At 45.2% G+C, this 130,745-nt stretch overlaps 3 protein-coding genes across 3 annotated transcripts; all 3 read right to left on the bottom strand.

The window, feature by feature from the left end:
* Positions 1–27,395: 27,395 nt before the first annotated feature.
* LOC149443548 (uncharacterized) lies at positions 27,396–126,970 on the bottom strand. Its single transcript, XM_089655557.1, has 5 exons — positions 126,851–126,970; positions 126,637–126,734; positions 29,877–30,083; positions 29,620–29,761; positions 27,396–28,459 (listed from the first exon to the last, which is right to left on the bottom strand). The coding sequence occupies exons 1-5, from the start codon at positions 126,933–126,935 to the stop codon at positions 27,615–27,617; spliced, it is 1,377 nt and encodes a 458-aa protein (XP_089511683.1). The 5' UTR covers positions 126,936–126,970; the 3' UTR covers positions 27,396–27,614.
* LOC149443550 (uncharacterized) lies at positions 53,223–56,978 on the bottom strand. Its single transcript, XM_089655563.1, has 7 exons — positions 56,935–56,978; positions 54,922–55,339; positions 54,708–54,805; positions 54,391–54,618; positions 54,107–54,310; positions 53,790–54,017; positions 53,223–53,231 (listed from the first exon to the last, which is right to left on the bottom strand). Exons 2-7 carry the CDS (start codon positions 55,004–55,006, stop codon positions 53,223–53,225), a joined length of 852 nt encoding a protein of 283 aa, XP_089511689.1. The 5' UTR covers positions 55,007–55,339; positions 56,935–56,978.
* LOC149443549 (zinc finger protein 667-like) lies at positions 69,501–94,391 on the bottom strand. Its single transcript, XM_089655556.1, has 5 exons — positions 94,265–94,391; positions 94,055–94,178; positions 93,841–93,938; positions 88,969–89,017; positions 69,501–69,649 (listed from the first exon to the last, which is right to left on the bottom strand). The coding sequence occupies exons 1-5, from the start codon at positions 94,367–94,369 to the stop codon at positions 69,501–69,503; spliced, it is 525 nt and encodes a 174-aa protein (XP_089511682.1). The 5' UTR covers positions 94,370–94,391.
* Positions 126,971–130,745: the final 3,775 nt, after the last annotated feature.

Here is a 130,745-nt window from a genome sequence, read left to right as displayed (position 1 = left end):
TATTTTTTTAGGCCACCTTGCATTCAAACTATCTCCCCAATAAGCTGGCCAGATATGGGGTCAAACCTGTATATCAGACCTGTGATTTTGGGAGGGGGAGGGGGTTGGTGCTATCCTGGTATTTCAGGGCATCCGAAACTGTGATAGGTAGTGAGGAAGTGAAATGAAGAAGTTATTCACCTTTCAAAGTGGTCATTGGATTTCACACCCCTGTATGTAGCTAGGCTCCCAAAAATCCTCTCACACGTGGTACCCCCATACTCAGTAGAAGTAGCAGAATGTATTTGGGGTGTAATTCCACATATACCCATGGCTTGTGTGAGCAATATGTCATTTAAGTGAAAATTTTGTGTACAAAAAAAAAACGTGGCAAAAAAATAAATCTTCCATGGACTCAACATGCCTCTCAGCAGATATCTTAGGGTGTCTTCTTTCCAAAAAGGGCTCATTTGGGGGTGTTTGTACTATCCGGGTATTTTAGCACCTCAAGAAATGTGATGGGCAATCAGAAAGTAAAAGCTGTTTAAATTCCATAGTTTGTAGATGATATAACTTTCACACAAAGCAATTATAATGCAGTTATTGGGATTTTTTTTATACCAAAGACATATAGCAAAAAACATGTTGGCCTAAATTTATGACAAAATTTGAGTTTATTGGATATTTTTTATAACAGAAATGAGAAAATATTGGTTTTTTTTTCAAAAGATAGAGAATTAAAGTTCCGATTTCCAGAATCCCATCATTTGGAGTTTGGTTGTATGAGTTTGTTTTTGGAGTAGGTGGTAGAAGGTAGAGAGATGGGAGCTGGAAGGTGTAGAGCTGTTGAAGAGTGTTATGAGGCCCATGGGCTGAGTGTTCTCACACCAGTGCAGGTGAGGTAGCATATGTCTAATTCTGAGGAATTTGTAGAAGTCTTTCTGGTCCAGAAAATAAGTGAGGCTGGGATCCTGAAACGTTCTTATGTAAGTGTTGTTCAGCAGATCTTTGACAGAGTAAATGCCCTTTGTGTACAAGTTTACAGGTGGATATCTTCAGATAGGAGTTCCAAGGTGAGAAGAGAAGACATTGCAGAACTTTTTGCGGTATGTCCAAAGAGGATTACGCCAAAGAGTTCCACATTCATATGATTGGTGTTTTGGTGTCCAGGAATTCTGGTCAGTTTCTATCATTGCACCATGGAGAGTATTCTTCCCATCCACACTGCAGTGTAGTATGATGGCTGTAGGATGGAGGATAGGAAGTGTCGGTCTCGGGAGGAGAAATAAAGCTCAGCGGATCATAGGTACAGATCTATCGAATTTGGACACAGCTATGCCAGCAGACTAAAAAAGAGAGCAAATGGCAGAGTGATCCATCCCGGTTACAGTGTGTTTGTATCTATGATAAATGACAGGCTAAACCCACCTGGAGACTTTCTCCACACCTGGAGTGTGCTGAGTTCTTGGAGAACGTCTACACAGTGTTTCCAGATTGGCTTTATCACCCCAACGAGCTCGCTCCAGTTCATGGATGTCATCATTATGTTTGGAGGATCTCACCAGTCAGGAGCCTTTCCTGTCATCCTACATGTTCCCTTCTGAGGATTGTTCTATCCTTCCAAACAAATGTATGAAATCATGGATGAGTCCTCCTTCTATGTGATCTAGAAGATCTTCAATCACAATGTCTTTATGGATGAAGTGGATGGCCCAGTTTATATATTATTTATTGCTTTACAGCTTTATTCCCTCCAGGATTCATTCTTTATTTATAGAACCATTCAAGGAAGTGTTCTTACTGTGAGAGATCTCCACCACCATTCCTCTGTGACCATTACATCCTTGTCATTTATGTCTAACATCTTCATTATCAGTGGATTGATATTTATTTTTATGCATTAAAGAATATTTTTACATTTTCTTCACCAAAAAGATTTGATTTCAGAGGGAATCTGTTTTAATTTGTTTTCTATATGTAATAAAATATCTTTGTTAAAGTGTTGGTTCCATAAGAACTAGAATGATTTGTTCTTCCTTATCTTGTGTTATATATGAATTTCCCTGGTAGCCGTGTAAGGCAGATATTTTACAGGAATGATTATTCAGGCTCCATTCACACCAATGCGTTTTTTAGTGCTTTTTGTTTTCAGAAACGCACAACAGTCCGCTTAACATGGTTTCCTATGGGCCATGTTCACATCTAGGCTTTTTTGAGCTGCTGTGTTTTTGGAAAGGGTCCAGGACTTTTTTTAAAAGCAAAAATCAGCATTTTTGCTACAATAGAGTTCAATGGAGAATCTCTTGAATTGCATGGTTGTACATTTTTGCATTTTTATTCTGCCCAGCAAAAAAAAAAATTCCACTTTGAAAACTGAAAAAAACATGAAATGCGCCACAAAGGTATCACAAACATATCAAAGTGCAAGTGTACAATCCAAACACACTTGTTCCTGCATTAAAAATGGCGGTGTGTATAAGTGGGTGCTGCAGCGACCGTCGGCTGGAACTGAACAGAATCAGTGAGGGAGAATGTCACCAGCACACCGAGGATCACCAATATGGGGCCAAAATTTTTACTGAACGATCACATAGTTACAGCAAGGCAATGCTTTGGAGACTCGCATGACTCCTCTGTCACATGCCTGATGAAGGCTTCCTGCGAGACTCCGATACATTGCCTTGCAGTAACTATGTGATCGTTCATTAAAACTTTTGGCTCCATATTGGTGATCCTCGGTGTGCTGGTGACATTCTCCCTTACAAACATATCAAAAACACATAAAAAACTCAAAATGAACTGTGAAAAGCACTGCAAAAAGAACAAAAAGCAAACTACAAAGCTGTGAACAGAGCCTTACAGATGTTTCTCGGGGCTGCAGTTCCTCTGAATTCCAGAAGGTGGTGATCTCACTTCTTCCCAGACAGGACTTCTCTATGGAAGACAGACAGGAAGTGATGTCAGGCAGGAAGTTCCAGGTGGTTTTGAAGTATAAAAAAGACGTTACCAGAAGTAGCAGCAGAGGAGGTAATAAGACGTTATTTCCTATTTACACTCAGTAACCCCCCGTCATGTCCGTCCTCTTCCTCCATAGTCACGTCCATCCTCTTCCTCCATACTCACGTCCGTCCTCTTCCTCCATAGTCACGTCCGTCCTCTTCCTCCATAGTCACGTCCGTCCTCTTTCTCCAAAGTCACGTCAGTCCCCTTCCTTCATACTCACGTCCGTCCTCTTCCTCCATAGTCACGTCCGTCCTCTTCCTCCATAGTCATGTCCATCTTCTTCCTCCATACTCACGTCCGTCCTCTTCCTCCATACTCACATCCGTCCTCTTCCTCCATAGTCATGTCCGTCCTTTTCCTCCATAGTCATGTCCGTCTTCTTCCTCCATCATCATGTCCGTCCTCTTCCTCCATAGTCACGTCAGTCCTCTTCCTCTATAGTCACATCCGTCCTCTTCCTCCATAGTCAGGTCCGTCCTCTTCCTCCATAGTCAGGTCCGTCCTCTTCCTCCATAGTCACGTCCGTCCTCTTCCTCCATAGTCACGTCCGTCCTCTTCCTCCATAGTCACGTCCGTCCTCTTCCTCCATAGTCACTGTGACGTCTTTTATCTCCAGCAGATGATGATACACACATATATAGTGTGGGAACCCAGATGAACCCCTTCAGGGGCAGAACATTCCCCCACTTCTGGGGCCGGAACATTCTCCTCATTGTGGAGATAAATTCTAGTAATATGGTCCTCTAAACAAACAGCACTGACAATAAATAGACAAGACAAGGACCATCCTGACCATACATGGCCTACAAAGGGCAATGATGACACTACACAGGCAGCCAATGGGCAATCATTACACTATGCAGCCAACACAATGATGGAGTGCCGGGGTCAGGAGTATGGAGCATAGAGCCCCTTACATTGCTGCTCAGGAGGAAGGAAACATTCCCCAGCCGGCCATGAAGAATATGTTCCATCATTGGTGTCAGAGAGAGGGAAATACTGAGGGAAGTAGAGGACTGAGGGGTCTCTGAGGAAGTAGTGGGACTAAAGAACTCTGGATCCTCTGAGGGTTTCCTGCATCTGAAGGACTCTGGGACCTCTGAGGTGGAGGAGTAGCTGAAGAACTTTGGGAGCCTGTTAGGAAGTAATAGGGCTGAACAACTCTGAGAGGTTAGTGGGGCTGAAGGACTGTGGGGGCCTCTGAGGGGGTATTCAGGCTGCAAGGCTCTGAGGTAAGAGGGGGCTTTAGGGCTCATAGGAACTCTTGGTCTCTGATGGTCCTCCCACCCCTCCTTCACTTACTTTTCTGACCTCCTTAAAAATCTCCTGCCAGCACGTGTAGGGAGTCTTCACCTCTCCATCTCACTGGTCAAGACACAGAATAGAACAAAGAAGGACACTTGGTCCTTGGGGAGGTCTGTATGCATAGCATTGCTTAATGGGCGGACAGTCCAATACCTTCCCATACCAAATAATCTAGCAGTTCCCGGTGTTGGAAGTCAGAGCCAGAAAAATCCACCTCCCACTCTGTACAATGTCCTGGAAATGTCAGAATACTTGGCAACTAAGAGATCAAACCCTTCCCCCTGCTGTCCTCCTCCTACCCACACATAGAAGAGATGAAAACAGACTCCTCCCCCACAGCTCTCTACTCCACCAGCACCATCCTCCTGCTACCCAATCCAATCTCTTCTCTTACTGCAGAGAGTGACAGTGACATCACTCCTGTCAGTCAGCAGGCTGCTGGAGATTGGAGCCTTGCAGCCGGAGTTCTGCCAATTATCCTGATTATCCAGCAATTCCGGCCAGCAAGTTCCCCTTCCTGGACATCATGATGAGCCGACATTGACCTCACAGCACTGTCTCAGAGGAAACAAGTCATAGGAAGGATCAGATTTATCATTCCTTGTCTGCAGATCTAATACTCATCAAAACCAGTTCAGAGACCAAACAAACCCAACAGAGAAAAGGGGATTTCTGATGCAGCAGGTCAAGAGGGTCCCGGGACCTTGAAAATTTTGTAAACCCTAAACAGTCCAGACTGAATATCTTCCCATGGGAGCAGTAATTCTTCAATGTCCAGCAACCCTCCTATTCCCCCCTCACATCCACATCCTATTATTGTGTGACCAATACCATCCAAATCATTCTTACTTTCATTTCCCAAAGTTATCCGTCTACAAGGAGACCTGTATAGATCACATGATGGCACCAATGAGGATGGAGGAGGACCGGAGTCACATGACTGAGAAGATACTAAACCTCACCCTGGAGATCATCTACCTGCTGACTGGAGAGGTAAGGAGGATTCTGGGAAGTCACATGACATCACTCTCATCTCTATTAATAAAACACAGACCTGACCGGAGAGGTGAGGAGGATTCTGGGAGGTCACATGACATCACTCTCATCTCTATTAATAAAAAACAGACCTGACCGGAGAGGTGAGGAGGATTCTGGGAGGTCACATGAAATCACTCATCTCTGTTAATAAAACACAGACCTGACCGGAGAGGCAAGGAGGATTCTGGGAGGTCACATGACATCACTCTTATCTCTATTAATAAACACAGACCTGACCGGAGAGGTGAGGAGGATTCTGGGAGTCTAACATGATATTCCTATTGGTTCCTCAATACAGAGATTTCCTCTTCTGAAGTCAGGTGATCATATGACCATCACAGTGCCTCCATGTGACTCCCTAAACCCTGAGAGACACAACATGCAGAAGATTCTAGAAGTCACCAAGAAGATGATGGAGCTGCTGACAGGAGAGGTGAGCGGTGCCGGGAATTCTGGGACATTCTCCAGTAACAGACAAGGGATGTGTCTGGATGGTGACTGTATCATTGTGTGTGTCAGGTTCCTATAAGGTGTCAGGGTGTCACTGTCTATTTCTCCATGGAGGAGTGGGAGTATTTAGAAGGACACAAGGATCTCTACAAGGACGTCATGATGGACAATCAGCCGCCCCTCACATCACCGGGTAAGAGGAGACTTTATTGTAAAGGAGAGAGCAGTACGGAGGATCCACCTAGATCCCCCATCATCTGATAAACACATAGAAACAATGGATTCAGTCAGTGTGTGTGTTTCCTACAGATGGATCCAGTCATGGGAACCCACCAGAGAGATGTCCCCGTCCTCTGTATTCCCGGGATTCCACACAGGAAGGTCACACCATCCCTCACCATCATCAGGTAGATGATGACAATTATTGGTAGTTGTGATTTATACACAGCATGTTTGTTACAATGAATGTTTTATTATATCTTTCAGAGTGGAATCCTCGGGGATGATAATATTGATGATAAAGAAGAGTATAAAGAGGAGGATGAGGAGTATGGAGTGATGGAGGAGTTTTCAGAAGGACACAAGGATATGATGGAGCCACCTAATACCAGGAACCCCCCAGAGAGATGTCCCCGTCCTCTGTATTCCCGGGATTCCACACAGGAAGGTCACACCATCCCTCACCATTACAAGGTTGGTGGGACTGAGCATCTAGAACATGGACTTGTAGGGGGGATGTGTGAATTTTTTTATGTGATATTATCTCTCATTTCCTTGATTTAGAGTGGAGATCCAATCGATATAGAATTTGAGGTGAAAGCAGAAGAAGAAGAGGCGTATGTGAGGGATGATCAGCAGTCTATGGAGGAGGATGGAATAACGGGGACATTTATAGAGGAGGACACTCCTACAGAGATCAGCACAGGTGGGTCATGAACACTAAATCCATTCCTCCACCCATACTGCTCACTGATTGGTCCAGAGTAGGGCGGGGACTGGGTGATATCAGCCTGTAATCCCCTGGTCACTTTCCTGAGCTGTGTTCCCCGTCCTGTATTCCTGGATTTCTCTCGGATAATCTTCCTTCTCTGTGCTGCAGACACAATTTATGTATCTAGACTGGATTTATGGAGGTTCTGGGGTTCAGCTGGCAGAAAAATGTTGGTGTTCACTATAGATGTTGCTCAACTTGGCATTTGGCGTATGAGACTTGGACATTTTTCCCCATGCCCGGGTCCAGCAAGATCTCTGACAGAACATTTCTCCCAGGGTTCCTTGCTCTGTTATCTGCTGGCTGTGCCGGGTGGAGGGATATGTCTGTAGTGTCTCAGACCCAAGTCACTGAGTGCAGTCTCAGGAGATGGGAGGCAGCGGTGTGGGATCTCTGCAACTTGTCTACAGTAAATATTAAAAGCTCCACTGATTACTGAATACCAATATTATGAGTCCTGACCCTTACACTGTATAATTTATATTGTACATTACATACTCCTGACCCCTGCACTATATACTCTATGTTGTACATTACATACTCCTGACCCCTGCACTATATACTCTGTTGTAGATTACATACTCCTGACCCCTGCACTATATACTCTGTTGTACATTACATACTCCTGACCCCTGCACTATATACTCTATGTTGTACATTCCATACTCCTGACCCCTGCACTATATACTCTATGTTGTACATTCCATACTCCTGACCCCTGCACTATATACTCTATGTTGTACATTACATACTCCTGACCCCTGCACTATATACTCTATGTTGTACATTACATCCTCCTGACCCCTGCACTATATACTCTATGTTGTACATTACATACTCCTGACCCCTGCACTATATACTCTATGTTGTACATTACATACTCCTGACCCCTGCACTATATACTCTATGTTGTACATTCCATACTCCTGACCCCTGCACTATATACTCTATGTTGTACATTACATACTCCTGACCCCTGCACTATATACTCTATGTTGTACATTACATACTCCTGACCCCTGCACTATATACTCTATGTTGTACATTCCATACTCCTGACCCCTGCACTATATACTCTATGTTGTACATTCCATACTCCTGACCCCTGCACTATATACTCTATGTTGTACATTACATACTCCTGACCCCTGCACTATATACTCTATGTTGTACATTACATACTCCTGACCCCTGCACTATATACTGTATGTTGTACATTACATACTCCTGACCCCTGCACTATATACTCTATGTTGTACATTACATACTCCTGACCCCTGCACTATATACTCTGTGTTGTACATTACATACTCCTGATCCCTGCACTATATACTCTGTGTTGTACATTACATACTCCTGACCCCTGCACTATATACTCTGTGTTGTACATTACATACTCCTGACCCCTGCACTATATACTCTATGTTGTACATTCCATAGTCCTGACTTCTGCTCTCCCCCTCCCCCCCACTGCTATATATACACATAATATGGATTCTCTTTTGTTACACCCATTTCCTCCCAGCTGGACATTTTATATCGGATGATGTGATTGGAGCACAGACTTTTACATGGTGATAATAATGTGATAACATCCTCCAACTTTGGACCCTTAAACAGAAAGTGATAATGAGGGAGGAGTCAATACCCCAATGATGGTGGTCTTCAGGATCAGTCTAGTCTTCATCTTGGTTGTTCTCCCCCCATCCTCACTCTCTGACCTCTGGTGGGGCTCAGCCCCGCTGTTCTTCATGACTAAATCATGGAGTAAATAAGGAAGTGCAGTACTTCTTGTGTTGGGAAGATGGCGATGAGTGATAGAGGGGGTGGGGACCCTCGTCCTATAATCCCCTCATCACTGTCCCTCCTATAAAAGACAGTTCTGGTTGTTTCCTCACTCTCTGACTAAGGTCCATGAATAAAGAAATGACCTGGTAGGAGATCAGAGGAGCCATTTCCTAGTTCCCTTGAGGGTGGAATTGTAAGCTCCTCAGAGACCAAGCTATCAGATGTGGGTGGAGTCCTGGTTTGGGGGAACCAATCAGCTCCTGTCTAGTAATCCTCTTTGTCTTTGTATTTTAGTCCATGGCTGGGAGATGAGGAAAACCTCCGAGGATTGTCTCACTTTGTCTCCAGACTGGAAAGTAGAAGATGAGGACATCACACAGTATAGTCCAGGAGAAAACCCGGCTCCCTCCAATGTCCATCCGGCACCACCCAGTGTAGATGGACCATCAGATTCCTCGTATCCTGAGGAACCTCAGACTGTGCGGGACTGGGCTGGCCTTCCAACAGAGAAGAGCTTGTCCTGTACTGAGTGCGGGAAAGGTTTCTGTTATAAATCCAGTCTTTATGCGCATAAAAGATCTCACACAGGGGAGAAGCCGCATTCCTGTCCTGAGTGCGGGAAGGGTTTCCATACTAAATACAATCTTAATGTGCATAAAAGAACTCACACTGGTGAGAAGCCGTATTTCTGTCCTGAGTGTGGGAAATGTTTTTCAGATCATTCTGTTCTTCTCAGACATCAGAAATCTCACACGGGGGAAAAGCCGTATTCCTGTCCTGAGTGTGGAAAATGTTTTTCAGTGAAGTCCAGTCTTCACACACATCAGAGATCTCACACAGGGGAGAAGCCGTATTCTTGTCCTGAGTGCGGGAAATGGTTTCATTCTAAATTCCTTGTTAATCGTCATAAAAAGACTCACACAAGGGAGAAGCCATTTTCCTGTTCTGAGTGCGGGAAATGTTTTTCACAGAAGTCCAGTCTGCACACACATCAGAGATATCACACAGGGGAAAAGCCATATTCCTGTCCTGAGTGCGGGAGATGTTTTTCAGAGAAGTGTATTCTTTACAGGCACCAGAAATCTCACACAGGGGAGAAGCTGTATGCCTGTTCTGAGTGCGGAAAATGTTTTTCAAAAAAGTCCTATCTTCACATACATCAGAGATATCACACAGGGGAGAAGCCGTATTCCTGTCCTGAGTGTGGGAAATGTTTTTCAGAGAAGTGCGTTCTTTACAGGCATCAGAAATCTCACACGGGGAGAAGCCGTATGCCTGTTCTGAGTGCGGGAAATGTTTTTCAGTGAAGTGCAATTTTTACAACCATCAGAGATCTCACACAGGGGAGAAGCTGTATTCCTGCCCTGAGTGTGGGAAATGTTTTTCAGTGAAGTCCAGTCTATACACACATCAGAGATGTCATACGGGGGAGAAGCCATATTCCTGTCCTGAGTGCGGGAAATGTTTTTCACGAAAGTCCCATCTTTCCAAACATCAGAGATCTCACACAAGGAAGAAGTCACTTTTCTGTCCTGAGTGAGGGAAATGTTCCTCACTGAAGTCCTGTCTTCCTGTACATCAGGGGTCCCACACAACCCTGGAGGTGTATTAGTGCCTTGAGTGCGGGAAATGTCTTCTAGATGAATGTTGCTGGACATCCCAGCTCTCATGTGGGGAAGAAGCACACCCTGATATACACCTCAGATATACTCCAGGGCTGAGCTTCATCATGGAAGAAACAGTCCATAAGGAGATCAGAGGCCCCCAAAGACATGGATGAAGTGTGGGACCGAGTTGGCCATTGATGGCAGGAGACGTTTTCAATGTATTTTCGATCAATGGAAGACATTCCAGCAGCTCAGATGTGACCCTAATAACATTGGTTACCCCATTCACACAGGAGGAATGGACATGAACTCTCACTGAGGGAATTGCTATACAAACATTCTATGAATAGACCCCCAAATGTCAGGAGACGTTTCTATAAAGACGGGAAGTATGGAGCAGAGAAATGAAGAGACCTCCCAGCAATGTTATTACCAGGCTGCAGCTAGGGGGAGCTCTAATGTCACCCCAGCAGAGGGATCCCATCTAGCCCACATTAACCCTCTCACTGCCAGAGCTGTTTCTGCATGATTTTGCACACATGGGAAAATGCAGATTTTGGTCCTGAAGATGAGATAAACCCCCAAACATCTATTCTGTGACATCAGAGGCCCTGGAGAATAAAATGGTGGTGATTGTTAAGGTGTTCCCCGTACACAGATTCCCCTTCATATCCGCCTTTATTTCCTCCTTTCCCCCATTTTCTATGTTGGGATCTTTTCTACAATACTTTGTTATAATAATGGAACACGTTGTGTATTGTATTGTACACCAATAATAATGACTCCGCCCCCACATTCCAGACAAGGGATCTTCCTGACCAATCGGATTCCTTCCTTTACTATTTCCTGATTTTTATGCTTCAATCTTGTTAAATGTAAAATTATAATAAAACATTTATTGAACAAAAACTATTGTGTGTGTCGGTGCAATGACGGCAAACTTCAATATAGAACATTGCTCCTCGGTGACACCTCACACCCTTCAATAACGGCGCAGAGTGCGGGGGTCAGCAGTATATCATATACAGCCCCCCATACAGAGTGCAGAGGGGGGGGGCTGTAGTGTGCCCCCCTCCTGATCCATACCAGGCCACATGTCCACAACATGGGGGTCACCTTACCAGGGGGGATTCCCCCAGGTATAGCACCTTGTCTGGTGGCTGTGGGGGTCATATTGGATTCTGGAAACCCCTTTAATAACAAGGGGCCCCCATATACTGTCCCCCATGTGAATGAGTATGGGGTATATAGTACCTGACAATAGAATCAGCCCAATGACAGCTCCCTAAACTGTCATCATCTACATAAGTGAAGGGACAGGGATGGTGGGACCTTATTACCCAAATGTGACCAGTGACCATATTTGGTCAGTGATGTCACTGCTATCCCCGCCCCCTTCCTTACATGGCAGGGATTTCCAATGACATCACTGATTCCTGGGGGTGTGGCCGCTGTACCCATCCATGTCTTCCTCAGGCACCAGTGACAGCGGGAAGCTGTTATATATAGAAGTGGTAGAAATGTCTCTTCTATATGTGATGATCGGCTCCTGCAAAACACGGGACCGGAACAGGCAAAGTTTGGTTTGTACTGTCGTCTCATCCCTACTCTCCGACAACTAAACCCAGAGATCATCCCAAGTGGTCATTGTATTTGTCCCTTACATTGGTGACCAATGGGAGAAGGACCTCTTATATCAGTGGTCAGTGTAGTGGTCCCTTACATTGGTGTTCAATGGGAGAAGGACCCCTTATGTCAGTGGTCAGTGTAGTTGTCCCTTACATTGGTGACCAATGGGAGAAGTACCCCTTATATCAGTGGTCAGTGTAGTGGTCCCTTACATTAGTGACCAATGGGAAAAGGATTCCCTTACATCAGTTGTCAGCATAGTGGTCCCTTACATTAGTGACCAATGGGAAAAGGATTCCCTTACATCAGTTGTCAGCATAGTGGTCCCTTACATTGGTGACCAATGGGAGAAGGACCCCTTATATCAGTGGTCAGTGCAATGGTCCCCTACATTGGTGACCAATGGGAGAAGGACCCCTTATATCAGTGGTCAGTGCAATGGTCCCCTACATTGGTGACCAATGGGAGAAGGACCCCTTATATCAGTGGTCAGTGTAGTGGTCCCTTACTTTGGTGACCAATGGGAGAAGGACCCTTTTATATCAGTGTCAGTGTAGTGGTCCCTTACTTTGGTGACCGATGGGAGAAGGACCCCATTATGTCAGTGTAGTGGTCCCTTACTTTGGTGACCAATGGGAGAAGGACCCTCTTATATCAGTGGTCAGTGTAGTGGTCCCTTTGGTGACCGATGGGAGAAGGATCCCTTTATATCAGTGGTCAGTGTAGTGGTCCCTTACTTTGGTGACCAATGGGAGAAGGATCCCCCTTACATCAGAGGTTAAATTATTGGTTCTTTACATTAGGGACCAATGGGAGAATTCCCTTCTATCAGTGGTCAGAGCAGTGGTCCCTTACATTTGTGACTGATTGGAGAATTTCTGACTGATTGGAAGACCTCAGTTATGAGGAATGACTACAAACATGAAATGTATTCTCCTTGGAGATGAGATCCTTCAGAGGAGATATGATAATGATATAGAAATATATTTGTAACATAAATGTGGGAGTCGGGTAGTTCTGCCAGTAGCTGAGATGTGACGTGATCTGTAGAAGGATGTGACTGTAGATCTGGTTTCATTCCGTGTTATTAGAGATACAGTATTCAGTAATCAGTCAGAGACATATGGTCACCAATTAGCATGTGAAAGGACAGAGCAGCTTCTAGGCCAGGAGAGACACCGAGATGTCAATACAACTCATCCATGTAGACATGGATTTCTCACCTTCCTGAACCTGAAACAAGAGCTGTAGGCTGATCAGGAGAAGGCTCCAAAATGTCTGCCAGCTCTGATTTATACCAACAGATCAGAGGAATCTATTTCATCTCTCATAAAAGCTAAAATATTAGTTGCAGAGAGATGAAAATACTTCTGATTGGACACATTTTAGGCTTCATGTCCACATAAAACTGAATATGTATCCTCTGTAGAATCCCGGGGAAACACACAAAAATGGCACCTGATTGTGACAGCTGAACAATGATTGGTACTGTCACGATAGGAATGATGCGCTGGTGTCAAAAATACTATCTCTGACCCAACGATCAGAGTCATTCCTGGTCCATTGGATCCAGGTCACTTCAGAACACAGAACGTCCTGTAGGCTGATACAGAAACATCCCCCAGGGTTGATTGGTCAAGGGCTAAAGTCCCACCCACATTAAAATTTCAATAAATTGAGGAGCCTGAGATATGGATGGGGTGATTCCTATGGAACCGGTACAATTGGGGAATTGCTGACAATTCTGACATGCTTCTGTCACAGGATAAACCTCGATAAAGTTTATTTCTGTTTTTACCCCTTTTATTTTCCTAGTGAATAGCCAACTCTGTGGGTCTTCTTGTCTTTTTTGTAATTCCTTTTCTTTGTATATATTTTATGCACCGCTCACTTCCAGGATAATAAATCTAAAATTAATAAGTGACTTTTGTGCACTAAACTCGGGCTCATATCTCCAGAGAGATTGTTGTATTGTAGTGTCTATGTGCTCGGTCTAAGTTCATTGAAAATCTGTATGCAATTGTACTGTGTGTTGGCAGATTGCATGCAGATTGTAAAGTAGCAGATCTGCTAAACGGAGATCTGTTTGTGTGTGGTGGCCCAGCAGACCAGTCTGTGGACAAACTGTTGGGTGGTGGCAAGCTACCATTTGTGGTGTGTCTGGTGTGGGGGGGTGTGGATAGTGGAAGAGTGATTAACACCGGGGTTCTAGCTTGTAGGATAGCTGGAGGAATCCTAGATGGGTGTGCCATGTGCTAGATTGCTCCTCAGAGCCGTGGGCGTGTGTTCCATGACAGTGTCATATTAATCTGGTGGTGTGCACTTCTGGGGCCTGGAGTGTTCTGATTGGACCACCAGTACCTGTGTGGTATTAATCTGGTGGTGTAAACTGCTCTGGCCTGGAGTGTCCTGATTGGACCACTGGTACCTGTTTCATATTAATCTGGAGGTGTACACCACCGGGGCATGGAGAGTTCTGATTGGATCACAGGTACCTGTGTCATATTAATCTGGTGGTGTGCACTGCTGAGACCTGGAGTGTTCTGATTGGACCACCAGTACCCGTGTCGTATTAATCTGGTGGTGTGCACTTCTGGGGCCTGGAGTGTTCTGATTGGACCACCAGTATACGTGTCGTATTAATCTGGTGGTGTGCACTTCTGGGGCCTGGAGTGTTCTGATTGGACCACCAGTACCTGTGTCGTATTAATCTGGTGGTGTGCACTTCTGGGGCCTGGAGTGTTCTGATTGGACCACCAGTACCTGTGTTGTATTAATTTGGTGGTGTAAACTGCTCTGGCCTGGAGTGTCCTGATTGGACCACTGGTACCTGGTTCATATTAATCTGGAGGTGTGCACTACTAGGGCATGGAGAGTTCTGATTGGATCACAGGTACCTGTGTCATATTAATCTGGTGGTGTGAACTGCTGAGACCTGGAGTGTTCTGATTGGACCACCGGTACCTGTGTCATATTAATCTGGTGGTGTGCACTGTTGGGACCTGGAGTGTTCTGATTGGACCACCATATTAATCTGGGGGCCGTGCGTTCCATCAGTGGAATGATTCTGGAAGGATGAGCTCCAGCTATGTATATGGGTGATGTCCAGGGGTGGTTATCATGCTTCCATGATCCTAAATGCTGAGCATGCCCAGTGCACTCCCTTCCCTAACAACACTGAGCTCAGACGCTGCTCCTATAGAAGAAAGCACACGTGTATGTGCGACATTTGAACACGGATATGAGATCAGTCCTGTGTTGCTGGATATAATATAGACAGTGTGGGAATTTCCCATCTGGAATGGCCTACAGGTATGGCGGCTACATGAAGCAGCATTTTATAAAACTGCACAGTGTATGTCATCTACGTGGACCCCTTGTCTGCTCAGAGTATTCTACCCAAAAAGCAAGTGCATCTTTAACCCCTTCCTGATACGGCATATACTCGGCCACAAGAAACTGGGTCATAACCACCTGCCCTCCGGAACATTTTATCCCCTTCCTGACCAGGCCATTTTTTGCTATACTGCACTGCGCTACATTAAAGGGTAATTGGGCACTAATGCAATGCAGTACCCAAACAAAATTCATATAATTTTTTTCCCACAAATAGAGCTTTCTTTTGGCAGTATTTGATCACCTCTGGGTTTTTAATGTTTTGTGATATAAACAGATAAATACCAAAAATTTAGAAAAATTATATTTTCTACTTTCTGTTATAAAAAAAATCCAATACATTTAAATGTCTTCATAAATTAAGATTAAAGTGTATTATGCTGGATGGTAAAAGAAAAAATCTGAGTAAGTGTATATTGGTTTCTGTAAAAGTTATAGAGTCTACAAACTATGGTACATATACCGGAATTTATGCAACATTTACTTTCTGACTATCAGGTGCTAAAATGCCAGGGCAGTATGAACTCCCCCCAAATAACCCCTTTTTGGAAAGACACCCCAAGGAATTTGCTGAGATGCCTGTTGAGTCCATGAAAGATTTTATTTTTTGTCACAAGTTTTTTAAAAAATTACAAAATCCTTTTTTTTTTTGTTTACACAAAATTGTCATTTTAATAAGATCTTTCTCACACATGCCTTGGTTGTATGTGAAATTACACCCCAAAGCACATTCTGCTACTTCTGAGCATGGAGCTATCACTTGTGAGACTTTTCCATTGCCTAGCTGCATACAGAGGCCGAAAAACAATGACCACCTTCAGGCTTTCAAGAGCTGGAATTTTCTCATGTCACTTCCTCACTACCTATCACAGTTTTGGAGGCCCTGAAATGCCAGGATAGTAGAAGCACCCCCCAAAAGATCCATTTTTGGAAAGTAAACACCCCAAGGTATTTGCTGAGAGGAATAAAGATTTTATTTTTTGCCACAAGTTTTTGGGAAATTAAAAAAAAAAAAAAAATTATATATATATATATATATATATATATATATATACACACAGTTGTGTTCAAAATAATAGCAGTCAGACATCACTAACCGGATCAATCACTGTTTTTGGTGGAAATAATATTTCTACATGGCAAATAATTTCCTAGCAGGTGTAGTAGAGTAATAGAAATCCAACAGACCCAACAGTCATGACATGCATGCTGCTGATTCTGTGTCATTGAATCACTCATTGAAAGGGGCGTGTTCACAATAATAGCAGTGTGGAGTTCTATTAGTGAGGTCATTCATTCTTTGAAAAACAGGCGGCAATTATTGCCCTTATTTAAGGAAGGAAGGCAGCAAATGTTGTACATGCTGGTTACAGTGCATTTCTCTCTGAAATTCTGAGGAAAATGGGTCGTTCCAGACATTGTTCAGAAGAACAGCGTACCTTGATTAAAAAGTTGATTGGAGAGGGGAAAACATATAAAGAAGTGCAGAAAATGATCGGCTGCTCAGCTAAAATGATCGCAAATGCTTTAAAATGGCAACCAAAACCTGGAAGATGTGGAAGAAAGCAAAAAACTACCATTCAAATGGATAGAAGAGCCAAAATGGCGCGGACTCAGCCAACAATCAGCTCCAGGAAGATGAAAGAAGGTGTGACGTTCCCTGTGAGGACTGTTACAATTAGAAGACGCCGATGTGAAGCCAAGCTATCTGCAAGAAGTCCCGCAAAGTCCCACTGTTGGGAAAAAGACGTGTGCTGAAGAGGTTACAATCTGCCAAAGAGCACATTGACTGGCCTAAAGAGAAATGGCCCAACATTTTGTGGACTGATGAAAGTAAGATTGTTCTTTTTGGGTCTAGTGGGCGGAGACAGTTTGTCAGACGACCCCCAAACACTGAATTCAAGCCACAGTACACTGTGAAGACCGTGAAGCATGGTGGTGCAAGCATCATGATATGGGGATGTTTCTCATACTACGGTGTTGGGCCTATTTATCGCATACCAGGGATCATGGATCAGTTTAAATCCATCAGAATACTTGAAGAGGTCATGCTGCCTTATGCTGAAGAGGAAATGCCCTTGAAATGGGGGTTCCAACAAGACAACGACCCCAAACACACCAGTAAACGTGCAACATCTTGGTTCCAGACCAACAAGATGGACGTTATGGAGTGGCCAGCCCAATCCCCGGATCTACATCCAATAGAAAACTTGTGGGGTGACATCAAAAATGCAGTTTCTGAGGCAAAACCAAGAAATAGAGAAGAACTGTGGAATGTGGTCCAATCATCCTGGGCTGGAATACCTGATCACAGGGGCCAGAAGTTGGGGGACTCCATGCAACACAGATGTACAGCAGTTCTCAGAAACAGTGCGACTACAACCAAATATTCATGAAGTCATTCAAAGGAAAGCAAAATCTTCAAACATTTCTCAGTTTATATAGTGAATGTTTGAGTTTGTAAAGAAGAATACAAACACTGAGATTTTTTTGAACCGTCTAATATTCACTTTTCTTCCATTTTTTTAGAGGAACAACACAAATTTGATGTATTTTTCTTCATGTTGTGATTTGGAATAGAATGTGTCGTGTTCCCAATGCATTTGTGTGGATGGAAATAAAAGTATTAGAAGGATTTTCAGCTTTATTCACTTTTTTCAACACACTGCTATTACTTTGAACACAACTGTATATACACACAAACAATATAGAAACATATTTGCACAAAGTTGTCACTTTAGTGAGATATTTCTCACACAAGCCATGGGTATATGTGGAATTACACTCCAAAATACATTTTGCTACTTCTCCCGAGTATGGGAATACCACATGTGTAAGACCTTTTGGGAGCCTAGCTAGGTATGAGGGTCAAAAACTAATGACCACCTTCTGGCTTTCAAAGGCATAAATTTCTCATTTCACTTCCTCACTACCTATCACATGGCGCTGTTTACATCCAGCAAAACCGTAAGTGAATAAATGCTCATCACTTCTGGTTTCTTAGATCATGGAGAAGATCGGAGTCATACCGGTACATCGCTGGTCCTTGTTGGGCACGTATGCAATGTTCTTTTTTTCATACAGATTCCTCCATTCACATTGATCGATGTGGATGAAGAAATCTTTGTCAGAAAAAGGATGATATGCCCACCATTAGAATCTACCACCCTGCATCCACCCACTTCTAGTGATGGGCATACATGCAATGTTCTTTTTTTCATTTAGCTCATTTTCGTTCATCAATCGATGTGGATGGAGAAATCTTTCCCAGAAAAAAGTAAAAAAAAAAAATATGCCCAAGCATAGGCGTGGTCCGCCCACTGACTACTCCAGGCCCCTCATGCTTGGGCATACAGTACACATTTTCTTTTTTAACTGCGGATAAGAAATCTCCTCCTGCAGCACTGAAGGCACTGACCTCTGTATTCTGAGAGCAGCACCCTACTGCTGTCAGAATACACACGATAAGCAGGCTTTCTCCCCCTTTCTATGTCGGGTGGTAAAGAGCTGTTGGGGGATGCCCCTACTATTAGGCTGCACTGCACCACAGCAGCCAATTCCAAGATTTAATAAGTGTCTAAAAAGTGGCATCCTTGTATAGAAATGTCCTCATACAAATAGTACCCTTCCAGGAATAAGGGTGACACCAAGCCCCATACTATCATGAAATTGCTCCCCATGTAGTCTGGGCATTCGGGGGGCTCCACTTCACTGCTTTTCCCCTCATAAACTCTAACATTGTATGTATAGCCTATCACCCTCTCACTGAGCTGATACATTTTGACCCCAGATCTGACACACTTACTGAGGAGATATTGCTTGAATACAAGGTGACCAGAAGAATTCATGAAAGACTCATCTAAGCAGATGTTTTGTGGGGCGTATACACATCTGCACATTTTTGGGACTAGTAGTTTACAAGGAGCCAACGTTTGTGGCGCTGATCATAGTCAGGGTCACCCCAAGGACGGCAGAGTATTGTCATTAACCACTTCCAGTCTGGACACTTTTACCCCCTTCCTGACCAGGGCGATTTTCAGCTTTCAGCGCTATCACACTTTGAATGACAATTGCGCGGTCATGCAACACTGTACCCAAATGAATTTTTTACCATTTTTTTGAGACAGATAAAGCTTTATTTTTGTGGTATTTATTCACCGCTGGGATTTTATTTTTTTGCTATGTAAATGAAAAAGTCCAAAAAATTTTATGACATTTTGCAAATAAATAATATTTCATCATAAATCCTGGCCAAAATGTATTCCGTTATCTTTTTAGTAAAAAACAAAATCCAAATTAGTTTATAACAAAAATTATAATTTTTAAACTTTTTTTTTTACATTTTTATTTTATTTTTTTATATTATTATTTTTTATTTATTTATTTTTTTTACATACTGTCACCCTAGCAGTATAGTGTCACCATGGTGACACTGTACAACATGTGAGGGGTGATGAAGATTTTTTTTTTCTACACTGATTGCTTTTACACCCATATAGGATGTAAAAGCAATCATTTCTCTTTCTCTCTGTCTGCATTCTTGCAGTCATTGAGAAGTACTGAGTGAGCTGTGATTGGTCACAGCTTGTCACATGGTACAAGGCTGTTGTGAATAGCCCTGTACCATGTGATCTCTGTGATCATTCACAGATTTCACACGTAGTAGGCAATGATGTCACAAGTGACATCTTTCTTACTACTTTGCATGTGATCACTGATTGGCCAATCAGTGATCACATGATGAGGACCTCGTACAGAGGTCCTATCCAATGACCGGTGTTTCTCTGTGTCTGGAGGACACAGCGGGCACCAGATCACGGTGCTGCACGCTCCCAGGGAGCGCGCACAAGCAGGAGGTGGGGAGGCTGTTTATAAATGGCCACCCAACCCTGCACTGCCACCATCTTGCCGTTTATATAGAACGGCCGGTCAGGAAGTGGTTAAAATGTATAAAAAGCATTATATTCTCATATCTATGCCTCACCATTGCAACAGAGAACTCGAGCATATGATGAGTCGGGTCTGTGGACCAATATGATCGCAATTCATTCTCTTTTATAATGCCCATGTTGAGGGTTAGGCCTCAAAATGTTAAACTCAGAAACCATAATACGTTTCCAATTGGATGGTCTGGCAAGATACAAATTCAGGTTGGTGGCAATGTACTGATCAGTATAAAGATTGCTTTAGTCCACAATAATGAAATTATACAGATCGTCTGTGAAAAACAGCTATGAATAATTCAAGGGGAGTAGGTAAATTTGCTGTTTCCCCCTGAATTCCAGGTTGGTCAGTCCATGGGGGACGTGTGGGTGCTGAAGAATTTGAGGACCGCCAATCAGGATCTGCAAACACACAATCCAGAAGGACACTATGGGCTCTACAGGCCTGTGTGCAAATTATTGGTGGCTGCGGGATGCTACTAGTGCTAGTCGCCTCACCAACTTGGACTGCTCTTCTGGGACTCACCACATCCTCATGAGATGCTGCAGTGCTGGTGTGTAAAAGGCCAGGATATACTAGGCTGCCGGTGCCCAGCAGCTCACAAAAAGGTAGTGCAATAGTTGTTCTGGCACTCTGCTGCATATGAGAATAATTGTGCATTTCTAGCAGCTCAGTAACCTGGGCATGACCATGGGTACACCTGACCTTAGCAGGAACCTCTTCTCCATCATCTGAGCTATCTTTTAGGATGCCACAGCTTTCTACAGGTTTGTATTCTGATCCTGATTCTGACAGTGAGAACCCCCCTTCATTCTCCTCTGACATACTCGGAATCCTGTAGGCCTCTTCACTAGTGTACTTTTCTTTGGACAATTTGGCCACTAAAGTTATAGGTATGTAGTGCGACTCGCAGGAAAGAGAGCACCTGGCTGTCAGGGACTGCTTGAACCACTACAAATAAAATTTACCTGCAAGTGCTAGCAGAGATCAGCCTGATTCTGCTAATGCTGCAGTTTTGTGTGCAATGTATCAGAGGGGACAGTGATCTATTGACACTGCACTTGGGGGGTTGGATGCAAGTACTGGAGGGTATCAAGGCTGACCCTGCAAACGCTCCATTTTTGGGGACACTATACTATTGTGGATGCTAGTATAGTTCTGATCAAAGATACCGATCCCTTCAGACACTATACTAGCAATGGCAGTTATAGTGTGTCTGTGATAATGGGTCAGGCAATCAGAGAGATAGCTGTGGATGGTGGTAATGTGGTGGACAATCTGATGCTATCTGGGAGGGACACTGATGCTATCTGACATCACCTGTGACACTAATACAGTAAAACAAAATCTGTAAACTGTACTAATGACACTGGTGAAAGGGCAGTGAAAGGGTTAACTGGACGGTGATCAAGGGGTTAAATGTGCTTGCCTAGGTGTTAGTAAGTGTAGGTGTGCTGTTTGTACTCACACAGGTCTGCTCTCTGGGGGGCTCCAGGAGAGAAGATCCGTGCAGTTCCCGTGTCTGTGTTTACATATATGGGGACACGGGCTGATCTGTGATTCGGTACAGGTGATCAGCAGGTCTAGGCCAAAAATCATTGGCCCGTACATGATAATCATCTTATGCTGTACCGAATGACAGCACAGTGAGGGGCTCGTACATGTACATGTATGTAATCTGGAGCAGCAGGGCTGCCCTAACGCAGTATAAGTGTGGTGGGCGATCTTGAACTGGATAAAGTCAGTTTGTTTGCCGATGATCTTTTGCTAGTTTTTCTCCAACCCAACACCTCCCTGCCAGTCCTATTCTCTGTACTCCATACATTTCCCTTTCCAATGCAGCAGTCGTCTCTTTACAACAGAATTATAGTTTCCTTGGCCCACCTCCTACCTGGATTATTTGGGCATTCATCTCCCTCGCTCGTACAACACACTCCATGAGGCCAACTACATCCCTACTTTCAAATACCTGAAAGTCCTACTATTGTCCTGGACTCATCTTCACCTCTCCTGGATAGAGAAAATCAGCGATGAAAAATTGGCAATTTTACCAAAACTCCTTTACTTATGTAGCCCTACCCGCTAAAGTTTTGGGTCCCTCTATAGTCCTGCACAGCCAGGCAACACACATTTTCACATAGACTTGCATGCAGGAGTCAGTTTTTGTGATTTTATTAGGGGATTGTAACTTGGATAGGGTAAGGGGTGTACAGGAGGCCCAATGGAACTGCGGAAATGAGGACAACTTCCTGAACTACGCACATGTCTTTACACAAAAAAAATCCTTTTCTTGTTAAGCTATCCAGCATCTTGTACCACCCTAGACTTCAGATGAATTCTCCTCCCATCCAGCTATGTGAGAGAAATCCCTGGGCTGGGGATCCAGTGCCTGCCATGTTAGAATAAGGCAGTCCTGGATAGTTGCTAATCTGGATTCCCTCTAGAGTGCTCCTTCCCCTATCTGGTCCAGGGGGTGCAGGTTTACTCACTTGGGCCTTCTCCTGTGCTGCTGGTGGGTCGTTGGCTGCTACCAGGCCTTCTAGCTGGGCAGCACCTTCCCTGCATTACAGGTGGTCCTCTCTCAGCAGGCCGGTAAAGTCCCAAGCTTTCCCTCTTCCAAGGTCCTTCTGCCTGGAGGTGAGCCCATCTACCATCTGGGCCCCCTCCCAGGCTCCTGTTCTCTAGCCTTATATCCTCCTCTTTCACTTGAACTCTGCCACTGGTGAGCAGGCTCAGTTACTCCTAAAGTATGTCCTGGCCCCTTGCCAAGCCTCCTTTTGGGGATTTGCCAGGATCCTCTAAGAGTACAGACCAGCCACTCCTCACCTCCACCCACTGCTTCCAGATCTTTCTCCAACGTTTTAGGGCAGGAGGAAGTTCCAGAAGGACTGATCTGCAGAGCCTTTCAGCCCTGACTCAAATTTGACCCACCTGGCTATCACACCCAGGATGCTACTCAGCCCTCTATCTAACAATTAGAGCTAGAGCTCCCCCAAGCTGACTAGGAGGGTGCTACACTTATCTCATACTCTTCCAATCCCCATCCCCTCCTATACTCTCAAATCTTTTTAAAATCAGGTCTTGCGATTCAAATGGGCAAAGGGCCACAAATCTCAAGCCATACTATGTTTATACATAAGAAACAAGGTTTGGGCTTGGAGGTTCCAGTTTGTAATAAATATTTCTTGGTGCCCAGATTACCCCACTAACCCCCCTTTACACCACAATACATGGCTCCTTATGGGCTGACTTAGAAGCATTGCTCTGTTCTCAAACGTCTTGCCGTTCACTCCCATGGATTCCTCCAAAATCTAGACCTACGTCTATCAGCCTCTTGATGGGTCACACACTCTGCACCTGGGACTCTAATAAATATTCCAGCAACTTAATATCACCTCACTTGCCTCTCTTTCCTGTTTTGGGCAATCCAATATTTCCTCAGGTTTTAGTCTCATCACATTTCACAGAAATTTAGGAAAAATACCAACACCTCACCCACTCAACTTTTTTGTTTCCTACAAATTAAACACTGGTTGACCACCATAATTACTAACAAAGATCTTTCCTTGTTTGAACATATCTGCTACCGCACTCCTCTTTTCTCCAAACTTATCTCAATTATCTATTCCCAACTGAACGACCTTAAAAGTCCTAGAGGCCACATTTATGTCCATAAGTGGGAACATGACCTTAGAGACACTAGAGACAAGGAAGACTGGATACATATTTGGATCAGGATAGGCTCCTGCCCTATCAACATGCTTACTCTTCATTCAGGCATTAAATGCATTTCCAGGTGGTCTATGTCCCAACCCATTTAGCACACTGTCACGGATAAAAAGCGCACACCTACGGCGACTAGCTAACCGAGGCGTGGTCTGTCCGGGAATGAGGGGAACTTACTATGAACATATAAGACTGGCCGTGATACACTTTCACAGCCTGCACTACCTCTGGCCACCACTAGAGGGGGACTTCACTCCAATCTAGCTGGCTGACCACTCACAGGCAGAGACAAATCTTATATACAATCTGGTGCACTCTAAAGGTTGGGGAGCAGTCTACCAATTAGCACATCCTTCTAGGATTCCTCCAGCTATCCTACAAGCTAGCACCCCGGTGTTAATAACTCTTCCACTGTTCACACACCCCCACAGCAGACAAACCCCACACGGTAGCTTGCCACCACCTAACAGTTTGTCCGCAGACTGGTCTGCTGGGTCACCACACACCCACAGATCTCCGTCTGGCAGATCTGTTACTTTACAATCTTCATGCAATCTGTCAGCACACAGTACAATTGCATATAGATTGGCAATGAACTTAGACTGAGCACATAGACTCTACAATACAGCAATCTCTCCAGAGGTATGAGCCCTCTGGTTATCATTCAGAAATTACATTCATTTTAAAATTGAATGTTAAAAGTGAAAGATCATTTTCAAACGACATTCGTCCATTCATTGAATGTTCAAAGAATATTCATATCACTTTTCTTAAGAATATTCTCGTCCAGAAATCTACACATGTATGGTCAGCTTTAGACTGAGCACATAGACTCTACAATACAACAATCTCTCCGGAGATATGAGCCCGAGCTTAGTACACAGAAGTCACTTGTTCAATTTATGATTCAATATCCTAAAAGCGGGCGGAGCATAAAATATGTACAAAGAAAAAAGAGTTACAGAAAATACAAAAAGACACACAATTGGCTATTCACTATGAGATAAAAAGGAGATAAAAACAGAAATACAACTTTTACCAAGATTTATCCTGCGACTGGAGCAAGTCAGAGAAAGTCCGCGATTCGCCAGTCATATGGAACCGACTCCGTACGAATCACACCGTCCATATCTCAGGGTCCTCAATTTATTGAAATATGGCTGTGGGTGGGATTTTATCCCTTGGCCAATCAGCCCTGGGGGGTGTCCTTGTACCAGCCCACAGGACATTCTGTGTTCTGAAGTGTCCATAGCTGAGTGGGCCAGGAACAGTTCCAGTGGCTGAGTCAAGGATAGGGTTCCCAACACCAGCGTATCAGTGCGATCATGACAGTACCAATCATTGTTCAACTGTCACAATCAGGTGCCATATATTTGTTTTGTGTGTTTCTCCGGGATTCTACAGAGGCTACAAATACATTTTTACATGGACATGGAGCCTAAAATGTGTCCAATCAGAAGGAAGTATTTCCATCTCTCTGCAACTAATATTTTAGCTTTTATGAGAGAGGAAATAGATTCCTCTGATCTGTGGATATAAATCAGAGCTGGCAGACCTTTCAGAGCCACTCCTGGTCTCCTGCTGGTTGGTTATGGCTAGAGCTCTTCTTTTTTGGAATTCAAGAAGGTGAGACATCCATGTCCACCCCGATGTGAAAGTTGTATTGGCATCTCGGTGTCACTCCTGGCCTAGAAGCTGCTCTGTCCTTTCACATGCTAATTGGTGAACATATGTCTCTGACTGATTACTGAATCTCTAATAACACGGAATGAAACTAGATCTACAATCACATCCTTCTACAGATCACGTCACATCTCAGCTACTGGCAGAACTACCCGACTCCCACATTTATGTTACAATGTTCCTGGCCACTGAACCCTTTTTGCTGAGCCGTATATGACATCCTCCTGACCAATGAAATCTAAATGCTGGGCTGTAAAAGACCTGATCTTCCCCATGTACATTGTACCATGAGCTGCATATGACATACTACTTCTGACCACTTCATACTGTATGAGGGCTGTATATCATATACTCCTGACCACTGCACTCTGTACTGTATATGAAATACTCCTGACCACTGCACTCTGTACTGTATATGAAATACTCCTGACCACTGCACTCTGTACTGTATATGAAATACTCCTGACCACTACACTCTGTACTGTATATGAAATACTCCTGACCACTGCACTCTGTACTGTATATGAAATACTCCTGACCCCTGCACTCTGTACTGTATATGAAATACTCCTGACCACTGCACTCTGTACTGTATATGAAACACTCCTGACCACTGCACTCTGTACTGTATATGAAATACTCCTGACCACTGCATGCTGGACTGTATATGAAATACTCCTGACCACTGCACTCTGTACTGTATATGAAATACTCCTGACCACTACATTCTGTACTGTATATGAAATACTCCTGACCCCTGCACTCTGTACTGTATATGAAATACTCCTGACCACTACTCTGTACTGTATATGAAATACTCCTGACCACTGCACTCTGTACTGTATATGAAATACTCCTGACCACTGCATGCTGGACTGTATATGAAATACTCCTGACCACTGCACTCTGTACTGTATATGAAATACTCCTGACCACTACATTCTGTACTGTATATGAAATACTCCTGACCCCTGCACTCTGTACTGTATATGAAATACTCCTGACCACTGCACTCTGTACTGTATATGAAACACTCCTGACCACTGCACTCTGTACTGTATATGAAACACTCCTGACCACTGCACTCTGTACTGTATATGAAATACTCCTGACCACTGCACTCTGTACTGTATATAATAGACTCCTGACCCCTGCACTCTGTACTGTATATAATAGACTCCTGCACTCTGTACTGTATATAATAGACTCCTGACCCCTGCACTCTGTACTGTATATAATAGACTCCTGACTCCTGCACTCTGTACTGTATATAATAGACTCCTGACTCCTGCACTCTGTACTGTATATAATAGACTCCTGACCCCTGCACTCTGTACTGTATATAATAGACTCCTGACCCCTGCACTCTGTACTGTATATAATAGACTCCTGACCCCTGCACTCTGGGCCATTATTCCTGATTAACAGTAAACTGATGACCTGTAAAGGCTTTTGAAGTCATCTATGAGTCATTTTTGGATACCAAAGATTTTCATCATTGCAGCGACACACAATTTTTTTTGTTACTGTTTATTATATTTTTACTTTAACAAGACTGTAGTCATAAAAACAAGGAAATAGTAAAGCTGGAAATCTGATTGGTCAGGAAGCCTCTAACAGCATGAAGAGTTGATCATCCAAGGGGGGGCTCTAAAACACCCCAACTGAGCCTAAATACTAGTACAATAAGTAACCATATTCATTACTTCTACTATTTTGTTCTTCCTGGGTATTCTCATTTGGGGTAATGTGGGTACAAACCATCTGAAGCAAGAAGATTTTCTCTCTATACCCTTCCCCCCCTCCTCAGATCCCCTCCCCCCTTCTCTTTCCCCCCAATCCACCCCATCCCTCCCTCCCATTCTTACCTAACCCTTGGTCCCATTCTAGCCCTGGAATCAGTTGTGGTACATTACCTATCGATTCCTTGCCTGAATGTATATCAGGGTGTGCTTCTTCCCCACATGAGAGCTGGGATGTCCAGCAACATTCATATAGAAGACTTTTCCCGCACTCAAGGCACTAATACACCTCCAGGGTTGTGTGGGACCCCTGATGTACAGGAAGACAGGACTTCAGTGAGGAACATTTCCCTCACTCAGGACAGGAAAGTGGCTTCTCCCCATGTGAGATCTCTGATGTTTGTAAAGACTGGACTTCCATGAAAAACATTTCCCGCACTCAGGACAGGAATATGGCATCTCCCCCGTGTGACATCTCTGATGTGTGTAAAGATTGAACTTTTGTGAAAAACATTTCCCGCACTCAAGACAGAAATAAGGCTTCTCTCCCGTGTGAGATCTTTGATGTGTGTAAAGCATAGACTTCTGTGTAAAACATTTCCCGCACTCAAGACAGGAAAAAGGTTTCTCCCCTGTATGAGATCTCTGATGTGTATAAAAATGTGACTTGTGTGAAAAACATTTCCCACACATAGGACAGGAAAATGGCTTCTCCCCTGTGTGAGATCTCTGATGTGTATAAAAATGTGACTTATGTGAAAAACATTTCCCGCACTCAGGACAGGAAAATGGCTTCTCCCCCGTGTGCAATCTCCGATGTGCAGAAAGATTGGACTTGTCTGAAAAGCATTTCCCGCACACAGTACAAGAATACGGCTTCTCCCCCGTGTGAGATCTTTTATGCACATTAAGTTTGGATTTAGAACGGAAATCTTTTCCGCACTCAGTACAGGAGAAGCTCTTCCCTGTTGGAAGGCCGGCCCGGTCCCGCACAGTCTGAGGTTCCTCAGGATACGAGGAATCCGATGGTCCATCTACACTGGGTGGTGCCGGATGGACATTGGAGGGAGCCGGGTTTTCTCCTGGACTATACTGTGTGATGTCCTCATCTTCTACTTTCCAGTCTGGAGACAAAGTGAGACAATCCTCGGAGGTGTTCCTCATCTCCCGGCCATGGACTAAAATACAAAGACAAAGAGGATTACTAGACAGGAGCTGATTGGTTCCCCCAAACCAGGACTCCGCCCACATCAGGCAGCTTGGTCTCTGAGGAGCTTACAATTCCACCCTCAAGGGAACTAGGAAATGGCTCCTCTGATCTCCTACCAGGTCATTTCTTTATTCATGGACCTTAGTCAGAGAGTGAGGAAACAACCAGAACTGTCTTTTATAGGAGGGACAGTGATGAGGGGATTATAGGACGAGGGTCCCCACCCCCTCTATCACTCATCGCCATCTTCCCAACACAAGAAGTACTGCACTTCCTTATTTACTCCATGATTTAGTCATGAAGAACAGCGGGGCTGAGCCCCACCAGAGGTCAGAGAGTGAGGATGGGGGGAGAACAACCAAGATGAAGACTGGACTGATCCTGAAGACCACCATCATTGGGGTATTGACTCCTCCCTCATTATCACTTTCTGTTTAAGGGTCCAAAGTTGGAGGATGTTATCACATTATTATCACCATGTAAAAGTCTGTGCTCCAATCACATCATCCGATATAAAATGTCCAGCTGGGAGGAAATAGGTGTAACAGACTATGTAATGTACAACATATAGTGTAAGATACAATAGATAGGACTATATAGTATCAGAATTGTGTAATGTACAACATAGAGTATATAGTGCAGGGGTCAGGAGTATGTAATGTATAATATAAAAGTTTACTGTAGACAAGTTGCAGAGATCCCACACCGCTGCCTCCCATCTCCTGAGACTGCACTCAGTGACTTGGGTCTGAGACACTACAGACATATCCCTCCACCCGGCACAGCCAGCAGATAACAGAGCAAGGAACCCTGGGAGAAATGTTCTGTCAGAGATCTTACTAGACCCGGACATGGGGTAGAAGACCCAAAACACATAATCGAGGTCAATCAACATTTTTCTGCCAGCTGAACCCCAGAACCTCCATAAATCCAGTCTAGATACATAAATTGTGTCTGCAGCACAGAGAAGGAAGATTATCCGAGAGAAATCCAGGAATACAGGACGGGGAACACAGCTCAGGAAAGTGACCAGGGGATTACAGGCTGATATCACCCAGTCCCCGCCCTACTCTGGACCAATCAGTGAGCAGTATGGGTGGAGGAATGGATTTAGTGTTCATGACCCACCTGTGCTGATCTCTGTAGGAGTGTCCTCCTCTATAAATGTCCCCGTTATTCCATCCTCCTCCATAGACTGCTGATCATCCCTCACATACGCCTCTTCTTCTTCTGATTTAACCTCAACTTTTATATCGATCAGATCTTCAACCTAAACCAAAACAATAATAGAAGAGCTCATCTGTAAAACATAAACTCCAATATTGTGGCATCACATAAAAAAATCACTTCTTGAGTCCATGTTATAGATGCTCTGTCCCACCAACCTTGTAATAGTGAGGGATGGTGTGACCTTCCTGTGTGGAATCCCAGGAATACAGAGGACGGGGACATCTCTCTGGTGGGTTCCTGGTATTAGGTGGCTCCATCATATCCTTGTGTCCTTCTGAAAACTCCTCCATCACTCCATACTCCTCATCCTCCTCTTTATACTCTTCTTTAACATCAATATTATCATCCCCGAGGATTCCACTCTGAAAGATATAATAAAACATTCATTGTAACAAACATGCTGTGTATAAATCACAACTACCAATAATTGTCATCATCTACCTGATGATGGTGAGGGATGGTGTGACCTTCCTGTGTGGAATCCCGGGAATACAGAGGACGGGGACATCTCTCTGGTGGGTTCCCATGACTGGATCCATCTGTAGGAAACACACACACTGACTGAATCCATTGTTTCTATGTGTTTATCAGATGATGGGGGATCTAGGTGGATCCTCCGTACTGCTCTCTCCTTTACAATAAAGTCTCCTCTTACCCGGTGATGTGAGGGGCGGCTGATTGTCCATCATGACGTCCTTGTAGAGATCCTTGTGTCCTTCTAAATACTCCCACTCCTCCATGGAGAAATAGACAGTGACACCCTGACACCTTATAGGAACCTGACACACACAATGATACAGTCACCATCCAGACACATCCCTTGTCTGTTACTGGAGAATGTCCCAGAATTCCCGGCACCGCTCACCTCTCCTGTCAGCAGCTCAGTGATCTCTCTGGTGACTTCTAGAATCTTCTTCTTCTTTCTCTCTTCTATCAGGGAGGGAGGTGGAGGCAATGTGATGTCATATGATCTCCAGACTTCACAGGAGGAAAACTCTACATCTGAACACAAATAGTCACATCAAATGATATTCCCAGAATCCTCCTCACCTCTCCATTCAGGTCTCCATTTTATTAAAGCCCCACTTCAGGCTGAGGTATAATTCCCCCCACAGGACCCCCACACTATGCAGGGTATAAGGAATTCTGACGTCATAACACAACGCAGGATCTACAGTTCTGATTTGCTTATGAGGATGCCAAGGGTCCCCCACATCCTAACACCATAGAATAAGAAGAAAGGAGATAAATTATTATTATGGCACCAACAGTGTGCTCAGCGCTGTACAGAATGAAGGCAGACATTACAGTTACAATACAATTTGGTAGCAGAGGAAGCAGAGGGCCGGCTTGTTAGAGCTGACAATCTAGGAGATCATTCCTTTATGTCTAATACATTTTTAATTCCATCTGTTCCATGTTACATGTCAGTGATGGTGATGTCACAGTTCCCATGGTAACCCCACGGGGCCATCCAGTCTTGTTGTTTCTGCTATGTTAGCCTTCAGTTCCATCCTTTCCCATATATCTTCATTTATGTCCTTTTCTAGCTCTCCTGTCCCTGATGCCAGTTACCTACAAACCAGTTTTGATGCCAAACTTCGATTTAGGATTTGTCAGTCTTTGGTCTACAATACATTTTAGTCATCTGAATTATTTTAGTTTTAGTCGTATTTTAGTCGACTCAAATAGTTTAGTCAACAAAATGAACACGGCTTGAAACTGCAGCCGAGGGCCGGAAACAGCCCTTTGCTTGCCTTTATCTAGCCCCTGGGGCACTATTCCCCCAATGACACCAATGATGGGGCATCATTTCTGACTGTTACACCAACAATGGATCACTATCTCCCCCCCACCAATACCACCGATGGGGCACTATTCCTTCCACTGACATCAACCACAGGTCACTAGTCCCCCAATGACACCAATGATGGGACACTGTTTACTCCCACTGATGCCAGGATGTTTTCTACTATCACTGTCCACAGTCAGACCCCCTGAAGTCTGAAGACAGTAAACTGGCCCTTTGTTTACAAAGTTTGGAGAACCCGCTATATGATGTAATTTTATTTTATCGGTCATTCCTAGAGGGACATTAGGAGGAGGAGCTGTGAGGTCAGTGTGATGTCATAGGATTCTCTGACTCTGGATGGAGGGACATTAGGAGGAGGAGCTGTGAGGTCAGTGTGATGTCATAGGATTCTCTGACTCTGGATGGAAGGACATTGGGAGGAGGAGCTGTGAGGTCAATGTGATGTCATAGGATTCTCTGACTCTAGATGGAGGGACATTGGGAGGAGCTGTGAGGTCAGTGTGATGTCATAGGATTCTCTGACTCTGGATGGAGGGACATTGGGAGGAGGAGCTGTGAGGTCAGTGTGATGTCATAGGATTTTCTGACTCTAGATGGAGGGACATTGGGGGGAGGAGCTGTGAGGTCAGTGTGATGTCATAGGATTCTCTGACTCTGGATGGAGGGACATTGGGAGGAGGAGCTGTGAGGTCAGTGTGATGTCATAGGATTCTCTGACTCTGGATGGAGGGACATTGGGAGGAGGAGCTGTGAGGTCAGTGTGATGTCATAGGATTCTCTGACTCTGGATGGAAGGACATTGGGAGGACGAGCTGTGAGATCAGTGTGATGTCATAGGACATATAGACTCTGTATGGAGGAACATTGGGAGGAGAAGCTGTGAGGTCAGTGTGATGTCATAGGATTCTCTGGCTCTGGATGGAGGGACATTGGGAGGAGGAGTTGTGAGGTCAGTGTGATGTCATAGGATTCTCTGACTCTGGATGGAGGAACATACGGAGGAGGAGCTGTGAGGTCAGTGTGATATTTTAGGATTCTCCATCCCCCGCAACTAATAAAAGTGATATAATCCATTAGTATAGACTGATGAGGTGAGAAGGTGACACCTCTCCACAATGAGGAGAATGTTCCGGCCCCGGAAGTGAGGGAATGTTCTGCCCCTGAAGGGGTTAATCTGGGTTCCCACACTATATATGTGTGTATCATCATCTGCTGGAGATAAAAGATGTCACAGTGACTATGGAGGAAGAGGACGGACATGACTATGGAGGAAGAGGACGGACATGACTATAGAGGAAGAGGATGGACATGACTATGGAGGAAGAGGACGGACATGACTATAGAGGGAGAGGACGAACATGATAGGGGGGTTACTGGGTGTAAATAGGAAATCTCTTAGATTGTAAGCTTCCAGGATCAGGCCCTCCTATCCCTCTTGTATTGATCTGTATTGTTGCTGTATTTTCTCCCGTTCTATTGTAAAGCGCTCAGCAAACTGTTGGCGCTATAAATCCTGTATAATAATAATAATAACATCTTATTACCTCCTCCGCTGCCACTTCCACCAACGTCTTCTCTCTGCTTCCTCCTGCCTCACCTCTCACCCGTTACTTCCTGTCTGTACCTGACATCACTTCCTGTCTGTCTTCCATAGAGACTTCCTGTCTGGGTAGAAGTGAGATCCCCACCTTGTGGAGCTCAGAGGAACTGCAGCCCCGAGAAGCGTCTGGTAGTGTGACCCTGGCCTTGTGCTGGGTGTGTATGGACTGTAGATCCTTATAGAGGGGTCACCTCCACTCCCACCAAGGGGGACAGAAATATATGACTGCCTAGTCCAGCCTTTCTCAGTCAGGGGTCCTCCAAAGGTTTCTCGGGGCTCCTTCAGCAATGAACAATTCCTGTGTGAATCTGTCAGATTACAAGTCCCCATTATCTGGGTAAGGGGGTGTCAATCATCGCACGTCGCTGACATTTATAAATCTAGAGCAGAGTATGAAATGTTCTGCAGATGACATTTCCCTCCCGGATTCCTTCCCCCAGACCCCACAGTACATAGCGCCCCCTCCTGTATTGTGGGGGGACTCTGGAAACGAAGTTTTATCGGCAGCTCAATGTGTGTCATTATCGGTCACTCTGCTGTCACCCCATCCGGTGTTCTCCCAGGTTTGTGTTAGTAGAAGAACATCATGTGACTGTGTATTCCTGGAACTCTTCACACTCAGCCGCTGCGGGGCCGCTGCGTTTTTCAAGGTCCTGCTTGTCACATCTTTAGTGCAGGTTTGGGGTGGTAAGAAAACACTCCAAGAACGCCCCTCCCCATTGAAATCAATGGAAAATGCTGCAGAACAAACCAACAATGCCCCCACGGTGAGGGTTTGGTGCGGATTTTGAGTCACATGATCCTTAAGAAGTGCAATGTAAACACGGTAAAAGAAATGGCAGAAATGCAGCAAAAAGTCATACGTGTCCCGCGGATCAGTGTGGGAGGAGCCTTCATGTCACTTTTGTTGCAGCACATTCTACAGTGAGAATGGAAACAATTCATAACCCCTCCCCCACCTCAACAAAACGCATCCCAGACTCCTACACACTGCAAAACCAGCTCTGGCAGTGAGAGGGTTAATGTGGGCTAGATGGGATCATGCTGCTGGGGTGACATTAGAGCTCCCCCTAGCTGCACCTGAAAAAGGGGATCTCAACCTTTTACACATATATAACCAACTCACAATTTTCCCTACAGACTTCCTCTCTATCCAATTGGGAGAAACTCCTCTCACAATCAATACCCCCGCACACGGGAAAAGACCTTTAACATCACTCATAAAGCATCCCATTGTAGCTCCCACTGGGAATCATACATGAAAATTTTGCACCAATGGTACCTAACCCCAACCAAGCTTTCTTTATACTACCCTCAATGCCCACCCGCTTGCTGGAGACAATGCGGAGAAACAGGATCAGTTCTCCACATACTTTGGGCATGTAAATCCCTCAGATCTTATTGGAACAGCATTTTTCAACTGCTCTCAATAATAACGGACACCCCAATAACACCAAACCCTGCCCTTGCACTCCTCCACATTGGAATCGACAAATTCCCCCGGGACTCTCGTACTATTATTATTCATACATTGGCAGCTGCTAAGACCAACCTGACTAAATTATGGAATACTACCAAAATTCCTTCCCTTTCCTCACTTGTGTCAGACCTTAACTTCCAATGTGACATGGAAAGAAGAACAGCCCTCAATAATTCTTCCTACCACAAGTTCAAACACCAATGGTCTCGATGGCTACAAAACCCAAACTGCTTCGTAAAAGACTGATAACCTAACTCTATAATACTTAGATCCTTTGCCCATGACTGGTGCGTCCCCCCTTCCCTCCCTCCCCCCTCTCTCCCCGCCCTCACCCCTTATCTATGTTCCTTATCCTTTCTATATAACATCACCACCTTTATACAGTTCACACCTAACCGAGCATGCCTCTCAGATCAATACAACTCAGATATAGAAATACCCAGCCAAATGGTGGGGAATTTACTTTACACAAATGTATCGTTATACCTGACTGTGAACTGGATTTCATACCATGTTTTATTACCGTACCCTGTTTTTACACTGAAATCTTTCAATAAAAATATTGAAATATAAAAACAAGACAATCTGAACAAATCATTGCCTATGCCAGTAATTCCCTGTCACCTGTACACATCAAATCCAATGACTGTGAGAAAGCATTACTAGCCCCAGTCTGGGCCCTTCAAAACTTGACTCATACAACTTACTAACCGATCAGTGTTCTCCACCCCTCTCTGCCAATCCCTCCACTGACCTCCAATCAGTGTCCTCCACCCCTCTCTGCCAATCCCTCCACTGACCTCCAATCAGTGTCCTCCACCCCTCTCTGCCAATCCCTCCACTGGCTTCCACTAACCCAACATATAAAATTCAAAATACTAACCACAACTTACAAAGCCATCCACAACACTGCCCCTAGCTACATCACCAACCTCATCTGCAGATATCATCCATATCGCCCGCTCCGCTCCTCCCAAGATATCTTCCTCTCTAGCCCCCCATCACCTCCTCCCATGCTTGCCTCCAGGACTTCTCCAGAGCCTCTCCCATTCTCTGGAACTCCCTACCACTGTATGTCCGGTCAGCCCCCACCCTGTCTGCCTTTAGGCGATCTTTGAAAACTCACTTATTCAGGAAAACCTACCCCACCCCCACCTAAGAACTGTACTTGAATCACCTCCACCAGATCATCCCCCCCAGCTATCACCTTTTGTATCCCCTCCCCCTTCCTTCAGATTGTAAGCTCCACGAGCCGGGCCCTCCTATTCCTTCTGTACTGAAATGTATTGTAATTGTACCGCCCCCCTTATATTGTACAGCGCTGCTCAGACTGTTGGTGCCATAAATCCTGTATAATAATAATAAACACATAGAAGACCCTGTAACAGCCCTATATTGGAGGAAGATACGCCCAAAAAGAAGACCACCAATTATTAGTGACATCCAAATCTCAATTCAGTATTAGAGATGGATTACTGATAAGAACATCCAAAAATGGTGTCCAACAATGGGGAGTCCCCACTATATGTAGAGGACTCAGGTTACAACATCTCATTACACAGAGCATTGAGGTCGGCTTGTAAGTTGGAGACATCCTGTAAGGACGTTATTCCCCGGCACAGCTTGGTGTCATCTGCAAAGACTGGAATGGGGTTTATAATCTCACACCCCATATTGTTTATATATATATTAATAAGTAAGGGGCCCAACACTGAACCCTGGGGTACCCCACTAATAACACTGAACCCTTGGGGTACCCCACTAATAACACTGAACCTTGGGGTACCCCACTAATAACACTGAACCTTGGGGTACCCCACTAACAACACTGAACATTGGGGTACCCCACTAATAACACTGAACCTTGGGGTACCCCACTAATAACACTGAACCCTGGGGTACCCCACTAATAACACTGAGCCTTTGGGTACACCACTAATAACACTGAACCTTGGGGTACCCCACTAATAACACTGAACCTTGGGGTACCCCACTAATAACACTGACCATTGGGGTACACCACTGACAACACTGTACATTGGGGTACACCACTGACACCCCCAGACCATTCAGAGTATGAATCATTAACCACTACTCTCTGAATACGATCTTTTAGTCAGTTTTCTATCCATTTACATTCAGAATTTCCAGCTCATAGACTTTACCTTACACATTAGCCATGTGTGGGGAACTGTGTCCAAGTATACCACGTCCACCGCCACCCCTCTGTCCAAGTATACCACGTCCACCGCCCCCCTCTGTCCAAGTATACCACGTCCACCACCACCCCTCTGTCCAAGTATACCACGTCCACCGCCACCCCTCTGTCCAAGTATACCACGTCTACCGCCACCCCTCTGTCCAAGTATACCACGTCCACCGCCCCCCTCTGTCCAAGTATACCACGTCCACCGCCACCCCTCTGTCCAAGTATACCACGTCCACCGCCACCCCTCTGTCCAAGTAAATCACGTCCACAGCCACTCCTCTGTCCAAGTATACCACGTCCACCGCCACCCCTCTGTCCAAGTATACCACGTCCACCGCCACCCCTCTGTCCAAGTATACCACGTCCACCGCCACCCCTCTGTCCAAGTATACCACGTCCACTGCCACCCCTTTGTCCAAGTATAGCGCGTCCACAGCCACCCCTCTGTCCAAGTATACCACGTCCACCGCCACCCCTCTGTCCAAGTATACCACGTCCACCGCCACCCCTCTGTCCAAGTATACCACGTCCACCGCCACCCCTCTGTCCAAGTATACCACGTCCACCACCACCCCTCTGTCCAAGTGTACCACATTCACCGCCACCCCTCTGTCCAAGTATACCATGTTTACACCCACTCCTCTGTCCAAGTATACCACGTCCACCGCCACCCCTCTGTCCAAGTATACCACGTCCACCACCACCCCTCTGTCCAAGTGTACCACATTCACCGCCACCTCTCTGTCCAAGTATACCACGTCCACCGCCACCCCTCTGTCCAAGTATACCACGTCCACCGCCACCCCTCTGTCCAAGTGTACCACATCCACCGCCACCCCTTTGTCCAAGTGTACCACGTCCACCACCACCCCTCTGTCCAAGTATACCACGTCCACCGCCACCCCTCTGTCCAAGTATACCACGTCCACCGCCACCCCTCTGTCCAAGTGTAGCACGTCCACCGCCACCCCTCTGTCCAAGTATACCACGTCCACCGCCACCCCTCTGTCCAAGTATACCACATCCACCGCCACCCCTCTGTCCAAGTATACCACATCCACCGCCACCCCTCTGTCCAAGTATACCACGTCCACCCCTCTGTCCAGGTATACTACGTCTACAGCCACTCCTCTGTCCAAGGTTTTGCTCACCTCTTCATAAAAGAAATCAGATTTGTGTGACAACTTCCATCTTTCATGAATCCATGCTGTCTGTGGCTTACAATATGTGTTTCCAGCAAGAACTCCTCTCTGTGGTCTTTTATTAAACTCTCCAGTATCTTCCCAACTATAGAAGTGACACTAACAGCTCTATAATTACTTGGGAAAGATTTTGTCCCCTTTATAAATATTGGCCCCACATTGGCCTTACACCAATCCAGTGGTACTATGCCAGTCATTAAAGAGGCCCTAACAATGAGAAACAATGGCTGTGAGATGACAGAGCTGAATTCTTTAAGGCCCCGTGGGTGTCTGCCATCCGGTCCAGGGGCTTTATTCACCTTTATTCTGTACAAATATTTCTGGATCATATCAATTGTGAGCCAATGTGGATCATCTGGGGGGTGTCAGTACCACCCCCCATCATGGACAAGAGCCCCCCCATGCTCCTTTGTATACACAGAGCTGAAGAAGGGATTTCATACATTGTCCTTCTCTTTGTCCCCCCCCCTCTAGATGGTTCTGTAAAGGGCCTACATGCTGGGACCGGACCTTTCTACTATTCATATATTGGAGGAATGTTTTGGGGTCTTCCTGATATCTTTCTGTTGTTTGTTTTCAGTTTTGCGCCTTTATTTCCTTTTTGCATATTCTGTTCTATTCTTTGTAATGTGTAAACGATGATCGCGTTCCTTCATTGTTATATTTAATAAAAGCTCTTTTCTTATTATCTATCGCTTTTGTAACTTTGGCCGTAAGCCCCATAGGTTGGATTTGTAGCCTTTTATACTTGTTGCCCATGGGAATATATTTTGCAGTGTGGTCACATACAGTCTTTTTGAAGAACTCCCATTTCTGTGTTGTGTTCATCAATGCCAATATTCCCTCCCAGTCTAAGTCTTGGAGAGCAGCTCTCAGCATTGGAAAATTAGCTCTCTTAAAGTTGAGCACTTTTATTTATCCCCGTATGTGCTCGCTGTTTACAGCTAACAATAAATTAAATCATGTTATGGTCACTGCTACCCAGATGTTCTTTTATATGGACATTCGTAAGAACTGCGTGATTTGAGATGACCATGTCCAGCAGAGCATCATTCCTAGTTGGGGCTTCTATGAACTGTACCATAGAATTGTCCTGTAGTAGGTTTATACATTTTTGCCCCTTAACTGTTCCTGCAGTACCATTACTCCATACAATTTCCGGGTAGTTACCATCCCCCAATATTATCACTGTCCCAGCCCTTGCAACCCTTTCCATCTGTGGGAGGAGCTGTCTCCTCCTCATTAACACTGGGAGGCCTATAACAAACTCCAATGATGACCTTTGTAGTACCGCCTACCATGTGCAGTTCCACCCATAATACTTCAGCCTCATCACACTCTCCATCAACTAGGTCCTCTTTCACACTCGCTCTGAGATCACTTCTCACATAGAGACAGACACCACCACCTTTCCTATTTCCCCCGTCTCTCCGAAAGAGAACCTAGCCAGGAATATGAATGGCCCAGTCATGTGAGGAATGAAGCCAAGATTCAGCAATACCAATTCAATCCTAGTTCTCTTCATGCACCAATCCTTCCAACTCACCGATTGTGCTGGGCACACTTCTGGCATTGGTGAACAAACGCTTTTATTCACTGACACCTTGTCCATTCACTGACACCTTGTTCATTCACTGACACCTTGTCCATTCACCGACACCTTGTTCATTCACTGACACCTTGTTCACACAGATTTTCTGTATTTTTTATTTTCATACAAATGGTACCAATTCCACTGGTTGCTTGTAACACCAACAAGTACTAACCCCTGTCTGATCTGTCTACCCTGTTAAAACTGAATTCTCCCTCCTCCCTCCATCCTAGTTTATATACTCATCCAGCCTTCCCATAAACCTCTCCCCCAGCACAGAAGACCCCCTTCAGTTTATGTGCAGACCATCTCTAGCATATGCAATGAAGGAAATACGTATATGCTCCCCTGCTGATGTTGAATGTTCGCCCCTCACAAAGAAATGATCGTTCTAAAAATGGAATGTTCGGTGTAACACTGAGAGACAGAATACAACAACAAATTCAGCAGAAATGTGTCTAACAAATGATGACTGATCTGCATGTTCATGAGGGAAAGAAGGATTTGATCCCCTTCACAAAACACAACTTAGTACTTGGTGGCAAATCCCTTGTTGGCAATCACAGAGGTCAGACGTTTCCTGGAGTTGGCCCCCAGGTTTGCACACATCTCAGGAGGGATTTTGTCCCACTCCTCTTGGCAGATCCTCTCCAAGTCATTAAGGTTTGGTGGATAATGTTTGGGAACGCAAACTTTCAGCTCCCTCCAGAGATTTTTCAGTGGGATTAAGGTCTGGAGACTGGCTAGGCCACTCCAGGACCTTAATGTGCTTCTTCTTGAGCCGCTCCTTTGTTGCCTTGGCCGTGTGTTTTGGGTCATTGTCATGCTGGAACACCCATCCACGACCCATTTTCAATGCCCTGGCTGAGGGAAGATGGTTCTCACCCAAGATTTGATGGTACATTGCCCCGTCCATCATCCCTCTGATGCGGTGCAGTTGTTCTGTCCCCTTAGCAGAAAAACACCCACAAAGCAGAATGTTTCCACCACCATGTTTCACAGTTGGGATGGTGTTCTTGGGGTCATAGGCAGCATTCCTCCTCCAAACACGGCGAGTTGAGTTGATGCCAAAGAGCTGGATTTTGGTCTCCTCTGACCACAACACTTCCCACCAGTCCTCCTCTGCATCATTCAGATGTTCAGTGGCAGACTTCAGACGGGCCTGGACATGTGCTTTCTTGAGCAGAGGGACCTTGCAGGCACTGCAGGATTTCAGTCCTTGTCGGCGTAGTGTGTTACCAATTGTTTTCTTGGTGACTGTGGTCCCATCTGCCTGGAGATCATTGACAAGATCCTCACGTGTAGTTCTGGGATGATTCCTCACTGTTCTCATGATCATTGACACTCCACGAGGTGAGATCTTGCATGGTGCACCAGACCTAGGGAGACCGACATTTGTTTTGTGTTTCTTCCATTTGTGAATGATTGCACCAACTGTTGTCACCTTCTCACCAAGCTGCTTGGCCATACTTTGGTAGCCCAGTCCAGCCTTGTGTAGGTCTATAATCTTGTCCCTGACATCCTTGGACATCTCTTTCGTCTTTGCCATGGTGGAGAGTTTGGAATCTGATGGTTTGATGGCTCCTGTGGACAGGTGTCTTTTATACAGGTAAAACAATGAGATTAGCAGCACTCCCTTTAAGAGACTGCTTCTAATCTCAGTTTGTCACCTGTATGAAAGACACCTGGGAGCCAGAAATCCTGCTGATAGGGGATCAAATCCTTCTTTCCCTCATGAACATGCAGATCAGTCATCATTTGTTAGACGCATTTCTGCTGAATTTGTTGTTGTATTCTGTCTCTCAGTGTTACACCGAACATTCCATTGTTAGACCGATCATTTCTGTGTGAGGGGCGAACATTCAACATCAGCAGGGGAGCAAATACGCATTTCCTTCACTGTAGGCTGCACCCCAATGAAAAGTCAGCCCAGTGCTCTAGGTCAGGAATCCATTTCTATTCTTTTCCTGTTATCAATGGCCAAACCAGTCCCACACTTCATCCATGTCTTTGGGAACCTCTGATCTCCTTATGAACTGTTTGTTCCATGATGAAGATCAGCCATGGAGTATATCTGAGGTGTATATCAGGGGGTGCTTCTTCCCCACATGAGAGCTGGGATATCCAGCAACATTCATCTAGAAGACATTTCCCGCACTCAAGGCACTAATACACCTCCAGGGTTGTGTGGGGCCCCTGATGTACAGGAAGACAGGATTTCAGTGAGGAACATTTCCCTCACTCAGGACAGGAAAGTGGCTTCTCCCCTGCGTGAGATCTCTGATGTCTGTAAAGATTGGACTTCTGTGAAAAACATTTCCCGCACTCAGGACAGGAATATGGCTTCTCTCCCGTGTGAGATCTCTGATGTGTGTGAAGATGGGACTCCCGTGAAAAACATTTCCCACACTCAGGACAGGAATATGGCTTGTCCCCCGTGTGAGATCTCTGATGTGTATGAAGATTGGACTTCTGTGAAAAACATTTCCCGCACTCAGGACAAGAATATGGCTTCTCCCCCGTGTGACATCTCTGATGTTGATGAAGAATTAACTTCTGTGAAAAACATTGCCTGCACTCAGGACAAGAATACGGCTTTTCTCCTGTGTGAGATCTGTGATGTTTGTAAAGATGAGACGTTTGTGAAAAACATTTCCCACACTCAGCACAGGAATACGGCTTTTCCCCCGTGTGAGATCTCTGATGTTTGTAAAGATAGGACGTCTGTGAAAAACATTTTCCACACTCAAGACAGGAATATGGCTTCTCCCCCGTGTGAGATCTCTGATGTGTGTAAAGATTAGACTTCCTTGAAAAACATTTCCTGCACTCAGGACATGAATATGTCTTCTCCCCCGTGTGAGATGTCTGATGTGTGTAAAGACTGGATTTTTGTGAAAAACATTTGCCGCACTCAGGACAGGAATACGGCTTCTCCCCCGTGTGAGATCTCTGATGTGTGTAAAGATTAGACTTCCTTGAAAAACATTTCCTGCACTCAGGACAGGAATACGGCTTCTCCCCTGTATGAGATCTCTGATGTGTGTAAAGACTGGACTTCACTGAAAAACATTTCCCGCACTCAGGACAGGAATATGGCTTCTCCCCTGTGTGAGATCTTTTATGCACATTAAGATTGAATTTATAACTGAAACATTTCCCGCACTCGGCACAGGAGAAGCTCTTCCCTGTTGGAAGGCCGGCCCGGTCCCGCACAGTCTGAGGTTCCTCAGGATACGAGGAATCCGATGGTCCATCTACACTGGGTGGTGCCAGATGGACATTGGAGGGAGCCGGGTTTTCTCCTGGACTATACTGTGTGATGTCCTCATCTTCTACTTTCCAGTCTGGAGACAAAGTGAGACAATCCTCGGAGGTTTTCCTCATCTCCCGGCCATGGACTAAAATACAAAGACAAAGAGGATTACTAGACAGGAGCTGATTGGTTCCCCCAAACCAGGACTCCGCCCACATCAGGCAGCTTGGTCTCTGAGGAGCTTACAATTCCACCCTCAAGGGAACTAGGAAATGGCTCCTCTGATCTCCTACCAGGTCATTTCTTTATTCATGGACCTTAGTCAGAGAGTGAGGAAACAACCAGAACTGTCTTTTATAGGAGGGACAGTGATGAGGGGATTATAGGACGAGGGTCCCCACCCCCTCTATCACTCATCGCCATCTTCCCAACACAAGAAGTACTGCACTTCCTTATTTAGTCCATGATTTAGTCATGAAGAACAGCGGGGCTGAGCCCCACCAGAGGTCAGAGAGTGAGGATGGAGGGAGAACAACCAAGATGAAGACTAGACTGATCCTGATGACCACCATCATTGGGGTATTGACTCCTCCCTCATTATCACTTTCTGTTTAAGGGTCCAAAGTTGGAGGATGTTATCACATTATTATCACCATGTAAAAGTCTGTGCTCCAATCACATCATCCGATATAAAATGTCCAGCTGGGAGGAAATGGGTGTAACAAAAGAGAATCCATATTATGTGTATATATAGCAGTGGGGGGAGGGGAGAGAGCAGAAGTCACGACTATGTAATGTACAACATAGAGTATATAGTGCAGGGGTCAGGAGTATGAAATGTACAACAGAGTATATAGTGCAGGGGTCAGGAGGATGTAATGCACAACAGATTATATAGTGCAGGGGTCAGGAGTATGTAATGTACAACACAGAGTATATAGTGCAGGGGTCAGGAGTATGTAATGTACAACATAGAGTATATAGTGCAGGGGTCAGGAGTATGTAATGTACAACATGGAGTATATAGTGCAAGGGTCAGGAGTATGTAATGTACAACATAGAGTATATAGTGCAGGGGACAGGAGTATGTAATGTACAACACAGAGTATATAGTGCAGGGGTCAGGAGTATGTAATGTACAACATAGAGTATATAGTGCAGGGGTCAGGAGTATGTAATGTACAACACGGAGTATATAGTGCAGGGGTCAGGAGTATGTAATGTACAACATAGAGTATATAGTGCAGGGGTCAGGAGTATGTAATGTACAACACGGAGTATATAGTGCAGGGGTCAGGAGTATGTAATGTACAACATGGAGTATATAGTGCAGGGGTCAGGAGTATGTAATGTACAAGTTATATAGTATAAGGGTCAGGACTCACAGTATTAGTATTCTGTAATCAGTGGATTACAAGCTTAAATGTTTACTGTAGACAACATCTAGAGGTGATCTGGGATTAAACCATCATAAAACTGGTTAGATTGGAGGTGAGCAAATCCTTGGACAGAGGGGTGGCGGTGGATGTGGTATACTTTGACAGAGGGGAGGCTGTGGACGTGGTATACTTGGACAGAGGGGAGGCTGTGGACGTGGTATACTTGGACAGAGAGGTGGCGGTGATATACTTGGACAAAGGGGTGGCAGTGGATATGGTATACTTGGACAGAGAGGTGGCGGTGCACGTGGTATACTTGGACAGAGGGGTGATTGTGGACGTGGCATACTTGGACAGAGGGGTGGCTGTGGACATGGTATACTTGGACAGAGGGGTGATGGTAGACGTGGTATACTTGGACAGTGGGGTGGCAGTGGACGTGGTATACTTCGACAGAGGGGTGGCAGTGGACGTGGTATACTTCGACAGAGGGGTGACGGTGGACGTGGCATACTTCGACAGAGGGGTGGCGGTGGATGTGGTATACTTGGACAGAGTGGTGGCGGTGAATGTGGTATACTCGGACAGAGGGGTGCCGGTGGACGTGGTATACTCGGACAGAGGGGTGATTGTGGACGTGGCATACTTGGACAGAGGGGTGGCTGTGGACATGGTATACTTGGACAGAGGAGTGGCGGTGGATGTGGTATACTTGGACAGAGGGGTGGCGGTGGATGTGGTATACTTGGACAGAGGGGTGGCGGTGGACGTGGTATACTTGGACAGAGGGGTGGCGGTGGACGTGGTATACTTGGACAGAGGGGTGGCGGTGGACGTGGTATACTTGGACACAGTTCCTCACACACGGGTAATGTGTAAGGTAAAGTCTACAGGCTGGAAAAATCCAAAAGTAAAACTGGCTAAAAGATCATATTCAGAGAGTAGTGGTTAATGATTCATACTCTGAATGGTCTGGGGGTGTCAGTGATGTACCCCAAGGTTCAGTGTTATTAGTGGGGTACCCCAAGGTTCAGTGTGATTAGTGGGGTACCCCAGAGATCAGTGTTATTAGTGGGGTACCCCAAGGTTCAGTGTGATTAGTGGTGTACCCCAAGGTTCAGTGTTATTAGTGGGGTACCCCAGGGTTCAGTGTTGGGACCCTTACTTATTAATATATATATAAACAATATGGGGTGTGAGATTATAAACCCCATTCCAGTCTTTGCAGATGACACCAAGCTGTGCCGGGGAATAACGTCCTTACAGGATGTCTCCAACTTATAAGCCGACCTCAATGCTCTGTGTAATTGGGGGGCTATGGGGCCAATGAGGGCTAATGGTGATAAATGTAAGGCTCTGCACTTGGGGGGGCTAAGAATACACATGCATCATACATACTAGGGGGGGGACAATGGTGGAGAAGGATCTTAAGGGGTCAATGGTGGAGAAGGGTCTGTGGGGGGCAATGGTGGTGAAGGATCTAGGAGACAATGGTGGAGAAAGTTCAGGGGGGTCAATGGTGGAAAAGGATCTGGGGGTTCTAGTAGATCACAAGCTTAATAATGGCAGCAATGCAAAGCTGCAGGTTCTAAAGTGAGCAAAATCCTCTCTTGTATTAGGAGAGGTATAGACTCCAGAGAGAGAGAGATATCCCCCCTCCCCCCCGGGTACAAATCATTAGTAAGACCTCATCTGGAATATGCAGTTCAGTTTTGGGCTCCAATTCACAAAAAGAACATTGGGGAACTGGAGGAAGTACAGAGAAGGGAAACCAAACTGATACGAGGCATGGAGGAGATCAGCTATGAGGAGAGATTAGAGGAACTGAATGTATTCTCTACTGAGAAGAGGAGATTAAGGAGGATATGATCTCCATGTATAATACTGTACATAAGGGGGGATATGATCTCCATGTATAATACATAAGGGGGGGATATGATCTCCATGTATAATACATAAGGGGGGATATGATGTCCATGTATAATACATAGGGGGGGATATGATCTCCATGTATAATACATAAGGGGGGATATGATCTCCATGTATAATACATAAGGGGGGATATGATCTCCATGTATAATACATAAGGGGGGGATATGATCTCCATGTATAATACATAAGGGGGGATATGATCTCCATGTATAATACATAAGGGGGGATATGATCTCCATGTATAATACATAAGGGGGATATGATCTCCATGTATAATACATAAGGGGGGATATGATCTCCATGTATAATACATAAGGGGGATATGATCTCCATGTATAATACATAAGAGGGGATATGATCTCCATGTATAATACATAAGGGGGGATATGATCTCCATGTATAATACATAAGGGAGATATGATCTCCATGTATAATACATAAAGGGGGATATGATCTCCATGTATAATACATAAGGGGGGGATATGATCTCCATGTATAATACATAAGGGGGATATGATCTCCATGTATAATACATAAAGGGGGATATGATCTCCATGTATAATACATAAGGGGGATATGATCTCCATGTATAATACATAAGGGGGGATATGATCTCCATGTATAATACATAAGGGGGATATGATCTCCATGTATAATACATAAGAGGGGATATGATCTCCATGTATAATACATAAGGGGGGATATGATCTCCATGTATAATACATAAGGGGGGATATGATCTCCATGTATAATACATAAGGGAGATATGATCTCCATGTATAATACATAAAGGGGGATATGATCTCCATGTATAATACATAAGGGGGGGATATGATCTCCATGTATAATACATAAGGGGGATATGATCTCCATGTATAATACATAAGGGGGGATATGATCTCCATGTATAATACATAAGGGGGATATGATCTCCATGTATAATACATAAGGGGGGATATGATCTCCATGTATAATACATAAGGGGGGATATGATCTCCATGTATAATACATAAGGGGGGGGATATGATCTCCATGTATAATACATAAGGGGGGATATGATCTCCATGTATAATACATAAGGGGGATATGATCTCCATGTATAATACATAAGGGGGGGGATATGATCTCCATGTATAATACATAAGGGGGGATATGATCTCCATGTATAATACATCAGGGGGGATATGATCTCCATGTATAATACATAAGGGGGGGATATGATCTCCATGTATAATACATAAGGGGGATATGATCTCCATGTATAATACATAAGGGGAATATGATCTCCATGTATAATACATAAGGGGGGATATGATCTCCATGTATAATACATAAGGGGGGGTATGATCTCCATGTATAATACATAAGGGGGGATATGATCTCCATGTATAATACATAAGGGGGAGTATGATCTCCATGTATAATACATAAGGGGGGATATGATCTCCGTGTATAATACATAAGGGGGGGATATGATCTCCGTGTATAATACATAAGGGGGGGATATGATCTCCGTGTTTAATACATAAGGGGGGATATGATCTCCATGTATAATAAATAAGGGGGGATATGATCTCCATGTATAATACATAAGGGGGATATGATCTCCATGTATAATACATAAGGGGGATATGATCTCCATGTATAATACATAAGGGGGGGATATGATCTCCATGTATAATACATAAGGGGGGATATGATCTCCATGTATAATACATAAGGGGGGATATGATCTCCATGTATAATACATAAGGGGGGATATGATCTCCATGTATAATACATAAGGGAGATATGATCTCCATGTATAATACATAAGGGGGGGGATATGATCTCCATGTATAATACATAAGGGGGATATGATCTCCATGTATAATACATAAGGGGGGATATGATCTCCATGTATAATACATAAGGGGGGATATGATCTCCATGTATAATACATAAGGGGGGATATGATCTCCATGTATAATACATAAGGGGGGATATGATCTCCATGTATAATACATAAGGGGGGATATGATCTCCATGTATAATACATCAGGGGGGATATGATCTCCATGTATAATACATAAGGGGGGGGATATGATCTCCATGTATAATACATAAGGGGGATATGATCTCCATGTATAATACATAAGGGGGATATGATCTCCATGTATAATACATAAGGGGGATATGATCACCATGTATAATACATAAGGGGGGGATATGATCACCATGTATAATACATAAGGGGGGATATGATCTCCATGTATAATACATAAGGGGGGATATGATCTCCATGTATAATACATAAGGGGGGGTATGATCTCCATGTATAATACATAAGGGGGGATATGATCTCCATGTATAATACATAAGGGAGATATGATCTCCATGTATAATACATAAGGGGGATATGATCTCCATGTATAATACATAAAGGGGGATATGATCTCCATGTACAATACATAAGGGGGGATATGATCTCCATGTATAATACATAAGGGGGATATGATCTCCATGTATAATACATAAGGGGGGGATATGATCTCCATGTATAATACATAAGGGGGATATGATCTCCATGTATAATACATAAGGGGGGATATGATATCCATGTATAATACATAAGGGGGATATGATCTCCATGTATAATACATAAGGGGGGATATGATCTCCATGTATAATACATAAGGGGGGATATGATCTCCATGTATAATACATAAGGGGGATATGATCTCCATGTATAATACATAAGGGGGATATGATCTCCATGTATAATACATAAGGGGGATATGATCTCCATGTATAATACATAAGGGGGGGGATATGATCTCCATGTATAATACATAAGGGGGGATATGATCTCCATGTATAATACATAAGGGGGATATGATCTCCATGTATAATACATAAGGGGGGATATGATCTCCATGTATAATACATAAGGGGGGATATGATCTCCATGTATAATACATAAGGGGGGATATGATCTCCATGTATAATACATAAGGGGGGATATGATCTCCATGTATAATACATAAGGGGGGATATGATCTCCATGTATAATACATCAGGGGGGATATGATCTCCATGTATAATACATAAGGGGGGGATATGATCTCCATGTATAATACATAAGGGGGATATGATCTCCATGTATAATACATAAGGGGGATATGATCTCCATGTATAATACATAAGGGGGATATGATCACCATGTATAATACATAAGGGGGGGATATGATCACCATGTATAATACATAAGGGGGGATATGATCTCCATGTATAATACATAAGGGGGGATATGATCTCCATGTATAATACATAAGGGGGGGTATGATCTCCATGTATAATACATAAGGGGGAGTATGATCTCCATGTATAATACATAAGGGGGGATATGATCTCCGTGTATAATACATAAGGGGGGGATATGATCTCCGTGTATAATACATAAGGGGGGGATATGATCTCCATGTATAATAAATAAGGGGGGATATGATCTCCATGTATAATACATAAGGGGGATATGATCACCATGTATAATACATAAGGGGGGATATGATCTCCATGTATAATACATAAGGGGGGGATATGATCTCCATGTATAATACATAAGGGGGGGATATGATCACCATGTATAATACATAAGGGGGATATGATCTCCATGTATAATACATAAGGGTGGATATGATCTCCATGTATAATACATAAGGGGGGGTATGATCTCCATGTATAATACATAAGGGGGGATATGATCTCCATGTATAATACATAAGGGGGGGATATGATCTCCATGTATAATACATAAGGGGGATATGATCTCCATGTATAATACATAAGGGGGGATATGATCACCATGTATAATACATAAGGGGGGATATGACCTCCATGTATAATACATAAGGGGGATATGATCTCCATGTATAATACATAAGGGTGGATATGATCTCCATGTATAATACATAAGGGGGATATGATCTCCATGTATAATACATAAGGGGGATATGATCTCCATGTATAATACATAAGGGGGGGTATGATCTCCATGTATAATACATAAGGGGGGGATATGATCTCCATGTATAATACATAAGGGGGGGATATGATCTCCATGTATAATACATAAGGGGGGGATATGATCACCATGTATAATACATAAGGGGGATATGATCTCCATGTATAATACATAAGGGTGGATATGATCTCCATGTATAATACATAAGGGGGGGTATGATCTCCATGTATAATACATAAGGGGGGGGGTATGATCTCCATGTATAATACATAAGGGGGATATGATCTCCATGTATAATACATAAGGGGGATATGATCTCCATGTATAATACATAAGGGGGATATGATCACCATGTATAATACATAAGGGGGGGATATGATCACCATGTATAATACATAAGGGGGGATATGATCTCCATGTATAATACATAAGGGGGGATATGATCTCCATGTATAATACATAAGGGGGGGTATGATCTCCATGTATAATACATAAGGGGGGATATGATCTCCATGTATAATACATAAGGGGGAGTATGATCTCCATGTATAATACATAAGGGGGGATATGATCTCCGTGTATAATACATAAGGGGGGGATATGATCTCCGTGTATAATACATAAGGGGGGGATATGATCTCCATGTATAATAAATAAGGGGGGATATGATCTCCATGTATAATACATAAGGGGGGATATGATCTCCATGTATAATACATCAGGGGGGATATGATCTCCATGTATAATACATAAGGGGGGGATATGATCTCCATGTATAATACATAAGGGGGATATGATCTCCATGTATAATACATAAGGGGGGATATGATCTCCATGTATAATACATAAGGGGGAGTATGATCTCCATGTATAATACATAAGGGGGGATATGATCTCCGTGTATAATACATAAGGGGGGGATATGATCTCCATGTATAATACATAAGGGGGATATGATCTCCATGTATAATACATAAGGGGGGGTATGATCTCCATGTATAATACATAAGGGGGGATATGATCTCCATGTATAATACATAAGGGGGAGTATGATCTCCATGTATAATACATAAGGGGGGATATGATCTCCGTGTATAATACATAAGGGGGGGATATGATCTCCGTGTATAATACATAAGGGGGGGATATGATCTCCATGTATAATAAATAAGGGGGGATATGATCTCCATGTATAATACATAAGGGGGATATGATCACCATGTATAATACATAAGGGGGGATATGATCTCCATGTATAATACATAAGGGGGGGATATGATCTCCATGTATAATACATAAGGGGGGGATATGATCACCATGTATAATACATAAGGGGGATATGATCTCCATGTATAATACATAAGGGTGGATATGATCTCCATGTATAATACATAAGGGGGGGTATGATCTCCATGTATAATACATAAGGGGGGGGGTATGATCTCCATGTATAATACATAAGGGGGGATATGATCTCCATGTATAATACATAAGGGTGGATATGATCTCCATGTATAATACATAAGGGGGGGTATGATCTCCATGTATAATACATAAGGGGGGATATGATCTCCATGTATAATACATAAGGGGGGATATGATCACCATGTATAATACATAAGGGGGATATGATCTCCATGTATAATACATAAGGGGGGATATGATCACCATGTATAATACATAAGGGGGGATATGACCTCCATGTATAATACATAAGGGGGGATATGATCTCCATGTATAATACATAAGGGGGGGATATGATCTCCATGTATAATACATAAGGGTGGATATGATCTCCATGTATAATACATAAGGGGGGGTATGATCTCCATGTATAATACATAAGGGGGATATGATCTCCATGTATAATACATAAGGGGGATGTGATCTCCATGTATAATACATAAGGGGGGATATGATCTCCATGTATAATACATAAGGGGGATATGATCTCCATGTATAATACATAAGGGGGGGATATGATCTCCATGTATAATACATAAGGGGGATATGATCTCCATGTATAATACATAAGGGGGGGATATGATCTCCATGTATAATACATAAGGGGGGATATGATCTCCATGTATAATACATAAGGGGGGGATATGATCTCCATGTATAATACATAAGGGGGGATATGATCTCCATGTATAATACATAAGGGGGGATATGATCTCCATGTATAATACATAAGGGGGGGATATGATCTCCATGTATAATACATAAGGGGGATATGATCTCCATGTATAATACATAAGGGGGGATATGATCACCATGTATAATACATAAGGGGGGATATGACCTCCATGTATAATACATAAGGGGGGATATGATCTCCATGTATAATACATAAGGGGGGGATATGATCTCCATGTATAATACATAAGGGGGGATATGATCTCCATGTATAATACATAAGGGGGGATATGACCTCCATGTATAATACATAAGGGGGGATATGATCTCCATGTATAATACATAAGGGGGGGATATGATCTCCGTGTTTAATACATAAGGGGGGATATGATCTCCATGTATAATACATAAGGGGGGATATGATCTCCATGTATAATACATAAGGGGGGGATATGATCACCATGTATAATACATAAGGGGGGGATATGATCTCCATGTATAATACATAAGGGGGGGATTGCTGTAGGAAAGTCCTGGATTCTTTCTTGGATACACAGAATATAAATGTTATATCCAGTTATAGGGAAAGTTGATCCAGGGAATTTCCGATTGCCTCTCGGGGGGTCAAGAAGGAATTTTTTCTCCTGCAGGAGCAGATTGGATCGCGCTTTGCTGGGTTTTTGCCTTCTGGTGGATCAGCTGTGGGTGTCGGATTATAACTTTTATTTTTAATGGTACAACTAGATGGAATGTCTTTTTTCAGCCAGACTAACTATGTAACTATGTAGGTCCCACACTGCTGCCTCCCATCTCCTGAGACTGCACTCAGTGACTTGGGTCTGAGACACTACAGACATATCCCTCCACCCGGACAAGTGACAAATACTGGGAGAATTGCTATGTCACCTCCATGAGGAATAAGATCAAAAGAACATGTCCAGGTGCCTAGGTCTAGTAATGTTTACAGTGAAAATGAACATTTTCCTGCCAGCTGAACCCCAGAACCTCCATAAATCCAGTCTAGAGACATAAATTGTGTCTGCAGCACAGAGAAGGAAGATTATCCGAGAGAAATCCAGGAATACAGGACGGGGAACACAGCTCAGGAAAGTGACCAGGGGATTACAGGCTGATATCACCCAGTCCCCGCCCTACTCTGGACCAATCAGTGAGCAGTATGGGTGGAGGAATGGATTTAGTGTTCATGACCCACCTGTGCTGATCTCTGTAGGAGTGTCCTCCTCTATAAATGTCCCCGTTATTCCATCCTCCTCCATAGACTGCTGATCATCCCTCACATACGCCTCTTCTTCTTCTGCTTTCACCTCAAATTCTATATCGATTGGATCTCCACTCTAAATCAAGAAAATGGGAGAAAATATCATCTGTAAAATATAAGGTCACATAAAAAACTCCACACATCATCTTTACAAGTCCATATTCTAGATGCTTCATCCCACCAACCTTGTAATAGTGAGGGATGGTGTGACCTTCCTGTGTGGAATCCCGGGAATACAGAGGACGGCGACATCTCTCTGGTGGGTTCCTGTAGCTGGATGACTCCACCATGGTGTCCTGGTACAGATCTTTGTGTTCTTTTAGAAGCTCTGACTCCTCCATCCCCCCATCCTCATCCTCCTCCTCTTTTATCTCTTCTTTAACCTCAACTTTAGGATCTCTCAGGTTTCCACTCTGAATATATAATAAAAATGACATCAATGGTAACAATGCAGATAATGTACAGATCCTAATGATACTATCAGTGATTGTTCCTCATCTACCTGATGGTGAGGAATGGTGTGACCTTCCTGTGTGGAATCCCGGGAATACAGAGGACGGGGATATCTCTCTGGTGGGTTCCTGGTATTAGGTGGCTCCATCATATCCTTGTGTCCTTCTGAAAACTCCTCCATCACTCCATACTCCTCATCCTCCTCTTTATACTCTTCTTTACCATCAATATTATCATCCCCGAGGATTCCACTCTAAACATTCAAAAACAAATTCAATGTAACAAACACCCTTGAGGAACAATCACTAACAGTTATGATTTATACACATCTACCTGATGATGTTCTGCATAGTTGTGATCTTCCTGTGTGGAATCCCAGGAATACAGAGGACGGGGACATCTCTCTGGTGGGTTCCTGTAGCTGGATGACTCCACCATGGTGTCCTGGTACAGATCTTTGTGTTCCTTTAGAATCTCTGACTCCTCCATCCCCCCATCCTCATCCTCCTCCTCTTTTATCTCTTCTTTAACCTCAACTTTAGGATCTCTCAGGTTTCCACTCTGAATATATAATAAAAATGCCATCAATGGTAACAATGCAGATAATGTACAGATCCTAATGATACTATCAGTGATTGTTCCTCATCTACCTGATGATGGTGAGGGATGGTGTGACCTTCCTGTGTGGAATCGCGGGAATACAGAGGACGGGGACATCTCTCTGGTGGGTTCCCATGACTGGATCCATCTGTAGGAAACACACACACTGACTGAATCCATTGTTTCTATGTGTTTATCAGATGATGGGGGATCTAGGTGGATCCTCCGTACTGCTCTCTCCTTTACAATAAAGTCTCCTCTTACCCGGTGATGTGAGGGGCGGCTGATTGTCCATCATGACGTCCTTGTAGAGATCCTTGTGTCCTTCTAAATACTCCCACTCCTCCATGGAGAAATAGACAGTGACACCCTGACACCTTATAGGAACCTGACACACACAATGATACAGTCACCATCCAGACACATCCCTTGTCTGTTACTGGAGAATGTCCCAGAATTCCCGGCACCGCTCACCTCTCCTGTCAGATGTTACAAATAACATGAATAGTAAAATCAAATGATATTCCCAGAATCCTCCTCACCTTTCTGGTCAGGTCTGTTTTAGTGAAGCCCCACTTCAGGCTGAGGTATAAGGAATTCTGACATCATTATATTACATTCAAGAGCAACAGTTCTGCTTTGGTTGTGAGTATGTAAATGATCCGCCCACATCCTAAGAGCACTGCAAAAAAAGAACAAATAGCTGGATGGAGGACAATGGTTGGAGGAACTGTGAGGTCAGTGTGATGTCATAGGATTCTCTGACTCTGGATGGAGGACAATGGTTGGAGGAACTGTGAGGTCGGTGTGATGTCATAGGATTCTCTGACTCTGGATGGAGGGACATTGGGAGGAGGAGCTGTGAGGTCGGTGTGATGTCATAGGATTCTCTGACACTGGACGGAGGGACATTGGGAGGAGGAGCTGCGAGGTCAGTGTGATGTCATAGGATTCTCTGGCTCTGGATGGAGGGACATTGGGAGGAGGAGCTGTGAGGTCAGTGTGATGTCATAGGATTCTCTGACTCTGTATGGAAGGACAGTGAGAGGAGGAGCTGTGGGGTCAGTGTGATGTCATAGGATTCTCTGACTCTTGATGGAGGGACATTGGGAGGAGGAGCTGTGAGGTCAGTGTGATGTCATAGGATTCTCTGACTCTGGATGGAGGGACATTGGGAGGAGGAGCTGTGAGGTCAGTGTGATGTCATAGGACTCTCTGACTCTGGATGGAGGGACATTGGGAGGGGGAGCTGTGAGGTCAGTGTGATGTCATAGGATTCTCGGACTCTGGTTGGAAGGACATTGGTAGGAGGAGCTTTGGGGGGCGCTCTGTGAGGTTTCTGTACACAGAATTTTGTCTCCTGGGTGTGTCCCACCTTTCCTAAACATGAAAGATGAACTTTGTCTTTGGGCTTTGCCAGGACACATCATATTCCTGTGATCTCCATGTACTCCGGAGACTTTATTGATCACATTTTATCTGAGACTGGGATCATTCTGGAATAATTGATTCATTAGGACATTCACTACATAGTTCCATAGTTAGTCTGACTGAAAAAAGACAAAAGTCCATCCAGTTCAACCATAAATAAAAGTTATAATCCGACACCCACAGCTGATCCACCAGAAGGCAAAAACCCAGCAAAGCACGATCCGATCTGCTCCTGCAGGGGAAAAACTTCCTTCCTGACCCCCGAGAGGCAATCAGATGACATTTTTCCCTCTTTATCCTATTTGACTCTAAACAAAGACACAGATATTCCAATCCCTCTAAATATCCCCCCATCCCCCGCCACTAATAAGTGTCATATAATCCATTAGTATAGACTGATGAGGTGAGAAGGTGACACTTCTCCACAATGAGGAGAATGTTCCGGCCCCGGAAGTGGGGGAATGGTCTGCCCCTGAAGGGGTTAATCTGGGTTCCCACACTATGTATGTGTGTATCATCATCTGCTGGAGATAAAAGACGTCACAGTGACTATGGAGGAAGAGGACAGACATGACCATGGAGGAAGAGGACGGACATGACCATGGAGGAAGAGGACGGACGTGACCATGGAGGAAGAGGACGGACGTGACTATGGAGGAAGAGGACGGACTTGACTATGGAGGAAGAGGACGGACGTGACGATGGAGGTAGAGGACAGACGTGACTATGGAGGAAGAGGACGGACGTGACTATGGAGGAAGAGGACGGACGTGACGATGGAGGAAGAGGACGGACGTGACGATGGAGGAAGAGGTTACTGGGTGTAAATAGAATATAACATATTACCTCTTCTGCTGCCACTTCCACCAACGTCTCCTCTCTACTTCCTGTCTGTGCCTGACATCACTTCCTGTCTGTGCCAGGTATCACTTCCTGCCTGTACCTGACATCACTTCCTGTCTGTCTTCCATAGAGACTTCCTGTCTGGGTAGAAGTGAGATCCCCACCTTGTGGAGCTCAGATCAACTGCAGCCCCGAGAATCATCTGGTAGTGTGACCCCGGCCTTGTGCTGGGTGTGTATGGACTGTAGATCCTTATAGAGGGGTCACCTCCACTCCCACCAAGGGGGACAGAAATATATGACTGCCTAGTCCAGCTTTTCTCAGCCAGGGTTCCTCCAAAGGTTTCTAGGGGTTCCTTGAGAAAAGAACAATTTCTGTCTCTCAGTAACATCTGACATCAATGATCTGTAAGGGGGTAGTCTTCACACTGATGAAGTATTAAGAATGTCCTTCTCCTACTGACCGCTGATATAAGGGGTCCTTTTCCTACTGACCACTGATATAAGGAGGTCCTTCTACTGACCACTGATATAAGGGGGTCATTCTACTGACCACTGATATAAGGGGGTCCTTCTACTGACCACTGATATAAGGGGGTCCTTCTACTGACCACTGATATAAGGGGGTCCTTCTCCTACTGACAACTGATATAAGGGAGTATTTCTCCTACTGACCACTGATATAAGGAGGTCCTTTTCCTACTGACCACTGATATAAGGGGGTCCTACTGACCACTGATATAAGGGGGTCCTTCTACTGACCACTGATATAAGGGTGTCCTTCTACTGACCACTGATATAAGGGGGTCCTTCTCCTACTGACCACTGATATAATGGCGTCCTACTGACCACTGATATAAGGGGGTCATTCTCCTACTGACCAATGATATAAGGGGGTCCTTCTCCTACTGACCACTGATATAAGGGGGTCCTTCTACTGACCACTGATATAAGGGGTCCTCCTACTGACCACTGATATAAGGGTGTCCTTCTACTGACCACTGATATAAGGGGGTCCTTCTCCTACTGACCACTGATATAATGGCGTCCTACTGACCACTGATATAAGGGGGTCATTCTCCTACTGACCAATGATATAAGGGGGTCCTTCTCCTACTGACCACTAATATAAGGGGGTCCTTCTACTGACCACTGATATAAGGGGGTCCTTCTACTGACCACTGATATAAGGGGGTCCTTCTCCTACTGACCACTGATATAATGGCGTCCTTCTACTGACCACTGATATAAGGGGGTCCTTCTCCTACTGACTGCTGATATAAAGGAGTCTTTCTCCTACTGATCACTGATATAAGGGGGTCCTTCTACTGACCACTGAAATAAGGGGGTCCTTTTCCTACTGACCACTGATATAAGGGGGTCCCTCTCCTACTGACCACTGATATAAGGGGGTCCTTCTACTGACCACTGATATAAGGGGGTCCCTCTCCTACTGACCACTGATATAAGGGGGTCCTTCTACTGACCACTGATATAAGGGGGTCCTTCTACTGACCATTGATATAAGGGGGTCCTTCTACTGACCACTGATATAAGGGGGTCCCTCTCCTACTGACCACTGATATAAGGGGGTCCCTCTACTGACCACTGATATAAGGGGGTCCTTCTACTGACCACTGATATAAGGGGGTCCTTCTACTGACCACTGATATAAGGGGGTCCTTCTACTGACCACTGATATAAGGAGGTCCTTCTCCTACTGACCACTGATATAAGGGGGGTCCTTCTCCTACTGACCACTGATATAAGGGAGTCATTCTCCTACTGACCACTGACATAAGGGAGTCATTCTCCTACTGACCACTGACATAAGGGAGTCATTCTCCTACTGACCACTGACATAAGGGGGTCCTACTCCTACTGACCACTGATATAAGGGAGTCATTCTCCTACTGACCACTGATATAAGGGAGTCATTCTCCTACTGACCACTGATATAAGGGAGTCATTCTCCTACTGATCACTGATATAAGGGGGTCCTTCTCCTACTGACCACTGATAAAAGTGGGTCATTCTACTTACCACTGACATAAGGAGAACCTTCTCCCATTTGTCACCAATAAGGGATCAATAAACGGAGTATTTGGAATGAGCTCTGGGTTTGGACTAAACCCATGTCTGTACAGAATTTGGCTTTTTGGGGGGTCAGATATTTACTGAACTAAATAGGTATTCAGCCAAGTTGATGGGGTACAGGCTGGTGAGGGGTACAAGATGGCCAGTCTTTGTGCTAAGGCAAGTACAGACATTAGTGCTGCACCCTAAGTTGTCTGTAGATGGTCTTCTCTCTCCTATCTCTTCTCCTCACCCTCCAACATGCTCTTACTAACTGTCCTTTTTGCTGTGATGTCCTCTCTCCTCCCCACAACCTGCACATATCACCCTCACTTCTGCCCTCTCCATATTACAGCACTTCTCATCTCCTGCTCTTTCTGAGCCCAGATAATGTCACTGCCTCCAAATCACTGTGGTATCTGCCCATGAATAAATCCTGCTCTCCCCTCACCCTACTACTAACTTTGCCCTAAACCCTGGCCCTCCACTTTCACACTCCCACCCACAGTACCAGCAGTGTCCCTTCTCTGGCACCAGCTGTAACCCTCAATCTCTTATCTCATTTCCCATCCTTCCAGGACACGGCTCCCCTTCTATGTGCCCTGTGGAATGCCGTCTCCAACCAACTTGCCTCTGTCAATGACCTGTTCCTCGCTCACTCTCTCAACCTACTTGCTATAAGGGCTCATGTACACGGGGCATTTGGAAAACTCTTCTGAATGATGGAAGCTGACTGCTGGAAAATGAAGCTTAAAAACCATCAGTTTAGCCGCTTTTGCATACCGTGTTTTAGCTGCGTTTATGCACCTTTGTGTTTTAGAAGCGTTTTTAAAAGAGAACTCAGGAGACCTTCCAAAATGCCCAGAAAAATAGTAAATTCACTAAAAAAGGCCACTAAAATACTGCAGGATTTATTTTTTCAAGTCATGAGGTATTTTAGTAGTGAAAAGCATGCATTATTGTTTCAGTTGTCAGCGGGATTCCCACTGATAACTGACAAAATTTAAAAACAAATAGCTTGGGGTTCCCCCACAATCCTTTCCAGACCCTTATCCGAGCATGCGGCCCAGCAGGTCAGAAAAGGGGGGGACAAGCGAGCGCCCCCCTCTTGAACCATACTAGGCCACATGCCCTCAGCATGGGGTGCTTTGAGGTAGGGGGAGCTTCCCCCCACCCCCCCAAAGCACCTTGTCCCCATGACTTTACCATTAAGATCAACAGCTCAACCATTGGTCCCTCCCCATATGCCAGGGTGCTAGGCATAATCCTAGGCTGACCTCTCCTTCAGCTAGGGTTGCCACCTCATCCCTTTTAAAACCAAACACATTAATTACACAGATTCTGTGGCTGATTAAGGTGGTAATTAAACTCACTTGGTGCCTTATCTGCATTAAATTAGCCTCAGAACCTGTGTACTTAATGTCTTTGGTTTTAAAGGGATGAGGTGGCAACCCTACCTTCAGCCCCCACATCCAATCACTGCAGCCTCAACCTTGTTGGAATTTGCCCCTGAATAACGATACCACAAAACAACTTATCCACACCTTGGTTATATCCCACCTTGATTACTGCAACTCCCTCCTCACTGGCCAGGTTAGTTACACAGGTTAGTGGAAGTATCAACTTCTATCAGTGGTCAGTAGGAGAGAGACCCCCTTATATCAGTGGTCAGTAGGAGAGAGACCCCCATATATCAGTGGTCAGTAGGAGAGAGACCCCCTTATATCAGTGGTCAGTAGGAGAGAGACCCCCTTATATCAGTAGTCAGTAGGAGAAGGACCCCCTTATATCAGTGATCAGTAGGAGAGAGACCCCCTTATATCAGTGGTCAGTAGGAGAGAGACCCCCTTATATCAGTGGTCAGTAGGAGAAGGACCCCTTATATCAGTGATCAGTAGAAGGACCCCCTTATATCAGTGGTCAGTAGGAGAGAGACCCCCTTATATCAGGGGTCAGTAGAATGACCCGCTTATATTAGTGGTCAGTAGGAGAAGGACCCCCTTATATCAGTGATCAGTAGGAGAGACCCCCTTATATCAGGGGTCAGTAGAAGGACCCGCTTATATTAGTGGTCAGTAGGAAAAGGACCCCCTTATATCAGGGGTCAGTAGGAGAGAGACCCCCTTATATCAGGGGTCAGTAGAAGGACCCGCTTATATTAGTGGTCAGTAGGAGAAGGACCCCCTTATATCAGGGGTCAGTAGGAGAGAGACCCCCTTATATCAGTGGTCAGTAGAAGGACCCCTTTATATCAGTGATCAGTAGGAGAGAGACCCCCTTATATCAGTGGTCAGTAGGAGGACCCCCTTATATCAGTGGTCAGTAGGAGGACCCCCTTATATCAGTGGTCAGTAGGAGGACCCCCTTATATCAGTGGTCAGTAGAAGGACCCCCTTATATCAGTGGTCAGTAGGAGAGAGACCCCCTTATATCAGTGGTCAGTAGGAGAGAGACCCCCTTATATCAGGGGTCAGTAGGAGAGAGACCCTCTTATATCAATGGTCAGTAGAAGGACCCGCTTATATTAGTGGGCAGTAGGAGAAGGACATACTTAATCTTCATCATCAGGAAGACCGCCCCCCCTTAACGTTTATTGATGTCACTTATTACTGAGAAAGAAATTGTTAATTCCTCAAGGAACTCCTAGAAATCTTTGGAGGAACCCTGGCTGAGAAAGACTGGACTAGGCAGTAATATATTTCTGTCCCCCTTGATGCAAGTGGAGATGACCCATCTATAAGGATCTACAGTCCATACACACCCAGCACAAGGCCGGGGTCACACTACCACTTCTACCCAGAAAGGAAGTATCTATGGAAGACAGGAAGTGATGTCATGTACAGACAGGAAGTTCCATGTGGTATGAAGTAGAGTGGAGACATTGGTGGAAGTGGCAGCAGAGGAGGTAATAAGATGTTATTTCCTATTTACACCCAGTAACCCCCCGTCATGCCCATCCTCTTCCTCCATAGTCACTGTGACGTCTTTTATCTCCAGCAGATGATGATACACACATATATAGTGTGGGAACCCAGATTAACCCCTTCAGGGGCAGACCATTCCCCCACTTCCGGGGCCGGAACATTCTCCTCATTGTGGAGAGGTGTCACTTTCTCACCTCATCAGTCTATACTATCAGATTACACCACTTTTATTAGTGGGGGGATGGGGGGGTTTATTTAGGAATATGTATGTGTTTATTATTATTATTTAGGCATTATATAGCACCAGTGCGCAGTGCTTTACAATATAAAGAGAGACAGTACAGCTACAATACAATCAAAACAAGAGGATTAAGAGGGCCCTAATTGTAAAAATAGGGTGGCACAATCAGTACAAAAGGTTATAACTGCGGGGGATGGGCTGATGGAAGGGGTATCTATTTGGAGTCATGATAAGCTTCCTTAAATAGATGAGTTTTCTGGGATCGCCTAATGTCAGCCAAAGTAGGGGATAGCCGGACAGACTGGGGTAGGGAGTTCCAGAGGATGGGAGAGGCTCAGGCAAAGTCCTAGAGATGAGCATGAGAGGAGACAATTGAGCTAGAGAGCTGGAGATCCTGAGTGGAGTGGACGGTTTGGGTGATACCTGGAGACAAGATTGGTGATGTAGGACGGGTCAGAGTTGTGGATGGCTTTGTGTGTTGTTAGTTTTTTAAATGTATTTAGCTTGGCAATTGGAAGCCATTGGAGGGATTGGCAGAGAGGAATTGCAGACACTGAGTGGTTGGTAAGGTAGAGGAGTCTGGCGGCAGAATCCATGATAGACTGAAGAGCAGATAACCTATGGAGAGGTCGGCCAATGAGAAGGGAGTTGCAATGGTCAAGGAGAGATAGAACAAGGGAGTGAAGGAGTAGCTGGGTGGTTTTGTTGGTTAAAAAGGGGCACATTTTAGAGATGTTATGGAGGTGAAGTCTACAAGCTTTTGATAGTGATTGGATTTGGGGCCAAAAGGATAGGACAGAGCCCAGGATTATACCTAGTACCCTCATGTGAGGGGAGGGACTTATAGTTGTATTATTGATGGAAAGGTTATGTAGGAGTGAGCAAGGGGAGGGAATATTCTTAGTAGGGATCCACCAATACCGATACTAGTATTGGTGCCGATACCCAGTACTTGTACTTGAAAATACTCCCGATACCTTAACTGATACTTTGCGGTGCAATTTGCATTAATGGACACAATTTGCATCGCAAAGATTAGCATGTGATTTGAACAGGAATGCGATTCTTGTGCAGTTTCCCCACTTCTCATGCATGAACCCAGGTTTGCATAGCATGACTTCACACAGGAGGGGTTCAGGAAACCTCTGCAGGCATCCCATGTAGAGTGTCACTGTTAGGAGAGGGGAGAAAGGGGCGGGGATTTGAAATCTTCTCTCCTCTCCTTGCAGCAATGACAGTTCAGGCTAGATGGCATCTGATTGGTCGGCGGCTGTAGCCAGGCTAACATTGACAGAGATGTAAAGTCACCAAGAATAATAGTGGGTATTTCAAAGGAGAGAGAGTCGGGTAGCCAGGCAGAGAATTTGACAAATATAGTGTCTCAAAAGAAGGGAGGGATAGAGAGTGAGGGGTAGGGAGGTGCTCATTGGGGATAGAAGGAATCCAACTCCACCTCCTTTCCAGCCACTAGGTCTGGATGAGTGAGTGCAGAAGAGGCCACAATGGGAGAGGCAGAGTCAGATTCTTGATGCCAGGTTTCAGTTATGGCAAATCTGTTAAAGCAATGGGAGATAAAAAGGTCATGGACAGATGTGAGCTTGCTACATCCTGACCTGGTATTCCAGAGGGCAAATGAGATTGGGGGATGGTTTTTGGGAGCAGGGGGATAGAAATAAACTGAGTAGATTGCGGCTGTTACCAGAGGAAGAAGGGTGACGGATATGGGGTTTGCAGTTAGAAAATGTCCGGCCAGCCAGGATGGGGGGAAATGTCCCCAGAGATTAGGAGAAGGAAGGTGAGGAAAGTAAGATGGGAGCGGGCTGTATATGAGCGCACATATCTCACTGCCTGGTGTTTGTGTCAGCATGAGGGTTCAGTATTTGCAGGGGGTGATGGGTGCAGTAATAGGGAGAGGGTAGGAGTGAGGGTGATATGTAGAAGCTGTGGGGTGGAGATGAGGGGTAAAGTATGGACAATTGGAGGACAAAGACTGTGAGAAGGAAAAGTAGAGGGAACATATTAGTGGGAATCAGACGTCATAGGAAAAAATATGAAATGTTGCTTTGTTTTCCATCCTTCCAGAGTTGAGCTGAGGTCTTGTGTCTTCAAACAGCTTTCCTTGTCCTGTTTTCATTATCCTGGGGCGGTAAAACTGCGACAACACTCATGAGACACACTCATGAAAGAAAGATGGTGTCCACCACTAGCCCGTCTGCCACTTCCCCATATGCTGAACTATATTTATAGGGAGATGGGGATGGCAAACATTTGTCACTTGATGAAATTAGGATCTGATGACACACACTTAAATGGGAGGGGAAAAGACCAGATACAGGCCAAAGTCATAAAAGGGATTGATTCTTTGATTACCAAGGCAAAAAGGAGGATGGATATTGCATGGGGACATTTCCCATATAGCAAAGCAGTGTCAATGAGCAGTCATACATGGCATGGAGGTGTGTGGGTGGAGTACAGTACAGGAGGAGAACGGATGGAGAGGTACAGAGAGAGAAGTACAGGAGGATGGGTACAGGTGGAGAGGTATGGATGGAGATGAACAGATGGATATTGCATGCAGACATTTACCTGAGAATGAGCAGAGAAGACATGATGAGCAGAAAGCGATAGAAGCGGCGATAATACTGTGACACTTGTACAAAAATCACTCAGGATAGAAACATATTGTCTGTGACTGACCCCCGTACATCTTTATTTTATAAGATTCAGAGGAAGAAAGAGAGAAAAATGTCATTTGTAGTGAAAGTCCTAATAAACCAATTTCTCCATAATGATCCCAGTCTCAGGTATTCATCCTAAAATGTGATCAGTAAAGTCTCCTGAGATCACAGGAATATGATGTGTCCTGGCAAAGCCCAAAGATCAAGTTCATCTTTTGGTTTAGGAGAGGTGGGATGCACCCGGGAGAAATGATTCTGTGTACAGAAACCTCACTGACCTCACAGCTCCTCCTCCCAATGTCCCTTCATCCAGAGTCAGAGAATCCTATGACATCACACTGACCTCACAGCTCCTCCTCCCAATGTCCCTTCATCCAGAGTCAGAGAATCCTATGACATCACACTGACCTCACAGCTCCTCCTCCCAATGTCCCTTCATCCAGAGTCAGAGAATCCTATGACATCACACTGACCTCACAGCTCCTCCTCCCAATGTCCCTTCATCCAGAGTCAGAGAATCCTATGACATCACACTGACCTCACAGCTCCTCCTCCCAATGTCCTTCCATCCAGAGTCAGAGAATCCTATGACATCACACTGACCTCACAGCTCCTCCCCCCAATGTCCCTCCATCCGGAGTCAGAGAATCCTATGACATCACACTGACCTCACAGCTCCTCCCCCCAATGTCCCTGCATCCAGAGTCAGAGAATCCTATGACATCACACTGACCTCACAGCTCCTCCTCCCAATGTCCCTTCATCCAGAGTCAGAGAATCCTATGACATCACACTGACCTCACAGCTTCTCCCAATGTCCCTCCATCCAGAGTCAGAGAATCCTATGACATCACACTGACCTCACAGCTCCTCCTCCCAATGTCCCTCCATCCAGAGTCAGAGAATCCTATGACATCACACTGACCTCACAGCCCCTCCCCCTAATGTCCCTCCATCCAGAGTCAGAGAATCCTATGACATCACACTGACCTCACAGCCCCTCCCCCCAATGTCCCTCCATCCAGAGTCAGAGAATCCTATGACATCACACTGACCTCACAGCCCCTCCTCCCCCAATGTCCCTCCATCTGGAGTCAGAGAATCCTATGACATCAAATCAACCTCACAGCTCCTCCTCCCAATTTCATTCCATCCGAAGTCAGAGAATCCTATGACATCACACCGACCTGCTCCTCCTCCCAATGTTCCTCCATCCAGAGTCAGAGAATCTTATGACATCACACCAACTTCACAGCCCCTCCCCCCAATGTTCCTCCATCCAGAGTCAGAGAATCCTATGACATCACACTGACCTCACAGCCCCTCCCCCCAATGTCCCTCCATCCGGAGTCAGAGAATCCTATGACATCACACTGACCTCACAGCCCCTCCCCCCAATGTCCCTCCATCCGGAGTCCGAGAATCCTGTCCATCCAGAGTCAGAGAATCCTATGACATCACACTGACCTCACAGCCCCTCCCCACAATGTCCCTCCATCCGGAGTCAGAGAATCCTATGACATCACACCGACCTCACAGCTCCTCCTATTAATGACCTTCCAACCAGAGACAAAGAATCCTATGACATTACACTGACCTCATAGCTCCTCCTCCCAATGTCCCTCCAACCAGAGTCAGAGAATCATATGACATCACACTGACCTCACAGCTTCTCCTCCCAATGTTCCTCCATCCAGAGTCAGAGAATCCTATGACATCACACTGACCTCACAGCTCCTCCTCCCAATGTCCCTCTATCCAGAGTCAGAATCCTATGACATCACACTGACCTCACAGCTCCTCCTTCCAATGTCCCCCCATCCAGAGTCAGAGAATCCTGACATCACACTGACCTCACAGCTGCTGAAAGGATTGATTTTCTTATCCCGTCAGAGACCCCCGGTCTGTGGAGATATTCCTGGTTTATCAGCTTTCAATAGCTAATTCTTGCATCTCCAGCTGTTCTCTAATAGCTCTGGTCTCAGTATTTAGCAACCCCATGTCCTTAGAGTTCCTCTCCAGTATATCATCAATAATGTTTGTGTAATTATTTATTTTGTTCATGAGTGTTATTCCCCATCCCGTGTAGGTAGGGAACCATGACCAAACCTTATCCCCTGTAGAGAATAGATCTACCTTTTCTTGTTTGGTTTCCCTTCTCTGTCTCAGAGTTAGTTGGTGTTTTGGGTATGTACTGGCTTTTACCTGGTGTTCCTTCTGGTCTATAGCTGCCATGATTGGCACTAATTGGGCTACATAGCACCAGCCCTGGACATTACTTGGTATCCAAGGGTAACAGATCTTACCACAACAGATATAGGTATTGTTTCCCAAGGAGATCTGCAATTTTTGTATTGCAGAATGAAATTCAGGGGTGACAACAAGTGTGAAATAAAAAGTTTTCCAAACATAGTTTTTCCCACATTATCTTGTATCCCTTCTAAACTTTCATTCAGGACTCTACCATTTACTTGCCAGAGTTTCACAGAAGAAGTTCCATCCCTCCTTCCAGGATCAGATATATTTAATATGGACTGAGAGCACATTCCCTTTCCCTTGTGGGAAGTATTCCCCAGTCTAAAACACCAATCGGGGAGTTGAGTGACTCCCAGAGTTGGAAAAGATATGGTGGCATTAGAAGTAATATTGGTCAAACCAATACTTACATTCCCTTTTATTAACAAAAATATTTTGACTGGAGCGGTCAGAAGAGGAATTTCCTATGTGCTCGGATGTAACTTACTACATATCAAACATTTATCAGAACCTGACTTTTGAGCATAAGCAGATTTAAACTGCATCATCAACATTTTCCTGAAAAAGGATTCTTCTCTTCAAAACTTCTTTTTGACTTTCTTTCACTTTTGGTTATCTGGGTCTTATTTAAATCTAGTCCTTGGGGGTGCATGCGTGGCTGGTTCCCATATGGACGTGTAGTGTCATCCACTCCATCCAGCCGCCAGAGCGATCACGGCTCACACAGACCCCAGGGAATTCTGACCCCACAGTGATCCACCTCAGAGGTGCCTGAACCTCCCCAGACATGCCCCACAGGAGGAAAACCCCGGGGCAGCCGGGGAAACTGACTCAATTCTTCCCTGCCTTCACGGCAGGGATCCAAGATGGCGCTGGCGGCAGTGACATGAGAGACAGCAGGCAGCAAGGGGACTACTCTACCCAGCAACAAGACCACAGGCTGCGATATCCATTGTACCCAGGGGACCCTGGTGAGTTGTCTCCCCCTCTGTCCCCACCACAAGAAGCCCAGCCAAGTCTAGAATCAGATTGGACCCTGAGCAGCAGCATACATACCAGGCTCTCAGTGATTCACCTCCACAGATACACACAGACCTCCCTGTCATAGAGGCATTCCCAGCAACAGATCAACCAGTAACTAAGATATGCATGAAGAACATGCTGTTATCTCTCAAACAAACCCTGCATGATGATTTATCATCATCTTTAGTACACATCACTAGCGTGGTCAAACATCGAGAACAAAGAATACAACATATTGAATCCAAAATGGGGGACGTCATTATAGCGCACAATGATTTGATTGACGCACACACAGATCATACCTCGGACATTGAACAAATTAATCAAAAACTAACCGACCTAGAAGATCGTTCAAGGCGTAACAATATCAAGTTTAGGGGTATACCTGAAAGCGTCACTAATGAAGCATTACTATCCTATATACAACAATATATAAAATTCCTCATACCATCCATCTCTGATCTGGAACTGGCCATTGACCGAGCCCACCGTCTACCTAAACCATCATTCCTATCAGCTTCCATTCCTAGGGATGTCTTAGCCCGGATCCATTTCTACCACATAAAAGATAAAATGATGTTGGCGGCCAGAAATACATCTACACTACCACAGTCACATGCAAATATCCGGTTATTCACGGACCTCTCGAAGACCACGCTACTTAACCGCAAAAAGATGATTACCATTACTAAAGCCTTGAGGAACCATGGTATAGCATAGCAATGGGGATTCCCCACGAAACTAACCATAAAACACGGTAAAGCCTTCACCATCAAATCTCGAAGCGGGCCTGGACCTGCTTAAAACCTGGAAAATAATCCCTGAAGACACACTACAAAACGCACCTACTCATTCTCAGAATATGGAAGCTGATTAAGCCTGTCACTGCTCACCCCCGCTATAACATCAACATAACACCTCAAAGATGTCGTTTCCCCTCAATAATCTCTGGCGATCGGCCAAGTTATAGAAGTTATATGTTACCAGAAATAGTTTGGCTTGACCTTCTTTATGGCCAAAGCCTGTTCGAACCCCCACATCTGAAGTAGCAACTCAAGCTACTCAGACCACTTGCATTTTATGCAAGTCTTTTTTTTACCCCCTTCCTTTTTTTCCTCTAACCTCCTTCCTTGGCACCACCACCAGTCACTCAATCCCGCCTTAACACCTACGGATCTACGATGAACTGTCATGGAAACTCCACCTTAATCCAGCAACTGAACCTAAACCGCTTTCCCACATGTGATTACCTCCTCCCTCACATGGATACGCTTGCACAACCTCATATCCTTTCAAATATCACTTCAAACATTTCGCTTAGCACTCAAAGACCTACACAATGATCAACATCACATCCCTTAATGTCCGTGGCTTAAACTCTCCATTCAAGAGATCGATGCTCCAAAAAGAAACTAGAAAGTTTCAGACCGACATCCTCTTTATTCAAGAATCCCACTTCGCTACAAACAAGATACCCAAATTTCCCCTCCATAGTTTCCCAAACATCTTCATGGCCACTAACTTAAAAAAAAAAAACTGGGTCATTACAGCCATAAAAGACTCTATCCAGTTCCGACACATATCAGAAACCATTGACCCTCAAGGTCGCTACCACATTCTAATATGCCAACTGAATAACAGCCTCTACACTTTGGTGAATGTCTATGGTCCCAACAAAAACCAGTTGAAATTCTATAACAAGCTCTACAACACTATCTCTTCACTAAAACAAGGCAGAATTATCATCGGAGGAGACTTCAATATTATTGGCAACCCACATCTGGATTCATCCTTTAATAAAAGATCGCCTAAACAGGCCTTCAACCAATTCCTACATAACCATGACCTCTACGACATCTGGAGATGCCAACATAGCAATGAGAAGGACTACACCTACTACTCCCCTCCGCACCTTTCATACTCCAGAATCAAATTTTTCCTTACGGACAAATGGACACTGCAACATATATCATCATCCAAAATTGGCGCAATAACGTGGTCAGACCATGCTCCAATCCACATTTCAGTAGACAAAAACCAACGTTCGGCAATCCCGCCTATTTGGAGACTAAACTCTGCAATCCTGAAGAACCCAGAACACCAAAATCATATTTTAGAAGCTCATAACCTATTTTTTTAAACCAACACAACTCCTAACATGCCTATAAGCACGATCTGGCCCATCTATAAGGCTTACATGAGAGGTATCCTCATACAATTAAACTTCTGCATCAAAAAACAAAGGTCCTATCAAATCGATCAAATTCTATCCTCTATTAAACAAAATGAAAAAATTAACAAAACAAACCCAAATGCCGCCATAGCCGCAACCCTGGCCTCTGACAGAAACAAATTGCGAATACTTCTGTTACACGAATACGACCTTAACCTACAGAGAACTAAATCCAAATTCTACGCGCTCGGTAATAAAGCGAATGCACGCCTATCAAAAATGATTAAACAAAAGCGGCTTAAATCCTAAGATAGCCACGATTTAAGCACCCATCTACACACGCACTACTTACAAACCCACGAGACATATCCGACGCCTTTGCGACATATTACCACACACTATACAACCTCAAGGATGATCTTGACACAACCCAACCCAACCCACCATTACCATTCAAAAATTTCTAGACAATACCAACTTACGTCTCTCAGCATCCCAACTTACCTCGCTATCGATACCAATCTGCCCCGCAGAAATAGATCATAATATAAAAACGCTACCCCTAAACAAATCCCCAGGAAATGACAGTTTTACCAACAAATTCTTTAAAATAATGGCACCCAACCTCACACCGCATTTATCTGAATTATTTAACCATGTTGCCTCTACAGGGATATTCCCCTCTGAAATGCTACAATCAGTAATTACAACCATCCCTAAACCAAAGATCCCCAATTGGTACAAAACTATAGACCGATTTCTTTGTTAAATACGGACATGAAGTTGTATGCCAAAATAATTGCCCAAAGATTACTTCCTTACCTCCCCACACTAATCCACCCTGACCAGGTGGGATTTATCCCCAGAAGACAAGCTCCAGACGCTACTAGAAGAATAATATCCCTCCTCTACAAACTTGAAGCCACCAAACAACCCTCATTACTCTTATCTTTAGATGATGAAAAAGCATTTGATAGAATCCATTGGCTTTTTATGAAACTTACACTTCAAAAATTTGGTCTTACAGATTGGGTGCTATCGGCAATACTCGCCCTCTACTCCAAACCATCTGCTACAGTTCTAACTAATGGTACGCTCTCAAAACCCTTCCAAATTTCTAATGGCACCAGACAAGGCTGCCCCCTTTCTCCCATAATTTTCACTCTATTAATTGAACCCTTGGCTTCTAAACTCAGGGATGACCCAGCATTCACGGGTATTACTCACTCCAAAACGTACCACAAAATTAGCCTTTTTGCAGACGATATCATCCTAATGGTTACTAATCCCTACAAATCACTTCAAACGATATGCATGCACCTCCACAACTACTCAGAAGTCTCCTACTATAAGCTCAATGAACCAAAATCCTCCATTTTAAACCTATACACTCCTCCTAAGATCCAAAATATGCTGATCAAACATTTCCCCTTCACATGGGAACTACACAGCATTCCATACCTGGGAATAAAGCTCACACCCTCAACTAACCAATTATACAAAGCTAACCACAAACTACTACTTGACTCCATTCCACAGGAACTTAAACAACTACACACACCAACATTATCGACAATGGGTAGAAAAGCAACCCTAAAAATGTGCATATTACCTAAAATACTTTACATTTTCCGTACTCTTCCTATTCCAGTTCCTAACTCCTTTTTTTTCTAAGCTCCAAGCGATACTAAACAAATTTTATGTGGAACAAACAAATACCTAGATGCACGACAAATCTACTAATAAGGCCTCCCTCCAGGGGAGGAGCTGGTCTTCCACACTTAAAATCTTACTACAACGCCACGCTCCTAGACCAGCTCTTCTTTTGGTGGCATCCTACCAAGGATAAATTGTGGACCCACTTGGAAATTCCTTTACATCTCCCACATACTCCTGACAAATTATTGTTCCTTCCTCTAAATACCCAAACTCTTCCTTTATCTAAACATCCATGTATAAAAGCCTCCTTACAGGCCTGGACCGACCTCTTATCCTTAAATTACCCAGACAAAGAAACAACAAAAATCCCTACTCCAATTTCTACACTACACCTCATCATTCCCTCCTTAAACCTGACACAATGGGAAAATCGAGGTATAGCTCATATTCGAGACTTATACATAGATCATAGGCCAAAATCCTTTGCTAACCTCCAAGAAAAATTCCACCTCCCTGACAATGAAAACTTCACATACATGAGAATTGCCCACTCCATACGCAAACTTGATTTATCTTTAGAACTAACAATCCCCTCCACGGCATACCTCTTCTTTCAAAGAACACCTTATCCTAAGAAGGGAATCGCAACCTTTTATACGATTATAAATAACACTCAGTTTGATATCCATACCACTTCCCTGACTAACTGGGAAAAAATCCTCCATCAACCGTTTTCTCCATACACTTGGGCGAAAACCTTCAATACCACATACAAAGCATCCAAATGTAACTCCCACTGGGAAGCATACATGAAAACCTTACATCAGTGGTATCTAACACCTGTTAAACTCAACCTTTACTACACCCAACACTCGCCCAAGTGCTGGAGACAATGCGGAGAAATAGAAACGACTCTCCATATACTTTGGTCATGTAAATCTCTCACATCGTATTGGAATAGAGTATTCCAATTGATCTCCTCCATATCTGAAGTTCCAACGACTCCAAACCCAGCTTTAGCTCTCCTTCACATAGGAATAGAAAATTTTCGCTCAGACTCTCGTACTATTATAATCCACACATTGGCAGTGGCAAAAAGCAATATTACTAAATTATGGAAATCCACCACATCCCCCTCGCTCTCAACCCTCATTGCTGAGCTTAATCTCCATTGTGAGATGGAAAAGAGAACAGCAATCCAAAATCTCTCATATCACAAATTCTGTTTTCAATGGTCTCGGTGGCTTCAAGACCCTAACTGCTCTGTTAAATGACAACTATAATAACATATCACCATACTAGTGCCGACGCATCTGACTGGTGCTCCCCTCCCTCCCTTCTAGCCTCTCTCCCCTCTATGGTTTATCATATGTTCAACCATATAATGTTCACAATGAGCTGAGCATACCTCTCAAGTATCTGAGGCCCTGCTACATCGTTCCCAGCTAGTGGGAACCCGCTTCCTCTAATGTGTGTTTATTATCCTGATAATGCATTTTATTGTGAACATGTCTCATTTCATATTTGTTTCACATGTTGTGATAACTTGTTTGTTGAAAATTTCTTCAATAAAATATTTGAATATAAATCTAGTACTTGACCACAGATACCTCCTTTTTTTTTTTTTTTTTATTAGGCCCAAGTCCTCAGGGTGATAAATACAGTTAGTTATGATCCATACTGGCAGGAAAAAGAGCAGTCAGTGTGCCCAATAGGACCCAGATCTTCAAAGCACCATGAGGGTCAGTAAGGAATGTCATCTTCAGGGTCTTTTTCACTGATTTCACCCGCTCTTCGAGGATTTTCCACTTGTACTTCACCTCCTTTTTTCTATCTTGTGTTTCTCAGGTGTTTGGTTCACCTTCACTCGACTAGCATGGATCCAGGACTGGGAATTCTCCACCAGAACAGCTGTTCTGGTAACCGCTATCACTGTAGTAGGTGGTCCAAAGGGGTAGTCTTGCTTCTTGTCTTTAGCGAGTTGGCGGACCACTACGACATCTCCCACTTGGAAAAGGTGTGTTGATACCTGAAAAGATAAAGGAGAGGTGTGAGCAACATTTCTTTCAATCTGATCTAAAGTCTGAATCAATTTTCTCACATATTCTTGTTGTACCAGGTCAAGGTCCCCTCTTTCTAACATAAGTGGCTGTCTAGCCCAAGGAGTGGGGAACGGTCTTCCCATTAATATTTCAAAAGGAGATAACCCTGTAGTCTTATTAGGTGTCATTCTTACCTCTGCTAGAATTGCAGGTGACATCTTCTTCCAGTGGGTATAGGTTCCTCCAGTGGCCTTCCTCAACTCATCCTTAATTGTCCTGTTCATCCTTTCTACTATACCCCAACTTTGAGGATGATAGGGAATATGACATTTCCAATCTAAGTACTTTTACCAGGTCTTGGCATACCTTGGCCACAAAGGCTGGTCCGTTATCAGAATTTATCTGCAGCGGACATCCCCATCTGGGTATTATCTCCTGTGTAAGAATTCTGACTCCAGTCTGTGCGTCTTCTTCATTAGTGACAAATGCTTCCACCCATCTGCTGAACATATCCACCATTACCAACAAAAACTCTTGCCTCTGTCCTGTTTTTGGCATGTGGGTAAAATCTATTTGTAAATGGGTGAAAGGTGTAGTTGGGTACACTAGATGCTGGTGTTGTGATTTCTTTGGGTTCTGTGGATTGTTCCTTATACATGTAATGCACCTGGAAACATATTCTTTCACCAACCTAGATAAGCCTGTAATGTAATAATCCTGCAATAATGTTTCACATGTCAATTCCCATCCTCTATGTCCTAGACCAGCAATGGGCAAACTATGGCCCGCGGGCCGTATACGGCCCGGCGGACCTTTTAATCCGGCCCGCGGAGAACGTGAGGGGAGCTAGGCTCCTCTCACAGTCCGCCCTGAAGACCGGTGTAGCATGAAGATCTGTCTCCTATGAGGATCTGTCCCCCTCGACATATCTGCGCATGTGCCTGAGATCGCCGATCGGCTGCTAATGCCTGAAACTGGCACATGTGCAGATACGTCGAGGGGGACAGATCCTCATAGGAGACAGATTTTCATGCTACACCAGAATGGCGCGGGAACACGGCGAGAGGAACGCGCGGAGCAAAGGTAAGTGAATTGACACAGAGGGGACTTGGGGACTTAATATGGGGGATGAATTACTATAGGGGGGATGAATTACTGTATGGGGGATGAATTACTGTATGGGGGATGAATTACTCTATGGGGGATGAATTACTATATGGGGGATGAATTACTATGTGGGGGATTAATTACTATGGGGGATGAATTACTATATGGGGGATTAATTACTATGCTTACTATGGGGGAATATTACTATACTTACTATGGATGACACATACACATCATTCATCTACTCTTGGTCCGGCCCCCGGGTCCAATATATGAACCCATTGCGGCCCTCAAGTCAAAAGGTTTGCCCACCCCTGTCCTAGACCATGGTACTGTGCAATGAACAATGGGGCACTTGACATGGGAATGCATGGTTTCCCCTCTAAGCACACTAGACCAGAAGCTGGATCTAGTTGTGCTCCAGAACCATTCCAGTCTGCTAGATCGATTTTTGTAGCAAATGTTTGTAAATCTGCATACATCTGGTCATGTGGGGTAGTTGTAACGCCTGAAGTGGGCATAGGCATCTGCTCACTGGCCACCTGTTGTAATGCAGCTTCCTTTGCTTCCTTATCTGCTAATGCATTTCCTTTGGCAATATGATCTCTGCGATTTGTATGTGCCCTGCAATGGAGAATGGCTAATGTTTTTGGTAAGTATGGCTTTGAGTAGATCAGATATCAAGGAAGAGTGGGATATGGTTTTGCCATCAGCAGCAATGAATCCTCTTCTCTCCCAAATGACCCCAAAATCGTGTACAGCACCATGGGCGTACTTGGAGTCTGTGTAAATGGTGACATCCTGTCCTGCAAATAATTGACATGCTCTTGTAAGGGCAATCAGTTGGGCTGCTTGGGCTGACTGATATGGGATTGGCTTTGCCTCGAGTATTTTGTCAGGAAGTTGCACAATGGCATCTCCTGCATGGTAAGTATTATCATTTGGCCTAGAGCATGAGCCATCTACAAACACATCTGGGGCCCCATCAAGAGCCACAGCTGACATGTCGGACCTAGGGGAAGTGTCTTGCTGTATGTGGGTTATACAATTGTGTTCTGGTACCACTTCATCCTGTTCCCCCTTTAGCCCCAATAGGGCATTCAAAATTGGAGCAGGACCTGAATTTACTGAAGAATATTTAATAATCAAGTTGGGATCAGATAGAAGAATCACTTCATATCCGCTCAACCTTTGTGCTGACGTGTTGAGTGTGTATGTTTTTCAGTAGTAAGGACACTTGATGTGTGGTGTGTAGGGTAGTTTCATGTCCCAATGTGAAAGAAATAGCCATTTCCACCACCATCACGCAGGATGCAACAGCTCTCAGACAAGCAGGCATGCCCTGAACCTGAGTTGGCACTACTTTGGGAAAAAAAAGCTGCAGGGCGGAGCTTGCCTCCATGTTCCTGAGCCAGGACCCCCGCCATGGTTGTACAATTTTCCCCCGCATACAGATAAAACATTTTCTTATAGTCAGGTAGTCCAAGACCAGGGGCCGTTACCATAGCATTCTTCAGGTACACAAAGGCATCAACCATTTCATTTGACCATGTGAGAATGTCAGGTGATTCTGAAAGTGTGGCAGACCTCAGAGTGTGATCATAGAATGAACAATCAGGTATCCATTGGCGGCAGTAACCAATCATACCAAGAAAAGTTAGCATGTCCTTTTTTGTTTGTGGGCGGGGCAGACCCACGAGAGCCGCAGCTCTTTTGTGACTGACATTCCTCTCACCATGACTTAGAGTAAAACCAAGGTATTCAACCTTTTTTTGGCACCATTGCAGTTTCTTTTTGATGCTTTGTGACCATTCCCTGACAACCATTCTAACAGAGACCAACTATCCTTCTGACTGGCCACCTGACTTGGACTACAAATCAATAGGTCATCCACATATATAATGAGGACCGAACCATTGGGAGGGGTCCAGGACCTCAGTGTGGTCTGGGAAAGTGAGTAGACTGCAGGCGAATCTACAAAACCCTGGGCATTCTACACCAGGTCATCTGGCGATTTTGGAATATAAATACAAATAGCGCCCTCGTCTGGTGGTCCACAGGGACCGAAAAAAATGCATTTGTTAAATCAATCACTGTAAAATATTCTGCATCAGATGGAATGGAGGTGAGGAGTGATGGCACGTCAGGCATTATTGGGGCTAATGGAACCACCAAATTATTTATGGCCCTCAAATCTTGTACAAACCTGTAAGAGCCATCCGGCTTCTTAACAGGATTGATAGGTGTGTTATAAGGAGAAACCATTTCTTCTAAAATACCCGTCTCTAAAAATCTTTCCACTAGAGGAGCAATCCCTTCCTCCTTCTCTGGCGACAATTTGTATTGCCTCTGTTTGTAGGGCAATGCCCCTTCCTTGAGTGTGACTGTGTACGGTGTACATGAAATTAATCCTACATCCATAGAATTTGTGGCCCAAACTGGATGTGTATCAGGAGGGGGTGTAATGTGTGAGGGATGACTCTCATCATTGAAATAGGTGGGTATAATGGGTACTTTGGAGGATCTGGCAACAATACCTCCTTCTGATGTTACTCTCAGAGAAATCCCTAAAACTCCCATAAAATCTCTCCCTCTCTCTGGAATGGGTCTGTACTTCCCATGGCTTCTGTCCAGCCTGCCCTACAATCCACCCAGGGATTTATTAAATAATCCATTCCACAAACTCTAGTAACATAATCCTTACAATTTTCTCCCTTTTCTCGGGGGCCTGGTGGGTAACTACCTCCTTGACCCATATTTAGACAGTGGATAAGATTATCTTACCTTTTTAAAATCTTATTTTGTTCCACACAACAAATTATCTTATACTTCTATGCAACAGAAAGAAAAAGCAAAAGACAGATAAACCAGAATCTGCTCCACAGACTTATTAACCTTTTGATAACTTCTTCACTGTTCTACCAAAGAACAATCTGTGTTTACCAAAAACACTCTTTTTTTATATATATATATATATATATATATATAGTGCACTATTTTGTAACTCTACCAAAGAGTAAAGTCTGCTTACCAAAAGCAGCTACAGGTTATCACGGGTCTATATAGACAATACAGAATGATTCAAAACCTTCCCTCAACACAGGGCAAGAAAGAGCTTTTAGTCATAAAAGACAAAAGGTTTACTTACCAAGTGAGGTGGGTGGTCATCCCGGGCCGAGCCTCCAGCTGAAAGGATGATTTTCTTTATCCCCTCAGAGACCCCCGGTCTGTGGAGAGATTCCTGGTTTCTGGGAACACCCCTTGAACACGGAAATAACGACAGCTTATGTTCAGAGATGTTCAAAGTTTATTAGACATTACTAAGATTATATAGGATACAGAAATAATAAGGGGGGGGGGGAGCGAGTTCTAAAACTGTAATTGTAAGTTTCCATCATGAGCTGACTACATGAAACATGACATATACATTTCTTGGTACAAATTGTTTTTGCTAGCTTTCTGAGAAATAGCCGGGCAAAGACATTGTCAGAGTCATGTTATCATTGTTGATACATCCTTGAACAACTAAAACAGTTTCATTAAACTTCTAATATATCTGCAAAAAGCTAACTTAATACTTAAAATGGCGTACATCAACACAATGGAGGTTCTCTAGATCCTTTCACCTAGGGGCTTGATTGTATACACTTGTGGTCATGGAGGGGATTGGAGCACATGAATCACACGATTGGAGGGGATTGGAACACCTGAATCCAATAATTGGAGGGGATTGGAACACCTGAATCACATGATTGGAGGGCGGGCCCAATACTTGGGGCAATATAGTGTACTTCCACTCCTTAAATGAAAGTCTCCTGACATTTAGGGTTCTCTTCATAACAGATTTTCCCAGCAATTCCCCTGGTGATGGCTGTGTACGTTCCATCTCTGGGAATGGGGGTAAAACACAAATGCTATTAGACTGTTTACTGAGTTGGTCAAATCGTTTATAATGATTTAAAAAATAACTGCTTTCAGTTTCTAGATGAGCGAATTCCTATGATACTTAATGTCATCACTGGATGAATACAATACAACCGATATTCATCACAGCTGGACACATGCTACTCACATTTGTCTAATAATTTGTTCAAAAATAGACCTTTAATTGTTTGTGAAATCTCCCACCACAAAATGTACTCAGCCAATGACAGGTCAGGACTCCATTTATATTCTTCTCCTGCCATCAATGGAAAACCCGGTCTCACACTTCATCCATGTCTTTGGTGACCTCTGATCTCCTTATGAACTGTTTCTTCCATGATGAAGATCAGCCATGGAGTATATCTGAGGTGTATATCAGGGGGTGCTTCTTCCCAACATGAGAGCTGGGATGTCCAGCAACATTCATCTAGAAGACATTTCCCGCACTCAAGGCACTAATACACCTCCAGGGTTGTGCGGGACCCCTGATGTACAGGAAGACAAGACTTTAATGAGGAACATTTCCCTCACTCAGGGCAGGAAAGTGGCTTCTCCCTTGTGTGAGATCTCTGATGTCTCTTAAGATTGGACTTCACTGAAAAACATTTCCCACACTCAGGGCAGATATACGACTTCTCCCCCATGTGTAATCTCTGATGTTTGTAAAGATTGGACTTATCAGAAAAACATTTCCCACATTCAGAACAGGAATAAGGCTTCTCTCCTGTGTGCAGTCTCTGATGTGTGTCAAGATGGGACTTCCCTGAAAAAGATTTTCCGCACTCAGGACAAGAATATGCCTTCCCCCCCCCGTGTGAGAAATTTGATGTGTATAAAGATGTGACTTCACTGAAAAAGATTTCCCACACTCAGGACAGAAATGCGGCTTCTCCCCCGTGTGCAGCCTCTGATGTCTGTAAAGATGGGAATTGTCTGAAAAACATTTCCCGCACTCAGGACAGGGATATGGCTTCTCCCCCATGTGAGATCTCTGATGTGTGTAAAGATAGGACTTCTGTGAAAAACATTTCCTGCACTCAGGACAGGATAATGGCTTCTCCCCCGTGTGCAATCTCTGATGTTTATAAAGATTAGACTTCACTGAAAAACATTTCCAACACTCAGGAACGGAATATGGCTTCTCCCCCGTGTGAGATCTCTGATGTATGACAAGATCTGACATTTCTACAAAACATTTCCCGCATTCAGAACAGGAATACAGTTTCTCCCCCGTGTGAGATCTTTTATGCATAGTAAGTTTGGATTTAGAACAGAAACCCTTCCCGCACTCAGACCAGGAGAAGCTCTTCCCTGTTGGAAGGCCGGCCCGGTCCCGCACAGTCTGAGGTTCCTCAGGATACGAGGAATCCGATGGTCCATCTACACTGGGTGGTGCCGGATAGACATTGGAGGGAGCCGGGTTTTCTCCTGAACTATACTGTGTGATGTCCTCATCTTCTACTTTCCAGTCTGGAGACAAAGTGAGACAATCCTCGAAGGTTTTCCTCATCTCCCGGCCATGGACTAAAATACAAAGACAAAGAGGATTACTAGACAGGAGCTGATTGGTTCCCCCAAACCAGGACTCTGCCCACATCAGGCAGCTTGGTCTGAGGAGCTTACAATTCCACCCTCAAGGGAACTAGGAAATGGCTCCTCTGATCTCCATGTTGAAAGGATCTAGAGAACCTCCATTGTGTTGATGTACGTCATTTTAAGTATTAAGTTAGCTTTTTGCAGATATATTAGAAGTTTAATGGAACTGTTTTAGTTTGCTGAAGGATGTATCAACAAAAGATAACACGACCCTGACAATGTCTTTGCCCGGCTATTTCTCAGAAAGCTAGCAAAAACAATTTATACCAAGAAATGTATATGTCATGTTTCATGTAGTCAGCTCATGATGGAAACTTACAATTACAGTTTTAGAACTCGCTCCCCCCCCCTTATTATTTCTGTATCCTATATAATCTTAGTAATGTCTAATAAACTTTCAACATCTCTGAACATAAGCTGCCGTTATTTCCGTGTTCAAGGGGTGTTCCCAGAATTCTGCTGATAAACCAGGAATCTCTCCACAGACCGGGGGTCTCTGAGGGGATAAGAAAATCATCCTTTCAGCTGGGGGCTCGTCCGGGATGACCACCCACCTCACTTGGTAAGTAAACCTTTTGTCTTTTTATGACTAAAAGCTCTTTCTTGCCCTGTGTTGAGGGAAGGTCTTGAATCATTCTGTATTGTCTATATAGACCCGTGATAACCTGTAGCTGCTTTTGGTAAGAAGACTTAACTCTTCGGTAGAGTTACAAAATAGTGCACTATAAAAAAAAAGAGTGTTTTTGGTAAACACAGATTGTTCTTTGGTAGAACACACTGTCCTCTGGTAGAACAGTGAAGAGATAACTTTTGGGAAGTCATCAAAAGGTTAATAAGTCTGTGGAGCAGATTCTGGTTTATCTGTCTTTTGCTTTTTCTTTCTGTTGCATAGAAGTATAAGATAATTGTGTGGAACAAAATAAGATTATAAGGTAAGAATCTTATCCACTGTCTAAATATGGGTCAAGGAGGTAGTTACCCACCAGGTCCCCTGGAAAAGGGAGAAAATTGTAAGGATTACCGTGTTTTTCACTCCATAAGACGCACCTGACCATAAGACGCACCTAGGTTTTAGAGGCTGAAAACAGGAAAAAAAATATTCTGAACTAATGGACTGCAGACATAGTACAGGAGATGACCAGAGACTGCGGACATATTACAGGAGATGACCAGAGACTGCGGAGACAGTACAGGAGATGACCAGAGACTGCAGACATATTACAGGAGATGACCAGAGACTGCGGAGACAGTACAGGAGATGACCAGAGACTGCAGACAGTGCAGGGTATGACCAGAGACTGCGGAGACGGCACAAGAGATGACCAGAGACCGCGGACATGGTACAGGAGATGACCAGAGACCGCGGACACGGTACAGGAGATGACCAGAGACCGCGGACACGGTACAGGAGATGACCAGAGACCGCAGACACGGTACAGGAGATGACCAGAGACCGCGGACACGGTACAGGAGATGACCAGAGACCGCGGACACGGTACAGGAGATGACCAGAGACCGCGGACACGGTACAGGAGGAGACCGCGGACACAGTACAGGAGATGACCAGAGACTGCGGACAGCACAGGGATGACCAGAGACTGCGGACACAGTACAGGGATGACCAGAGACTGCAGACAGTACAGGAGATGTCCAGAGACTGCGGACAGCACAGGGATGACCAGAGACTGTGGACACAGTACAGGGATGACCAGAGACTGCGGACAGTACAGGACATGACTGCTGACCTTTTGGGGAGGGGGGGAGCGGATACCTGAATTTGACAGGTACCCGCTCTTACTGCCGCGGAGTTGTTTGACCTTACCTGTTCCTGTATCTAGCCGCGCGCTGTCTTCCCGGCTTCTGTAGTGTGGGTGGCTCGGCTTGACAGCCGGGTGCCCAGTGCGCATGAGCGAGAAGCGCTGCGCTTTGTGATTGGTCCGGCGGCTTCTGGGACCTGTCATGTGTCCCAGGTGCCGCCTTACCATTCACAAAGCGCATCGCTTCTCGCGCATGCGCACTTGGCACCCGGCTGTCAAGCCCAGCGCCCTCACTACAGAAGCCGGGAAGACAGCGCGCCGCTGGATAGAGGAACAGATAAGGTCCCGCTGCAGAGCTGAGCGGCCGACCCGGTATTCTGACACGGCGGCGGTGGAAATACCGGACCGGCCGCTCTATATTCGCTCCATAAGACGCACTGACATTTTCCCCCTTTTTTTGGGGGGAAAAAAGTGCGTCTTATGGAGCGAAAAATACGGTATGTGGACAGAGTATGTGGAACAGACTATTATTTAATAAATCCCTGGGTGGATTGTAGGGCAGGTTGGACAGAAGCCATGGGAAGTACAGACCCATTCCCGAGAGAGGGAGAGATTTTATGGGAATTTTAGGGATTTCTCTGAGAGTAACATCAGAAAGAGGTATTGTTGCCAGATCCTCCAAAGTACCCATTATACCCACCTATTTCAATGATGACAGTCATCCCTCACACATTACACCCCCTCCTGATACACATCCAGTTTGGGCCACAAATTCTATGGATGTAGGATTAATTTCATGTACACCATACACAGTCACACTCAAGGAAGGGGCATTGCCCTACAAACAGAGGCAATACAAATTGACGCCAGAGAAGGAGGAAGGGATTGCTCCTCTAGTGGAAAGATTTTTAGAAACAGGATACAGATAGTTGGTCTCTGTTACAATGGGTGTCAGGGAATGGTCACAAAGCATCTAAAAAGAAACTGCAATGGTGCCAAAAACAGGTTGAATCCCTTGGTGTTACTCTAAGTCATGGTGAGAGGAATGTCAGTCACAAAAGAGCTGCGGCTCTCGTGGGTCTGCCCCGCCCACAAACAAAAAAGGACATGCTAACTTTTCTTGGTATGATTGGTTACTGCCGCCAATGGATACCTGATTGTTCATTCTATGATCACACTCTGAGGTCTGCCACACTTTCAGAATCACCTGACATTCTCACATGGTCAAATGAAATGGTTGATGCCTTTGTGTACCTGAAGAATGCTATGGTAACGGCCCCTGGTCTTGGACTACCTGACTATAAGAAAATGTTTCATCTGTATGCGGGGGAAAATTGTACAACCATGGCGGGGGTCCTGGCTCAGGAACATGGAGGCAAGCTCCGCCCTGTAGCTTTTTTTTCCAAAGTAGTGCCAACTCAGGTTCAGGGCATGCCTGCTTGTCTGAGAGCTGTTGCATCCTGCGTGATGGTGGTGGAGATGGCTATTTCTTTCACATTGGGACATGAAACTACCCTACACACCACACATCAAGTGTCCTTACTACTGAAAAACATACACACTCAACACATGTCAGCACAAAGGTTGAGCGGATATGAAGTGATTCTTCTATCTGATCCCAACTTGATTATTAAATATTCTTCAGCAAATTCAGGTCCTGCTCCAATTTTGAATGCCCTATTGGGGCTAAAGGGGGAACAGGATGAAGTGGCACCAGAACACAATTGTATAACCCACATACAGCAAGACACTTCCCCTAGGTCCGACATGTCAGCTGTGGCTCTTGATGGGGCCCCAGATGTGTTTGTAGATGGCTCATGCTCTAGGCCAAATGATAATACTTACCATGCAGGATATGCCATTGTGCAACTTCCTGACAAAATACTCGAGGCAAAGCCAATCCCATATCAGTCAGCCCAACTGATTGCCCTTACAAGAGCATGTCAATTATTTGCAGGACAGGATGTCACCATTTACACAGACTCCAAGTACGCCCATGGTGCTGTACATGATTTTGGGGTCATTTGGGAGAGAAGAGGATTCATTGCTGCTGATGGCAAAACCATATCTCACTCTTCTTTGATATCTGATCTACTCAAAGCCATACAGTTACCTAAAACATTAGCCATTCTACATTGCAGGTCACATACAAATCGCAGAGATCATATTGCCAAAGGAAATGCATTAGCAGATAAGGTAGCAAAGGAAGCCGCATTACAACAGGTGGCCAGTGAACAGATGTCTATGCCCACTTCAGGCATCACAACCACCCCACATGACCAGATGTATGCAGATTTACAAACATTTGCTACAAAAATCGATCTAGCAGACTGGAATGGTTCTGGAGCTCAACTAGATCCAGCTTCTGGCCTAGTGTGCTTAGAGGGGAAACCATGCATTCCCATGTCAAGTGCCCCACTGTTCATTGCACAGTACCACGGTCTAGGACATAGAGGATGGAAAACAACATGTGAAACATTATTGCAGGATTTTTACATTACAGGCTTATCTAGGTTGGTGAAAGAATATGTTTCCAGGTGCATTACATGTATAAGGAACAATCCACAGAACCCAAAGAAATCACAACACCAGCATCTAGTGTACCCAACTACACCTTTCACCCATTTACAAATAGATTTTACCCACATGCCAAAAACAGGACAGAGGCAAGAGTTTTTGTTGGTAATGGTGGATATGTTCAGCAGATGGGTGGAAGCATTTGTCACTAATAAAGAAGACCCACAAACTGTAGTCAGAATTCTTACACAGGAGATAATACCCAGATGGGGATGTCCGCTGCAGATAAATTCTGATAACGGACCAGCCATTGTGGCCAAGGTATGCCAAGACCTGGTAAAAGTACTTAGATTGGAAATGTCATATTCCCTATCATCCTCAAAGTTGGGGTATAGTAGAAAGGATGAACAGGACAATTAAGGATAAGTTGAGGAAGGCCACTGGAGGAACCTACACCCACTGGAAGAGGATGTTACCTGCAATTCTAGCAGAGGTAAGAATGACACCTAGTAAGACTACAGGGTTATCTCCTTTTGAAATATTAATGGGAAGACCGTTCCCCACTCCTTGGGCTAGACAGCCACTTATGTTAGAAAGAGGGGACCTTGACCTGGTACAACAAGAATATGTGAGAAAACTGATTCAGACTTTAGATAAGGTTGAAAGAAATGTTTCTCGCACCTCTCCTTTATCTTTTCAGGAACCAACACACCTTTTCCAAGTGGGAGATGTCGTAGTGGTCCGCCAACTCGCTAAAGACAAGAAGCAAGGCTACCCCTTTGGACCACCTACTACGGTGATAGCGGTTACCAGAACGGCTGTTCTGGTGGAGAATTTCCAGTCCTGGATCCATGCTAGTCGAGTGAAGAAGGTGAACCAAACACCTGAGAAACATGAGATGGAAAAAGGAGGTGAAGTATGAGAGAAAAATCCTCGAAGAGTGGGTGAAGTAAGTGAAAAAGGCCCTGAAGATGAAATTTTTTACTGCCCCTCATGGTGCTTTGAAACTCTGGGTCCTATTGGGCACACTGACTGTGCTCTTTTTCCTGCCAGTATGGATCATAACTAACTGTATTTATCACCCTGAGGACTTGGGCCTAATAAAAGGTATCTGTGGTCAAGGACCCAGATAACCAAAAGTGAAAGAAAGTCAAAAAGAAAGTTTTGAAGACAACAATCTTTTTTCAGGAAAATGTTGATGATGCAGTTTAAATCTGCTTATGCTCAAAAGTCAGGTTCTGATAAATGTTGGATCTGTAGTAAGTTACATCCGAGCACATAGGAAATTCCTCTTCTGGTCGCTCCAGTCAAAATATTTTTGTTAATAACAGGGAATGTAAGTATTGGTTTGACCAATATTACTTCTAATGCCGCCATATCTTTTCCAACTCTGGGAGTCACTCAACTCCCCGATTGGTGTTTTAGACTGGGGAATACTTCCCACAAGGGAAAGGGAATGTGCTCTCAGTCCATAATAAATATATCTGATCCTGGAAGGAGGGATGGAACTTCTTCTGTGAAACTCTGGCAAGTAAATGGTAGAGCCCTGAATGAAAGTTTAGAAGGGATACAAGATAATGTGGGGAAAACTATGTTTGGAAAACTTCTTTTTTATTTTACACTTGTTGTCACCCCTGAATTTTGCTCTGCAATACAAAAATTGCCGATCTCCTTGGGAAACAATATCTATATCTGTTGTGGTAAGATCTGTTACCCTTGGATACCGAGTAATGTCCAGGGCTGGTGCTATGTAGCCCAATTAGTGCCAATCATGGCAGCTATAGACCAGAAGGAACACCAGGTAAAAGCCAGTACATACCCAAAACACCAACTAACTCTGAGACCAGAGCTATTAGAAAACAGCTGGAGATGCAAGAATTAGCTATTGAAAGCATGAGTGCTGCTCTGACAGGTCTGTGTGAGATGACAGAGGATTCTGAATGTTGTACTTGGATATATAATACCACAATGACTGTTCCAGATTATTATGAAATAATAAAGCAACACAGGGAACAGGTAGATGGTTTGATGGAAGAAGCTAGAGCTATAGGAAAAGATGGATGGACTCCTTTTGATTGGCTAGGATCAGGATTTGGTTCCGTCTTTTCATGGATGAAAGGTATCGCTGTAAGCATAGTCATGATATTGTTTTTTGTTTTATCTTTATATCTATGTTTTAAATGCTTATTATATTGCATTGCTAGAGCTACAAAGCTGCAAAATACAAATGAAGGTTATCTGGCTATGTAAAGAATTGAGATCATGTTCATGATCTCAGAGGGGATTGAAAGGATATAGATAACTTCCATTTTGTATTATGTACGCCATTTTAAGTATTAAGTTAGCTTTTTGCAGATATATTAGAAGTTTAATGAAACTGTTTTTGGTTGTTCAAGGATGTATCAACAGAAGCTAACATGACCCTGACAATGTCTTTGTCTGGCTGTTTTTCCAGAAAGTTAGCCAAAACAATTTGTACCAAGAAATATATATGTCATGTTTCATGTAGTCAGCTCATGATGGAAAGTTACAAGTTACAGTTTTGAAACTCGCTCCCCCCCCTTATTATTATCTGTAGTCTATATAATCTTATTAATGTCTAATAAACTTTGAACATCTCTGAACATAAGCTGCCGTTATTTCCGTGTTCAAGGGGTGTTCCCAGAATTCTGCTGATAAACCAGGAATCTCTCCACAGACCGGGGGTCTCTGAGGGGAAAAGAAAATCATTCCTTTCAATCACCTATTATATTTCATCCCCATTTTGTACTGATTTATATTATTAATAAATATATATTTTTGCACATTATTGCGTTTTATTTTGTCTTCCAATTATCACAAATACAGAACTGGGATGTCGGTTACTTTGTGAGAATTAGTAGGGAATCTCCTTCATTCCAGATCCCGCCTGTTTCCATGAATTGTATACGGATTATTTCCTCACAGATAAAGTTCTGACAATTTGTACCGTTCTGGTGTTTTTGATCCTCAGAAATGAGATCTGCCGTCATCAGACATGATGGATTTTCAGACATCTATCCCATAGTTTGTAGACTCTATAACTCTCCTACACACTGAATCATAGACACTGATTGGGGTTATTGTACCCAAGAAATGGCGCAGAATACACCTTTGTCTGCATTTATAAGGAAAGACAATTTATTTGTAAAAACAAGAAAAATGGTAAAAAGTGGTGTTTAAATACCACCAAAAGAAATATCTATTTGTGTGAAAAAATTACAAAAATATAATTTGGGTACAATGTTGCATGACGGTGTAATTGTCATTCAAAGTGTGAGAGCGCTAATAGTTACCAGTCGGCCTGGGCAGGAAGGGGGTGGAAGTGTCCGGTATACAGGAGGTAGAAATATTTATTTTTAAACAGACCTCTAAGTGTTTGTGAAATCTCCCATCACAAAATGTACTCAGCCAATCACAGGGCAGGACTCCATTTTTATTCTTCTCCTGCTATCAATGGCCAACCCGGTCCCACACTTCATCCATGTCTTTGGGGACCTCTGATCTCCTTATGAACTGTTTATTCCATGATGAAGATCAGCCATGGAGTATATCTGAGGTGTATATCAGGGTGTGCTTCTTCCCCACATGAGAGCTGGGATGTCCAGCAACATTCATCTAGAATACATTTCCCGCACTCAAGGCACTAATACACCTCCAGGGTTGTGTGGGATCCCTGATGTACAGGAAGACAGGACTTCAGTGTGGAACATTTCCCTCACTCAGGAAAGGAAAGTGGCTTCTCCTCGTGTGAGATCTCTGATGTCTGTAAAAATTGGACTTATCTGAAAAACATTTTCTACACTCAGGACAGGAATATGGCTTCTCCCCTGTGTGAGATCTTTGATGTGTGTAAAGACTGCACTTCTCTGAAAAACATTTCCCGCACTCAGGACAGGAATATGGCTTCTCCCCCGTGTGAGATCTCTGGTGTGTGTAAAGATGGGACTTTACTGAAAAACATTTCCCGCACTCAGGACAGGAATACGGCTTCTCCCCTGTGTGAGATCTCTGATGTGTACAAAGATGGGACTTCTGTAAAAAAACATTTCCCGCACTCGGAACAGGAATACGTCTTCTCCCCTGTGTGAGATCTCTGATGTGTGTAAAGATTGGACTTGTCTGAAAAACATTTTCCACACTCAGGACAGGAATACGGCTTCTCCCGTGTGTGAGATCTCTGGTGTGTGTAAAGATGGGACTTCATTGAAAAACATTTCCCGCACTCAGGACAGGAATATGGCTTCTCCCCCGTGTGAGATCTCTGATGTGTGCAAAGATGGGACTTCAGTAAAAAACATTTCCCGCACTCAGGACAGGAAAATGGCTTCTCCCCCGTGTGAGATCTCTGATGTCTGTAAAGATTGGACATATGTGAAAAACATTTCTGGCACTCAGGACAGGAATACGGCTTCTCTCCTGTGTGAGTTACTTTATGCTCATTAAGATGCCGTTTCAAACGGAAACATTTCCCACACTCAGGACAGGAATATGGCTTTTCCCCCGTGTGAGTTCTATTATGCACATTAAGATGGTATGTAGAATGGAACCTCTTCCCGCACTCAGTACAGGAGAACCTCTTCTCTGTTGGAAGGCCGGCCCGGTCCCGCACAGTCTGAGGTTCCTCAGGATAGGAGGAATCCGATGGTCCATCTACACTGGGTGGTGCCGGATGGACATTGGAGGGAGCCGGGTTTTCTCCTGGACTATACTGTATGATGTCCTCATCTTCTACTTTCCAGTCTGGAGACAAAGTGAGACAATCCTCGGAGGTTTTCCTCATCTCCCGGCCATGGACTAAAATACAAAGACAAAGAGGATTACTAGACAGGAGCTGATTGGTTCCCCCAAACCAGGACTCCGCCCACATCAGGCAGCTTGGTCTCTGAGGAGCTTACAATTCCACCCACAAGGGAACTAGGAAATGGCTCCTCTGATATCCTACCAGGTCATTTCTTTATTCATGGACCTTAGTCAGAGAGTGAGGAAACAACCAGAACTGTCTTTTATAGGAGGGACAGTGATGAGGGGATTATAGGACGAGGGTCCCCACCCCCTCTATCACTCATCGCCATCTTCCCAACACAAGAAGTACTGCACTTCCTTATTTAGTCCATGATTTAGTCATGAAGAACAGCGGGGCTGAGCCCCACCAGAGGTCAGAGAGTGAGGATGGGGGGAGAACAACCAAGATGAAAACTGGACTGATCCTGAAGACCACCATCATTGGGGTATTGACTCCTCCCTCATTATCACTTTCTGTTTAGGGGTCCAAAGTTGGAGGATGTTATCACATTATTACCACCATGTAAATGTCTGTGCTCCAATCACATCATCTGATATAAAATGTCCAGCTGGTAGGAAATGGGAGCTAAAGAGAATACATATTATGTGTATATATAGCAGTGGGGAGAGAAGAAGTCAGGAGTATGTAATGTACAACATAGAGTATATAGTGCAGGGGCCAGGAGGATGTAATGTACAACATAGAGTATATAGTGCGGGGGTCAGGAGTATGTAATGTACAACATAGAGTATATAGTGCAGGGGTCAGGAGTATGTAATGTATAACATAGAGTATATAGTGCAGGGGTCAGGAGTATGTAATGTACAACATAGAGTATACAGTGCAGGGGTCAGGAGTATGTAATGTACAACATAGAGTATATAGTGCAGGGGTCAGGAGTATGTAATGTACAACATAGAGTATATAGTGCGGGGGTCAGGAGTATGTATTGTACAACATAGAGTATATAGTGCAGGGGTCAGGAGTATGTATTGTACAACATAGAGTATATAGTGCAGGGGTCAGGAGTATGTAATGTACAACAGAGTATATAGTGCGTCAGTCAGGAGTATGTAATGTATAACAGAGTATACAGTGCAGGGGTCAGGAGTATGTAATGTACAACATAGAGTATATAGTGCAGAGGTCAGGAGTATGTAATGTACAACTAAGAGTATATAGTGCAGGGGTCAGGAGTATGTAATGTACAACACAGAGTATATAGCGCAGGGGTCAGGACTCATAATATTGGTATTCAGTAATTAAAGGTCCTTAAAGAGTAGCTTGCCTCCCATCTCCTGAGACTGCACTCAGTGACTTGGGTCTGAGACACTACAGACATATCCCTCCACCCGGCACAGCCAGCAGATAACAGAGCAAGGAACCCTGGGAGAAATGTTCTGTCAGAGATCCTGTTAGCCCCATGATAAGGGTTAGAAGACCCAATATACATGTCCCAGGGGCCTAGGTAGAGCTACACCTATGGTGAAAATGAAAATTTTTCTGCCAGCTGAACCCCAGAACCTCCATAAATCCAGTCTAGAGACATAAATTGTGTCTGCAGCACAGAGAAGGAAGATTATCCGAGAGAAATCCAGGAATACAGGACGGGGAACACAGCTCAGGAAAGTGACCAGGGGATTACAGGCTGATATCACCCAGTCCCCGCCCTACTCTGGACCAATCAGTGAGCAGTATGGGTGGAGGAATGGATTTAGTGTTCATGACCCACCTGTGCTGATCTCTGTAGGAGTGTCCTCCTCTATAAATGTCCCCGTTATTCCATCCTCCTCCATAGACTGCTGATCATCCCTCACATACGCCTCTTCTTCTTCTGCTTTCACCTCAAATTCTATATCGATTGGATCTCCACTCTAAATTAAGGAAATGAGAGAAAATATCATCTGTAAAATGTAAGATTTATGATTGTGACATCACACACAAAATCCACACATTGTCTCCCTTCACAGAAGCAGATCACATGTGATATGTGGGTACATTTCCCCTAAATACCGCATGCCATCCTGAAACTGTCCATTTCCTATCCCGTGTTGCGGTATTGACCACAAACACTGAACACGCTCAGTAAATACCGCATGAACAGGCGTTACATTCACAGAAGGAAATAAAGAATGAAATGCATGCGGTCATTAATTAGTGGTGGAGACATGCGGCATTCAGGAAATGTGTACTGCTTGGTAAAGAGTGGGCGGCCGCTGGCATCCTTAACAACCAGTAAACAACATGGTTGTTAGGGAGCGAGCGGCCGCTGTGTCCTAACCAACCGATAAATCTGAAAAAAAGAATTACCGGCAATGAAATATTAAGAAAATGGCGTGGGGTCCCCCCCTTTGGGGGGTCTAGTATGGATTTTGAGGGGGACCCCTTGCCAAAATGAAAGAAATACATACCAGACCCCTATCTGAGCATGCAGCCCAGCAGGTCAGGAATGGGGGTGATGAGCAAGCGACCCCCCATCCTGAAACATACCAGGCCACATGCCCTTAACATGCAGTGGATGCTCTGGGGCAGGGGGGCTTTGCTCCCCCAGAGCACCTTGTCCATGTTGATGGGGACAAGCGATTTTTCCCCACAACCCAGGCTAGTGGCTGTGGGGGTTTGCAGGCAGAGGACTTACAAAATATAACAAGGGGTCCTCAGATCCCTCACCCCATGTGAATGAGTATGGTGTACATGGTACCCCTAATTATTCACCCCAAAAAGTATTCTGTTAAATAGACAGCAGGCAGTATTTGACAAGTCCTTTATTAAAAAAGCAAAACTAAAGCAAAATGTCCCCCCCGGTGTAGATCCATCATCAATCACGATGCTCGCTGTCACCGCTGACTCGGAAAGAAAAGCTCCGCTCCCAATGAAGACTCCCCTCTGTCTGACAGCTCTGCTGCCTCCTGCCACTAAATATACTAGGGGACGGTGCCACTCGGTGACGTCACTGACCGGGGCATGTTGTATTGGTGATGTCACTGACCGGGGCATGTTGTATTGGTGACATCACTGACCAGGGCATGTTGTATTGGTGATGTCACTGACCGGGGCATGTTGTATTGGTGACGTCACTGACCGGGGCATGATGTATTGGTGACGTCACTGACCGGGGCATGATGTATTGGTGACGTCACTGACCGGGGCATGATGTATTGGTGACGTCACTGACCGGGGCATGTTGTATTGGTGATGTCACTGACCGGGGCATGTTGTATTGATGATGTCACAAGCGGGCAAGGCCACCCAGTGATGTCACAGGTCCTTAGTTTATTTAGAATTGGGAGGCGGCGGAGCTGTCAGATGGCAGGAGGGGAGCTTTGTTTTTTCTTCCAGTCAGCGATGACAGCGAGTATTGTGATTGGATCATCAATGGATCTACATCAGGGGGACATTTTTCTTTATTTTTGTTTTGTGAAAAATTACTTCCAATGTTTTCTTAAACTACAATTTTTTTTTGGTGAATGAATAGGGATACTATGTACTCTATACTCAATCACATTGTGGGGGGCCGGGATCTGGGGGCCTCCTTGTTAAAGGTGGCTTCTAGATTCCAATAAGCCCCTCATCCACACCCACTGCCCAGGGTTGTGGGGAAGGACCCTTGTCCCCATCGACATGGGGACAAGGTGTTTTTGGGGAGGCAGAGCGCCCCTGCCCTGAAGCACCCACCTCATGTTGAGGATATGTGGCCTGGTATGGTTCAGGAGGAAGGTGGGCTCTCACTAAGGGTCTGGTATTGATTTTGGAGGGGACCCCACGCCATTATTTTTATAATTTTGGCATCGGGGTTCCCCTCAAAATTCATACCAGACCTATCACAGCCATCAGCGGAGAACCTGTCGGCCGTCCGCTCCTTGTTTACTGGTTGTTGAGGAAATGAGAGAAAATATCATCTGTAAAATGTAAGATTTATGATTGTGACATCACACACAAAATCCACACATTGTCTCCCTTCACAGAAGCAGATCACATGTGATATGTCGGTACATTTCCCCTAAATACCGCATGCCATCCTGAAACTGTCCATTTCCTATCCCGTGTTGCGGTATTGACCACAAACACAGGTCACATAACAATCCACACATCATCTTTACAAGTCCATGTTCTAGATTCTCCATCCCACTAACCTTGTAATATTGAGGGATGGTGTGACCTTCCTGTGTGGAATCCCGGGAATACAGAGGACGGGGACATCTCTCTGGTGGGTTCCCATGACTGGATCCATCTGTAGGAAACACACACACTGACTGAATCCATTGTTTCTATGTGTTTATCAGATGATGGGGGATCTAGGTGGATCCTCCGTACTGCTCTCTCCTTTACAATAAAGTCTCCTCTTACCCGGTGATGTGAGGGGCGGCTGATTGTCCATCATGACGTCCTTGTAGAGATCCTTGTGTCCTTCTAAATACTCCCACTCCTCCATGGAGAAATAGACAGTGACACCCTGACACCTTATAGGAACCTGACACACACAATGATACAGTCACCATCCAGACACATCCCTTGTCTGTTACTGGAGAATGTCCCAGAATTCCCGGCACCGCTCACCTCTCCTGTCAGCAGCTCCATCATCTTCTTGGTGACTTCTAGAATCTTCTGCATGTTGTGTTTCTCAGGGTTTAGGGAGTCACATGGAGGCACTGTGATGGTCATATGATCACCTGACTTCAGAAGAGGAAATCTCTGTATTGAGGAACCAATAGGAATATCATGTTAGACTCCCAGAATCCTCCTCACCTCTCCGGTCAGGTTTGTGTGTTATTAATAGAGATAAGAGTGATGTCATGTGACCTCCCAGAATCCTCCTCACCTCTCCGGTCACGTCTGCGTTTATTAATAGAGATGAGTGCTGTCATGTGACTTCCCAGAATCCTCCTCACCTCTCCGGTCAGGTCTGTGTTTTATTAATAGAGATGAGAGTGATGTCATGTGACCTCCCAGAATCCTCCTCACCTCTCCGGTCAGCAGGTAGATGATCTCCAGGGTGAGGTTTAGTATCTTCTCAGTCATGTGACTCCGGTCCTCCTCCATCCTCATTGGTGCCATCATGTGATCTATACAGGTCTCCTTGTAGACGGATAACTTTGGGAAATGAAAGTAAGAATGATTTGGATGGTATTGGTCACACAATAATAGGATGTGGATGTGAGGGGGGAATAGGAGGGTTGCTGGACATTGAAGAACTACTCCCCCCATGGGAAGACACTTAGTCTGGACTCAGGGAGTTACAAATTCTATCTCCTGACTCTCGGGACATGTAGTTCCGGGCGCAGTGCATGTTGTTTTCTTACATTTATCCCTGTTGCAGGCAAGCAGCAGGGTTACTTAAGAAAGTGATTGGTAGACTCCGGGGGGGGGGCGGGCAGGCTGCAGCTGGGCACGCTCAGTGCCTGTGATATTTGTTCAGACAGCACACTTCCCCCCTCCCTCCCCGCATAGACGGGGGAGGAGAGAGATTCTGTCTTGCTCCGCCTCTTCCCGCCCCTCTGCTCTGTGACTGCCCCGTGGGCGGGAAATTTGAAAATCCATCCGGTTGTACAATTGGCGATGTCTGAGCCTGCAGAGAGCAGCCTGGGGGTGAGCGATCTCTGCTCTACCATGGAGCTTTCCCCACCTCCTTCCCTTCTCTCCTTATCTACCTCCCCCCTCCCTGTTCTTCCAGCAGCTTCACACTTCACTATTCCATGTCCAGTTAGCAGCTGAGCTCTGACATAAGGGGGGACTCCGCTGAACTCTGACGTAAGGGGGGTGGACTCCGCTGAGCTCTGACGTAAGGGGGGTGGACTCCGTTGAGCTCTGACGTAAGGGGGGTGGACTCCGTTGAGCTCTGACGCAAGGGGGGTGGACTCCGCTGAGCTCTGACGTAAGGGGGGTGGACTCCGTTGAGCTCTGACGTAAGGGGGGTGGACTCCGTTGAGCTCTGACGCAAGGGGGGTGGACTCCGTTGAGCTCTGACGCAAGGGGGGTGGACTCCGTTGAGCTCTGACGCAAGGGGGGTGGACTCCGTTGAGCTCTGACGCAAGGGGGTGGACTCCGTTGAGCTCTGACGTAAGGGGGGTGGACTCAGTTGAGCTCTGACGTAAGGGGGGTGGACTCCGTTGAGCTCTGACGTAAGGGGGGTGGACTCCGCTGAGCTTTGACGTAAGGGGGGTGGACTCCGCTGAGCTCTGACGTAAGGGGGGTGGACTCCGCTGAGCTCTGACGTAAGGGGGGTGGACTCCGCTGAGCTCTGACGTAAGGGGGGTGGACTCCGCTGAGCTCTGACGTAAGGGGGGTGGACTCCGCTGAGCTCTGACGTAAGGGGGGTGGACTCCGCTGAGCTCTGACTTAAGGGGGGTGGACTCCGCTGAGCTCTGACTTAAGGGGGGTGGACTCCGCTGAGCTCTGACGTAAGGGGGGGGGACTCCGCTGGACACTGACGTAAGGGGGGGACTCCGCTGGACACTGACGTAAGGGGGGCACTCCGCTGGACACTGACATAAGGGGGGCACTCCGCTGGACACTGACATAAGGGGGGCACTCCGCTGGACACTGACATAAGGGGGGACTCCGCTGGACACTGACATAAGGGGGGGGACTCTGCTGGACACTGACATAAGGGGGGGGACTCTGCTGGACACTGACATAAGGGGGGGGGACTCTGCTGGACACTGACATAAGGGGGGCACTCAGCTGGACACTGACATAAGGGGGGACTCCGCTGGACACTGACATAAGGGGGGGGACTCTGCTGGACACTGACATAAGGGGGGGGACTCTGCTGGACACTGACGTAAGGGGGGGGGGGACTCCGCTGGACACTGATGTAAGGGGGGGGAATCTGCTGGACACTGATGTAAGGGGGGGCACTCCGCTGGACACTGACATAAGGGGGGCACTCCGCTGGACACTGACATAAGGGGGGCACTCCGCTGGACACTGACATAAGGGGGGCACTCCGCTGGACACTGACATAAGGGGGGCACTTCGCTGGACACTGACATAAGGGGGGCACTCCGCTGGACACTGACGTAAGGGGTAAAGATGGGGACTTTTATGCAAGGGGGGACTCTTATGTGAACATGGTGCTCATCCTGACTGCTGCACTCTCTATGTTTTGTTTTGTACTTACTCCTGGCCCCTGCACTCTCTATGTTGTGTTTTTGTACTTACTCCTGGCCCCTGCACTCTCTATGTTGTGTTTTTGTACTTACTCCTGGCCCCTGCACTCTATATGTTGTGTTTTGTACTTACTCCTGGCCCCTGCACTCTATATGTTGTGTTTTGTACTTACTCCTGGCCCCTGCACTCTCTATGTTGTGTTTTGTACTTACTCCTGGCCCCTGCACTCTCTATGTTGTCTTTGTACTTACTCCTGGCCCCTGCACTCTCTATGTTGTCTTTGTACTTACTCCTGGCCCCTGCACTCTCTATGTTGTGTTTTGTACTTACTCCTGGCCCCTGCACTCTCTATGTTGTGTTTTGTACTTACTCCTGGCCCCTGCACTCTCTATGTTGTGTTTTGTACTTACTCCTGGCCCCTGCACTCTCTATGTTGTGTTTTGTACTTACTCCTGGCCCCTGCACTCTCTATGTTGTGTTTTGTACTTACTCCTGGCCCCTGCACTCTCTATGTTGTGTTTGTACTTACTCCTGGCCCCTGCACTCTCTATGTTGTGTTTGTACTTACTCCTGGCCCCTGCACTCTATACATTGTGTTTGTACTTACTCCTGGCCCCTGCACTCTCTATGTTGTGTTTGTACTTACTCCTGGCCCCTGCACTCTCTATGTTGTGTTTGTACTTACTCCTGGCCCCTGCACTCTATACATTGTGTTTGTACTTACTCCTGGCCCCTGCACTCTATACATTATGTTGTATGTAGACCTGACTAAGATGTTCATTGTCCCAACAGTTGCTGGTTGGAATGAAATTCTTCTTTAAGGTCGGCTCATTAAGGCAGTCCATACATTACTCATATTGTTCATCCAATCAGTGGGCTGAACAGAAAACAAAATGATCCAATCCTGGAGGACACTGGAGCTTGATTTGTCTGCTCAGCATGTGCTTGTACTGAGCACCCAAGTGCTCCCATGTGCATCAACCTTCATATTCTCCACCCTGGCAAAGTCATTTCATGCTATAAAGGGACATCCATCCATTGACAGTCCTTCGTGATAAAACGTCTCATTCAGTAATAGTAGAACAATAAACACCGGATTTATATATGGTTTGGGTTCCATTATTATTTTTATCAGGACAAGTAGATTGTCATGAGGACAAGTAGTTTCGGCCCCCGATTTAGTCCCTTGGACAAATAGTTTTTTGAAAAATTTCCACATCGCTGGGACTGCTTAACGTTTAGTACATTTTCATGGTCCTGGGTCCTCGGCTTGCTGGATCAGAAATCCCCTTTTCTCTGTTGGGTTTGTTTGGTCTCTGAACTGGTTTTGATGAGTATTAGATCTGCAGACAAGGAATGATAAATACGATCCTTCCTATGACTTGTTTGCTCTGAGGCCGTGCTGTGAGGTCAATGTCGGCTCATCATGAGGTCCAGGAAGGGGAACTTGATGACTTTTGATTGGAGTTGCTGGATAATCAGGATAATTGCCCGATATCCGGCTGCAAGGCTCCAATCTCCGGCAGCCTGCTGACTGACAGGAGTGATGTCACTGTCACTCTCTTCAGTAAGAGAAGGGATTGGATTGGATAGCAGGAGGATGCTGCTGGTAGAGCAGAGAGAGCTTTGGGGGAGGACTCTGTTCTCCTCCCTCCAATGGCAGCTCAGTGTGGGTAGGAGGGGGGACAACAGGGGGAAGACCTTTGGTTGCCAAATATACTGTAATACCCAGGACATTGTACAGAGTGGCGGTGGGTTCCTGGTGTGCTGAATTCCAGCACCGGGCACTGCCAGAGCCTGTGTCATGGGAAGGTATAGGACTGTCTCTGAAAGATGTATAGCACTGACCCCTGACTACCTTTTAGTCTATGCTGAGCATACAGACCTCCTTTAGAAACAAGTGCCCACCAAGGGGTGAAGAACTGTCCTTCATTCCACCTGGACAATATTATTTGACCGGTGAGATGGTAAGAAGGTGAAGGTCGCCTTCTTTTCTTGGCTGGAGTTCTGTAAGGAGGTCTGAAAGTAAGTTCAGGTAGGAGGACCATCATAGACCAACAGCCCCCTCCCTAACTCAGCGACTCCCTGAGCCATAGTACCTCCTCTTCTCTCAGAGATCTCCTATCAAGGACCCAAAGCCCTTCAGCTACTCTACCCCCTCAGAGAACTTGGGATCCACTATCCTCCAAGGGGCCCCAAAGTGCTCCATCCTCTGTACTCCCAAAGAGACCCCTCAGCTCCCCTTCATCCATCAGAACCCTTAGAGGACCATATTACTAGAATTTATCTTCACAATGAGGAGAATGTTCCGGCCCCAGAAGTGGGGGAATGTTCTGCCCCTGAAGGGGTTAATCTGGGTTCCCACACTATATATGTGTATATCATCTGCTGGAGATAAAAGACGTCACAGTGACTATGGAGGAAGAGGACGGACATGACTATGGAAGAAGAGGACGGACATGACTATGGAGGAAAAGGATGGATGTGACTATGGAGGAAGAGGACGGACGTGACTATGGAGGAAGAGGACGGACGTGACTATGGAGGAAGAGGACGGACATGACTATGGAAGAAGAGGACGGACGTGACTATGGAGGAAGAGGACGGACGTGACTATGGAGGAAGAGGACGGACGTGACTATGGAGGAAGAGGACGGACGTGACTATGGAGGAAGAGGACGGACGTGACTATGGAGGAAGAGGACGGACGTGACTATGGAGGAAGAGGACGGACATGACTATGGAGGAAGAGGACGGACATGACTATGGAGGAAGAGGACGGACATGACTATGGAGGAAGAGGACAGACATGACTGGAGGAAGAGGACGGACATGACTATGGAAGAGGACGAACATGACTATGGAGGAAGAGGACGGACATGACTATGGAGGAAGAGGACGGACATGACTATGGAGGAAGAGGACGGATGTGACTATGGAGGAAGAGGATGGACGTGACTATGGAGTAAGAGGACTGACATGACTATGCAGGAAGAGGATGGACATGACTATGGAGGAAGAGGACGGACATGATTTTGGAGGAAGAGGACGGACATGACTATGGAGGAAGAGGACGGACATGACTATGGAGGAAGAGGACGGACATGACGGGGGGTTACTGGGTGTAATAGAACATAGCATCTTATTACCTCCTCTGCTGCCACTTCCACCGTCTTCCTGCTGGTTCTTACTGTATGGAACTTCCTGTCTTTATTCCAGATGACTTCCTGTCTGTACCTGACATCACTTCCTGTCTGTACCTGACATCACTTCCTGTCTGTATTCCATAGAGACCTTCTGTTTGGATATAAGTGAGATCACCACCTTGTGGATTTCAGAGGAACTGCAGAAACAATTGAGTACTGTCTGTGATACTTTTTTTAATTTGCACTAACATACAATTTTGAGGACAAGCTTTCGGGGTATGTCCCCTTATTCAAGGTCCGAGCGGCACTGCTTGGACCTTGAAGAAGGGGACATACCCCGAACGCTTGTCCTCAAAATTGTATGTTAGTGCAAATAACAAAAGCATCACAGACAGTACTCAATTGTTTCTGTCACAAGTGCACTAATACGGCTACAATCATCTCAAGCAAAGAGGAACTGCAGAAACATCTCAGAATATCCATTCCTGTATTATATCTACCTTACAGGGCTACCAGGGAAGTTCAATAATAATAATAATAATAATAATAATAATAAATAGCTCTCATATTTAATAAAGATATTTTATTACATATAGAAAAGTCTTAAAAACACAGAATACAAAAACCAAATGTATAGTTAATAAAACAGATAACACCAAAACTGATCCTTTTGTTGAAAAAAATGCAAAAATAATCCTAAAGTATAAAAATAATATCAATCCACTGATAATGAAGATGTTAGATATAAATGACAAGGATGTAATGGTCACAGAGGAATGGTGGTGGAGATCTCTCACAGTAAGAACACTTCCTTGAATGGTTCTATAAATAAAGAATGAATCCTGGAGGGAATAAAGCTGTAAAGCAATAAATAATATAGAAACTGGGCCATCCACTTCATCCATAAAGACATTGTGATTGAAGATCTTCTAGATCACATAGAAGGAGGACTCATCCATGATTTCATACATTTGTTTTGTCCTCCCATCCTGGGAGGACATCATATGAAGTCCTCCAAGTCTAGTGGCTCTGCTGTATCTTGATATGTCACCTGCTGTGTCCACCAGATGACAGATCATTGTACCAGGCCAGCCCAGTACCATGTGATTGCTATGACCAATCACAGTGATCACATGACAGTTGTACACAATGAATGGCTTTCATTCATAACCATCCATTGTGTACTATTGTGATGGTCTCTGTGATTTGTCACTGGCTCACTACCTCTGCTGGAAGTTTACTCCAAGCATCAACTACTCTTTCAGTAAAATAATACTTTCTGAGATTAGTTGTGAACTTTCCTCCAGTTAGTTGGAGGTCATGTCCTCGTGTTCTTCATTTTGCTTTCATATTGAAAATCCTGCCCTCCTGAACCTTCTTCACTCCCTTGTTGTATGTAAAGGTTTCAGTCATGTCTCCCCTTTCCCTTCTCTCCTCCAGACTGGACATGTTACGTTCCTGAAGTCTCTCCTGATATCACTATTTGTATTCCCCGTCTCTGGACTCGTTCTATCTTATCACCTTTATGTAAGTGAGGTCTCCAGAACTGGACACAGTATTCTACATGAGGTTGCTGGTGACCCCTCTAGTGATAGAAAGATCTATATAGAGGAATCAGGACCTCCTTCCTCCCGCCGGTGACCCCTCTAGTGATATAAAGATCTATATAGAGGAATCGGGACCTCCTTCCTCCTGCCGGTGACCCCTCTAGTGATAGAAAGATCTATATAGAGGAATCAGGACCTCCTTCCTCCTGCCGGTGACCCCTCTAGTGATATAAAGATCTATATAGAGGAATCGGGACCTCCTTCCTCCTGCCGGTGACCCCTCTAGTGATAGAAAGATCTATATAGAGGAATCAGGACCTCCTTCCTCCTGCCGGTGACCCCTCTAGTGATATAAAGATCTATATAGAGCAGCGGTTCTCAACCTGGGGGTCGCGACCCCTTTGGGGGTCGAACGACCATTTCACAGGGGTCGCCTAAGACCATCGGAAAACACATATTTCCAATGGTCTTAGGAACCGAGACACCGCTCCTCTGTCTCAGGCGATCTGTGGGCAGGATGATATGCTGCCCCTGTAACCTGGCCACACCTCCGGGATTACTCAACAGCTCCGCCTCCTCACCGCTGAATGGCCACCGGAACTGTAGCTCAGGAGAGGCACACAGGCGGCCAATCACCGGCGAGGAGGTGGAGCTTGGAGAGGAGGAGCCGAGCGGCAGCACGCGGAGATCAAAGAAGATCGAGGGAGCTGCAGGAGCAAGTGAAGAGGAGAGCGGCCAGAGAAGGAAGACAGCTGACAGGTAAGTGCAAATTTTGCTGCTGCAGCCAGGTATGCAGGCTGTAGATGGGAGAGGGAGAGAGCGAGCCCAGGCTGGAGCAGGAGTCAGCAAGGTAAGTATCATTGGTGTCAGTGGAAGGGATAGTGCCCCATCATTTGTGTCACTAATACCAACGATGGGGCACTATTCCTCCCCCCACTGACACCAACGATGGGGCACTATTCCTCCCCCCCACTGACACCAACGATGGGGCACTATTCCTCCCCCCACTGACACCAACGATGGGGCACTATTCCTCCCCCCACTGACACCAACGATGGGGCACTATTCCTCCCCCCACTGACACCAATGATGGGGCACTATTCCTCCCACTGACACCAACGGTGGGGCACTATTCCTCCCCCCACTGACACCAATGATGGGGCACTATTCCTCCCCCCACTGACACCAACGATGGGGCACTATTCCTCCCACTGACACCAATGATGGGGCACTATTCCTCCCCCCACTGACACCAACGATGGGGCACTATTCCTCCCACTGACACCAATGATGGGGCACTATTCCTCCCACTGATACCAATGATGGGGTACTATTCCTCCCACTGATACCAATGATGGGGCATTATTCCTCCCACTGACACCAATAATGGGGCACTATTCCTCCCCCCACTGACACCAACGATGGGGCACTATTCCTCCCACTGACACCAATGATGGGGCACTATTCCTCCCACTGATACCAAAGATGGGGCACTATTCCTCCCACTGACACCAATGATGGGGCACTATTCCTCCCACTGATACCAATGATGGGGCACTATTCCTCCCACTGACACCAATGATGGGGCACTATTCCTCCCACTGACACCAATGATGGGGCACTATTCCTCCCACTGACACCAATGATGGGGCACAATTCCTCCCACTGACACCAATGATGGGGCACTATTCCTCCCACTGACACCAATGATGGGGCACTATTCCTCCCACTGATACCAATGATGGGGCACTATTCCTCCCACTGACACCAATGATGGGGCACTATTCCTCCCACTGACACCAATGATGAGGCACTATTCCTCCCAATGACACCCACAATGGGGCACTATTCCTCCCACTGACACCCACAATGGGGCACTATTCCTCCCACTGACACCCACAATGGGGCACTATTCCTCCCACTGACACCAATGATGGGGCACTATTCCTCCCACTGACACCAATGATGGGGCACTATTCCTCCCACTGACACCAATGATGGGGCACTATTCCTCCCACTGACACCAATGATGGGGCACTATTCTTCCCACTGACACCAATGATGGGGCACTATTCCTCCCACTGATACCAATGATGGGGTACTATTCCTCCCACTGATACCAATGATGGGGCATTATTCCTCCCACTGACACCAATGATGGGGCACTATTCCTCCCCCAACTGACACCAACGATGGGGCACTATTCCTCCCACTGACACCAATGATGGGGCACTATTCCTCCCACTGATACCAATGATGGGGCACTATTGCAGGCTGTAGATGGGAGAGGGAGAGAGCGAGCCCAGGCTGGAGCAGGAGTCAGCAAGGTAAGTATCATTGGTGTCAGTGGAAGGGATAGTGCCCCATCATTTGTGTCACTAATACCAACGATGGGGCACTATTTCTCCCCCCACTGACACCAACGATGGGGCACTATTCCTCCCCCCACTGACACCAACGATGGGGCACTATTCCTCCCACTGACACCAATGATGGGGCACTATTCCTCCCACTGATACCAATGATGGGGTACTATTCCTCCCACTGATACCAATGATGGGGCAATATTCCTCCCACTGATACCAATGATGGGGCATTATTCCTCCCACTGACACCAATGATGGGGCACTATTCCTCCCCCCACTGACACCAACGATGGGGCACTATTCCTCCCACTGACACCAATGATGGGGCACTATTCCTCCCACTGATACCAATGATGGGGCACTATTCCTCCCACTGACACCAATGATGGGGCACTATTCCTCCCACTGATACCAATGATGGGGCACTATTCCTCCCACTGACACCAATGATGGGGCACTATTCCTCCCACTGACACCAATGATGGGGCACTATTCCTCCCACTGACACCAATGATGGGGCACAATTCCTCCCACTGACACCAATGATGGGGCACTATTCCTCCCACTGACACCAATGATGGGGCACTATTCCTCCCACTGACACCAATGATGAGGCACTATTCCTCCCAATGACACCCACAATGGGGCACTATTCCTCCCACTGACACCCACAATGGGGCACTATTCCTCCCACTGACATCCACAATGGGGCACTATTCCTCCCACTGACACCCACAATGGGGCACTATTCCTCCCACTGACACCAATGATGGGGCACTATTCCTCCCACTGACACTAATGATGGGGCACTATTCCTCCCACTGACACCAATGATGGGGCACTATTCCTCCCACTGACACCAATGATGGGGCACTATTCTTCCCACTGACACCAATGATGAGGCACTATTCCTCCCAATGACACCCACAATGGGGCACTATTCCTCCCACTGACACCCACAATGGGGCACTATTCCTCCCACTGACACCCACAATGGGGCACTATTCCTCCCACTGACACCAATGATGGGGCACTATTCCTCCCACTTACACCAATGATGGGGCACTATTCCTCCCACTCATACCAATGATGGGGCACTATTCCTCCCACTGACACCAATGATGGGGCACTATTCCTCCCACTGACACCAATGATGGGGCACTATTCCTCCCACTGACACCAATGATGAGGCACTATTCCTCCCAATGACACCCACAATGGGGCACTATTCCTCCCACTGACACCCACAATGGGGCACTATTCCTCCCACTGACACCCACAATGGGGCACTATTCCTTCCACTAACAACAATGATGGGACACTATTCCTCCCACTGACACCCACAATGGGGCACTATTCCTCCCACTGACACCCACAATGGGGCACTATTCCTCCCACTGACACCTTCGATGGGGCACTATTCCTCCCACAGACACCCACGATGGGGCACTATTCCTCCCACTGACACCCACGATGGGGCACTATTCCCCCCACTGACACCCACGATGGGGCACTATTCCTCCCACTGACGCCAATGATTGGGCACTATTCCTCCCACTGATACCAATGATGGGACACTATTCCTCCCACTGATACCAATGATGGGACACTATTCCTCCCACTGATACCAACGATGGGGCACTATTCCTCCCACTGACACCAATGATGGGTCACTATTCCCCCCACTGACACCAGTGTTGGGGCACTATTCCTCCCACTGACACCAATGATGGGGCACTATTCCTCCCACTGACACCAATGATGGGGCACTATTCCTCCCACTGACACCAATGATTGTACACTATTCCTCCCACTGATGCCAATGATGGGGCACTATTCCTCCCACTGATGCCAATGATGGGACACTATTCCTCCCACTAATGCCAATGATGGGGCACTATTCCTCCCACTGATACCAATGATGGGGCACTATTCCTCCCACTGACACCAATGATGGGGCACTATTCCCCCCACTGACACCAATGATGGGGCACTATTCCTCCCACTGACACCAATGATGGGGCACTATTCCTCCCACTGACACCAATGATGGGGCACTATTCCTCCCACTGACACCAATGATGGGGCACTATTCCTCCCCCACTGACACCAATGATGAGGCACTATTCCTCCTCCCCACTGACACCAAAGATGTGGCACTATTCCTCCCACTGACACCAATGATGGGGCACTATTCCTCCCACTGATACCAATGATGGGGCACTATTCATCCCATTGATACCAATGATGGGGCACTATTCCTCCCACTGATACCAATGATGGGACACTATTCCTCCCACTGATACCAATGATGGGGCACTATTCCTCCCACTGACACCAATGATGGGGCACTATTCCCCCCACTGACACCAATGATGGGGCACTATTCCTCCCACTATTGCCAATGATGGGGCACTATTCCTCCCACTGATACCAATAATGGGACACTATTCCTCCCACTGACACCAATGATGGGGCACTATTCCACCCACTGATACCAATGATGGGACACTATTCCTCCCACTGACACCAATGATGGGGCACTATTCCCCCCACTGACACCAATGATGGGGCACTATTCCACCCACTGATATCAATGATGGGACACTATTCCTCCCACTGACACCAATGATGGGGCACTATTCCTCCCCCACTGACACCAATGATGAGGCACTATTCCTCCTCCCCACTGACACCAAAGATGGGGCACTATTCCTCCCACTGACACCAATGATGGGACACTATTCCTCCCACTGATACCAATGATGGGGCACTATTCATCCCATTGATACCAATGATGGGGCACTATTCCTCCCACTGACACCAATGATGAGGCACTATTCCTCCTCCCCACTGACACCAAAGATGTGGCACTATTCCTCCCACTGACACCAATGATGGGGCACTATTCCTCCCACTGACACCAATGATGGGGCACTATTCCTCCCACTGACACCAATGATGAGGCACTATTCCTCCCAATGACACCCACAATGGGGCACTATTCCTCCCACTGACACCCACAATGGGGCACTATTCCTCCCACTGACACCCACAATGGGGCACTATTCCTTCCACTAACAACAATGATGGGACACTATTCCTCCCACTGACACCCACAATGGGGCACTATTCCTCCCACTGACACCCACAATGGGGCACTATTCCTCCCACTGACACCTTCGATGGGGCACTATTCCTCCCACAGACACCCACGATGGGGCACTATTCCTCCCACTGACACCCACGATGGGGCACTATTCCCCCCACTGACACCCACGATGGGGCACTATTCCTCCCACTGACGCCAATGATTGGGCACTATTCCTCCCACTGATACCAATGATGGGACACTATTCCTCCCACTGATACCAATGATGGGACACTATTCCTCCCACTGATACCAACGATGGGGCACTATTCCTCCCACTGACACCAATGATGGGTCACTATTCCCCCCACTGACACCAGTGTTGGGGCACTATTCCTCCCACTGACACCAATGATGGGGCACTATTCCTCCCACTGACACCAATGATGGGGCACTATTCCTCCCACTGACACCAATGATTGTACACTATTCCTCCCACTGATGCCAATGATGGGGCACTATTCCTCCCACTGATGCCAATGATGGGGCACTATTCCTCCCACTGATGCCAATGATGGGGCACTATTCCTCCCACTGACGCCAATGATGGGACACTATTCCTCCCACTAATGCCAATGATGGGGCACTATTCCTCCCACTGATACCAATGATGGGGCACTATTCCTCCCACTGACACCAATGATGGGGCACTATTCCCCCCACTGACACCAATGATGGGGCACTATTCCTCCCACTGACACCAATGATGGGGCACTATTCCTCCCACTGACACCAATGATGGGGCACTATTCCTCCCACTGACACCAATGATGGGGCACTATTCCTCCCCCACTGACACCAATGATGAGGCACTATTCCTCCTCCCCACTGACACCAAAGATGTGGCACTATTCCTCCCACTGACACCAATGATGGGGCACTATTCCTCCCACTGATACCAATGATGGGGCACTATTCATCCCATTGATACCAATGATGGGGCACTATTCCTCCCACTGATACCAATGATGGGACACTATTCCTCCCACTGATACCAATGATGGGGCACTATTCCTCCCACTGACACCAATGATGGGGCACTATTCCCCCCACTGACACCAATGATGGGGCACTATTCCTCCCACTATTGCCAATGATGGGGCACTATTCCTCCCACTGATACCAATAATGGGACACTATTCCTCCCACTGACACCAATGATGGGGCACTATTCCACCCACTGATACCAATGATGGGACACTATTCCTCCCACTGACACCAATGATGGGGCACTATTCCCCCCACTGACACCAATGATGGGGCACTATTCCACCCACTGATATCAATGATGGGACACTATTCCTCCCACTGACACCAATGATGGGGCACTATTCCTCCCCCACTGACACCAATGATGAGGCACTATTCCTCCTCCCCACTGACACCAAAGATGGGGCACTATTCCTCCCACTGACACCAATGATGGGACACTATTCCTCCCACTGATACCAATGATGGGGCACTATTCATCCCATTGATACCAATGATGGGGCACTATTCCTCCCACTGACACCAATGATGAGGCACTATTCCTCCTCCCCACTGACACCAAAGATGTGGCACTATTCCTCCCACTGACACCAATGATGGGGCACTATTCCTCCCACTGATACCAATGATGGGGCACTATTCATCCCATTGATACCAATGATGGGGCACTATTCCTTCCACTGATACCAATGATGGGACACTATTCCTCCCACTGACACCAATGATGGGGCACTATTCCTCCTCCCCACTGACACCAAAGATGGGGCACTATTCCTCCCACTGACACCAATGATGGGGCACTATTCCTCCCACTGATACCAATGATGGGGCACTATTCATCCCATTGATACCAATGATGGGGCACTATTCCTCCCCCACTGACACCAATGATGAGGCACTATTCCTCCTCCCCACTGACACCAAAGATGTGGCACTATTCCTCCCACTGACACCAATGATGGGGCACTATTCATCCCATTGATACCAATGATGGGGCACTATTCCTCCCCCACTGACACCAATGATGAGGCACTATTCCTCCTCCCCACTGACACCAAAGATGTGGCACTATTCCTCCCACTGATACCAATGATGGGGCACTATTCATCCCATTGATACCAATGATGGGGCACTATTCCTCCCACTGACACCAATGATGGGGCACTATTCCACCCACTGATACCAATGATGGGACACTATTCCTCCCACTGACACCAATGATGGGGCACTATTCCCCCCACTGACACCAATGATGGGACACTATTCCTCCCACTGACACCAATGATGGGGCACTATTCCTCCCCCACTGACACCAATGATGAGGCACTATTCCTCCTCCCCACTGACACCAAAGATGGGGCACTATTCCTCCCACTGACACCAATGATGGGGCACTATTCCTCCCACTGATACCAATGATGGGGCACTATTCATCCCATTGATACCAATGATGGGGCACTATTCCTCCCACTGACACCAATGATGGGGCACTATTCCTCCCACTGACACCAATGATGGGGCACTATTCCTCCCACTGACACCAATGATGGGACACTATTCCTCCCACTGACACCAATGATGGGGCACTATTCCTCCCACTGACACCAATGATGGGGCACTATTTCCCCCACTGACACCAATGATGGGGCACTATTCCTCCCACTAATGCCAATGATGGGGCACTATTCCTCCCACTGATACCAATGATGGGACACTATTCCTCCCACTGACACCAATGATGGGGCACTATTCCTCCCACTGATACCAATGATGGGACACTATTCCTCCCACTGACACCAATGATGGGACACTATTCCTCCCACTGACACCAATGATGGGGCACTATTCCTCCCACTAATGCCAATGATGGGGCACTATTCCTCCCACTGATACCAATGATGGGACACTATTCCTCCCACTGACACCAATGATGGGGCACTATTCCCCCCACTGATACCAATGATGGGGCACTATTCCTCCCACTGATACCAACGATGGGGCACTATTTCTCCCACTGATACCAATGATGGGGCACTATTCATCCCACTGACACCAATGATGGGGCACTATTCATCCCACTGACACCAATGATGGGGCACTATTCCTCCCACTGACACCAATGATGGGGCACTATTCCTCCCACTGACACCAACGATGGGACACTATTCATCCCACTGACACCAATGATGGGACACTATTCATCCCACTGATACCAACGATGGGACACTATTCATCCCACTGACATCAGTGATGGGGCGCTAGTCCTCCCACTGCAAAATTACAGTTATGAAGTAGCAACAAAAATAATTTTATGGTTGGGGGTCACCACAACATGAGGAACTGTATTAAGGGGTCGCGGCATTAGAAAGGTTGAGAACCACTGATCTAGAGGAATCGGGACCTCCTTCCTCCCGCCGGTGACCCCTCTAATGATATAAAGATCTATATAGAGGAATCAGGACCTCCTTCCTCCTGCCGGTGACCCCTCTAGTGATATAAAGATCTATATAGAGGAATCAGGACCTCCTTCCTCCCGCCAGTGACCCCTCTAGTGATATAAAGATCTATATAGAGGAATTGTGATCTCCTTCCTCCCGCCGGTGACCCCTCTAGTGATATATAGATCTATATAGAGGAATCAGGACCTCCTTCCTCCTGCCGGTGACCCCTCTAGTGATATAAAGATCTATATAGAGGAATCAGGACCTCCTTCCTCCCGCCGGTGACCCCTCTAATGATATAAAGATCTATATAGAGGAATCAGGACCTCCTTCCTCCTGCTGGTGACCCCTCTAGTGTTATAAAGATCTATATAGAGGAATCAGGACCTCCTTCCTCCCGCCGGTGACCCCTCTAATGATATAAAGATCTATATAGAGGAATCAGGACCTCCTTCCTCCCGCCGGTGACCCTCTAGTGATATAAAGATCTATATAGAGGAATCGGGACCTCCTTCCTCCTGCAGGTGACCCCTCTAGTGTTATAAAGATCTATATAGAGGAATCAGGACCTCCTTCCTCCTGCCGGTGACCCCTCTAGTGATATAAAGATCTATATAGAGGAATCAGGACCTCCTTCCTCCTGCCGGTGACCCCTCTAGTGATATAAAGATCTATATAGAGGAATCAGGACCTCCTTCCTCCCGCCGGTGACCCCTCTAGTGATATATAGATCTATATAGAGGAATCAGGACCTCCTTCCTCCTGCTGGTGACCCCTCTAGTGTTATAAAGATCTATATAGAGGAATCGGGACCTCCTTCCTCCCGCCGGTGACCCCTCTAGTGATATAAAGATCTATATAGAGGAATCAGGACCTCCTTCCTCCTGCCGGTGACCCCTCTAGTGATATAAAGATCTATATAGAGGAATCAGGACCTCCTTCCTCCCGCCGGTGACCCCTCTAGTGATATATAGATCTATATAGAGGAATCGGGACCTCCTTCCTCCTGCCGGTGACCCCTCTAGTGTTATAAAGATCTATATAGAGGAATCGGGACCTCCTTCCTCCCGCCGGTGACCCCTCTAGTGTTATAAAGATCTATATAGAGGAATCAGGACCTCCTTCCTCCTGCAGGTGACCCCTCTAGTGTTATAAAGATCTATATAGAGGAATCAGGACCTCCTTCTGTGATGTTTGTGTGCAATAGAGGCATAGACGTTGTACATGACAGCCATCTTGTTAGGTTTCAGCCATGTTCCCTTCTGTCCTCCCTCATCCCTTTGTCCATGGAATGCATAGCTACAAGTTGACGGAGGTCAACAGGATCTCTTATCCTAAATAAAACACAGATAGATCAGCTCCAGGGTTGTAAACCTCAAATTAGTCTGGTTCCAGGGGGTTTGCTGGAAAACCACTTTCCTCTGCTGGATCATAAAACAATAACTCAGTCAGTCATGACCTGTTAGGCTATTAGGGCAGAGCGTGCCATAAAACGTACATTCCACAAGAGTCATTTTTCATACAATTCATACACTTCAGCAGGAACTGGGCACATTAACCACTTGCCTACCGGGCACTTATACCCCCTTCCTTACCAGGCCAATTTTCAGCTTTCAGCGCTGCCGCACTTTGATTGACAATTGCGTGGTCATGCAACATTGTACCCATATGAAATTTTGATCATTTTTTTCTCACAAATAGAGCTTTCTTTTGGTGGTATTTAATCGCCACTGGGCGCTTTACTTTTTGCGCTATAAATAAAAAATTGCCAAATATTTGAAAAAAAAAAATTTTCTTTGTTTCTATTATAAAATTTTTCAAACAGGTAATTTTTCTCCTTCACTGATGTGCGTTGATGAGGCAGCACTGATGGAAACTGATAGGCAGCACTGATGGGCACTGATAGGCAGTACTAATGAGGTGGCACGGATAGGCGGCACTGATAGACAGCACTAATGAGGTGTCACGGATAGGCGGCACTAATATGCAGCACTGATAGGCGGCACTGATAGGTGACACTGTCGATGGGTACTGATAGACAGCACTGACTGGCATCACTGCTGGGCACTGACTGGCACAACCCCTAGGCACTGACTGGTGGCACTGACTGGCAGCACTGCTGGGCTGCACTGGTGGGTGGCACTGGTGGGCAGCACTGGTGGGTGGGCACAGGTGGGTGGCACTGGTGGGTGGGCACAGGTGGGCAGCACTGGTGGGTGGGCACAGGTGGGTGGCACTGGTGGGCACAGGTGGGTGGGCACAGGTGGGTGGCACTGCTGGGCACAGGTAGGTGGCACTTCTGGGCACAGGTGTGTGACATTGCAGAGTGGCACAGGTGGGTGCACTGCTGGGCAAAGGTGGGTGCACTGCTGGGCACAGGTGGGTGATCTGCTGGGCACAGGTGGGCGGAGCTAGTGGGTGCACTGCTGGGCACAGGTGGGCGGAACTTGCGGGTGGCACTGCTGGGCACCGATCATCAGGGCACTGATCATCAGTGCCCTGATGATCGGTGCCGATCCCCGCTCTGACAATTGCCGGTTCTCGGCAGTACTTTCCTCATGATCTGACAGCGTGAGGAAAGTGCAGCCGAGAACCGACACTTGCATTTCCCTGTGATCAGCGTGTCATTGGACACCGCTGATCAGGTGGTAAAAGGCCGCTGTGATTGGCCTTTTACCACATCACGTGATCAGCTGTGTCCGTAGGACACAGCGATCACGGAGATCACCGGGTGCACGCCCCCTGGGGCGTGCAGGAGAGCGCGTTCTGGGGGGACGTCATATGACGTCCACTCAGAACTGGCCGGCCGCAGTGCCGCCGTCATTCGGCTATCTGCGGTCGGCAACAAGTTAATATGAAGTATATATTCGGATGGATCATTTTAATATGAGTCACACAAGACCTTACATTACTATGTTAGTGCCTACAAGAGAGAAGAAGCAGTCTCTTTCCTCCTGGGTGACAAGGGTACGCTATGTTTGGTATCTTTGTGTTCCGAACAGGGGCGGAACTGACAACTCATGGGGCCCCTAGGCAATAGGGGATTATGGGGCCCCTGTGTCCTTGCCCAAACTCAAAAAAGCCTATGAAAAAGGTACCAGGGGCATCTCATGGGGCCCCCTACTCACCCTGAGCCCTCAGGCAGTGCCCGAGTTTCCAAATGGTCAGTCCACCCCTGGTTCGGAATATATTTCTAAATATTAATCTGCCAGTTGCAAGGATGCTACCTGTACCTATTGAAGGTTATTGACCTTAGTATAAAATTGTAAGGGATTTGGTCATAACCTTGGTTACCGCCTAACACCCATCCCCAAACTGGATGATTGGTCATTCATTCTCAGGAGACATCCCTTTAATATGGTAGAAAAAGACTGACAGCCTGGAGAAGACAGCTCTCATTTAACATCAATCAGAAAACATCTAACAGACTTGAGAGCCAAGGCAATCTTTTTGTTCGGACAATTGGACTCTGCTCAAACCAAGGATATTGCAAGTATTCTGCCTTCTGAACTCCTTTCTTTTATTTCTGTGCTGTTTTATTGCTCTCTTTATATCTTTGTTACATTTTTGTTTGTAAATATTTTTATTGCACCATTTTGACCTTTTTAGTAATAAATCCTATTTTCTGAAAAGTGTTGAACTGTCTCTAAAGCTTTTAATGCAAACTAAAGAATCTCTGACCCTGGAAGAGTGCTCCTGTATGTGATAATCCTCTGAATATCCCTGTCCCTGGAAGAGTGTTCCTGTATATAATAATCCTCTGAATATCCCTGTCCCTGGAAGAGTGTTCCTGTATATAATAATCCTCTGAATATCCCTGTCCCTGGAAGAGTGTTCCTGTATGTAATAATCCTCTGAATATCCCTGTCTGAGGTGACAGTGTGTATTACAGACACTTATACTAATATCATAGTGTTACTGCTAAGATTTGTGAGTTTCCTCCTTCTCTGTAAAAAGGTGGTGGTGGCAGTGTGAAGGGTTAATTGCGTAATTAACCAGTAACAATCGCTCTCAGGCTGCTGGCACATAGATTGTAGTCCCACAAGCTGGAAAATCTTTGTTCAGGGCGCAACTGAGAGTGGCATTGTTACGCAAGTGGCAGATCGGCTGGTCCTTCGGTCACGAGTTGGTGAGAAGGGCTGAGGTCGGATGCCGCATTCTGTCATACCTTCCTCCCGCTGGTGACCCCTCTAGTGATGCATCCTAGAATTCTATTCGCTTTCCCCACTGCCTGGCCATGCTGTTTGTTCATTTTGCAATCTTCTGAAATAAGTACCCAAAATCCTTTTCTTCTGAAGTGCTGGACAACACTGTACCTCCAATGTTGTACTTTCTCAAGGGATTCTTTTTTCCTGGGTGCATTATTTTAGATTTGAAATATTGAACTGCAATTTCCACTTTTTTACCAATCTTCCTGCAATGCTAAATCCTGTTCCATGTTACAGACACCTCCAGGGATATCCTCCCTATTACACACCTTTGTGTCATCGGCAAAGAGACATCCCCTTACCCAACAACCCTTTAGTTCTATCACTTGCATATAGATTACATAGAACAGGTCCCAGTACAGAACCTTGGGGTACACCACTAGTGACTGCTCTCTGTTCTGAGTGAACTCCATTTACAACCACACTCTGGTATCTCTCCTTTAGCCAACTGCACATCCACTGAACCCCCCAAGGGCTAAGTCCTAGCTTGTCCAACTTCTGTATTAGATAGTTATGTGGAACTGTATCACATGCCTTGCTGAAATCAAGATATTCTATGTCCACAGCACCACCCTGGTCCAAAACATTGGTGATATAGTCAAAAAGTCCAATCAGTCGAGTCTGCCATGGTCTGCCCCCAGTAAAGCCATGCTGCTTTGGATCCAGCAAGTTGTGTGTTTCTAGATGATCAATGATCCTTCCTTTCAGGAGTGATTCCATTAACTTGACTACCACCGATGTTAGACTCACTGGCCTGTAATTGCCGGCTTCTACCTTGCTGCCCTTCTTGGATGGAACACACTGTGCACTCCATTACATGAACAACATTGGGAGTGCCGCAATCATCATCTGAACAGGATACACAGGAGTATGAGCCAATCATAGATCAGCAGGTGCCTACAGGTTACCACCCCATAGGGTTATGAGCCAATCATAGATCAGCAGGTGCCTACAGGTTATCACCCCACAGGGTTATGAGCCAATCATAGATCGGCAGGTGCCTACAGGTTATCACCCCACAGGGATATGAGCCAATCATAGATCGGCAGGTGCCTACAGGTTATCACCCCAACGGGTTATGAGCCAATCATAGATCGGCAGGTGCCTACAGGCTATCACCCCACAGGGTTATGAGCCAATCATAGATCAGCAGGTGCCTACAGGTTATCGCCCCACAGGGATATGAGCCGATTGTAGATCAGCAGGTGCCTACAGGTTATCACCCCACAGGGGTATGAGCCAATCATAGATCACCAGGTTGTCGGAACTGTTCTGGGCTCACAGAATGAAACAGGAAGGCCTGAACTTACCATCTCTACATGGACATGCTGGAAGCCATTTTGTTCTGTATATTCTATTTCATGGTTTCTGAACACAGATTCTAAGAGCATTCCAAGGTGGTTACAGCTTATGTTCCCAGGTTATAAATCTGGGGGGAGGTATGGTGGGATCAGACGGCTACAAGATGAAGACTAGACATGACACCAAGTGGTAAGATAAATGGATGAGTCCATGTCTAGATTGAACAAAGGACACAAGAACTGGTCACAATGATTATTTCCCATGATCCTCTGGAAAGAGTGCATATTATACCTTACATTGTATATGGTGTTATTATTATGTGACAGGAATATCTGATCCAAAAATGTCACTTGTATTATTATTAGTATTACATGAAGTGAATGCTTGCTTACTTATGTCATCCAGGTTTATATTACTAGATTCCATTTCCACATACATATATTTATATGAAATGGTTTAACAATGAATACATATTGATATATTGGGGATATTGATAACCTTCCATGGCTTTAAGTACCATCTCTATGCTGATGACACACAAATCTATCTTTCCACTCCTCACCTCACCCCTTCAGTCTCCTCCTCACCTCACCCCTTCAGTCTCCTCCTCACCTCACCCCCTCAGTCTCCTCCTCACCTCACCCCTTCAGTCTCCTCCTCACCTCACCCCCTCAGTCTCCTCCTCACCTCACCCCCTCAGTCTCCTCCTCACCTCACCCCTTCAGTCTCCTTTCGCATTACTAACCTACTGAGTGACATATCGGTATGGATGTCACTCCACTTCCTAAAACTCAATCTTTCCAAAACTGAGCTCCCGTGCCCGCTCCACTAACTTTTCCATCAAGATCAATAATACAACTAGAGATGAGCGAATCGAACCAGGCGAAGTGGAATTCGTTTCGAATTTCATGAAAATTTTGATTCGCGTCAAATCCGAATATTAGCATAATTCGGATTTTTCCCGATCAGCCGGCAAAAGTGTCCCTGCAGAGAGCTCCGCTATTTCTGACAGTTCTCTGACAGTTCATTCACATGTACAGCGGTTGAAACATTGTATCTATTTGTTTCCATTTAGGATACAGATGTTTTTATTCTGAAACAGATACAATGTTTCAACCGCTGTAAATGTGAAGGAACTGTCAGAGAACTGTCAGAAATAGAGGAGCTCTCTGCAGATACACTTTTTGCTGTACTGGAATACTTCTTTTCATTCTTCTTTTCATTCTTCTACTCATTCTTCTCTTCATTCTTCTCTTCATTCTTCATAAAAAGAAGAATGAGAAGAAGAATGAAAAGAAGAATGAAAAGAAGAATGAAAAGAAGAATGAAAAGAAGAATGAGAAGAAGAATGAGAAGAAGAATGAAAAGAAGAATGAGAAGTAGAATGAGAAAAATGAAAAGAAGAAGAAGAATGAAAAGAAGAAGAAGAAGAATCTTTTCATTCTTCTCATTCTTCTTTTCATTCTTCTTCTTTTCATTCTTCTTCTTCTTTTCATTCTTCTTCTCATTCTTCTTCTTCTTCTCATTCTTCTTCTTCTTTTCATTCTTCTTTTCATTCTTCTTCTTCTTCTTTTCATTCTTCTTCTTCTTTTCATTCTTCTTCTTTTCATTCTTCTTCTTCTTCTCATTCTTCTTCTTCTTCTCATTCTTCTTCTTCTTCTTTTCATTCTTCTTCTTCTTCTTTTCATTCTTCTTTTCATTCTTCTTCTTTTCATTCTTCTCATTCTTCTTTTCATTCTTCATGAAAAGAAGAATGAGAAGAAGAATGAAAAGAAGAATGAAAAGAAGAATGAAAAGAATGAAAAGAAGAATGAAAAGAAGAATGAGAAGAAGAATGAAAAGAAGAATGAGAAGAAGAATGAGAAGAAGAATGAGAAGAAGAATGAGAAGAATGAAAAGAAGAATGAGAAGAAGAATGAGAAGAATGAAAAGAAGAATGAGAAGAATGAAAAGAAGAATGAAAAGAAGAAGAAGAAGAATGAAAAGAAGAAGAAGAAGAATGAAAAGAAGAAGAAGAATGAAAAGAAGAATGAAAAGAAGAAGAATCTTTTCATTCTTCTCATTCTTCTTTTCATTCTTCTTTTCATTCTTCTTCTTCTTTTCATTCTTCTTTTCATTCTTCTTCTTCTTTTCATTCTTCTTCTTTTCATTCTTCTTCTTCTTTTCATTCTTCTTCTTTTCATTCTTATTTTCATTCTTCTTCTTCTTTTCATTCTTCTTCTTCTTCTTTTCATTCTTCTCATTCTTCTTTTCATTCTTCTTCTCATTCTTCTTTTCATTCTTCATGAAAAGAAGAATGAGAAGAAGAAGGAAAAGAAGAATGAAAAGAAGAATGAGAAGAATGAAAAGAAGAAGAAGAATGAAAAGAAGAATGAGAAGAAGAATGAAAAGAAGAATGAAAAGAAGAATGAGAAGAAGAATGAGAAGAATGAAAAGAAGAATGAAAAGAAGAAGAATGAAAAGAAGAAGAAGAATGAAAAGAAGAATGAAAAGAAGAAGAATGAAAAGAAGAATGAGAAGAAGAATGAAAAGAAGAATGAAAAGAAGAATGAGAAGAATGAAAAGAAGAATGAAAAGAAGAAGAATGAAAAGAAGAATGAGAAGAAGAATGAAAAGAAGAATGAGAAGAAGAATGAGAAGAATGAAAAGAAGAATGAGAAGAATGAAAAGAAGAATGAAAAGAAGAATGAAAGAAGAAGAAGAAGAATGAAAAGAAGAAGAAGAATGAAAAGAAGAATGAAAAGAAGAAGAAGAATCTTTTCATTCTTCTCATTCTTCTTTTCATTCTTCTTCTTCTTTTCATTCTTCTTCTTTTCATTCTTCTTCTTTTCATTCATCTTCTTCTTCTGAGGATGAGGATGAGGATGAAGAAGAAGTAGGACGAAAATAAGAAGAATTCCAAGCCGGCAAAAAGTGTATCTGCAGAGCTCCGCTAAGTGTATCTGCAGAGCTCCTCTATTTCTGACAGTTCTCTGACATTCACATTTACAGCGGTTGAAACATTGTATCTATTTGTTTCCATAAATGGAAACAAATAGATACAATGTTTCAACCGCTGAGCTCTGCAGATACACTTAGCGGAGCTCTGCAGATACACTTAGCGGAGCTCTGCAGATACACTTTTTGCCGGCTTGGAATTCTTCTTATTTTCATCCTACTTCTTCTTCTTCTTCATCCTCATCTTCTTCTTCTGAGGATGAGGATGAAGAAGAAGAAGTAGGATGAAAATAAGAAGAATTCCAAGCCGCCAAAAAGGGTATCTGCAGAGCTCCGCTAAGTGTATCTGCAGAGCTCCGCTAAGAAATAGCAGAGCTCTGCAGATACACTTTTTGCCGGCTTGGAATTCTCCTTCTTCTCATCCTTCTCCTTCTCATCCTTCTTCTTCTCATCCTTCTCCTTCTTCTCATCCTTCTCCTTCTTCTCATCCTTCTCCTTCTTCTCATCCTTCTCCTTCACATCCTTCTTCTTCTTCTCATCCTTCTCCTTCTTCTCATCCTTCTCCTTCTTCTCATCCTTCTTCTCATCCTTCTCCTTCTTCTCATCCTTCTCCTTCTTCTCATCCTTCTCCTTCTTCTCATCCTTCTCCTTCTCCTTCTTCTCATCCTTCTCCTTCTTCTCATCCTTCTCCTTCTCTTTCTTCTCATCCTTCTCCTTCTTCTCATCCTTCTCCTTCTTCTCATCCTTCTCCTTCTCCTTCCTCATCTCCAAGGGCATTTAAATTAAAGGTACAGTGTTCTGCACTAATTTAAAGGCTCTCTGAAGCCTAGAAACCCTTTTTATAAGTTGAATTCGTAGCGAATAAATTCGCATCGAATCGAATTTCTTCCTCAAATTCGGCGAATCAGCCGAATCGAATTTTTGAATAATTCGCTCATCTCTAAATACAACCATCAGTCCCTCCCCTCATGCCAGGGTACTAGGTGTAATCCTAGACTCCCATCTGTCCTTTCACCCCCAAATCCAATTGCTGTCCTAATCTTGTAGACTTCACCTCCGCAACATCTCCAAGAGATGCCGTTCTTAACCTTTGAAACTACTAAGCAACTTATTCACTCCCTGGTTATCTCTCACCTTGACTATTGTAACTCCCTCCTCATTGGCCGACCTCATTGCAGGCTATCCCCTCTTCAGTCTATCATGAATGCTGCTGCCAGACTCATCCACCTTACTAACCATTCTGTATCTGCCACCCCTCTCTGCCAATCCCTCCACTGGCCTCCACTCAGTGTCCTCCACCCCTCTCTGCCAATCCCTCCATCAGCCTCTACTCAGTGTCCTCCATCCCTCTCTGCCAATCCCTCCACCGGCCCCCACTCAGTGTCCTCCATCCCTCTCTGCCAATCCCTCCACCGGCCCCCACTCAGTGTTCTCCATCCCTCTCTGCCAATCCCTCCACCGGCCCCCACTCAGTGTTCTCCATCCCTCTCTACCAGTCCCTCCACTGGCCTCCATGCATTGTCCTCCACCCCTCACTGACAATCCCTCCACTGACCTCCACTCAGTGTCCTCCACCCCTCACTGACAATCCCTCCACTGGCCTCCATTCAGTGTCCTCCACCCCTCTCTGCCAATCCCTCCACCGGCCCCCACTCAGTGTTCTCCATCCCTCTCTACCAATCCCTCCACTGGCCTCCAGTCAGTGTCCTCCACCCCTCTCTGCCAATCCCTCCACTGGCCTCCATGCAGTGTCCTCCACCCCTCACTGACAATCCCTCCACTGACCTCCACTCAGTGTTCTCCACTCCTCTCTGCCAATCCCTCCACTCAGTGTCCTCCACCCCTCTCTGCCAAGACCTCCACTGGCCTCCACTCAGTGTCCTCCATCCCTCTCTGCCAATCCCTCCACTGGCTTCCCATTCAGTGTCCTCCACCCCTCTCTGCCAATCCCTCCACTGGCTTCCCATTGCCCAACAGATAAAATTAAAAACATTAACAATAACATATAAAGATAAGCTTTGCCCGCCTAGGTTTATGTGGGGATAAAAGTAAGAGACGGACAGAGAAGAGGACACACATCACAAAACAAGACCTCACAAGACAGGAGACAAGGGACAACAGACGGACACAGACACCCCCTGAAGTGAGCACTGAAAGCTGACATCACTGACACCATACAGTCCATATTGGGAACTAGAACTTTCATTTTCCTCAGATAACTTGTACTCCCCTTATATCTCCAGATACATTGTTTAGTCCGATAACGGTTCTGGTGAGCACAGGAGGGGAAGTGACGTCATTTTACCTGCAGTATAAATTATTATCATTTCCCTCCTCTGGGGAAGATTGATTTTACATATCCCTGAAGCTGATTCTGGCTTCTAGTCAATGGTTTATCCGGATGTATACAGTATATATATGACAAGGTAGACTACTTCATGTAACATTACATCTTCATCTCAGATTGTAAGCGGATTGGATTGGCCTGTGTATGGGATTCCAGATCAAGTCATGGCAAGGTACACGTTGAGCATTGAATATCTGGTTGTAGAGAGATCACGGGGGGATTTGTATATCTGTTGTCACATGTTGCTGAGTTACTGATTTCTTACACGACATTTCCAGACAGTTGGATGTAATTCATTAATATTTGGAAGTAATTGCTGGCTTGTATTTCTCCCCATTATTGTGGATTAGATCATTGTACTGTTATCTTGTATTGTTTATTATTTATCATCACCTATTATATTTCATCCCCATTTTGTACTGATTTATATTATTAATAAATGTATATTTTTGCACATTATTGCGTTTTATTTTGTCTTCCAATTATCACAAATACAGAACTGGGATGTCGGTTACTTTGTGAGAATTAGTAGGGAATCTCCTTCATTCCAGATCCCGCCTGTTTCCATGAATTGTATACGGATTATTTCCTCACAGATAAAGTTCTGACAATTTGTACCGTTCTGGTGTTTTTGATCCTCAGAAATGAGATCTGCCGTCATCAGACATGATGGATTTTCAGACATCTATCCCATAGTTTGTAGACTCTATAACTCTCCTACACACTGAATCATAGACACTGATTGGGGTTATTGTACCCAAGAAATGGCGCAGAATACACCTTTGTCTACATTTAGAAGGAAAAACGATTTATTTGTAAAAACAAGTAAAAATGGTAAAAAGTGGTATTTAATACCACCAAAATAAATATCTATTTGTGTGAAAAAATTACAAAAATATAATTTAGGTACAATGTTGCATGACTGTGTAATTGTCATTCAAAGTGTGAGAGTGCTGATAGTTACCAGTCAGCCTGGGCAGGAAGGGGGTGGAAGTGTCCGGTATACAGGAGGTAGAAATATTTATTTTTAAACAGACCTCTAAGTGTTTGTGAAATCTCCCACCACAAAATGTACTCAGCCAATCACAGGGCAGGACTCCATTTTTATTCTTCTTCTGCTATCAATGGCGAACCCAGTCCCACACTTCATCCATGTCTTTGGGGGCCTCTGATCTCCTTATCAACTGTTTCTTCCATGATGAAGATCAGCCATGGAGTATATCTGAGGTGTATATCAGGGTGTGCTTCTTCCCCACATGAGACTGGGATGTCCAGCAACATTCATCTAGAAGACATTTCCCGCACTCAAGGCACTAATACACCTCCAGGGTTGTGTGGGACCGCTAATATACAGGAAGACAGGACTTCAGTGAGGAACATTTCCCTCACTCAGGACAGGAAAGTGGCTTCTCCCCCGTGTGAGATCTCTGATGTCTGTAAAGACTGGACTTCTGTGAAAAACATTTCCCGCACTCAGAACAGGTATATGGCTTCTCTCCTGTGTGACATCTCTGATGTGTGTAAAGATTGGACTTATCAGAAAAAGATTTCCCGCACTCAAGACAGGAATACGGCTTCTCCCCCGTGTGAGATCTCTGATGTATGGAAAGATGAGACTTGCATGAAAAACATTTCTTGCACTCAGGACAGGAAAACAGCTTCTTCCCTGTGTGAGATCTTTTATGCACATTAAGATGGGATTTATAACTGAAACATTTCCCGCACTCAGTACAGGAGAAGCTCTTCCCTGTTGGAAGGCCGGCCCAGTCCCTCACAGTCTGAGGTTCCTCAGGATATGAGGAATCTGATGGTCCATCTACACTGGGTGGTGCCAGATGGACATTGGAGGGAGCCGGGTTTTCTCCTGGACTATACTGTGTGATGTCCTCATCTTCTACTTTCCAGTCTGGAGACAAAGTGAGACAATCCTCGGAGGTTTTCCTCATCTCCCGGCCATGGACTAAAATACAAAGACAAAGAGGATTACTAGACAGCAGCTGATTGGTTCCCCCAAACCAGGACTCCGCCCACATCAGGCAGCTTGGTCTCTGAGGAGCTTACAATTCCACCCTCAAGGGAACTAGGAAATGGCTCCTCTGATCTCCTACCAGGTCATTTCTTTATTCATGGACCTTAGTCAGAGAGTGAGGAAATAACCAGAACTGTCTTTTATAGGAGGGACAGTGATGAGGGGATTATAGGACGAGGGTCCCCACCCCCTCTATCACTCATCGCCATCTTCCCAACACAAGAAGTACTGCACTTCCTTATTTAGTCCATGATTTAGTCATGAAGAACAGCGGGGCTGAGCCCCACCAGAGGTCATAGAGTGAGGATGGGGGAAGAACAACCAAGATGAAGACTGGACTGATCCTGAAGACCACCATCATTGGGGTATTGACTCCTCCCTCATTATCACTTTCTGTTTAAGGGTCCAAAGTTGGAGGATGTTATCACATTATTATCACCATGTAAAAGTCTGTGCTCCAATCACATCATCCGATATGTCCAGCAGGGAGGAAATGGGGGGGGGGGGGGAACAGAAGTAAGGCCGATGTAATGTACAACTTATATAGGATGCCTAAGGTTTGAACTATATAATATCAGAATGATGCAACGTACAAGAGTATATAGTGCAGGGGTCAGGAGTATGTAATGTACAATATAGAGTATATAGTGCAGGGGTCAGGAGTATGTAATGTACAACATAGAGTATATAGTGCAGGGGTCAGGAGTATGTAATGTACAACATAGAGTATATAGTGCAGGGGTCAGGAGTATGTAATGTACAACATAGAGTATATAGTGCAGGGGTCAGGAGTATGTAATGTACAACAAAGATTATATAGTGCAGGGGTCAGGAGTATGTAATGTACAACACAGAGTATATAGTGCAGGGGTCAGGAGTATGTAATGTACAACAAAGATTATATAGTGCAGGGGTCAGGAGTATGTAATGTACAACACAGAGTATATAGTGCAGGGATCAGGAGTATGTAATGTACAACAGAGAGTATATAGTGCAGGGGTCAGGAGTATGTAATGTACAACAAAGATTATATAGTGCAGGGGTCAATAGTATGTAATGTACAACATGGAGTATATAGTGCAGGGGTCAGGAGTATGTAATGTACAACATAGAGTATATAGTGCAGGGGTCAGGAGTATGTAATGTACAACATAGAGTATATAGTGCAGGGGTCAGGAGTATGTAATGTATAACAGAGTATATAGTGCAGGGGTCAGGAGTATGTAATGTACAATATAAATTATATAGTGCAAGAGTCAAAAAGTTAGGAGTGTATTATCCCATGCCTCTAATTAATGAATAGTGCAGACATATACCATACAATGTGATAAGGTATATACTATTAAAACTAGTTAAAATATATAAATATTAAACATTATTTCCGGCGTCTATGGAAGTCACAATTAGACACCGCTATATACAGAGACAGACAATCTAACTGGGTGGGGTAAGTGGTACAAAAGGTAATAAGTCTGGGGGATGAGCTGATGGAAGAATTAAAAGTTTAGTTGTTAGTTGGAGGTGTGATAGACTTCCCTGAAGAGATGAGTCTACCTATGATATATTACAGACTAAATCCACCTGGAGACCTGATACAAGTTACATACGTAGTCTTAGGGGTCACTGAGGAAGTCCATGTGTGGACATTTCTACCTATGATACACTATATTGCCCAAAGTATTGGGCGGCCTGCCATTCCACACACATGACCTTTAATGGCCCCCCAGTCTTAGTCCGTAGGGTTCAATATTGAGAGTTGGCCCCACCCTTTCCACGCACATGACCTTTAATGGCCCCCCAGTCTTAGTCCGTAGGGTTCAATATTGAGTTGGCCCCGCCCTTTGCAGCTATAACAGCTTCTACTCTTCTGGGAAGGCCGTCCACAAGGTTTAGGAGGGTGTCTATGGGAAGGTTTGACCATTCTTCCAGAAGCACATTTGTCAGGTCAGGCACTGATGTCGGGGGAGGAGGCCTGGCTCACAGTCTCCACTCTAATTCATCCCAAAGATGTTCTATGGGGTTGAAGTCAGGACTCTGTGGAGGCCAGTCAAGTTCCTCCACCCCAAACCGGCTCCTCCATGTCTTTATGGACCTTGCTTTGTGCACTGTTGTGCAGTCATGTTGGAACAGGAAGGGGCCATCCCCAAACTCTTCTCACAAAGTTGGGTGCATGAAATTGTCCAAAATGTTGCCTTAAGAGTTCCCTTCACTGGAACTAGGGGGCCAAGCCCAACCCCTAAAAAACAACTCCACACCATAATCCCCTTCCAACAAATTTTACACTTGGCCCAATGCAGTCAGGCAAGTACCGTTCTCCTGGCAACCACCAAACCCAGACACATCCATTGGATTGCCAGACACAGAAGCGTGGTTGGTCCCTCCAGAGAACACGTCTCCACTGCTCTAGAGTCCAGTGGTGGCGTGCTTTACACCACAAAATCTCATGCTTTCCATTGCACTTGGTGATGGAAGGCTTGGATGCAGCTGCTCGGCCATGGAAACCCATTCCATGAAGCTCTCTACACACTGTTGTTGGGCTCATGTGAAGGCCACACCAAGTTTGGAGGTCTTTCGCTATTGACTCTGCAGACAGTTGGTGACTTCTGCGCACTGTGTGCTTAAGACCATGCTCTGTCATGTTACGTGGCCTACCACTTGGTGGCTTAATTGCTGTTGTTCCCAGTTGCTTCCACTTTGTGGAACAGCCAGCCAGCAGACCACAGAGCAAGGAACCCTGGGAGAATTGTTCTGTCAGAGATCCTGTTAGCCCCAGGATAAGGGGTAGAAGACCCAATACACATGTCCCAGGTCAATCAACACCTATTGTGAACATCAACATTTTGCTGCCGGCTGAACCCCAGAACCTCCATAAATCCAGTCTAGATACATAAATTGTGTCTGCAGCACAGAGAAGGAAGATTATCCGAGAGAAATCCAGGAATACAGGACGGGGAACACAGCTCAGGAAAGTGACCAGGGGATTACAGGCTGATATCACCCAGTCCCCGCCCTACTCTGGACCAATCAGTGAGCAGTATGGGTGGAGGAATGGATTTAGTGTTCATGACCCACCTGTGCTGATCTCTGTAGGAGTGTCCTCCTCTATAAATGTCCCCGTTATTCCATCCTCCTCCATAGACTGCTGATCATCCCTCACATACGCCTCTTCTTCTTCTGCTTTCACCTCAAATTCTATATCGATTGGATCTCCACTCTAAATCAAGGAAATGAGAGAAAATATCATCTGTAAAATAGAAGGTCACATAAAATATCCACACATGACCTCTATGAGTTGGTAACAATGCAGATAATGTACAGATCCTAATGATACTATCAGTGATTGTTCCTCATCTACCGGATGATGGTGAGGGATGGTGTGACCTTCCTGTGTGGAATCCCGGGAATACAGAGGACGGGGACATCTCTCTGGTGGGTTCCCATGACTGAATCCATCTGTAGGAAACACACACACTGACTGAATCCATTGTTTCTATGTGTTTATCAGATGATGGGGGATCTAGGTGGATCCTCCGTACTGCTCTCTCCTTTACAATAAAGTCTCCTCTTACCCGGTGATGTGAGGGGCGGCTGATTGTCCATCATGACGTCCTTGTAGAGATCCTTGTGTCCTTCTAAATACTCCCACTCCTCCATGGAGAAATAGACAGTGACACCCTGACACCTTATAGGAACCTGACACACACAATGATACAGTCACCATCCAGACACATCCCTTGTCTGTTACTGGAGAATGTCCCAGAATTCCCGGCACCGCTCACCTCTCCTGTCAGCAGCTCCATCATCTTCTTGGTGACTTCTAGTATCTTCTGCATGTTGTGTCTCTCAGGGTTTAGGGAGTCACATGGAGGCACTGTGATGGTCATATGATCACCTGACTTCAGAAGAGGAAATCTCTGTATTGAGGAACCAATAGGAATATCATGTTAGACTCCCAGAATCCTCCTCACCTCTCCGGTCAGGTCTGTGTTTTATTAATAGAGATAAGAGTGATGTCATGTGACCTCCCAGAATCCTCCTCACCTCTCCGGTCAGCAGGTAGATGATCTCCAGGGTGAGGTTTAGTATCCTCTCAGTCATGTGACTCCGGTCCTCCTCCATCCTCATTGGTGGGGTCATGTGGTTTTCTCTGTAGATGGATAGCAGAGAATTATCTGGACTGTATTGGTTGTACAATATCAGGATGGGGATATAAGGGGTTAATAGACGGGCTGCTCCCAATGGGAATTGGAACATCTAGATCGGCTTACTTAGTGTTTGTTGTGTTTCCTGCAAGCCTGTAGAAGGCCCCAAAATATTTTTTAAACCACTTGCTTACCAGGCACTTTCACATTTTCCTTCCCAGGCCAGTTTTCAGTACTCTCACACTTTGAATGACAATTGCGCGGTCATTCAACACTGTACCCAAACTAAAATTTTATCATTTTCTTCACATAACTAGAGCTTTCTTTTGATGATATTTAATCACTGTTGGGGTTTTTATTTTCTGCTAAATTAACAAAAAAAGACCAAAAATTTTGAAAAAAAATACGTTTTTGTTTCTGTTATTAAGGTTTGCAAATGAATAATTGTTCTTCATAAATTTAGGCCGAGATGTATTCTGCTACATGTCTTTGGTGACAATAACCCATTTTTTGAGACAGATAGAGCTTTCTTTTGGTGGTATTTAATCACCTCTGGGTTTATTTTTTGCTAAACAAACCAAAAACAACTGAAAATTTAGAAAAAATAAGTTTTTTCCTCAGTTTCTGCTATAAAATTTTGTAAATGAGTAATTTTTCTCCTTCACTGATGTGCGCTAATTAGGCTGCAGTGATGGGCACTGATAGGTGGCACTGTTGGGCATTGACAGGCATCACTGTGGGCACTGAAAGGCAGCACTTATATATGTCACTGATAGGTGGCACTGACTTGAACTGTTAGGTGGCACTGATAGGTGGCACTGTTGGGCATTGACAGGCATCACTGGTGGGCACTGAAAGGCAGCACTTATATATGCACTGATAGGTGGCACTGACAGGCGGCACTAATAGTTGGCACTGAAAGGCAGCTCAGATTGGCACTGATATGTGGCATTGATGTGCTCTGGTAGGTACTGATATGTGGCATTGATGGGCACTGACAGGTGGCATTGGTGGGGCTACACTGATAATCAGTGCCCTGATGATCAGTGTAGATGTCCCCTCTGAGGATTGCCGATTACCGGCTCTCCTCTCCTCACGAGCAGTCAGTGTGACCGGCGTTTTCTTATTTACATGCAATCAACTGTGATTGGACACAGCTGATCACATGACAGAGCCAAAGTCATCGGCTCTTTCCACTGATCATGATCCCGTGTCCCAGCGCTGCGGTTAGAGTTAGACATCATGGGGGAGATTTACTAAAGCTGGAGAGTCCAAAATCAGACTCCCTTCTGCATAGAAACCAATCAGCTTCCAGGTTTCATTGCCAAAGCTTCATTGAACAACCTGAGGTTAGAAGCTGATTGGTTTCTATGCAGCAGGGAGTCTGATTTTGGACTCTCCAGCTTTAGTAAATAAACCCCTAGAAGACATCCTCCCAGAATGAGAGAACCTCCACATGTCCATCATTTCCTGATATGGAGGGCAGGAGATGGTTAATATAAGGGAAAAAAGCTCATCTCTTGTCCTTTCACTGGAGACAGATACAGTGGGGCAAAAAAGTATTTAGTCAGCCACCAATGGTGCAAGTTCTCCCACTTACAAAGATGAGAGAGGCCTGTAATTGGCATCATAGGTAGACCTCAACTATGAGAGACAAAATGAGAAAACAAATCCAGACAATCACATTGGCTGATCTGGAAAGAATTTATTTGCAAATTATGGTGGAAAATAAGTATTTGGTCACCTACAAACAAGCAAGATTTCTGGCTCTCACAGACCTGTACCTTCTTCTTTAAGAGGCTCCTCTGTCCTGCACTCATTACCTGTATCAATGGCACCTGTTTGAACTTGTTATCAGTATAAAAGACACCTGTCCACAACCTCAAACAGTCACACTCCAAACTCCACTATGGTGAAGACCAAAGAGCTGTCGAAGGACTAGTCCTTTATTAATAAACATGACTAGTCCTTTATTAATAAAAAAGATTTCCCCAATGTAAATGTCACGGATAAGGCATGCCCACGGTGACTAGCCTACCAAAGCGTGGTCCGTGACTGGGGTAAAGAGGGAATGAGGGGGACTTACTTTGAGCATATAAGACTGGTCATGATACACTTTCACAGCCCGCACTACCTCTGGCCACCACTAGAGGAAGACTCTACTCCAATCTAGCTGGCTGATCACACACAGGCAGATATGAATCTTACATACAATCTGGTGCACTCTAAGGGTGGGGGTAGCAGTCTAGCAATTGGCACACCCTTCTAGGATTCCTCTAGCTATCCTAAAAGCTAGAACCCCGGCGTTAATCACTGTTCCTACTGTCTACACACCCCTCACCAGATCCACACTTGGTACCTTGCCACGACCCAACAGTTTGTCCACAGACTAGTCTTCTTGGCCACCACACACACACAGATCTCTGTCCGGCCAGATATGAGCCCAAGCTTAGTACACAGAAGTCACTTATTATTTGTATGACTTAATATCCTGAAAATGGGCAGGGCATAAAATATGTACAAAGAAAAAAAGAGTTACAAAGAATACAAAAATACACACAATTGGCTATTCACTATAAAATAAAAGGGAATAAAAACAAAAAATAAAACTTTTGCCAAGATTTATCCTGTGACTGGAGCAAGTCAGTGAAAGTCTGTGATTCGCCAGCCAAATAGACTCGGCTCCATACGAATCACACTGTCCATATCTCAGGGTACACAGTTTATTGAAAAACGGATGGTGGGTGGAACTTTAACCCTTGGCCAATCAACTCTCAGGGGTGTTGTACCAGCCCACAGGACGTTCTGTGTTTTGAAGTGCCCAATCTTGAATGGACCAGGAACGGTTCAGATCACTGAGTCAGGGATAGAATTTCCAACACCAGCGCATCAGTCCAATTGCGACAGTACCAATCACTGTTCAGCTATATCAGGCACCATATAACCATTCTGTGCGTTTCTCTGGGATTCTACAGAGGCTACAAATACAGTTTTACATGTAGATGGATCCTACGGTGTGTCCAATCAGAAGGAATTATTTCCATCTCTCTGCAACTAATATTTTAGTGAAACAGATTCCTCTTATCTGTGAATATAAATCAAAGCTGGCAGAAATTTCAGAAGCTTCTCCTGGTCCACTGCTGTTTCTAGCCAAAAAGGCTAAAGCCCTTCTTTTAAAATTCAAGGTGAGAACGGCTTGTCTACTTAGATAGCAAAGCTCCATTGGCATCCAGGTGACACCACTAGCCTAGAAGCTACTCTGTCCTTCCAGATGCTGATTGGTGAATACTGTATATGTCTGTGACTGAATACTGAACACTTA

Source organism: Staurois parvus, unplaced genomic scaffold, assembly GCF_062004578.1.
Source record: "Staurois parvus isolate SC_StPar_1 unplaced genomic scaffold, SC_StPar_1.0 ptg000849l, whole genome shotgun sequence".
NCBI lineage: Eukaryota > Metazoa > Chordata > Amphibia > Anura > Ranidae > Staurois > Staurois parvus.
The sequence above is the reverse complement of the archived record's forward strand: the minus strand, read 5'-3'. Positions and strand labels throughout refer to the sequence as shown.

Excerpts from the sequence above, each read along its gene's own strand:
- LOC149443549 (XM_089655556.1), bottom strand. The coding sequence starts at position 94,369 with ATGACCATCACAGTGCCTCCATGTGACTCCCTAAACCCTGAGAAACAC. Across the intron at positions 94,179-94,264 it reads TGGAGCTGCTGACAGGAGAG|GTTCCTATAAGGTGTCAGGG; the intron begins GTGAGCGGTGCC and ends TGTGTGTGTCAG. Across the intron at positions 69,650-88,968 it reads CTGTTCCGAGTGCGGGAAAT|TTAGTGGCCATGAAGATGTT; the intron begins GTTTTTTTACAG and ends TTTTTTTTTAAG.
- LOC149443548 (XM_089655557.1), bottom strand. The coding sequence starts at position 126,935 with ATGGAGGAGTGGGAGTATTTAGAAGGACACAAGGATCTCTACAAGGAC. Across the intron at positions 29,762-29,876 it reads CCATCCCTCACTATTACAAG|GTTGAAGATCTGATCGATAT; the intron begins GTTGGTGGGACA and ends GTTTTGGTTTAG. Across the intron at positions 28,460-29,619 it reads TCCTACAGAGATCAGCACAG|TCCATGGCCGGGAGATGAGG; the intron begins GTGGGTCATGAA and ends TTTGTATTTTAG.
- LOC149443550 (XM_089655563.1), bottom strand. The coding sequence starts at position 55,006 with ATGGAGGAGTGGGAGTATTTAGAAGGACACAAGGATCTCTACAAGGAC. Across the intron at positions 54,619-54,707 it reads CCATCCCTCACCATCATCAG|AGTGGAAACCTGAGAGATCC; the intron begins GTAGATGAGGAA and ends TTATATATTCAG. Across the intron at positions 54,018-54,106 it reads ACACCATTCCTCACCATCAG|AGTGGAAACCTGAGAGATCC; the intron begins GTAGATGAGGAA and ends TTATATATTCAG.